The 144,179-nt window shown below is 42.1% G+C and overlaps 1 protein-coding gene across 1 annotated transcript; it reads left to right on the top strand.

Annotated features, from left to right (window-relative positions):
• The first annotated feature begins 29,587 nt into the window (after positions 1 to 29,587).
• On the top strand, positions 29,588 to 136,725 carry SRRM4 (serine/arginine repetitive matrix 4). The gene is made up of 7 exons (XM_066604907.1): positions 29,588 to 29,718; positions 121,188 to 121,313; positions 128,043 to 128,135; positions 129,280 to 129,351; positions 131,696 to 131,722; positions 133,656 to 133,706; positions 136,668 to 136,725. Exons 1-7 carry the CDS (start codon positions 29,588 to 29,590, stop codon positions 136,723 to 136,725), a joined length of 558 nt encoding a protein of 185 aa, XP_066461004.1.
• Positions 136,726 to 144,179: the final 7,454 nt, after the last annotated feature.

Raw genomic sequence — 144,179 nt, 5'->3', positions numbered from 1 at the left:
GTAGAAACACACAGCGTGCTAGTTGTATTACTGCCAAATTATGTCCAGTCATGGTGGAAAATAGCTGCATAATATCGACAATAATTTGTGTGGCTGTTTGCTGCACCAGGTGGGAATGGTTTGGCTTTGGGCAGCCATCCGCATTGTGTGTTTCTACCTGTACGACGGTCCTCTAATCATGGGCCAGTGGGTGGGCTTGCCCCCCAGGCTAAAATCTGCCAACCAGCTCCTATATACAGTGATAGCCAAAGAGGTCTAGAAAGCTCCAACATGCAGTCATCTACATACCGCTCATTATAGTGTCAGCTACATTCTCTCCAGAAGTGCCAGCCCTGTGTTCCCAATACAGTATAAGGTATAAACAATATTCCTTCCTGTGTATTGTACTATATACATGGACACCCATGTACATTTCAACTACATATGGCAATTGTTCCAGTTTCAACAACTATGGCAGTCAGAAAGAATCCCAGAATGGTAGAGTTGGAAGGGACCTCCAGGGTCATCTGGTCCAGCCCCCTGCTCGGTGCAGGAGTCACTAAAGCATCCCAGACAGATGTCTGTCCAGCCTTTGTTTGAACACTTCCATTGAAGGAGAACTTACCACCTCCTGTGGTAACCTGTTCCACTCATTGATCACCCTTACTGTCAGAGAGTTTTTTTCTAATGTCTAATTTGTGTCTCCTCCCTTTCCATTTCATCCTATGAAGAGAAATTCTGATTGTTATGCAGTATTGTAGGAACAAGGACTATCACTGTAAAAAAAACGAAGATTTTTAGGAATTTGGAAAATGTGGATGATAACACATATAAGACCTGCACACATATACTAGCCACATATTGACTGCCAGTCAGCTTTCCCTGAAACATGCATTTATTATATTGCTTGAAGGGGTTTTCCAGGGAAATACAATTGATGACCTATTATCAGAATAGGTCATCAATAGTTGATCAGCCGGGGTCCACCGCTCGGGACCCAAACTGATCAGCTGAACGGTCACACGCTATCAATGCCGTAATAACACAGAGGTAAGAGTGAACCTCTGTGTAGTGGCCAGTGCTTGTAACTGAAATCAATGGGAGTCGTGCCTGCAGTTGCAAGTGCCAACCACTACATGGAAGTCGGCACGGAGACTTCCGCTGCAAATACAGAGGTCAGAGTGGAAGCCTCCGCGCCGACCTCCCATGGAGTGGTATAGCAAAAGATTTGCGTAAACAGCACCAATATAGTCCCAGTCAGGGTCGGGCAAACAAATGCAACAGCCAAAGTGTTCAGGAGACCGAACCTTACTCCTGGAAAATGTCCAATACAAAGAAAGACTTCGGCAGCATTAAAGGTGCTAATCTACAAAGAAGTTTTTTATTCCTCCATCACATACAAAAAGGCGACGTTTCTGCCATGTTGGCCTTTCTCAAGTATGTAATGGCCAGTACTTGCAGGCACAGGTTGTGTTGATTTTAATGAGAGCCGTGCATGCAGTTACAAGTGCCGGCCACTACACAGTGATCAGCGTGGAGACGTCTGCACTTCTGCTACAACCTCTGTGTTATTGCTGTGCTGACAGCTTGCACCCGCTCAGCTGATTGGCCGGCGTCCCGTGCGACGGACACTGGCTGATCAACTATTGATGACCTATTCTGATCATCAATAGTATTTCCCTGGAAAACCCCATATTTTTTAAAATAGTAGCAAGAATACATTTCAGAGTATATATTTAGGGTTGTTTGGTAAATAATTCTGGGGTTAAAAGCACTAGGTATGTCAATATATTGTAGGACACATTGTTATTAGAGGTTTTATACACTAAAAATAAAGTATATAAATCAAGAAAATTCCATTCAGCCAAGCCATCATATATTTTGGAGGATTTATAGAAGGCTTATTATTTGAAGGCTATAAAACTATTGAACTCAGCATACCTCAGCGGAGCTGTACTGAAGTATCAGGCACAGCCACCTGTGGAGATAAGCCACTGTACTTGTATAAGCATTGAAGAGGCATCGCACTACTTATCAGTGTGGGGGGGGGGGGGTCTAGAGTTCCAACATTCACCGACCCCACATTCAAGGCCTATCCGGATGGAAAAGGTGGTGTGCGTATGTGTGTGTGCGTATATATTATATATCAGCTCACTCATTTCAATGCACCACAAATAAGGTAAATGAACATAATTTGTACCCACACACATTCTTTACAAATGAATCAAGCCTCATATTCCTTAAATTTAGCTCTGTTCACATTACAATTGAGACCTCCATCAGAAATTTACAGCAGGAGAATTTCCTAACATATGCCTCCGACATATACCATTGCACAGTGGTAAGTGGATTCTACAGGGTTATTACAAATGATCTTTGAAACCCTCATGACTGGCGTTTAATGACACTCAGGGACATAAATTTGATATCAATGAAAACGTAAACGCAAAAAGTTTTGTTTCTAAACATCAAAAATGTTTTCCACATCTCAGGGGTTCAATGTGAGCCCCCTTTGTCACTCGACACACATCGAGCCTGTAGACAAGTTCCTGCCATACACGCTGTAGTGTATCATGGCTGACTGATGCAATGACTTCTGTGATGCCGCAGATCATGTATGGTGGGTGGTAAGGGGGGAATGTAGACTATCTTTCACATTCCCCCAAAGGAAGAAATCACAAGGTTTAGCGTCCGGGGAACATGGGGGCAAAGGAAGAAGTTCACTATCGCCACTACCTGCATGAAACCTGGGATTCCCTGTTCCAGCTGTGGCTGCAGAAGCCATATCTGTATCATGTCCAGCTACAAAATCCCCAGGATTGTTTCCTCATGGAAAAAGAAGGGGCCGTACACTTTCCAACAGATTATAGCACTAAATACATTCACCTTGGGGGAGTCATGCATATGAGTGTCATTAAATAAGACTTAGGACTCAGTCAGATGAGTGAAATTTTCACGCATATATAGGTGCGTTTTCAAAATTGGTTCTATTAGAACCAATGATTTCCAATGAAAGCGGTCACATGTCTGTTTTTACAAGCATTTAAAATTCGCACCTACAAAGGTAAGAACAGCATTGTTCGCTTTGCACGAAAACGCAATTCTTGTGCAATGCGATGCAACTTTGACAGTAGGAAATCCTACTGTCAAAGCCTTTAAATAAGCCGTAGCTACAGGGGAAAAAAAACATCACCTCTCAGTGCTGTCCGGATCTCCGCTGCATCTTCTCCTGGGTCCCCGTCACTGTTCTTCATCAGTTTGTTCTGACCAGGTATTGAAAAATCCCCACCTCATGGAAGCACTGCCTCTTATTGGCTGAGCACTGTGACCAATCACATCCCTGCGAGGAGTCCCCTCAACACTGTGACAGTGCTGTCAGTGTTCAGTGATGAGGGGACTCCCTGCAGGGATGAAGGAATCCCCTGCCACAGCAGTCGCATAGGAGCGCGATCTTCTCCCCATGTTTTCAATGGGGTTGGCACTGCTGCCACCGGCCCCATTTACAACAAGGTGAAACCTTTGGATGTGACAGCATCCAGGGGTTTCACATCCAAGGAATCCCCTGCTGCAGTTGTCACAGCCGCAGCAGGAGATAGCAATTATGTGGAAATTTTACCATCATGTAACTGCACAACAAGTGCAAATTGAAAATGTGTTTGAACCTTTGGTCACACTTTTTTCATACATGCGTTATGCGTTTTTTCTTTCACGTGCCTATACATTTGTGAAAAATGTGCTCGTCTGATGGAGCCCTTATAGGGGTTTTAAATTGGAAAGATCATTTGTAATAACTATGTATGATGATGCATATAGGCTCCCTAATTAAACAGTATACAATGCAATTAATATATGCGGGGTTTTCTTGTGGAATGCCTCTGCATAGAAAAGCACAGTCAACTATGCATTTCTAAACAGTTAAAAAAACTGTATCAAAGTATACCCGCCTGACAAAAGCTAAAAGGACGAGTGAATGGGTACCTACAGATAAAATTGACATGAATCTTGGTACATATGATGAACTTACACTGCAAACACAGTGTGAATATAATCTTACAACCATGTAGAGTGTGGAAGTAGAAGAAATGTATGACCAAATTCAGGGAAGAGTGGGGAGCTGAGTAGAAGATGGAGATGGAGGAGAGATTGGCTGCTCCTGCCGGAGCCCAGCCATGGTGGAGTCTCCTCTTGTACGAGTCCTGTCCCATTCAGAGAATGGAATATGAGATGCAGAACAAGAATGGGTGTGAGAGCGCAAGAACCGCAGGCCGCCCCACAGAACTGCAACTACTAGTAAGCAACTATCTAACACCAGCCACTAGTGTGAATGTGTTAGAGAGGCCGTGCAGTTCAGTGAGTGACCCAAGAAGGAAATCCATCAGATGACTGAGACTGAGGATATATGTGCCTGGGGAAAACCGGAACTGTACGAGTATAAAGAACTAAAAAAAGAAAATGTAATGTCTAAAGAGTGTATACTGTAGCACTGAATACCGTAATCTGGAACTGTTTGTACTGTGATATCTCCAATGTTGAATGTGAGTAAAGAGAAACCGCGTGCCCTTGGTTTTGAAAAGTCTTTCTGTTGTGGACTGCTCTTTATTCTGAGTAGGTGATACGTCACTTATTCCAGGGCACTGGCGTCACGAATTACTGTTATTACCACTGCGAGTAGCTAAGACAGGCTGCAGCCAACCTTCGGAGAGGAGCAGCAGAGCCACCTGTGACATAACTAGCTTATTCCCCGCTGTCTCCTCAGAAAGGCTTGTGCTGGACCACAGCAAATGCATATGACTATAACTCAAGGCTGCTATGTCTGGCCATACAGCAGGGGTTTACAAGCCACTGGTTGGAGACCTGTGTTATAGAGAATTATGGCTCCTATGAAATAGCAATAGAATAACTTTGAAAGGCAATAAAACAGATTTTGAGGAGAAAAGTCACTATTAAAATGCAAAAAACAGTTTTGCGAAGTGAAACACAAATACTCAAAATATATACGCAAAGAGAAAGTTTAAGCAATATTGCATAGAGTCCCTTTAATATTGATAAAAGATAGCGGATTTGGAAAAACATATAGAGAAAACCCTCTTTTCCTTTGTGCTAATATGAATCACAAAGGAAATGTTCAAATCAAATGCAATACCACAACATATGAAAATGCCTATTATATACCGTATATACCGGCGTATAAGACGACTTTTGAACCCCGAAAAATCTGCTCTGCAGTCGGGGGTCGTCTTATGCGCCGGTAATACAAAAAAAAAAAAGTGTAAAAAAAAAAAATTTTATTACTCACCTCCCCCGGCGTCCTGTCGCGCTCCGGCAGGATGTCGCTCGCTCCGGCAGGCTGTCGCTCGCTCCTCGTCCCCGCCGCAGCATAGCTTTCTGAATGCGGGGCTTGAAATCCCCGCTTCCAGAAAGCTAATACACACGCCGGCAGCCATGACAGCATTGAATGGCTGTGATTGGCTAAAGCACACGTGGCTTCAGCCAATCACACTATTCAATGACATCATTGAATGGCTGTGATTGGCTGAAGGCGCACGTGTTAGCAATCACACCCATTCAATGATGTCATTGAATAGTGTGATTGGCTGAAGCCACGTGTGCTTTAGCCAATCACAGCCATTCAATGATGTCATGGCTGCCGGCGTGTGTATTAGCTTTCTGGAAGCGGGGATTTCAAGCCCCACATTCAGAAAGCTATGCTGCGGCGGGGACGAGGAGCGAGCGACAGCCTGCCGGAGCGAGCGACATCCTGCCGGAGCGCGACAGGACGCCGGGGGAGGTGAGTAATAAAATTATTTTTTTTTTCTCCACTGAATACCGGCGTATAAGGTGACAGTTGGGGGGTCGTCTTATACGCCCCGTCGCCTTATACGCCGGTATATACGGTATGTATTTATGTATTATTTATGTTCCTTCAATAGAAATTATACTTTCAGATTTCACTGGTAGGATCACATATTTTTGCGGTTAATATTTACCTTATGGAGGTTGTCTGATTTATTTTCAGAAAACTTATAGGGAATTCGGAGTTAAAGGAGTGAGGTATCCTATTCAAACCCCACACTTATTAGCCAGAGCACAGAGTAAATACAAAGACTGCCTCTTGCTGCGGAGTGCCCATTTCAGTGGGACCTGTGCAAATAAGGAAGATGGAACAATACCTCTGCAGCGCCAGCTATTGAATGGCAGATTCCTGCACATCAATGTCCGACCCTTTATACAGGACCCTTTATGGGAGCTGTGTAATGCTTCATTTCCCTTGTGGTGGTGCTGTAGTGAAGTTGAACACATGCTGCATGTACCTTCACACATTATACCTCGTTGTTCAGGGTCCCAGGAACTCTCCAGAGCTCCAGAATACTTTTTTTTTTGCATCAATGAAGCTTCATGCGGCTTTGTTTTATGAAGATATTAGCTATTAAGAAAACAAGTCCCAAGAAAAAGCCTGACTACTCGGTAGACATGTAGAGAAAAAAAATGCTTGTTCTATTTGGAATTCGTATGCATTATATCTGCACTTTGGGTGAAATAAGAGTCTAATTTCACTAACAAAACCACTTTTCTATAATCTAATAATAAAAAATTCCAGCAACCTGCTGCTGTTCATTTGCCCATTTAGGTCCCTATTTAGCCTTATTTGTTTAAGAGAATATATTGCCAGTGTTTCCAGCAGGAGGCAGCATTGTTCAGGAAAGCTATCACCACCTCACAGACAAAAGAGGAAGAGAACTGAAGCCGGGAGAAGGTGACTATTGAATATGGGGAGGCAGGCATTTATTGCATAATACATAAGAAGCACATGGCTGTCACTTAAAAGGATATATGGCTGTATATACTGTATGTGTATATGGGAGAAATGTGGCTATTTCATGTTAATGGGATTTGTAAAACTTCAATTCTTCTAGAGCACAGCAAGAAAATTAAATGGGTTGTCCAGGGAAATAAAAATTACCCAAATCTATTCAGGGTCCACAGGTGCCATACCTTTACTTTCGGTCTGGTTCCAACACTGGGTCAGATGATATAGAATTTTTTGCACCCTTCTGGGGTCAGTAACATGCTTGTATGTAGGGGACTAGCTTAACTGGCTCATTTCAATAAAGCTTCTTACATACTTGCTCTGATATTTCCATCGTTTGCCTGCATCATAGGAGTCAAAGAATGAAAATAACGAAAGTGCATTATCTGGCATGTGCCAGACATGAACCATATGTGATGGAACCATTGACTATAATAGGGTCTATCTGCTTTACATCAAGATTCTCAGTGCAGCTGTACTACTTTAGCCAAGATTTTTTGCCAGATCTGCGCTGGAGGCTCTGATCACAGATGGAATAAACCCTAAGTCACACCCTTTACCTGTCTTTGCATTAGTTTTGACATAGAATGGGATTCGCTTAGTTATTGAAATGAGCCAGTCAGCCAGCCCTTCGTGAGAGATTAGAAGAAGCTCTACACCATGTGACCTGGTGTTGAAACTAGCATGTGACCTGATGTTGAAACTACCATGTGACCTGATGTTGATACTACCATGTGACCGGGTGTTGGAACTACCATGTGACCGGGTGTTGGAACTACTATGTGACCTGGTGTTGGAGCCAGAACAGAAATAGAGGTGATGCATGGTGTGCTAGATACACATCACATGGTCAACCTATGCCAGCTCACAGTGGCCAACAGCCACGCAGTATTGCCAATTCAGTTGCACCATGTGCTTTAACTGTAACAGCAAACTATTTGTCAAAGAAGTCAACCCCTTTAACTGGGTGGTCATAACCAACTAGCCACCAAGCATATATATGTACTACATATACAGAGAGCAGCTGAGAAGGATATATAGTAAGGAGGATTTCACATACATAATACTACATATTTCCATTTTTGTTAATCCTAAAATTTGAGCAATTCTTAGCTATATTCTACTATAATTTGCACACTGAATATCTACACACACTGCTTTTCCAAGACTAAATATTTAAATAATTACAATTAATTTACTTACTTTACTGCCAAAAACAATAGCAATAGCACTACTAATACAGCAGTTCCTGGAAGCTGTTTGGCTCGGTGGTAACTCTGTATATCAGTAATAGTACCACTAGGCAGGCTCTAACTGTGAAGGCTCTCAGCTGCCTCCTTAATGTGTCTGCACTGACTTATATAGGATTGTGTCGCCAACAAATTGTAATTTGCTCAATGTTTGCCAAATGTGGTGAACATACAGCATTCACAGTATAACATACGCCCAAGCAATTTTCACTAATATCTAATAGTAAAATTATTCGTTGCTGTTCATGTATACTTTGCTTGATAAATAGACCTTTAGGGGAACATTTATTAAGACTAGCATCTTATTCAAGAGGGTAATCTAAACTGTACCGAAGAAAGGTGCATTAAAATGTATTAAAGGGAAACTGAGCAAAATGTTTAAAATTTCCCCAACATTTCCACTTATTGCCATTATTTCAAATGTCCATCTAAATCATCAAACTGAACTCCAGTACTTGTGCCACCGCTGATCTCCAGCCAGCTTCAGATTTCCCCATTGTTATTTAAAATGGCCGCCGAAGAGTGCAAAATCTACATCTCCCACAATGCCCCACTGCCAGTTACTAACAAGTGTGCATTAACAACTGTGCAAACTGTGTCACCATTACAGAATTTGAAGACACTGAGCATGCCTGACCAGTAAAACAGCAGAGTGAACAGGTCATAACCATTGGATACCAATGGAGAACTAAGCGGGAAGGGGGGCGGAGGTAAAGTAATTTCTCTTGCTGCCTTGTAAAACAAGTTATAATATTTTATTGCAAAGTTACTTCTTATCACTTTATAAAGCATATAATTTTCACTTTAAATCGCCAGAATGTCCTTCCTGCTCCAGGACGTACATTTACGTACTGGAGCGTCGGGGTATGTATGTAGAAAGGTCGCGGGGCGACCCCTCTGTATACAGAGCGGGTGTCAGCTGTTTAGTACAGCTTACACCCACGGGCAATAGCCGCGATCGGCCATTTGGGCGATCGCGGCTATTAACCCTTTAAATACCACTGTCAATTCTGATAGGCTGCCTGTCTGAATGCAGTAATGCTATAGCATTACGTCATACTGCAGGAGCGATCAAAGCATCACATATTGTAGTCCCCAAGGCGGACTTTAAAGTAAAGTAAAAAAAAAAGATTAATAAAGTTTTTTATTTGTAAAAAAAAAAAAAAAAAGTAATAAAAGTTTAAATCACCCCACTTTTGCCATATCTGTAATTAAAAAATCTAAAGCATAAAATAAAAATACATATTTGGTATCGCGGCATCCGTAAAAGTCCGATCTATCAAAGTAGCACATTATTTACCCCGCACGGTGAACGTCGTCCAAAAAAAAAAATAACACCAGAAATGCACTTTCAGTCACCCTGTCTCCCAGAAAAAGCGCAATAAAAGCGATCAAAAAGTTGTATGTATTCCGAATTAGTACTAATGGAAACTACAGGACATCCCACAGAAAATGAGCCCTTGCTCAACTATGTTGATGGAAAAATTAAAAAGTTATTGTGCGCAAAAGATGACCGCAGAAAATAATTTAAAAACATTAAATGTCTTTGAAAAAAAAGAGAGTAGTATAGTAAAAAAAAAAATACTATACAAGTTTGGTATCGTAGTAATCGTACTGACCCATAGAATAAAGTTATGGTGTCATTTTTGTTGCAGTTTGTGCGCCGTAGAAACAAGACTCACTGAAAGATGGCAGAATGTTGCTTTTTTTTCACTTTACTCCATTTAGAATTTTTTAAGTATATTATATGGTACTTTAAATAGCACCATTGAAAAATAAAACTGGTCCCACCAAAAACAAGCCTTCACACAGAGACAGCGATGGATAAATAAAAAAGTTGTGATTTTTTTTTAAAGGGGGGAGGAAAAAACGAAAATGGAAAAAAAAGGGGCCGCGTCATTAAGGGGTTAAAAACATATTCCCCATTCAAATCAGAGGGGTGTAATATGTCCAATATTTTAATCTATCATGTTTCCTTGTTAAGGATAGCCAGTCTATCTTTTCCCTCCTTAGTGGTGAAACCCAGTCTATCACCTGGAATCTTAATTGGTTGATGTAACAACTGCTCTGCAAAAATGGTAAGGAATGAGGAAGGTCACATAATTTGTTCCAGATTATTGATTTATGTTTCGAGATTATGTCTTTTGAGTTGTTTCTCAAGGACATTTGATTAAATGGCCACTCAGGAGAAAACACATTTTTCTATCTCTGTTCCCTTAACATGATTGCCTGTCATATTTGGGGATCTATTCTGTGTGTTCCAGCCACTTCCCTGCAGTGCAGCCCCCTTGTCAGGCACCGTTTTGATGCTGAAAGATTTTGGTTTCGCTTCCACATCTATCTCACGATGCATTAGCACAGCTATACTATTTCTTTAGTCTTCTAAATAAACTACAGCCAACAAGTATACAGTCAGGAGGATGAGCTATGATCTCCTCTATTATAGCTGTGTGATAGTACTTGTGTGAGCATCATCAGTAACTGTGATTAGAATGACTGTGCCCTCATGCAGCCAGGAGCTATGTAACAGATTCACACAAACTGAGAAATTGACTAAAAAATGAATCCATAACCCCAAGTAAATCTGAGCTGGTCACAACTGAGATCACATGACCATCTGAGGAAAAAAGGCCAGGAGTTTCAGCTAGAGAGAAATAACTAAGCGAGGTAACATTAGCTCACTTATATATACTGGGGGGATAGCTACATAAGGAATGAATTTACAAAATCACTGGAATTGCCTTTTAAATACATAACAAAACTTGTATTGCAATAAATGGCCTCTGATCTCAAATTTTTGCTGGTTCTCTGTTAGAAGAAAAAAAATGTTCTTTTTGTATATTATTGTATTATAAGCTGTACTTGTCTTCAAAAACAATAATTCTTTTCTGCATGTATTGGTAAGGTGATCTTGCTGTGAGGAGAGCAAACCTCTTGGATAGCCACTATTGTGGAACTTATTAACCCTTTCCAATCCAATTTGTATCCTGGTTTTCATAGGGGGCTTACTCTTTTTCTGCCGTTATACAACGGCGCTATCTGCTGGCTAAAGCCAGTACTGCATGAGATGACACGTTGGATAGGCCCCGACAACAGGAGGCTGGCAATATACAGTAAGAGAAGGACAGGGAATCCTTTTGATGTTGGAGGTGACAACTGCTATAGTGTAACAGGGAAATTTTGTTAGTGGGTTTATTGTGTAAATCAACATTAATTACATTGTTAGTTACATGTATCTGAATGTCCAGAAAGTGAATGGCTACAGGGCTGGATTTCAAGGTGAAATTAATAGTTGGTGAGCCTTGGTCGATTTAGAATTGGAGTAGTCCCTCATTCGAACCCGTCCAAACTAGGAAGATATCATCTATATATCTTAAATTAAGCAAAAACTGTGAAAATAGATTATGGTTATAGATATAAGTATCTTCAAACTGGTTCATGAACAACACTGTGTATATCGGAGCCACATTACACCCCATTGCGGTACCTACAATTAGTAAAAATAAATGATCTTCCAAAAATAAATAATTGCGATACAACGTGTAACAGATTCACAATGAATTTTTGCTCTATCCCAGAATATTCAGCTGTCATCCTTAAGGCATTACATGTAGGCTGTATACCTTCCATGTGAAGGATGGTTGTGTAAAGGCTTATACCATTTGATTGTGACAAACACCTTTTTTGATTACAAGTCTTCAGATTTGATAAAAAATTAATTAAATAAAAATAAAGAAGTTGTTGCCTTTGTGCAATATAGCAGATCCTTAAAGTGGTTTCTGCGGTGATTCAAAATGAAAGGTATGTTCTTCATAAGGCAATAATGTAATTATACAATATAATATAAGAACTTGTTCTACAATGGTGCAGAAATATGGTTTTACCAGCGGTTTTCCCCCGCTTACTTCTTCATTGGTTTCCAATGGTTATGGCAATAAGTGAAAATGTTGTAGAAATTTAGAAAATTTTGCCCTGCCACCAGAATACCCCTTTACGTTACAATATGAACACCATACCACTATGGAAAACTTCTCATTAGTTCCTGAGTCCTCAAAATGTCATCTCAAATTATAAAAAAATAATAATTAAGGAACATAAACATACCGTATATACTCGAGTATTAGCCGACCTGAGTATAAGCCGAGACACTAAGTTTCACAGCAAAAAACTGGAAAAACGTATTGATTCGAGTATAAGCCAAGCTATACTCGAATATATACTAGGTAAACGCCCCGTTCCCCCCCATACTCCCCTCCCATCCGGCGTCTGTGTCTGTGCAACAAGCTGCTTCAATTCTCCCTGCTGTCATCCCCCGCCGTCCTCTCTGCTTGGCTCTGTCAGTGCTGTGTAAGTAAACGCTGTTATTGGATTGATCACCAGCCAATCACAGCTGGCGCTCGATCCAATCACAGCGCTTACTTACACAGCACTGACGGCAGGGCATTTGAAAGCCAAGCAGGGAGATGACCGCGGGGAGAATTCTAAAGCAGCTTGATTGGCTGTGAATGATTGAGCACCGGCTGTGATTGGCTGACACGTGATCCAATCACAGCTCCTACTTACACAGCGCTGATGGCGGGGGATGACAGCGGAGAGAATTCAAACAGCCTGCCGCACCACCGCCGGAGACACAGGCTTCGGCTGGGAGGTGAGTATGGAGGTTTTTTTTAAAGCCTTCCCTGACTCGAGTATAAGCTGAGGGGGGCTTTCTAAGCACAAAAAAATGTGCTGGAAAACTAGGCTTATACTCGAGGATATACAGTAAGTAGTACAGATAAAGCAAGTCCTTAAGGCCTATTTAGACCCAACGATTATTGCTCAAAATTCGCTCAAAAGATGGCTTTTGAGCAATAATCGTTGGGTGTAAATGTGCCCATCTTTGAGTTTTCTGCCGAACGACGGAAATCAGTTCGGCATGAAATCAATTGTTCAGCAGAACAGCTGATAAGACGGACTGCACGCTGTGCTCTGCCCAGGGAGCGCTGATAACAGCTGATTACATTGTCTCAGCTGTTCTCAGCTGTCAGCCCCGTGGCAGAACAAAGGGAATGTATTCAGAGAACAGTGAGTGGCCTGTTCCCTGAATACAGCTCTCGGTGGCTCACAGGCTACTAATTGGTACTAATAGACATTAGTACCAGGTAGTAGTTTATGCAAAAATGATTGCTCAAAAGCCATCTTTTGAGCGATCATCTTTGTGTCTAAATGCACCTTTACATAAAACAGTCAGAAATACCTGCAGGAAGCAGTAAATCACTTTCCATTTAGAGTACAGGAGCTTCTTCAGGGTCCAGTATAGTGTGCACAGTGTATTAGAAAATAAAATGGACCCACCCTCACCTGATGTCCAAAAGAGCAGCTCATCCTGGCACTAGTAAAGAGCAGTACAGATTACGTTGTAGTGCACTATACTGTAAAGTGGCACTGCTAGACATCCAACTGTACACCCTTTACTAATACTGGTGTTTCACCAGTGAAGTGTCCATTATGATGGACTAGACCTTCCCGTTGATGGAAAATGCTACAGGTTGGTAGTCTGTGCGGCATTCACTATACGTTGAATGAGATTTGTTACAATGACCAGTGTATGCAGAAAATCTTGTAAGCTCAGGCCATTGTACTTTGAGGGATCCCTTATAGTAAATAACATGCCATACAGATTGCTTATGAGCCTACAAGAATATACAGCTGTTCATTAGTCCATTCACTTGCATTATTGTGCACAGGTCTATGTGAAAAATTAGCAGTGCTCTATGTGGCTTTTCACTAGTAACATATATACATAAAGTATGCACCATACTATAATCATGGCCTCTAGGTGTCACTGTCTCCACTACGGCACATTAAGATTTTTCTTACAGCAGAGAAAGGAAGAGAAGAAAAAGCTATTTGCATATTAAATGGTTATTATGTGACATCACAGAAAGTGGCGAATGGTAGTGCGTGTTATCTCAGTATGAAAATATTACATAGATGGCAGTCATAACTTTTTAAAAACAAAATTAAACTAGTGTTTTGTTATTACAGGCATTATCAACATACAGTTTCATATGTCTGCCATAGACTGCCACAAAACAAAAATATGCTCGATGGTCTACATTTTTTGGCCTGTACTTTGCAATACAGTTGCGACTGTGGGATTTGACGTATCCCTGGCATATATACACCATTGTGAGATATGTTCAGTCATTACTGTCTGTGGGCATGTTACCCTATCGCTCTGGAGATTTTCTGGGCATGCACTCTGACAGTGCAGGGGTTGGAATCTATACTGTGATGACAGCAAAGAAGGAAAAATGCAGCCTGGCAGCAGTCACAGCATGCCGATCCCTTGCTTAGGCTGCACTATAATTATCTTTGCTAGGGTAGGTGCACGTGCAGTTGATTTCTTCGCAGTAAAGTCTGTATGTGGTGAGTTTCAACATCTGCATTGAAAGTTGTCAAATACATTGTAACAATCCACAGTAGAAATTGATATGCTGCAAATTTCAAAATTTATAACACAGCTCAATTTCCGTGTGGAAAAATTACAAAATATGATGTGGATGAGATTTGTTGAAACTCCATCCACCTAGCAAGTACTGTAACCTTCCATATGCAAATTAGTATGGAAAATCTTCAGCATGTGACACATGACGCATGTAATACTGCCACAAATTTAATGAAAAGCAGACATTGCTTGAAAATAATAAAAGACTAACTGACCTGTTCATTCTGCCACCATTCCAGCACCATTATTATAGTCTCCCATTATCATTACCAATAACATTGCAGCGTCTGAGGAGCGGGCCCACAGCCGAGGAGATAGCGGGGTAGATAAGGGCCTTGTCACAGGGCTCTACCATCTCCTTCCCTGGGGTAGCTCAGGACCTGTCCAAATTAGTGCTGGAGGAGGTCACAGGGAAAGTGTAACCTGAGGTTAGGTGAAATCTTCTTGTCACTCATGACGCCACCATTCCGTTCTCTGCGGTGAATCTCAGTGAAGTAAAAAACTTAGTCCACACACAGGGATGCTTTTTGGACAAACCGGGAACAGTCTGTAATGTCCGTTTACTGTAACTTCAGTAAAGTTTCAATGTACAACAATTGTCAGTCACAAAGTACACTTCTAGAAGGTGGTGTGACAGGGAGGACGTCTCGTGGTAATCTAGACAATCCACAGTTCTAGTTATCCGTGTGATCCCGCTCCCGGCGACTCGCTCTCTTTTTCTCTCCGACTCTCTACCGGTCAACACTCACGCTTCTGGTGTTTTTCTATCTTAAGCAGCGGACCTTCTCTGTCTCTCACAGTGCTTAGTGGTAGCCTCGGCACATCCTGGGTAAGGTAGGGCCAAGCCGAACAGAAGGGTATGGCTCAGCTTCCTCCATTGTCCACACACAGACCGACCAGTGTCTGTGGGGGTCACTCACTTGCAAGACTCTCTCAAACTACTCTCAGACTAACTCAGACCCAACTAACTAGCATAGCATCCTTGCAAACACACACACACATATATATATATATATATATATATATATATATATATATCAGGGTCACATGACACACAACATGATACATTTTCCAGACATAACCCAGACCTTAATCCATTCAGTGCTGCAGAGGTGCAATACATATACCAAATGCACACTACAATTAAGACACTGCCAAGACAATGGAACAAGACAGACATGTAACATTATAGAGGGGCCCCACTGACTCTGGGCCACTACAACATTGCCATTACCAATTACATACCAGAATCCCAAATGACTGCCAAGGACAGTGATTGGTTGCAGGTGGTCACATGGGTAATCAGTGACATCATTGCTACGGCGCTAATAACAGTGGAGAGCACTGTAGTGGCAGTGCAGGTATAGAGGTGGAATAAAAACAATACTATATATAGGTCACAAATATATCAGAGCACATAAAAATGGTAATCAATTAATGGTAAAAGTATATCATACTAGGTAATAAAACAGCGAACAGCCTCTACTCAGACTGTTAAAGTATATGTGAGGCCGCTTTCACACCTGGATTACGGCTCAATTCAGGGTTTCAGTCGCTGCTCTTTTTTTGGAGCTGAAAAACTGTAATAAAAAGAAAAAAACAAACCCCCCCCCCCACAGATTTCAATTGGGTTTAAAAAAAAACGGAAAGCAAATGGAAAGGCATCCGTTTGCTTCTGTTCCGTAAGGTTTCCATGTTTTGGACTGGAAAATAGCGCAATCTGCAACATTATTTTTCCATCCAAAAAAATAAAAGCGCAATGGAATGGAAGGTGTGAAAGCAGCTCAATGACACCCAATAAATGTCTGTTTACTATGTCTGTGTGGTCTGCCTAATTGTTGACCTACAGTATCTATTCTATTGTTTTAATAAAGTATCAATAAATAGATAATTTTAACAGAAATATTTTGGAAATGGAATTATACTTTTTTTGGCCTTTTTGCCATTCAAAACACATGTAAAACCTCTACAGATTTCCAAATGAGTATTTGTTTTTTGTGACACTTTTAAAATGATGTCTTTTGTAGATGTCTGTGTCTGACCCTAAGCTATCTTAATAGTCAGGTTGATCATAGTACTAAACAGGTGAATTGACATAGGACTCCAGTGTTACATCTGACCTGTCCCTAAGAGAGACACCAACTCACAGTCCCTCAGACCATAAGGACGAATAGAATGGGAGACGTATGAAGTACAGGAGAGGTAGTCAAGGCAGAATAGATGGAAAAGATGCAGAACGGGGAAGAGGGACTTTACCGTACTCTGATGAGGGCTACCCCACGACTGAAACCATACTTGATTCCATGCAAGTCTTTAGGTATAAACTGGACAGAAAATGACAGAAGACTGGAAAGGCAGAATGAGACTTATATGGAAGTTGGGGCAAAAGAGGGAAAAGCAAATATAGATAGGTAGGACAAAATGCAGGAGGTATAGCAAAAAAAAATGATGACAGACTCACAGGTACCATAGCAAAAGATCCAAAAGAACACACCAGAAGGGGCTACAGCAAGGCAAGAAAGCTCTCCAAACTGAAACCAACCAAGAAGCAAAAATTATTACCAGTATTCCCATAAAACCCAGGGCTGGTTTAAGATCCCTTCTTGAGAACCTGATAGGCTGGCCAGGTGATAGACAGCCCTATCGGTAGCATTACAGATCGGGAGATGTTTTTCCCACATCAGGCACCTAATGACACCACACATGTGCCAACAAGTACATCACGTGGTCCGACATTGACGCATGAGGTCACGCCGGACTCACACCTACACTTGGAACTAGTTTGCGCCTAAAGCGCCATCACATCTGTCAGGGTTGACAAAATATATTACACAGGGCACAATCCAACAGAGGTCCAACCCTGGTTCCTACTAGTATGCAGAGCTGCAGACATGCACAAGCTAAAGTAATATTATATACTTCACTGATGGCTATTCCACATTGTAGCAGAATAGAACTTTCATATTTGCTGTATTGTTTTTTACAGCATTTATAAGCTACAAACTCAGCAAGAAAGCTACAGCAGGTTGGATATTGTCTGGGACCAGTGAATAATCACCATAGCCACTATCACTTTTAATATTTCCGGTTGCATCATAGTTACGAAATGTATAAAGAAACCAAGCCTAAGACTCAGTAGAAATAATGTCTTCTGAATCTGAGTTGTACAGAGACTGGATGAAGTCAACAGTTATGTTAATGGTAAAGTACAAGGAAGATACAACGTAAATGAAGTGTTTACTTTAATAGAATAGATAGTGGCTTAAAGTCCCAGAATGTCAATGCAATGTACAGAGCATTCTTTGAGATATGTGTAGCCTAAGGATGGAATCGGTGCAGCATCAAACAACTATTCAGCGAGAAGCTTAGAGGAGCCACAAGGGGGTAGGTGGTGCTTTAACAAACAAGAGAGAAAAGCTTGATTCATCCAGTTACAGAGGAGATTAATCACAGTTAGCATTCCAAGATTTCTCCTCATTTAACAATCTTTTAATTACTTTCATTAATAAAACAAACCTTTAGAGGATAATGTCAGATGAACAGAGACGGTCATTTTGGTCCTAAAGGAAACTATGTTAATAATGCATGAGTGAATAGTGTATGTGACTACATGGTCGGGAAACTGCATTAATGCTTCGAGGGCGAGGAAAGGGAACGGAGTGCATGCCCATGAATATATGCATGTAATAAAGGACTTGTATGTATTATGCTGTATTGAAGAACATGTAAATGCAGCTCGTAGAGTTTTGCATTCCGATTATGAAGTGCGGTGTGGCTCAATTTGCAGATAGGGTTACAGGAATCAATGTACAGAATTCATACACATCAAGCTGACATTACATGAACATAGGACTCAATTAAAATACCATACCTTCAGAGTATCAAAGGCTGTGTGTACACGTTACAAATATACAAATGTCTGATAAGCGATGTGTTATTCATAGCTCACAAATGCACAAAGTGTCTTTATATGTATAGGATGAGAATGATTCCTTAATTACATTGATCAGATGTGGACACTGTTTATTTTTATGACGAGAGCTGAAGAAGAGCAATAACTAAAGAAGAGCGACCACCAGAATTTGGCCTGTTTGAAGAAAAATATTTTTAATGTCACATTCATTTTAATTTTGATGATATTGATTATCATCAATTACTGTAATGATTGCTTCATAGAGTGATTTTTGCTGGATATAGTTGGAATTGATCAGAGGAAGCAAAATTGTGTAAACCAGGGATAGGAAATTTTAGAGGGGTGGAGATCTACCGTTGTAACTTTGGAGATTCTTGAGATCTCTACTTGGTACCAAGTTGTAATAGGACCATGAGGGAACGCTGTATAATCAGAGGTAACTAAGTTACTAAGATCTTAAAATACATTGTCCCTGGATGGATACTACTTATTAAATTAAATGTGGTGGTCTCAAACATAAAGGAGAATACAGCTTTGATGAGATGCAGTCACAGGCAAAATATAAAAATATCCAGTGCCTCAATAGTGATAATTATTCTGATTGGACCTGTTCTTTTTCCTCATCTGCAGAGACAATAGTGACAACGTAATGCCCACAAATTAAATGTGCCAGAGTGCCAGTCATCCACTAGTCATACCTCCCAACTTTCAATCAAGCAAAAGAAAGGCAAATTAGGAAAACAATTGTTCTTGTTTAGCCACAACTCATGCACATCACAGACCCTCACTTAATAAAGGTGGCAGATCCTTCATTAACGTAGACCACAGACTACCCCCACTTAATACAGACCAAAGACCCTACATATTACAGAACACTTCACTTAACACAGGCCACAGACCCTGGACCCCCTTAAAGGGGTTGTCCCGCGGCAGCAAGTGGGTCTATACACTTCTGTATGGCCATATTAATGCACTTTGTAATGTACATTGTGCATTAATTATGAGCCATACAGAAGTTATCAAAAGTTTTATACTTACCTGCTCCATTGCTGGCGTCCTCGTCTCAATGGTGCCGACTAATTTTCGGCCTCTAATGGCCAAATTAGCCGCGCTTGCGCAGTCCGGGTCTTCTGCTGTCTTCAATGGGGCCGCTCGTGCAGAATGCCGGCTCCGTGTAGCTCCGCCCCGTCACGTGCCGATTCCAGCCAATCAGGAGGCTGGAATCGGCAATGGACCGCACAGAAGCCCTGCGGTCCACGGAGGGAGAGGATCCCGGCGGCCATCTTCAGCAGGTGAGTATGAAGACGCCGGACCGCCGGGATTCGGGTAAGTACTACCCGGTTTGTTTTTTTAACCCCTGCATCGGGGTTGTCTCGCGCCGAACGGGGGGGGGGGGGGTTAAAAAAAAAAAAAACCCGTTTCGGCGCGGGACAACCCCTTTAATAGAAATAACATACCCCATTTTCATAGATCCTTTAATACAGACTCCAACAGGAGTATCAATTATAATGGAACATAGGGGAATACGGGGCCTAGAGCTGGTGCTCCATTGCCACCATGGTTAATCCAGCCCTGGACTCCAGGACCCCAGACTCCCCTTACACAGACAATGTAATTCAGCCACCCTTAACTAAGACTAGATGCCCCCTTTAAATAGACTCCCACCCTTAATACAAACTCCTTAATGGAGTCCACAGACCCAAAAGGAAGATACAAACCTCTCCCCATTCCTTTACCCCTGTCCTGAGCGCTCAGAAAGCAGGAAGTTGAAAGGAAAAGGTCATATGATACAGAGACGGTTAACGTCAGGAGCCCATACAGGCCACTACCATGGTGACTACACATTTACCACAACACAACACCGAAGGGACAAAAGGTTTCAATAGCGACTTATGGAATACCCTGTGAACCCTCCATGTGGGTGGCAGCCCCAGCTCGTAAGCGAGAGGGTTCACCACACGTGTGATGGCAAACGGCCCTATGTAACGTGGCGCCAGCTTCAAGGACGGAACCCGCAATTTGAGATTTTTAGAAGACAGGTATACCTTCTGTCACACCCTGTAAGGTTCAGACACAGACAGACTCTTCCCACTACGCAACTGCATACGGGCCCCCGCTGCCTCCAAGTTCCCCTGTACCTCTTTCCATACCCCCTGAAGCGTATCTGTGGCGACATCCGCTGCAGGACAGACCGACGGGGTAGGGACTGCTGTAAGGAATCGAGGATGCTGACCGTATACACAAAAAAATGGAGACACCCCAGTGGAAGAACAAAGGCGGTTGTTTAGTGCAAACTCTGCCAAGGGCAGGAACTCTGCCCACTGATGAGCCTTTTCGCTAGCAAACAACCGTAAATATTGCACTAAATCTTGGTTCTTCCGCTCAGTCTGACCATTAGTCTGCGGGTGGAACGCTGAAGAGAAGGAAAGCGACGTTCCCAGGTTTCTGCAGAAGGCACGCCAAAGCTGCGACACAAACTGAACCCCGCGATCAGATACAATATTTTGGGGGACCCCATGTAGGCGAATTATTTCCTTTACAAAAATCGTGGCGAATTCTTTTGCCGAGGGTAGCTTTTTTAACGCCACAAAATGTGCCATCTTTGAGAACCGGTCGACCACCACTAAGATAGTGGTGCACTTCTGGGATTCTGGAAGGTCAGTGATGAAATCTACTGATAGGTGCGACCATGGGCTGGAAGGAACCGGTAGCGGTCTCAGAGGACCCTCCGGCGGACGCCGCCGACTCTTATTGCGAGCACAGACCGAGCAACCCCTCACAAAGTTGCGGATCTCCTGAGACATGCCTGGCCACCAGAAGTGTCTGGAACAAAGCTCCAGGGTCCCCTGGAACCCTGGATGCCCGGCGAGAACCGACGAGTGAGACTCATCCATGACTCTAGGGCGTAGGGTCTCAGGCACAAACCATCTGCCCTCCGGCACCCCCGAAGGAGCGTCCTGCTGAGCATCCTGTAGTTGAGGGACGAAGTTAGACTCCACAACTGCCACCACCACGCCGGGGGCTAAGATCTTCTTGGGAGTCATGGTCTCACTATCCGGTACCCCGAAACTCCGTGACAGGGCGTCCGCCTTCACGTTCTTCTCTCCTGGGATATATGTCACGACAAAATTAAACCTGGCGAAGAACAGCGCCCACCTGGCTTGACGAGCTGTGAGTCTTTTAGCATTGGCGAGATATACCAGATTCTTGTGATCAGTATATACGGTAATTGGGTGTCTAGCACCCTCAAGATGGTGTCGCCACTCTTCCAGGGCCCATTTGATAGCCAATAGTTCGCGGTTACCCACGTCGTAGTTGCGCTCTGCTGAATTGAACTTCCGCGAAAAGAACGCACATGGGCTATACCCAGACCTCCCACTGACTTCCTGCGACAATACTGCTCCTGTCCCCACTTCAGACGCGTCTACCTCAATAAAAAAGGGTAGTTGTGCGTCCGGCTGTATTAGCACCGGGGCAGTTGTGAATGCCTTTTTTAGACGGCTAAAGGCCTCAAGGGCTGCAGGCGACCACTTACCCAAGTTGGCCCCCTTCTTAGTCAGGTCGGTCAGAGGTTGAGCAATAACTGAGTAATTCCTAATGAATTTGCGGTAAAAAATTGCAAAACCTAAGAACCGCTGGAGAGCCTTGAGGTTGTCTGGTCTGACCCATTGGGAGATTGCTGCTACTTTATCAGACTCCATCTGAATCTCTGTGGGTGAGATTACATAACCAAGGAAGGATACTTGTTTAGAACCAAACGTACATTTCTCTAACTTGACGAAAAGTTGATACTCGCGCAAACGGGTCAGGACCAACCTCAGGTGCTGCACATGTGAGTCCCAGTCAGGCGAGTACACCAGAATGTCGTCAAGATAGATGACCAGAAATACCCCCAGGAAGTCGTGGAAGACCGCGTTCATAAAACCCTGAAACACAGCGGGGGCATTACCAAGTCCAAAAGGCATGACCAGACATTCAAAATGTCCTAACGGGGTGTTGAACGCCATCTTCCATTCATCTCCCTCTCTAATGCGAATTAAATTGTAAGCCCCCCGCAAGTCCAGTTTGGAGAACCAGTGGGCCCCTACGACCTGATTCAACAAGTCAGGAATTAGGGGCAAGGAGCACTGGTTCTTCACAGTGATTTTATTCAGGGCCCGATAATCCACACAAGGCCTTAGTGTCCCGTCCTTCTTCTCTACAAAGAAGAGACCCGCCCCGGCAGGGGACCTGGACGGCCGGATATGCCGGTTGGCCAGAGCCTCCGAGACATAGGACTTGAGGGCTTCATGCTCACGGCCTGACAAATTGAAAATGGCTCCCTTAGGGATGGGGCTGTCGGGAATCAGATCAATACCACAGTCCCACTCCCTATGAGGAGGCAGAGCCTTAGACAGTTTTTTGGAGAATACATCCTGAAAGTCTGACAAATACTCCGGAATGAGCACCGTATCTGCGGAGCACACAGCTATGGTAGACAGGTGATCATGACAGGATGATCCCCAATGAGTCAATTCCCGGGTGGACCAATCAAATTGGGGATTGTGCAGTGCCAACCAGGGCATACCAAGCACCACATCAACCGACATTTTCTCCATAACCAGGAAGGACAGTTCTTCCGAGTGGAGGATCCCCACTGTGAACTGTAATCTTGGGGTCCTCCATCGTACCAGGCCAGTAGAGAGGGGGGTAGCATCAATACTGGTAAAATGAATTGGCGTCTTCAGCGCCACAAATTCCGCCATCAGAGTACGGACAAAACACAGACTTATCAAGTTGGCGGCTGCTCCAGAATCAATAAACGCCCGCCCTGATCGGGAAAAATCCCGGAATTTAACATGACACGGTACCAAAAGTTTAGGAAGTACCTGAAGTCCTAGGCGATCCTCCCTGCAATCGCCTAGGACTCGGAGTTTTCCGCCGGTTCCGGCTGCGAGCGTTGAGCCCTCAGTGGGCAGGTTATCACCCGGTGTCCAGCTTTCCCGCAGTAGAGGCAGAGACGGTGCAACAAACGGAGCCGGCGTCGCTCTTTGGGGTCCAGCGGATCCACCTCCATCGGCTCGGACACAGGGACTGGTAAGGAGGACGAGGGACCAGGACAACCGACCTCCCTGACTCTACGGGTTTGCCTGTCCTGCTTCCTAGACCTGAGCCTCCTGTCTGCCTTCACTGCTAGCTCCATAGCCTCCCTTAAGGACCCGGGAACGAGATGGGAAATTAACAGGTCTTTAACTACGTCCGAGAGGCCCTGCAGAAAAACGTCTTTCAGCGCGCTATCATTCCATGCCGTATCCCCCGCATAGCGTCTGAAGTTGGAGCAATAATCCTCCACACAAGCCGACCCCTGCCGCAGCGCCAACAACCGCGAAACCGCCAACCCCGCTCGGTCCGGTTCATCGAAGATACCCCCAAGTTCCTGAAAAAAGGAGTCCACAGACTGCAGGCAGGAGGACCCCTCGGGGATGGAAAAGGCCCATGTCTGGGCAGAGCCCCGCAGCAGGGACATTATCAGCCCGACCCTCTGAGCCTCTGACCCGGAAGAACGGGGACGCATCCGAAAAAACAGGCGGCACGCCTGTCGGAAAACAAAAAACTTGTTCCTCTCCCCAGAAAACGCCTCGGGAAGAGGGCACTTGGGTTCGGGGCTGGTTGCGGCCACCATGCGGGCGGATAAATCCTGGATCACAGGCACCAGGGCCTGCAGCTGGTTTGCGAGGGAACTGATCGCCTCCATGACAAACGGTTTTTAAGGGCCAGTTATTATGTTACGGCACTCTGCCCCCCAGAGCGCCAGGTGGGGTGCCCTGATCTTCCCGCACCCCACTGTCCCTGCCTACTTGCCTCGGCCCTGGCTAATCCCAGGCGGACAACTGGGCGGCGGTCCCTGCGCTGGCTAGGGACCTGGCGACTACCTAGATGGAACTACTAACAGGGGACAGAGTGCCGACAGAAGAGGCAGGTGGAACAAACCAACAAAACTTACAAGCAGAGTAAGTCTGGAGATGGAGCTCACAGGTAAACAGACAGGATACTGACGGGCAACTAGCACAGACTGGAACAGACCTGACTAGAGGCTAGCAGAACCAATAACTGGCAGTGAGGTCAGGTCACTGCCAGCCTTTTAACTAAAAGCCTCCGGGGCGGAGAGTGGGAGGAGCCGACTTCGGAGCGCCGCGCGCCGGCCGCGGGAACCAGCGCCGCCCTGCATGGTAACACCTGCCATAAGGGTGTATTAACAAGTTAAAGGGTTGTACATAATTCAAAAGAAAAATGTCTACTTTTGTCCAAAACCCGTGCTACAATATATAGGTATAGCACTGTTTTGCCAGAAAGGAGCCATGTTTTTATAACACGTTCAAAACAGCATTAAGAATCTTTCCTCAATCAGACAGTTCATTATAATTCCTTGAACTAGGTCTTTAGATATATACTGTAGATACAAAGTTAATGAGAAAATGGATCTGATTAATACAATCATTTTATTCAATTAAATTGCTCGTATTTTTACTGTCATGAATAATAATCATCAGAGTGTACTGCACTCCCACCAGTCATTACTATAACCTAAAACCAAAACCACCAATCTAATAATATGTAGGTCCTTCTTGTGCCATTAAAACAATGGTGACCTATCTGGCATGGACTCCCCAAAACCTCTCGGGGTGTCCTGTGAAATCTGGCACCAAGACATTAGCAGCAGACCTTTATGTCCTGGACTGACAGATTGGATGGAGATCTGGGAAAGTTTGAAATTTGAACTTCACCTTGAACTTTTAATTTTTTTTCTAACCACCTCTGAACAATTTTGCTGAGTGGCAGTTTATTGTCCTGTGATGAAGGACTGCACTTGACCAACAATGGTGTTTAGCTAGGTGGTATGTGCCCCATGAATGCCAGAACCCAAGATTTCCCAGCAGAATATTGCCCAGACCATCACACTACCTCTGTCAGCTTGTTTTCTTCCCATAGTATATCTTAGTGATATCTCTTTCCCTGTTGGGTGATGCACACGTATCCGTCCTATCACACGATGTAAAGGAAAATATACCATAATTCATCATACCAGGCCACCTTCTTCCACTGTGTCATGGTCCCGTTCTGATGCTTGCATGCTCAATGTTGGTGTTTTGGGCAATGGACAGCACTCTGATTGGTCTGCAGCAAATCAGTCTCATACACAGCAAACCGTGATTTCCTCTGTGTTCCGACAATACCCTATCATAGCCAGAATTATCTTTTTTTTTAGCAATTTGTGCTACTGTAGTTCTTCTATGGGATTGGACCAGACAGCTAGCTTTCTGTCCCCACTTGTAACAATAAGCCTTGGGTACCCATTGTCCTGTTGCCAGTTCACCAGTTGTCCTTCATTAGACTGCTTTTGGTAGGTACTAAGCACTGCATACCCGGAATACCCCATAAGGCCTGCCGTTTTATCAATGCTCTGATCCAGTCGTAAAGCCATCACAATTTGGCCCTTGTTAAAATCCTTCAGATCCAGATGTTTTCCCTTTTCTCTTGCTTTCAACATATCAACTTCAAGAACTGATTACTCACTTGCTACCTAATATAACCAGCCCTTGACAGGCACCATTGTATAATCAATGTTAATCCTTCACCTGTCAGTGGTTTCAATGTTATGACTGATTGGTGTACAGTTCTAAGGGATATTGCAGACAATTGCATTACTGCTGCAACACAAAAATCAGAGGATAGACCCGTGTAAATATATACACGTTATTGCAGCAATCAAAAACCATGACTGCAATTGAATAAGCTATGGTTGGAGAAGGTGGTGGAGTCTTATGCAATGGGTGATATGCCACAGGCTCTCTATCAAGCTGGGCATCCCTCTTGGACGTAGGATCAGGTCAGCCTCTCCTCTCTCTCTACTTCCCTCAGGTGGCTACAATCTCTCGGCCGGGCTGGGGCCGGATGTATGTAACCCCGATAATAGGCATCCCTCTCCAAGTAGTCAAAATCCGGATGACTCAGTTCCATGCTATAACCACAACATTTTATTGAACAACATGGCAGATAAACTTAATCTCCGGGTTCTCTGGGGTTAAGAGATTGAACTGTTACAAACAGCCACACACACAAAACTGTGATAAAACAATGTTCCCTAGTTGGGGAATTATAAATGTAGGAAAAAAAGAACCCCTGTGCTCAGAGTGTCCCAATAAAATCAACAGCACCAAGGAACAGTGGGAGGTAATGAAACCAAGGCTGTATACATAAAGGTAATGTAGACTCAGTAAGAGGAATGTATAGAAAAATACTGGTTTATTGAGTACAAAACAGAGAATGGTGCAACGCGTTTCGGAACTAGATAAGCTCCTTTTTCAAGCACACAACCAGAGTGAGTGATGGCAAAACGTCTTTCCTTGCATGTGCTTCAGTGTGATAGGTATTCCTGAGGTGAAGTTCCTGACTGCAATCAACTTGTCTGAGGCGCTGTCCTAATTACCTTTGGCTTAGGACTAGTCGGGGAATGATGGAGTCAGTTCAAATAGTTTTACCTCCAATGTAAGGCTAAAGGGGGAGAGGGGTTGGAGCTTTGGGACTCGGACGCTCAGGCCACGTGCGTTCCTCTAGTGTCAATCACTGGAAATAACGTTGCTTTGGCTGCTCGTAGAGACTCTGGACACGCCAATCCACAGAACTGTTTCCCTGTGGAAGGAACAGAAAACATGTCCAACTTGCTCAATAGCTGCACTTCTCTGGAGAACAGGACACGTGTGATCTTCCTGTTTGCTCTGACCCACCTCTTAAAGACACACCTGATATTAAAACAGTAGAAAAACATCAGAAATTAAAGGGGCATATTAACACTGGGGTACATCTAAGAACCACCATTACACAATCTCTGTAAAGTAATTACCACCCCATGCGAATATACTACATGACTAGAGATGAGCGAACCTACTCGGACACGCCCCTTTTTTGCCCGAGTACCGCGATTTTCGAGTACTTCCATACTCGGGCGAAAAGATTCGGGGGGCGCTGTGGGTGAGTGGGGGGTTGCAGCGGGGAGTGGGGGGGGGGAGAGGAAGAGAGAGAGGGCTCCCCCTGTTCCCCGCTGCTACCCCCCGCGCCGCCACGCCTCCCCCCGCCCCCCCCCCGAATCTTTTCACCCGAGTACTGAAGCACTCGAAAATCGTGGTGCTCGATCGAGTAATTACTCGAAACGAGTACGTTCGCTCATCTCTATACATGACTAGTTCCAGCTGACCATAATCTGGAGAGTTAGGCAGGGATTCCACGCTGCAGTAACTGCATACATCCGAAGCTCAGCACACACAGAAGCCAATAGCCACAAAATCTTGCCAGCATTATCAGCAAGATCTTGCAGCCATTGGCTGCCATAGGTGGGTGAGATATCAGGCCCACTGTGGAAACCTAACCTACAGGCTCATTAACACAGGTGTATCTTCTGTCCGTATTTCTTACTGTACTGACCCACCGAATCGGTGTATTCAGTCGCATGTATTTTATGCGTATAGGAAAAAAATCACAGTGTCCCTTATTTTGATCCGTATTCACAGACCCAAATAGCCTATGCATTTTTATGGGGACTCCTTCACACGGGCGTATTGTGAGCCAAGATCAGGAGCAGGTCCAGAATAGAGAAGAATTGCAAATCTTTTCATGATATTTTGTCTCTGTAGGTTCCACTCCTGTTTTGGCTCACGGAATACTGATGAAAAATACTGATGGAAGGAGCCCTTGGAGTGTAAAAAAACACAGTGAGTATGAATGTTACATGCGGATTTACTGCATTTGTAGCCATGATGGCAGGAGACAGTGTGAAAAAAGGTGATATCAGTCAGGCCTTCTTACATTTTACGTGCATGCGGATACAACACACAACAATTATGCACCAAATATGCACCAAAAACGCACGGACACACGCATTGAAAACAATGCATTTTTCACAGACCAAAATAGCATACGTCTGTGTGAATGAGCCCTTATTCATGCTTGGAAATTTTTTCGTAGCCACCATATTAATAATATTTATTATATTATACGCTATTATCAAACACAGAGCAAAATAGCGCTGTACCATATTCACCAGAAAAATCTGCGTGATGTTAAATGTTCTTATATAAATAGATGTATATAGAACAATGCAAAAAAAATACAATATTTCTATTAAATCTTTCATAGTTTGAAAAATATTTGTTCGTGTGTGTCTCTTTAAAATGTAATAAAAATAAGAATTCCCATCCAATCAGGAGAAAATCATTAGAGTGAATTCCAATATGTACAGTATAGCCTGAAGCTGCGCAATATAACAGGAGTAGCAGCTGTGCAGCATATGTGCCCCTCACAATACGAGAACATGATCCACCTAGGACAGTACGCACACACACTGGAGTGCAAAGGGTTACTGAAATGCAAAGACAGACTGCTGGTCTCCCTTTGATAAAAGCCTGAGAGGTCTATTAGTAAGGGGGAGTTTGCAGTGCAGCTCCTTGCTTGAATAGATCACTGGTGTTCCACACCCTCCTGTGCTCCACATTTATTCTGGGTCATTGCAAAACTGAACCTTAGACCATTATGCCAGGCACACGCTTGCCCTGGAGGCTTTTGTTATGCAGATAGGTCAGGCCTGGGAAGCAAGCACTTGTCTTTTTTCCTCTGATACAAAAGGAAGGGGGTGCAATGGGTAGAGGTGGGATGAAGGAATAATGGGGAGGGTGGCTGCCAGCCCTTGTATCAACGTCACCATGCAAGAGAAGACAAAACAAGAGCCTAGACTTTTCTACACATGCATACATATTGACACACTTGTCACCCTCCCTGTGCCTTGCCCATCCAATCCTGGAGAAGGGGAGGGATGAGGTGACCGCTCCATCCTTGTTTTATGGTCCTCATACTTCCACCAGCTTTGAAACTGTATAGGGAGTGGGATCTAATCACAGAAGCCAGTGTAGTTTGGCATCGCCTGGAATCACAACCTGGTCCAGACGCTTGGCCAAGGGGAGGAGGTGAAGACAGAACAATCCTCCTCCCCTACAGCATCCCTGCCTGTGGCTGAGTGGATTCAGTACTTTCAGCATTTGGACAGCTCCGGAGCGCTTCGCGCCGGGCGGTGGGGTTGGCAGCAGAACATCTGCCCAGCTCTTAGCTCTCCAGTGACTATGGCTAGCGTCCAGGAAGGGGAAAAGCAGCTTTTTGAGAAGTTCTGGATGGGGACTTTTAAAGCTGTGGCCACTCCGAGGAGGGAAAGCATCATCGTTACCAGCATCACCTCTCGGAAGCCTCTGTCTAGGTAGGAGCTTCTTATATGTATACTTTGTATCATTCTGTCTCATTATTGTATCTAGCAAAGGTTGAAAAGTGTATACAGGTGTTTTTTTCTTTAGCTTGACTCTGCCGTGATATCAGGGTGGTTTATTTACACTTTGAATTGCTTTACAATGGGTTTAGTTGTGTTAAGATAAAAGAAAAATAGCTTTTTAATGGGTTAAGATAAGAACTTTCTGTACCGTGCTAGCACAATCAAGCTAAAATCTGCTACATCTGTAGATTGTAAATGCAATATTGCATATAGCTCCTCTATTGGGAATAATTGGTGAATTGTGAGGGGCTTTGGATGCAGTGTTCTTGCATCTGTGTTTGAGGACCGGTTGATCAGACTTGGCAAACACCTACAACATAAGGGACCCTGACACTGAGCAACTGGCTCCATTCTGTCTGTGTCAGTTTCTTTGTCCAAACTAGTGATAGCTGCATGCATACAGTAGCCGCTCTCTCTGACAGGAGCAAAGACCCCCACCAGTTATGGTCTGATTTCAGCATCTATTATAATAGCGAGTAAGAATATGACTTCACAATTCATTTACCACAGCTTGAGATAAACTTTTAATGAGATGTTACCTGCCAATTATACATGCAAAATACTACATTGCTATTATTACAGGTAGAGATGAGCACATTCTTTAGAGATGCTCTAATAGCTGAATTGGCTCTTAATCTTAAACTTGGTGTTTTGGTTCTACAATATTATATAAATGAGTCAATATTCAACAATTCTTTATCCTAATGAGTTTTCTGGATGCACGTACTCTGATTTGCTGCAGATCTCTAACCTGACAAATTAAGTATATCATGTGAAATGGACTTTTCTTTGAATAATTTAACATTCACTTGCCGTAATAGAAATGATAATGGTAGCTGTGCACTTAGGCAAGCATACCTTAAAATGACCGAATCATGGTGCATACATACTGAATATTCATCCCATCTGGTCTTGGTGCAGACCACCTTCCTTTGAAAGCATGGAACAGGAAAGTTCATTTAATTATTAAGGCATCCTATATTAATAGTTCATTGAAATTACATTCATGTTACTTTATATACTGGCATACAGTCATAGACTGATCATATGTTAGCTCGGAGCTCTAAGGTGGACAATACCAAATTTGTGCCAATCTAATGCAGTTTTCCCTTCTTTCTTTACTTATATACATTCATTGCTACTATATTGTGTTGAGCTTCTGCTAGACATTTGCTCCATGCTAGTCTTCTATATGAGCAGTGGTGCAGCTGGAGCTGTACTACTGAGTTAGCATATTGGATAAAAATGAATTATTGAAATCAAATGCAAGTCTTTCTTTACACAGCGCTCATTACTTTCTTTTGTGTTTGCATTTTCAATGAAGCAAGCAATTTTTTTTTCAGTGCTCTTGCCAGCACCCTAAATCAGAACTTGAACTGTCTAATGAAATGCAAACCGTTTTGTTAATATTAAGAAAATATTTACAGTATTTCAGTAATTCTGTGATGTAAACTTTGTGTGCTTTGTATACATGGTAATTCACCATTGGTGAGCAAGCAGTCGCATCAGCAGGGAAGAGTGTTAGAACTTTGGATCAAAGAAACAAGAACCTGATAAACTGACATGTATTAATCCCTGTACAATTTAAGAGGAGTTTAAGACTTTGAAAGCATCTCAGTTTCCGCATCTCCTCAGATTCTGCTCTACACATACCTCTTTTTATTTTGCCTTCCCCTGTGAGGCAACTGGGTTATTACAATAGCTCATACATTACTATTACCTCTCATTTGGGAAGGATGATGTTGTATTGAAAGGTTAATATTAGTGCAAAAAAGTGTTTGAGCCCTATAAAATTTAGCCATGGCTACTAACCGCAACTTATCCATCATGGCATAATGTCAACAGGCTATGATATATATAATTAGAGAATTGGCAATATGGATGAGAGTTTCCAATGAGAGTAATAGATGAGATGAAAGGGTCAAACATTCACAAATCTTCCACTTCTACCGGGAATTAAAGATCACTGCTCTGTACAAGAGTTTGGGCACCCAAGAGCAGTGACTGTCAATCGATCCGAGTTGACCTTTTTTTTTCACTAAACATTGGAAAATGTAATTATATACTTTGCTACCAATATGTCTTGTACATTTTCCTATGTGATTACACTGCTGATTAGATAGCTCTATAGACCTTGCAGCTGGCAGACACCCAATCGAAAAAATGCATGTCCCATAATGATTTAAGCTAGCGGATGTAATACACTAACCAAAACCTTATTTCGTCCTCTGTGCCAATAAAATTTTGCTTCCAACATGGCATACTAAACACATACCCCCTATCTATAGCTAGGGAAGCTTTGTACTGCAATAGGAACAGAGTCTGCTCAATTTGTTCTTTAATCCCTCACCAAGTTCTAAAGCTGACCATTAATTATTGCCTGAAAGTGAGTAGAAATTGCCTAGGCTTTTGCATTATAATGCACATTTGCAATAACAATCATTAGCACAGTATGAAATAATTGGTCAGGGTATTAAAACAACAATAATGATTATACAGCTCTGCTGGAAGGGAAGACATGCCTGTTTAAATACAGTATAATTTTTATATGAAAGGCATAGGAAAGCATAAGAGAATTTACCTATATTAGTCTTCTTTGCCCGTACTTCATAGACTGAGGTACAGATATAGCAAACATTAACTTGACATTCAACATATTATAATAACTTTACTACAATATGCTACAACGCTGTAAGTCCAAGTATCACAATGCGCCGGTCATGTTGACGATTGCTACATCTGTACAAGCTTCGGATAAATAAAAAGTGGTATTTGTGTGTTGCTACAGTAAGCTAAGTAATTGAATTCTGGAAAGCTGTACATTGTCGTTACACAAACTGTACAACTCTTGTCAGAACTCTTTCTCTGGAGGTAAAAAGGTTCACAAAAAATGTGAATGTGAAATGGAGGTCTTTCAAACTTTTACATTAGCGTTCAGTTTCTGTAATCTCAGTGCAAGATGACCTGAGAGAGGCAACAGACTCATCCACGCTCCAGTAAATCAAGTATAGTGCATGGCAATGTTATGTGCTCGCGTTAGAGGACAAAACGGGAAAAAAATGAGCTTTGGATGCAATAGGCAATATTTCATATTGCCTTGATAAATAGTATAAGTACAAAGGTAACTAGATATGTGCAAAATAGATCAATTATGCTACTCATCAAGATTTAGGAGGAACTTTAAGGCAGGATATGCACAGAAATTGTTGTGCTGATCAGATGGTCATCTACATAACGGATTCTGCAGGATGACAACTGAAAAAAAATAGTAGCCATCTTAATAAATAATGACCCGCTATTCCACACAATAGGGATTTCCTTTCAATGACTGGTTACAAACTACCATTGCAGTGATCATAGTGATTAATTTGGAAAGTTTGTCAGTTCGGATAATGATCATGTCTGGGTCTGATAATTATGAGGACTGACTTTTAGCAATTACTGCTACAATCCAAGATTTTAGCTGGATTATAGAAATAATCAGTCCATGTGAACTAAGGCCAGGTCATACCCACAAGATGCACCTGATCCATAAGCTTCATCATTTTCAATAACTGTCTGATGGGACATTTTAGAGTGACATGTTTTTATACAATTAAGGATTGTTTAAGTGTTATACCATAAGATGTAATGTGCAGTAATGTAGGTTTTCAATGTAGAAGATGACAGAAAATATTGAGATTAATTCAAATTTAGAGTCTTTGCTTTCAATCCCATTGGTTGACTCAATGAACAGTTCTATACAACAAAAATGTGAACTATTGAATCAGAAGGATGGTTGTCAAGGAAAACGTAAGGTGTTGTTGGGGACATTAAAGTACATTACTTAGAGCTCTTCGAGTTCTCTTTGGATTCTTGACCTTCTTTATACATAAAGCGACTGTATTTAAAGTATCAGTAAGGTCTTGTCGGTTTTCAGATAACCCTTCCATGAAATGATCTAATAGACCATGTTTAGATGGGACAAATCCACTGATCAAGTTCTCCATCTGTTACCTAGTCACTGTGGTACATCTTACATTGCATGTCACTAGGACATACTTGCAAAGTTGGTATGCTGTGCCATTAATATTCATAGCCCTAGAAGATCCAGAAGAAAATGTACTTATAGTGTCACACAGGGCTCTGAAGTTCTAGTGAGTCTTTTGGGATTAAAGGCTTTTCCAGGGAAATACTATTGATGGCTTATCTTCAGGATAGGTCATCAATAGTTGATGGGCTCAGGCCAGGGCGTGTAATTGCAGGCACAGCTCTCATTAAAATCAATGGGTGCTGCACCTGCAGTTACAAGCACCGGCCACTACACAGCAGCAGCTTCATCTCCGTACCCCTGCCAGCAGGCACCTGATTGGCTGATGGGCCATGGTGCCAATTGGCAAACCCCAGCCAATCAACTATTGATGACCTATCCTTAGGATAGGTTATCACTAGTATTTCCCTGGAAAACTGCTTTAATGAATACTTTACAGTCCTGTTAGAGAAGTAGATTATAGAGGGTAATGATCAAAGTATTTCTAGAAAACCTATTTAGAAGGTTTTTTCCAAACTAAACTACCACTTTAAAGGAGATGTCCCGAGGCAGCAAGTGGGGTTATACACTTCTGTATGGCCATAATAATGCACTTTGTAATATACATTGTGCATTAATTATGAGCCATACAGAAGTTATAAAAAGTTTTTTACTTACCTGCTCCGTTGCTAGCGTCCTGGTCTCCATGGTGCCGACTAATTTTTGGCCTCCGATGGCCAAATTAGCCGCGCTTGCGCAGTCCGGGTCTTCTGCTGTTCTCTATGGGGCTCCGTGTAGCTCCGTGTAGCTCCGCCCCGTCACGTGCCGATTCCAGCCAATCAGGAGGCTGGAATCGGCAGTGGACCGCACAGAAGAGCTGCGGTCCACGAAGATAGAGGATCCCGGCGGCCATCTTCAGCGGTAAGTATTGAAGTCACCGGACCGCCGGGATTCAGGTAAGCGCTGTGCGGGTGGTTTTTTTAACCCCTGCATCGGGGTTGTCTCGCGCCGAACGGGGGGGGGGTTTAAAAAAAAAAAAACCCGTTTCGGCGCGGGACATCTCCTTTAAGTGTCCAGAGAAAATCCAATAGTAACACGGTAAAATCGTATATTAAGGACATCATTTAACATTTTTAGATTGCTCAACAGTCATTCTGAAGATCATAGATAGAGGTAAGTGAAGAATCTGTCTTTCAATGTGTTAATATATAAATAATAATCTTTCTCTGTTCTTCCACCAATAACAAATAGACAAAATATATAAAACAGACAGACACATTGAGAATGAAGATGACAGGTACAATGACTGTGTGGGAGAGACACTACTCTGTAAAAAGATGAGAAATTGGGAATATAAAGCAGGATGTGTTTGTCAGTCAAAGACTGAAATTAGGAGGAAGTGTGACTGAGAAATATGAAAAAGACAGACAGGTTATAAACAAACAAATAGACATATATGGTATATACAAGAGGCAGCTGTGGAAGGCGGGAGCAAGAGAAGCCCTAAAGACAGGGATATTTCCTTGAATTAAAATGACATGAAGTCAATTAAACATTGCCAGAACCCATCTTGTGTTGCATACTGTATAATATATACTATATCTTATACAATATATCTTCTGTTTACACTGTAGCATTTGACCTCTATAGTAGAACCAGCCTGCTTATTCTCATCCATTGTCTTGAAACCAGTCATTATAAAGCTGCTTGACCTCTATAGCTGTTGCTTAATACTTTGATATTGCATATCAATATACATGGCTTTGTGACTTTTCTGTCAAAGAACACTGTCCTCCAGCAGATTGATTATGTTCATGACCATTTTTTAGACTATCTATCTATCTAGTTTAGATAGACAGACAGACAAACAGACAGAGCACATTACACAACCAGATTTCATGTGGATTCTGTTGGTTTCCATTCTCCTCATAGGCATGGGAAATAAACAAAGAGTTTGCCACAAGACCATTTAGGTATTAATGGCATGTACATTAACACATATTTTTTTTTACTCATAAGTTTTTTGGGGTTTTCAAAAGTTTTACAGGTATACAACAGTCCTCACTTACGGTACATGTATACAAGGTATAGGCAACCAAACTGTTGTCATAATCTAGCTCATTTCTTGTGGTCATGCAGCTGCAAACCTGGTTTGAAAGAGGTCTAACAACAACTATACATAAAAACATAGGAACAGAAAAAGGTCATGTGGCGAGCAACCCGCATACAAGTAGCATTCTTCACTAAGGTGGGAAGCTCCCATAAAAGCACAAGTGTATGCAACTCAAAACTGAAAACAAAATAAACATTTTTTTTCATGGTGGATGTCACATCAGTATACTTCACACTGAAAATTGTTAAAAGAAAGGTGTTAAGATCTATAACGCCTGTCTTAGATCAGACAATTTCTGAACCAAGCCTTTAGGCATGCTAGAGGTTGAGGTCACACCCAGGGCCAAAGACCCATCTGCCACATAACCATTATACATGGTAGGGTGGGACCCTGTTACACAATTACAACATAATAGTGGTTATACTATTAAATCAGTACAAGTTGAGATCTATAGGTGTAGCAAACATTAACTGTAAAGGCAGCGCTATTGTATTAGCACAGCATACCCCAATGTACCTACACTATTAATGCAGTACACAATGGAGCAACTATGCTATTTAGATAGTGTGCAGTGTAAATGGTAAGTGTATTAGAAAAGAATTATAAGTTACAGTAATAACTTAGCTTGCCCTCTGTAGAATTAAGGATTGCTACATCTGGACCTCCTTATTGCCGTAGTGGGGATTCTGTTATCAGGTTCATACTGCTTGAAGCACAGGCAGCATGAACCCAGGACAGAGAAGCCTGCTGACCCCATAGGTGTTTTATTCTAGAACCCTGTGGTGTTTCAGAATGAATACACTTTGAATTCTAACTCAAAGCTGAGCTCCGAGTCACAGGATCGGCCATATCCTACTTGCTGCATGAAGCTGACAGCCCCCTCCCTGCATACAAGAAGGGAGGGAAATATCAGTCTTCATGCAGTGGGCGGGAAGAAGCTGGCACGGCCCTCGTGACTCAGCGACTAGTTCCAAGACAAACTTCAAAGTGTATTTATTGTGAAACGCTGCAGCATTTTAGAATAAAACACCCATGGGGGTAAAAGGCTTCTCTGTCCTTGATACATGCTGCCCGTGCTTCCGGCAACATGAACCTGACGACACAGTCCCTTTAATTTTTAACACACTCTGAACATGCCTTAGGCAGTACTTTCCAAAGAGCAGGACATATATTTTATCTTTCCTTATCTATTTAGTCTTTTTGCTGCTTCCTTTTTATTACTTGTTTCCTAATAAACTGTTAGAAGATATGCTATTACATTGAAGAGACTCTCTCATTCACAAGTCAGAGATTAGCAGTAAAATACAGTGAATAACATCTGAATAAATCAGCATGGCCACAAAGTAGACTATTTTCCTTTCTTTGCAGTGATATTTTCTACCACATAAAGCATGGTGTGTATCATATATCTATGGAAGTATGTTGCACAAAATTTCTTATTGTTGATTTCCCCAGGGTGCCGCATAATGTCCATTTTCTGTATACAACTTCCCACTCGATTCATCACTCAGCTCCACATATTAGTTACATAAGTTCTGTAACTGGTTCACCAGGATTGGGCGACACTTTAATATACATATTACAATTATATCAGTTCTACAGAGGGTCACAAAAAAAAAGAATAAAATGCTATGTGTGCTTGCTGCATTGTGGGATAATAGGCTGAACTGAATGGAAGTACAGCATATGTTTCGTTTTAGTCCTACAAACTATGTTACTTTACAATATGACTTGACAATGCCAATGTACTTTGGCCTTTGAAGAACATATCAGCCATTGTGGCATCCAAATTTTAAGTTTATTTGTTACTTTTATGCCAACTGATTTTGATATCGCACCATAGTAGCTGTTTCCATTTGCATTATTTGGATACTGGGTGAGTAGATTGCATCTCAACCTACTTAAGCTTTTCACCTGAAAGGCTAAACATGAGAGAGCATCTATAAGTAGTCACACTGTTTAGGAAGATGTGAAGAGATATCCAAGAATAGCAATGTAGAAACTTTTACAAGAACAGCTAACCTTGAAACTAGATAGAAAAGATACTTTTTCAATGACATTTAACATGGGAGAGGATAGCAGTCATTAATGTTATACACTATGCACATCTCCTTCCATCATTTTTTACATTCTATAAACTGAATAACATTGGAAAACCAATTCAAAACTAAATTGACTCTACTTATTACCAATATCACTAAAGTGTTAGGAAATATGTTGTCATGCCCACTCATCTTTCACATGGAATGTTATATGAACCGTGCATTCAGTGTGTATAGTTACTAATATTGTGAGGTGGAGACATAACTCAGAAGCTGCAAAGAAGATACATCATCATGTAGTTATATTGCAAGAACTTATGGAACCCTCACAATCTCTTAGCTTCATCTTCTCTCAGTAAGAAAGTTTGTTGGTAGACAGAAAGTACCTGCCCAACCAGTCCTCTTGTCCAGAATAAATACTTACCTAGAAACCTACTTTTCAATGCTGGGCATGAGTATCAACCTTCTCTCACATGGTCATTCTGGAAGAACTGTTAGTGTGCTACCGGATGCGACATGTCAGCCACTATCACAAGGTGCTACCGGGGTGGCATCTGTATGTCTGCCTGGTCCACGTGACCGCGCATTGGTGCTATTGAAGGCCTCTTTCTTGTCATTGCAGAATTTCCCTTGGGAGTCATATGTCGAGAGACCCTCACTGTTTAAAGTCACTACAGAAGTTTCCCTAGGAATCATCTGTGGGGAATCCATCAGTGTTAATGTTCCATTCTTGTCTTCCCTACTTCAATATCTCCTGTGGTGTATGGGCTGATTAGCTGACAGCCAATTAGCCGTAATTGCTATGTATTTATTATGCTCATGCTCTCTTATGGATGTTGGTTATTCATATGCATGAATGCATGCTGTGCGGTGTTTTATCAGTCTGTTTGTCTAGTCTATGTCCTGTTTTGTTTGTGCCACGCATCCTATGGTGTTTGGACTCCTGAGTCATGTCCTGCCTATTCCCCCCATCCGATGGTGGATGGACACCAGAGCCTTGTCCCAGTTCTGTATGTTCCCCCTCGTCCCTTGGCGTGCGGATGCCCAAGTGTCCTCCATCCATTGGTGTGCAGACACTTGAATCTAGTCCTATTTGTTGTGTCTGGTGGGCCTGGAACCCCTCCATCTGTTGGTGGATGCCTGAATCCTCTCCATTTATTGATGTGTTGGTGTGCGGATGCCTGAACCATGTCTTGTTTATGGTGTCTCATGTAGCTGTACACTCCTGTCTGTTATGTGCCTTTTCCTAGCCCTGTTGGAATTTCCATCTTCTGTACATCCTTCCCTAGCTTACATCTACAGACAGGCTAGGTCCCCTGGGTACAAGACGTGGGGCTATTCCTATCAGGACATTATAGCGTCATGGTTTGACATGGTGACGTTCGTGGAGGGTATCATAGTTGCGCCCTGTATGAATGTAACATCACATCACCTTTCTTTTACATTATACTAAGTAACACTTCTAAATACTCTACATCCCATGATGCTACCTACATATTTCAGAGACTGTTGCCAAGAAGCAGCAGGAAAGAATATTCTGCAGTGAGTAATTATGATGAGAAACTATGTATACTGCAGTGTTTCTGTACATTTGTTGGAAAGTAATTATTTCCATGTATATTTATATACTAGCCCATACGATCTACTGAAATAGACCTGCTTTTATCCCACTTTGTAAAGAATCCCAATATGTTCTAAGTTATTCGATATCTAGCACAACAGTAATATGATTGTAACACTCAAAAACATAACTGTAAAAAGATACTTTGGTAAAGATTGAAGACAATAGAAAATGCCCAGAAGCCGTCTAGTTAAAGAACTTGATGAATTACTACCAAACATTCATGCCAAGTAAAATATGTGGACAAGTCATTTATGAAGTACAGTGAGCAGTAGGTCAGAGCTTTGGTTAGAGACTCCAATTTCTCAACTCCTAATAGTTTGGAGGGACTGCCTTACTTTCTCCATTTCTTTAGGATAGCACTGTGTAAAAACAATGGTTTTAGCAATTTCTTATTAAATTTATATTATATGTTAAATTCATTTTTTATAATTGATTTCCAAATATATTATTGCACATTATTCATAGCATCACTATATATGCAGCATTTCTGAGTGCAATAGAGGAAATGAAAATAGCACTTGTATTATTTTCTTCAAATTCTCCGACATGCCTCCAGGTCATATCCAGGGTATAGCTATGGAGTGTGTAGAAGCAGCAGTTACACCCCAACAAAGCTGCCTGAGGGGGTCCAGAGGATCCTCTGCAACATAAGATCTCAGTTTTATCAGTGTATTAGATGATAGGTGGGGGAATATGGTTACAGACTTGCCCTTGAGGCACAAGTGCTTCAAATTACATCTCTGGTCCTATGCATATTGCTCTATTAGGATCTACAGGCGTGCTTATACTGTTGCATTCTTGGTATATTTGAATTGAATCCAGAGAACGAGAAAAACCAAAATCTAATAGAGCGGTGGCATCTGCACAGCTAATGTGCTCAGTCATTGAAGCCATTGATTCCATGGACTGCATGATAATGTAACCGCAGTGCCAGACATAAGTATAAATTGATTATTGTATTATTGGATTATATCAACTTTTCTATAGGCGAGAACTGCAGTATAACTGGTCTACAGTACATGTATTTCACCTCTTTTTATGGGCAGTCCAAGTGCAGTTTTCTTTCATTCAGAAAAGGTCCACCTTTTAACAGAACTGCAAAATTAAATCTTCACTGCTATTTCTGAAGGCTATCATGGTGGTTCTAAAGATTCCATTATCAACAAAGAGAACACCCTTTATTAGATAAAACTTCACTTTTATTATTGTGTTTTAAAAAGGAAAAAAAGGGGGAATCCTATTATACACCTATTATGCTGCTACCGAAGCAGAGCTAGCGCCCTGACAAGGATGACCCAACTCCAACCTCTCCCTATAATAACCTACACTACGATGCACAAAATTAGAAATAATTCAATAGTCCGGCAAGGAGAGGACTATTGAATGATTGTGCATTATAGTATAGGGTATTATAGAGAGAGGATGGAGATAATGGGGTCGTTCTTGTCAGGGTGGTAGCTCTGCTTAGGTAGCAGCATAATAGCTGTTTAATAGGGTTCCCATCTTTTTTTTTTAACATACTAATAAAAGTTCCCTTTATCTACTTTTATCTATTACCACTCAAATAGCCTTCAGAAATAGCTGTGCACACCTAATTTTTGGAGTTATGTTAAAAGGTGGAGCTTTTCTAAATGAAAGAAAAAAGCACTTGGACTGTTTATGAAACAGGTAAAATACATGTAGACCAGTCATATTGGAGTTCTCCCCTATAGAAAAGTTAGTATTACATTGAAATGATAAATTCCAGGTCACTAGAAGTCATGAATAGGAACTGTGGTGCTCTGAAGTTTAGCCTGTTTTGCATTCTCCTCTGTTCTGAGGAATACATTGTACTAACTTCACTACTCTGAAGAATAGCTGTGATCACCTGATCGTGATATCACAGCCATATAGATTCAATTCAAGAACAACAATGCAGTTAGTGTTATGAATTTGTTGGTATATTGTACATAAAGACCAGAATATTTCTTTCTGAGGTCTAGTGCATTCGATAGGAAAACTTTCTGATTCATAAGGCCTGCCAGCATGATACTGTGTGAAACACACAAGGACTAAAGACACAATGCACCACGACAAACAGTCTAGAACATAAAGACAAGTAGATCACAGTTTGTATATTCCCCTAGGCAGGGCCATCTGGACTGCAGTCATTTTGCTACAAGCTGTAGGCTCTTGTTCCTGGTATCCAATTTCAGCAAAGCGTTAGGACAATTGTTGTTTGCTTCTCCAGCTAAATCCTCTTAGTGCTCCTGCTCCTTGTTATAGCTCCAGTTTGACTCAGTAACATGAAGTAGAGCTGCAGTAATGTAATCAATCATGCATGCTCCACGCTCCTGTTTTAGCTGTTGTTGCATAATTTAGAATATGTTTAATAGATTTGCAATGCTTCCCGCAAAATCCAAAAACAAAACATATTACTGAATATACAATATTTATTGCTTTCATTTAGTTGTTTTCCTTGCTAGACTGATTAGTGGCATATATTCTATAACAGCACAGTAGACTTCATTATACTTTTGGAACGTCACCAAGAACCCAAAGGTGTTAGTCAAACTCCAGTCAGATGTTCCATAGTGAAAACAACAGCATAGCCACTGCTTCCCATGCACTGCTCATTAGTGCTCAATTAAATGAGTGTTATTAGACACTACATTGAATTTCTAATAGAACTAAGTTTTCATCCCAGGCACAATTTGTTGCCTGTTGTGTTGATGAATTGATTGTCATACTGAGATGGAAGGAATACAGGCTTCGTGCAACTTTTGCTAGCTTATGGTAAACTAATCATAGCTAGATAAATGGATGAATTTATGCAAATGTTGTAAATAAAACCAATATGCATGTTTTCCTCATTGATGTACATGTCACAGTTTCACAAATATCCTCCTTCCAGTCCATTATATAATGCATTATAATCACAATGGGGGCAGATTTATTATTTCTGTCTTTAATTTAGACAAATTAAAACTAGACCAGGTGACAGAGAAGATGTGCCAAATTTTCACAGTGATAGATTTGGTGTATATCAACAGATATGTGTTACCATGCGGCGGTTGCGGCTCTTCCCGAGGCGGCGGGGTGTTGGGTCCCGTGGTCGGGGTGCCTCCACCCGGCTTGTGGTCCAGCCGCCAGGGTCGCAGCGCCGTGCGCGCCCACACCGGTGAGTGCAGCTGCAGTGCATGAGCTCCCTTTTTATGTGCTGTTGGGAGTTGGTTGCCTCCCTCTCTCCGCCTTTGGGCGTAGGCTTTGGTTTACAAGTCTGGCAGTGACTGCAATCACTGCCAGTTATTGGTTTCCTTCAGAGACTGAGCTAGTCTGCTTCTGTAGGTCTCCTGCCTTTGTCAGCTTGTCTGCTTTCTTGTTACTATCTGCCAGGCTTTTCCATCTGCCTCCGTTTTTTCAGTGTTGTTTCGTGTTGGTATTATCAGCTGCCCTTCCTGTTGGTATTCTACCCATTCCACCCAGGTACGCCAGCGTCCCTTTTTCGGTCCCTAGATAGAGTAGGGACCGCCGCTCAGTTGCCCGCCTGGAGATAGCCAGGAGTGAAGGCAAGTAGGCAGGGACAGGGGTTGCGGGTAAGATCCAGGGCAACTCGGGCGCGCGTATCAAGGGTAGTATACCGTAACAATATTAACACATTTCTAACTTTAGACCAGTATTTTGTGCCAAAATAGTTGCACCTTAACTTGATGCATTTTAGAATTTCTCTTAACCGTGCCTCTTTTCTAGACACTTTACATTGCCTAGTGAGGTGTAAAAAGTGTCTAAAATACATTATAAATCTGGAGCATGGCAAGAGTGCCAATTTTTGAGGCAGTTTGCACCAGAATTCAGGCAATTTTGGCTCATTCTGCTTAGTAAAGGTACCTGTACACAGGATGACTGTCAGGCGCATAAGTGCCCAACATCTGTCGCACCGACTATCACTCCTGTGCTTTCACGAGATTAGAGGCGTAGCATCTGGAGATCTCTTCTGGCTGCCTGCCTCTATTCACTGCAAACAGGCAGTTGTTCATAGATGAATGACTGCCTGTGTACATGGGCTGATAGTCGCTTGGTTTTTAGCTCAGCTAAAAACCAAGCAACTCTGACAACTGAGCAGTTTCTGGCTCAGTGCCCTATTGGTCGGCATTTTGTGGCAGTTTTTCATGCACTTTTTGAGCCAAAGCCAGCAAGAAGGTAAAGTATAAGTCCCTCCTTAATATTTACAACATCTCTAGAAACCATTTCAGACTTTTGCTGAAAAAAACTGCATGAAAAACTACCATGAAAACCATTGCTTTAAAAAAAAAAAAAAAAAACCCTTTGTCTGAAATCACCCGCATAGTATTTGATTTAGACTACTAACAGTTTACACCATTTACAATAGTGGAATCATACACATTAAAGGGGTTGTCTCGCGAAAGCAAGTGGGGTTAAGTACTTCTGTATGGCCATATTAATGCACTTTGTAATATACATCGTGCATTAAATATGAGCCATACAGAAGTTATTCACTTACCTGCTCCGTTGCTGGCGTCCCCGTCTCCATGGCTCCGTCTAATTTCGGTGTCTTCTTGCTTTTTTAGACGCGCTTGCACAGATGGGTCTTCTCCCTTCGGCTTGGCAGCAGCGGCGTTTTGGCCCCGCCCCTTGTACGCATCATCGTGTAGCTCCGCCCCATCACATGTGCCGATTCCAGCCAATCAGGAGGCTGGAATCGGCACATGTGACGGGGCGGAGCTACACAATGACGCGTACAAGGGGCGGAGCCAAAACGCCACTGCCGAGCCGAAGGGAGAAGACCCATCTGCGCAAGTGCGTCTAAAAAAGCAAGAAGACACCGAAATTAGACGGAGCCATGGAGACGGGAACGCCAGCAACAGAACAGGTAAGTGAATAACTTCTGTATGGCTCATATTTAATGCACGATGTATATTACAAAGTGCATTAATATGGCCATACAGAAGTACTTAACCCCACTTGCTTTCGCGAGACAACCCCTTTAAGATGTTCCTCTGAACTGGTATTAAGAACTGAATGATATATTTTTCAATTCCTATCTTAAGACTGACAGAAATGATTTTCCCATTAGAATGAGAAGTATGGGTCAAGTTAAGAGGTCATTCAAAATCGACTTCATTGTACTGAAAATGTAAGATGCACGATTATTAGATAAGAGAAGTTTGACTTTAGATGATGGTTTCACCATGGATTACTTTGTAATGGGTAGAACTCACGACTTATATGGTAACATATAATAAAGGTCCTCAGAGTTTTTCCTACATCTTTATGTGCTTTAATCCAGTTATGTTGGTCAAACAATATAAATTATTGAAAGGGCACAGGCTGCAACAGTCATATTGTTAGATGTCATCCTTTGACAAAGCCCATGCTAAAATGTTTAACAATAATAAAACATCTTTTAAAAAGTTATGTAGAGAGTACTGGAGGCAGCAGAAGTGCTTGGTTAGTAATGGGGTTTAGTAAGGGATGGTGGCTGGTGGGAAATTACTTCAGAGGTATGACAGACTTAAAGATCACCACTAGGATAGTTTTTCCCCCAGAGATCTGTCTGGCTATCTCTCAATGTACAGTAAAGTATCCTTTTCTTGTTAAGCTAACAATTTTTTTAAATAAGCATACTTACTAACAATCCGTCTGTGAATGACTTAAAGCTCATTTACACGCAAAGACAATCTTTCAAAGGATTGAAATATTCACAGGTCTAGCGATCATTTTGCATAAAGTAATAATGGGCACGAATGCCCATTAGCACTTTATCAGCTTCATTTGCATGTAAATGAGCCTTCAGCAGCTGTTTGCAAATCCCAGCATGTGGTTAGGACATTATACTCAGCTGCATTGTCTTTGCATGGGCTGACAAGAATGTCATTATTTAGTAACAATTCAAAGGACTATTCTAAAATGTAAACATTTTCACTCTGGAAATTAAAATTGAGTCCCGAAATGTGGCCATTTGCAAAAAAAATGCATATTAGAATTTATATGCTCCAGTCAAGTATCTAATTGTTTCAGATGGCAATGATGTACATATCCAAAAACATCCATGGTTTTTTTAATGGATCCATCAAAAATATGGATAATTGGTTCCATTTGCATCAATTTCTTATCAGTTATGATCAGTTTTTAATGGATTTGCTTCTTTTTTTGAAAGTCTACCTTGCTGATTTCCACTCAAATTATGGTCAAAATAGGGCTGTATGCAGAGCTATACCCTCTGTGACAATGCCAGAGTACACAATGGGGCCGAACAGAAGCCATTATAGTCAATAGGTTCCGTTCAGCACGGTCTGGTGTGTGTTGGCACTGCTGCATTTGCTGCTCTTCGGCACCTACTGTAGGAGCTGTACAACAGAACTGTCAAATCTGAGTGTGTTAGTTCTAGATTTACAACTGCATGTGAGCAGTGTGATTTAATGGAGCTGTTAAAAGGAAGCCCAAATGGAATACTTTCTGTTTGTGTCCATTCCCCATTGACTACAAGCTAAAAAAAAAAATATAGGAAATTCCATTTCGTCCAGCATCCATTTTTGGGATGGAAAAAAAGTTCTGCACTGCAGTCTTTCTATAAAAAAACAAAACAAAACAAAAAAACACAGAAACCAGACCGAGTGGAAGCAAACTGAAAAAAATAAGTCCTATTAAAATCTATGGGGATTTTACTGTATCCGTTCTCTGCTCAGTCCTAAGAACAGAAAAACGGAAAATGAAATGCTGATGTGAACTGAGCCTCTGCAGAGAAAACAGTATATACTTTATACATAAGGTATGTGTAATGCAAAATGATTCAATATGAAGATATCTCCCAATCCGAGTTGTACAGTTACGCCCTACATGTGTGAACACAACAGCATTCAGAAAAACAGGCCCTGCAGCCTGAAACCCTAACCCACAAGGTAACACAGGAATAGAATTACACAGGCAGCATATGGGCCGTACAACCTGCTCACCTTAGCACATATGGTATCGCAACAAAGAGTATCTACCATCTGTCAAAAAGTGTGCCGGTGAAAACTGTATATCCTATGTCTTATGTTCTGCATTAATAACACAAAGGATCAGCAGATATATATTGTCAGCTCTGAGTAAATATCCGTATACTAAAAACACCTGGCAAATGGAAAGGTCACGGTACACCTGTCTGTTAACACAATACTACGTCTAGCGGTCTGAGCTGTTTTGTGTTTGCCAAGTGTTAACCATATAACATACACTAAACTAAGTCAATAGCCATGGGTATTACGTATTTAGATGTGATCTTTTTTCTTTAGTTTGGGCAGTTGGTCTATTGGGCACAACTATGATTTTACTGCAAGATCTACTCCAGTGCTTTACACTGCAGCTCTGCTTGTATGGAAAAATAAGTCCTAGCTGCATTACATTAAAAAAGGGAATACATTACCTAGCAGGCTCAATACAGGTCCCTCCCGCTACTCTCTGGAGCTCCGTTGCACTTCTTGCACTCCTCAGCCGCCCATAGAAGATCACTTCCTGGTTATGGGATTGATAAATCCCACCTCCAGGAACCGATGGCGCTGATTGGTTCTCGAGCGCTGTTCAGCCAATCAATGCAGAAATCAATGAACCAATCAGAGCCATCGCTTCCTGAAGCGAGATTTATGAATCCCGGAACTAGGAAGTGATCTTCTGTGAGCGGCTGAGGACAGCAAGAAGTGCATTAGACCTCTAGAGAGCAGTGGGAGGGACCTGGACCAAGCCTACTAGGTAAGTATAATAAGATATTGCCTGAAAATAAGACCTAGTGCTTTATTTGGGGGCAAAAATTAATATAAGACAGGGTCTTATTTTCAGGGAAGCAGGGTATATATTGGGACAAAGGAGTCTAAGGCTAATTTCATACGGATAGATGCGGTGTCGAGCCAGGAAACTTGGCCTGATATCACACTTGAGACCATGCGATTTCTCTGTGGATGCAAAGCGCCTCGCATTACTTCAGGGAAGTAGCGATCCTTCGGGATGGCTGAAAGCCGCATTGGAGGATCGACAAGTATTTCCCATTGTTTTCAATGGGAAACCCTGCATTGCATCGCACTTGCGTGCACCTGAGCTCCCTTGATGAACCCTGTGTGGTGATACATGTTGGGAGGGCATGTGTTACATGTTTTTTAGACTTGGTTTAGGAATGGCTCGACTATGCAAAAAATGATTACAGATAGCTAGGTGTTGATGCAGTCTTTTTGTGCTTTGACAAAGATATGTCTGACATTTCCAGCCTCTGCCACAACTGTGATTGATGTATAATCAGCATAGCAGTTTACTGGGAGATTACAATACGGCTGCTTTTATAGCACCTCTAGTAACTGACACCCTGTGCATCCCATTATTGGTTGCCAACAGTTAGGTCAATTCCCCAAACACTGCATGCGATGTGAATACATTAGTGGCTAAAGGCAATTGCCCTCACAGCCTGCCTAGCAATATATATTTAGTTCTTGTATAGACTCAGTAAGGATTTAGTTCAACCACCTATACCTTAATTTTAAAGCATATTTGTCTGTTTTGAGCGCATACATGTCAATAATTTTATATTATTCTCTTTTGGGAGCGTATAACCGTTAGGCTATCTTTTTGCCTTTGTCAATTTTAAGTGCCGGAGTGTGGCCTTATTCTAAGTTTTGCTATGGCGCCGTGTGGGATTTAAAGGGGTTGTACGATTACTGAATAACATTGCAACAATGGCTCTAAGTGTGTTAAAATAACAAACAGAGATGCACTTACCCGTCCTTTGCCGTGAGGATCCAGCGGTGTTGCTCCGCAGTCCTCCCGGTGATTGTTGTAGAAGATATCAGCGGAAGTCATCTAACCGCTGTAGCTAATCAGAGACTGGCTGCAGTGTCACCATCCTTTCTCTTAGCATCAGCACTCAAATCCTGTGCACTGTAATGCCAGGAGTTCAAACCAGAGACGTTGCAGCCTCTGGTTGACTGTAGCGATCAGATGACTTTTGCTGACGTCATCTGCTACAACAATCATCAGAAGGACGGCAGGGCAACAGCGCTGCCTCCCCTTTAACAAAGTACTGCTCTGTTTGTTATTTTAGATAACATAGTATGTAAGGCAGAAAAAAGACATACAGTATGTCCATCCAGTTCAGCCTATTAACCCCCAATGTTGATCCACAGTAAAGCAAAAAAAAAAAACTGATAAGGTAGAAGACAATTTTCCCCATTTAAGGGAAAAAAAACTCCTTCCTGACTCCAATCTGGCAATAGGAATAATACTATTGCTGCAAAGTTGTCCCATAACCGGACAACACCTTTACATTTTCCTATTGTGCATGTCCCATACTGTACATGAACCATAACAGTTTAATTAAAGGGCATTATAATAGTATATAGTCATATTAACTGATTGTAGTTTTTAAGTCCTTCTCGCAATCAGCAAATATCCACATTATCTGTTATAACGCGGGCAAATAAAGCCATTCCATTTCATGGAGTTGCAAGTGATTATTCTCATCGATACTGTTTATTATTGTGAGACTGACTTAGAGAAAGGTCTGTCTGCAGCTCCAGCCTCGTGTAGATGTCAGTGTCTGAAAGTCTACATGGAGCACCTAGATAAAAATGGCAGAAGAATGACATTGTACAAAGGTACTTTGATTTATCCCATTACACAATCTGCTAAGTCAGCATGCATCACAGCTCTCACCAGTTCAATTGAAATGTAATTGAACAGGGTAAGAAGAACAGCGATTCCATTAGTGTTACATAAATACACACACTGCTATTTAGCAAAGGTTGATTTTTTTCAGTGCACCAGATAAAGAGGTTTTACTGCAGAGGAAGGTGAACTGCTATTAAACAGTGCTCATAGATAGGAGACATGCGGGCACTTGGAATACTGGGTATTTGGGGACCGGAATATATTCCATAATCTCCCAGTAAAACAGCACACTGTACATAGTGGGGGAAATATAACATCAGACAGCCATGAAAACTGACAGCGGTGACCTACACTAGATTATGGGAATTGTTTGATGTTTTTTAGGTTATGTATGACACTTATTGCGCCTACTCTTCAAACACATTTAAAATAAATCTTGTTATTTGTATAGCGCCAACTTATTGGCAGCACTTTCAGGTAATTTTTTTATTCATCACCCTGCACCAAGCTGGGTGCTCATTTTACTGACCTTGGAAGGATGGAAGGCTGAGTCGACCGTGAGCCGGCTACCTGAACCCTGCGGAGATTGAACTTGCAACCTTCAGGTTGTGAGTGAGAGCTTACACTCTGCACCACACGAGGTTCAACATACAACATAGAAGTTAACATAGGATCCTAGAAGTGTAGCTTAACCTCTTAATGATGCGGCCCTTTCTTTCCCATTTTAAGTTTTTCCTCCCCACTTTAAAAAAATCATAACTCTTTTATTTATCCATCGACGTAGATGCCTGAGAGCTGTTTTTTGCGGGACAAGTTGAATTTTCTCATAGTAGTATTTAATGTAACATATAATGTAATGAAAAACTTTGAAAAATTTCTAAGTGGACTGAAATCGGAATTTAAACTAAATTCTGCGAACTTTGGGAGTGGGTGGTCTTTTTGTTATGGCATACACAGTGTGGCAAAAATGGCATGAAAACTGAGAGGGAGAGAGAAAGCCCTCTCTCTCTCCCTCTCCCCCCCACTCCCCGCTGCAACCCCCCACTCACCCACGGCGCCCCCCGAATCTTTTCGCCCGAGTACGGAAGTACTCGAAAATCGCGGTGCTCGGACGAAAAAGGGGCATGGCCGAGTAGGTTCGCTCATCTCTAGTTAGTTCGATTACAAAAATAGGAAAAATTATATAGTTTGTTTTTGCTGTACTACTTGGAAAATAGTAAAATTATTTTCTGCCGCCATCTTCTGACTGTCATCACTTTTTTATTTTTCCATCAATAAGTTGTGTAAGAGCTCGTTTTTTGCAGGACTTCCTGTTTACAACTGGACGACCGCTTTGAGTAGTGATTGACACGAAGCTTCACCTTCCTCCCAAGGACTCTTTCAGACAAACGTACTTTCATAAGTTGGTAATACAGATCCATAAGGGTGGGTTTGTTGAGGGAGGACCCGCCTTAGTTTCCTGTTTTCCTTCTCTCCTTTTTTAATGTTACATAAGTTTTATATGTACATGCATAGTTATGTGTGTGTTACTTTAAGATACAGAGTTAGAGGTACGAGGGGCGCAGAGGCGGAGGTGCTTTCTGGAGCTAGTGTGAGGCGTATAGTAGGAATAGTTTGATGCTGCATTGCTAGTTTCCAAGTATCGGGCAGACTTTAGTCACAAAACTCAGCACACAACTGCCCAACCTGCCCAATCCAGCAGCAGGAAGGAGAGACAGGAAAGACGTGGGTACTCTGCACATTTGACACTTCATATGAAATCGCCCACCGCAGCGACATACAAACCCAGGGTGTGGAGACTTTCTATGTGTTTGCATCAAACTGCATCATTCGTTATCATTAAAAAGATAATTGCAGAGTCAAAATGTGGCACAGAGATGCCAGTGGAAAGGACAGAATGGCAGCTATGGATGGATCTTCAAGCCCAAAGCCGTTCCTGCACATGGAACGGAAAATTTCTGCAAAATATCCAGTTTGAGAAATGCAGTTTTTTCACATCTGCAGCATGCCTATTTATTCTGTGAATCTCAACCCTTAAAAGACAAAGGTTAAAATGCACAGCAGATCCACTTTAAAGCCACAGCCAAATTTGCACCATCTAGGAAAGCCCATAGCAGATATGCTCTAATATAGATGCATTACCGCAGTATTTAATCTGTATTTGCTTCCATATTTGCTTTCACTGGTTTTATTTTAAGAGCCACCAAAAATTTCCAGAGTTTGTGAAAAAAGCATAAAAGATGAAAAAAAACCATTTTTATGCCACTACGGTACATTTAAGTGCACTGTGTACTGTATGTGATGAGATATAGAGGTAAAGAACATCGCAACACATCACTGTTTCTATGTAACTGATCTTGATTACTGATTTGTACTTGAGAATGCGAAGGCCATATTTGAGGGGGTGCCAGGCTTAAGAAATTCAGACCTTGACAACCTTTTGTCTGTACTAAATCATTGATTTTCACAGTCACTGAGACATAAAGTATGGAATTCACTCCTATTTTGTACATGTATATTGTCAGCCACACTTTTCTTTATGAATTACTTTGGGGTGAATTTTATGTCAGCGATTATGTAACTTCTTTGCTTATTGTGTGAGGATTAACGAGAGTATAAAGGTACCTTTGCAGCGTCCAAGGGGCGGGCCGCAACCTAGGAGACATCGGTGTAGAGTTTGGGCCTTGTCACGGGGCTCTACCATCTCCCACTCAGAGGGTAATTAGGGACATGTCCAAGGGTCCGAGGACAGGCTATTAAATAAGGGTAACCCAACTGCAGTTTTGTCACGGGTGACGCCACCATTCCATCCTCTGTTCACTGTTAGGACTCTAAAACGTAACCTTTAATTAGATAATTAAAATTTAAAACAAATACTGACACACAAGGTATGATAAAAAAAAGGGGTTATCTCTGGACTAATATCTCAGAGGATTTTTAATATGTAGATGCCGCTATCTTCCCTTCTGGATGTAGTATAATATCATAGGGATATCTCCCAGAGGCAACAGGTGATCGTTCTTATAATGAAAAACGAGACGCCCCACTCATATGGGTATCAGTTGTCAGGGGAAACTGATGGTCCCCAAGACAAGAGATACTTACACTTTGATCATTATCACCAAGAAAACTGGGTCTCAACTTGGTCCACAGGTCCCATGTCGGAACTGTGACCTACGATGTAGATGTGGTCAAAGGGTTAATGCACAGTGTGATTTTGGGACGTGATTTTCCTGTGTTCTGGAACTTGTGGCGGAAAATGACAACCCCTCTTAAAGAGGCTGGTGCAAACCCAGCTGACCTTACACCTCCGCTGGAGAGCGGGGTAAATGCGGACATTAAACCAGGAAATGTAACTTTTCCTCTAAAGGTCTTGGTTGGAGATGATGCTGAAGAGGAAGTCTACCCCTCGGCTCAGGATGTGTCCGATCTGGAGGAGCGCCTGAGAACTTTTGGACAGCCCAATTAAGGGACCCCACTCTTGTTAATGCAAAAGAGAATGTTGTGATAATAAATGGTGTGTTACAGGAACCAGGTTCTGACCAATGGTTCCTCCATTTTGCCATGAATAATAACTTGCTGTATAGAGTAACAAAGATAGGCGAAAAAGTGGTGGAACAGTTGGTCGTGCCGAAGCTGTACAGGCGCAAGGTGCTAGACTTGGAACATAATCATGTATTAGGGGGACATTTAGGAGCTGATAAAACACAGGATAGAATTCATCAAAGGTTCTTCTGGCCAGGGGTGTACAAGGACATAAAAGAGTACTGTGAGTCGTGTCTCACCTGTCAGAGCACTGCTCCTGTGTCGCACTTCCGTAGTCCCTTAGTGCCTCTCCCAATTATAGAGGTTCCCTTTGAGAGAATTGGAATGGATTTAGTGGGTCCTATAGTCAAGTCGGCTAGAGGACATCAATACATTTTGGTTGTGTTAGATTATGCCAACCCGGTACCCTGCGGCAATTCCTTTGAGAAGCCCTACTGCCAAAAACATTACACGAGAATTGTCCCTTATGTTCTCCAGAATAGGTCTTCCCAAGGAAATCCTCATGGACCAGGGGACCCCGTTCATGTCCAAAGTAATGAAAGAATTGTGTCACCTCTTTAAAATTGATCACAATAGAGGTTCAATAAGACTCTGAAGCAAATGCTAAAGCGGGTAGTAGAGAAAGATGGTCGGGACTGGGACCATCTATTACCTTACCTCATGTTCTCTATACGGGAGGTACCACAGGCTTCTCGCCATTTGAGTTGCTATATGGTCGGCACCCCAGAGGGTTGTTGGATATAGCCAGAGAAACCTGGGAGACCGAGTCTACTCCCTATAGGAGTGTCATAGAGCACGTGGCTCAGATGCAGGAACGCATCAATACTGTAATGCCCATTGTCAAGGTACACTTGCAGAGGGCGCAGGAGGCCCAAAGCAGAGTGTACAATCGTTCTGCCAGGGTGAGAACTTTTAGTCCCGGTGACCGAGTTCTCATCTTGGTACCTACTGTAGAGAGTAAATTCCTCACTAGATGGCAGAGTCTCTACAAAATCATTGGGAAGGTAGGCGACGTAAACCATAGAGTGCATCAGCCGGGGAAAAGGAAGCCGAATCAGGTGTACCATGTTAATTTATTAAAACCCTGGAAGGATAGAGAAGCTTTGGCTACTTCAAGCATCGGGAGGGGTGGGCCCCAGCTCTCCCTGCCCGATGTTAGAGTTGGTGAGGCCCTCTCAGTGTGCCAATGGCAGGAGGCAAAAGAGTTCCTGCAAAGCAACAGAGACAATTTCTCTGACCTGCCCGGTCATACACACGTCATCAGACATGACATCATAACTGAACCCGGTATGAAAGTAAGCTTAAAACCGTATAGGTTTCCAGAAGCCCGTAGGGAAGCAGTTTCTGCCGAGGTTAAGCGCATGCTGGAATTAGGAGTAATAGAGGAATCAAAAAGTGAATGGTCAAGCCCCATTGTGTTAGTCCCCAAACCAGACGGTACCTGGAGGTTTTGCAATGATTTCAGGAAGTTAAACGAAATCTCCAAATTTGATGCATATCCTATGCCCAGGGTTGATGAATTAATTGAGAGACTGGGTAATGCCAGATATATCACCACACTTGACCTTACTAAAGGGTACTGGCAAATACCTCTGACTGACAAGGCCAAAGAGAAAACGGCCTTCTCAACCCCTTAGGGCTTATTTCAGTACAAAGACATGCTGTTTGGTTTACATGGCGCGCCTGCTACCTTTCAAAGGTTAATGGATCAGATTTTGAGGTCTCACCGTAACCATTCTGCCGCATACCTAGACGATGTCGTATTCTATAGTACTGATTGGGAGAGTCACTTTGGGAAGGTACAGGCAGTCATGGATACCATAAAAGGGGCAGGTTTAACCTTAAACCCTGGAAAATGTGCACTGGCCCTGGAGAAAGCCAAGTACCTTGGCTATGTTATTGGCCATGGCGTCATTAAACCCCAGGTCAACAAGGTAGAGGCCATACAGGCATGGCCTAGACCTTTGACGAAAAAACAGGTCAGAGCCTTTTTAGGAATGACCGGGTACTACCATAGATTTGTGCCGAACTTTGCCTCCATTGCAGCACCACTTACGGACTTGACGAAAGGGGGCAAGTTGGTAATGTTGGCGTGGACAGACGAGGCCGAGCAGGCCTTTTAATATTTAAAGTCTGCCCTTTGCCAACAGCCAGTGTTGGTAACGGCCGACTTCTCAAAAGAGTTTATTGTGCAGACAGATGCCTCTAATGTAGGGTTGGGTGCAGTGTTGTCCCAGTCCATAAATGGGGAAGAACATCCAGTACTGTATTTAAGCCGGAAACTGTCTCCTGCAGAGAAGAATTATGCTATTGTTGAACATGAATATTTAGCCGTAAAATGGGCACTAGAAACGTTAAAGTACTATCTCTTAGGGAGAGAGTTCAAATTGGTGTCAGACCATGCCATCTTGACCTGGATGAAGCAAAATAAGGAAAAGAATGCGAGGGTACGAGGTGGTTTCTTTCCCTTCAGAACTTCAAGTTCACCCTTGAGTATAGACCAGGCAAGTCACAAGGTAATGCTGATGCCCTCCGGTCTGGAGAAGAGTGTGTGTGTGTGTGTGTGTGTGGGGGGGGGTAATGTAGGCATTTAAAGGGTGAAGTTGTGGATGGAGTATACCTCCCTCCTAGGCTTTTAGTCTGCACAGGGTGGCGCTCCAGTCCACAACTTCACCCTAGTCCTCAGGAAGCGCAGCTGTAGACCCTGACCTCATTACTGGAGCATAAAAGACTGCAGCTTCAGGAAGTCAGGGCCTGTCAGCCTGAGGAGGTAACCTCTGAGCACTTGGTATGGTGCAACCTGCGTTTATGTTTTGTATGGACTTGAGCACCTTGCACGGTGCCTATGCTATGTTGAAGCACACTATTTTGTTTGCTGTGCTGGAAAAATAAAGCTTGACCTGAGTCCATCTACTGTTTTGAAGTCCAGTGTGTCACTGCCGCCCCTCCCCTGGAGGACACTATATCACAACGGGCGTATGTCTTTTTTGTGCGTAACTCAGCACGATGTTTTTGCGCTATGAATGAGCATTTTTTGCGTGCGTATCCATGTATTTTACTGTACTTTTTGCTCTCACAGGGCATGTTCGTTTGCGTGTGGCAGATGAACCTATTTAAATGGCTACTTAGCCTTATAGTACCAGATATGTTCTTTTTTCCAAGGAATTGTGCATAGTACTGCACATCCTGCATGCATTCGCACATCTTCCATAGACTTCCATGGGGACCTCTGGTATGCAAATATGCAGAAAGATAGTGCATGTTCTATTTTTTTGCATGTGCGCAAAAGCAGGACATAAAGCCAAACCCATCGATATCAATCAGTACTATTCTCAGCATACTGCGCACCTAAATTTTAAGCATGCAAATATGCCCGCGTGAAGGAATCCTAATTTGCTAATTTTGGCAATGCTCACCGCTATGGAACATATTTGCGCGTGAACATGTTTTTTTGTTTTCATCTCGGGCTGTTCAAAGTCCTCACCATTGCGCAGGAATTTGAAAAAAAAAATATCGGGAAGATAGGTCCTGTCCATTAACTGCGTGTGGGGAAGATATGGCAAGTCCTACCTTTTCCCTCCCGTACAATTAACGTGCGAGAATACCGCTAGTGAAAACGAAACCACTGACATCAATGGTTTCATTTTGTCCCTTTATGTGGCCATGATTATCACGCCCGTGTGAAGAAGCCATCCGGCTATATGAACATACCCTTACCTTGGTGCACTCAAATCTGCAACAGATGGAGGTCTAAGTGGGTCAGCAAACAATAATGTGAGCAGGCTTAACTTTAACCCTTAATCTCCCACAGCAGGACATGCGTGGTTGTTATTCAACAAACCAAAAGAAAATTAATTTTTGTTTGGCTTTATAAATCTCCCAGAAATGATTGAGACACAAACTACAAGAAAATCATAATGTAGATGTTCAGCCTCACTACCTAATGAGATGAAGAAGTGGACATTGAGCAGAAATCAACGTTCGCTGCGTCCTGAGAGGGTTTAGATGGAGGATAGGGAAACTGCTTTGTGTTTTATTCTGTACAAACAGAGAGAAGAGCAATATCTCATCAGGAAATCCAATCGTTACTGCCATAACGCAACGCTCTTATGCTGAAGATTGCATCTACTTACCGGGACCTGATGAGAAATGATGCCTTCAGTACAGCAACACTCACGACTCCGCAGACCCTCTCTTGCATCCGCATGATTGGCAATGGACCTGGAGCGTAACTATAGAGGATGCAGGTGATGCGGTTGCACCCGGGCCCAGGAGCCTTGGGGGGCCCATAAGGCCTCTCTTCTCCATATAGGGAGCCCAGTACTATGAATAAAGCATTATAGTTGGGGGCCCTGTTACAGGTTTTGCATTGGGGCCCAGGAGCTTCACGTTACGCCTCTACAATGGACAATTCTAGAATAGATGTTAGCAGACATATACTTTCCCAGATGCCATTCACACATAGCAACAGAACACGGCTTGCAGCTTGTGTCATCCTGTGAGGACCTTCACATGGGACATAACAACGCCACAGGACACAGCCAAAGCTGCAGCTCTGGAATTCCACACTGAAATCCGCAGGTCTAAGGGCTTCAGACGAGCATATGCACAAATGCGCAAATTTCAGTGCAACATATTTGCGCCGTGAAGGAGTCTTTTTTGTGTGTGTAAGGGCTTATTCACATGAGCGTATATCGGTCACCGTTTTCACAGCCGATACACGCTACCATCTGATGTATTGGATTCCAATGGGTCAGATCACACAGGAGTATTCCCGCGGCGTAAAAGCGCCCGGCCGGGCACTTTTACACTGGGCAGGAAACTATCTTCCTGGTCGGACTACGGTAGCTGCCATAGACTCCTATGGGAGCCAAAGACAGCGGTTGGAGAAGGGAGGTGGGAGGAAGTTTAGCTGTGTGACTCTTCTTCTCTCCGTCCCTTGCCACTGTTTGCAATGGAAGGGGGTGGGATGGGGCGGGGATAAGCTCCGCCCCTCCTATTGCTGACTGCAGACAAAACCGCGTTTTCGTGTGATGCAACACAAAGTAAGGCTTCATAGGGAAATATGGGCTACAAAAAATCTCAAATCGTGGCTGTATAGAGCATGCCACAATTTTGTATTCTCGCAATGTCGCAAGCCACATAACATCGCTCATGTGAAAGAACCCATTGGAAAGCGTGGGCTTCACATAGATGCCATTTGTAGCACTGTCGCATCGTGGAAAAATCGCGCGATTCTGTTGCCCGTGTGGAAGCGGCCTTAATCTCATTCACCTTCTTTACTGAACTCTGTCATTGTGTCCTTTGTCCCCTATTGTCTTTTACGCAAAATGATTATCCTTAAAAAAAATCTCTGGATTGTTTGATTTTGAACAATAATTGGTGAGTGTAAAAATGGCCACTGATGGAACGATAATTCATTCGCTTATCATTCCTATCATGCAGGCATAAAAATCATTGCTGGCTCGATCGCTAATCGTTCGGTTTAATCACTAATGGTTCAGACATTCTCATTCACTGTATGGCGGACTGAACGATGCTGTTAAAAAATAAATACAAAATAAACTATTTATCTTTGTGTTTAAAGTGAACGAGCAAATGAGCAAACAGTGTCATCATTACATTGAAAAGTATCCTTACTGCTCCTTTCCCTACCTTTATTGCCCATTCTCCTTTCTTTTATAGTGTTTTCCAACATCCCACGCCTCCTAGTTAATGTTAGCATCTGCTAGAGCCGAAATTGTTTATCCCCTTGCTCCCGCCCTGTCTCCTTTCAGCGGGTCCCTTGCTCACCATCTGCTGTATCTCTGTCCTCTTCCTGCTCCCAGAAGAGTGAACATCTCAGTAACTATTCGCCAACCATCCCACTAACAAAGGCACAGTTTATGTCAGCTCCATCCCCCTCTCTCCCACAGCTCCTCCAGCTGCACCATGAGTTTTGCAGGAGAGGAATGGAAGGGAGGGGTGCTGAGCAATAAGTGTTGCGGAGCAGACGGAGCTCTAGGTGAGGAAGAGTCAGGTGCTTCAGGAGCTGGCATGGAAATCAGGATGGAACTGAAAGAAAAGGTTAATTCAGAAGTTATATGTATACAGACGTGATAGAGCAACATTGACAGATCAAGCTAGAGGGCTCATCAAAATGAGTTTCCTAAAAATATAGTCAAACTGCCAGTGGAGGAACAGAGGATTAATGCTATGCGCTATACAGTGCCTGACTTTAATAGAAACCCCCGTCGCGAACACGAGAAGAGAACTGGTAATTAAAAGAAACGGAGATTAGAAGAATAAAGAATAGGGAGAATTCAGTTGAAACCTGGATGAAGAAATAATGAGACAGAAGCAGTGTTTCCTAGTCAATGATGGCGTTCCTAGACGACTGTAATGATTGTACCAGGGGCCAACAACTCCCAGCAATATTATATCATCTACATAGGTGGTGTCCAACCTTTTGGCATCTCTGGGCCACATTGGAAGAAGTAGAGTTGTTTTAGGCCACAAATTAAATATACAAACATTTGCAATGCAGGGCATTGTCATCCATACAGCCCACATAGTCCTCTACTCAACCCCCATCATCCTCTCCGGTCCTCAACACAACCCCCATTATCTTCCAAACAAACCTCGCCTCCACCAGGGGACAGCACTTCTAGGTGAAGTATACTTTTTTAACTATTGTTTTCTGCAGTTAGGGCTTATTTTTGGGGTAGGGCTTATATTTCAAGCCCTCCCCGGAAAATCCACGCATGTGGTGCTACATAGTGGCACGACTTTGTAGCGTTAGAAAATTGCGGTATTGCCGCAAGAAGACGCAGAGATATCGCTTGGACCAGCGATGCAATATACCTGCGATTTTCTCGCAGCAATGCCGTGTCGCCTGTGTGAAGGAGGCCTAAAGGTTACTTTGGGTTCCTCTTTGACCTAGTGGACTATTACATGCCTAGCTCTTGGAGTGATCTTTGTTAGGCTTCCCTCACACAGACGATTTTTTTCAATGGAGCCTCTCAAGCAGCCACATGATCATGGCACTTTCCAGTGCTGCAATTTTGAAGCTGTGTCTATTTTTGGGCGTTTAGCTCACCTCATAAAAGAAAAGTGCTAAAAGCTGGTGTCGGACGAAAAGGAAAGTAAAACGGGCAAAGCGCCGTGATTTAAATTGCAGTGCTTTGCCGCGTTTATGTGTGGGGGAAGCCTTAGTTGACAACTCCTGGAGAGGGTAATAATTGTTGGAATTTCCTCCATTTGTACACAATTTGTCTGACTATGAATTGGTGGAGTCCAAACTTTAAAAGGTGGTTAACCTCTAACCTTTGCCAACCTGATGAGTCAGCAACTGTTCCTCTAAAGGTCCTCAGAAATCTTTTTGGTTCATGCCATGATACACTTCCATAAAGGTGTTGTGAAGATCAGACTTCCATACAGTAGATCCCTGTTGTTTAAATAAAAGAGGTTGCCCACTCAAAGCTCATTGTGACCCCATTGATTGAAAACACCTATCTCTAATTTCACCTTCCAATTATAATCATAAAGGTTCACATACTTTTGCCACGCACAGCCATGTGATATTGGATCACTTTCCTCAATAAATAAATGACCAGGTCTAATATTTTTGACTTATTTGTTTGATTTGATTCTCTTTCTCTAAGTTTAGGACTTGTGCAAAAATCGAATGCAGTTTAAGTTCAAATATAAGCAGAAATATGGAAAATTTTCAGATGATTTTTCAGTATAACCTCTAATGTGTACATGAGAAATTACACTATTTATAGCCATTATATGATTTATATCCTGTATTTATCATAAATGTTCACATCTGCAGGCTATATCTGTAATTCTCAGTTCTCTCTGACCTAGTGGGAGGAGCCTTTTATTATGGTGTCCTCTGTACACTGCAGATGGAGAAAACTGCAAATTTGTCTCTCTAACTCACTGTAATAGTAGTACTAATATAATTTATGTACTACCAATATTTTCTAAATGGCTGTATGACCACGGAAAAGATTAGTAACAATTGTTTTCTTACACAAACATAACAGAAGCAAAAATAGTGAATTAAAAGGAGAATAGATCCTGGCTATTGTAGCTTATAGTCCAAAGTAAATGAATTCTTCTATTGTTCATTTTACCATAGTTACTACAGTGCAAGTAACAGCAGATTGTGTAAGGTTTGGTTTAAAAGAAATGACCATGACATACAAGTCACTGCATAATATATATAGCAAACTGCCTGATTAAAATAGTGATGAAATCCAGTTTCAATTGTACAGCATTTTGTATTAGATTGAATAAATTGCAAAGTATTGAAAAATAAATTATGGCAAACACTGAATCCAACTTTGCACACACTTGTGTTACAATCAATCTTAAAAAAAACTTGATTTCATTCACTTCCTTGAGACACATGTGAAAAACCTCCGACCCAAGGGCGTAACGATAGGGGGTGCAGGGGATAATAATAATCTTTATTTGTATAGCGCCAACTTATTCCGCAGCGCTTTGAAGCATGGGATAAATTCAAACAATACAACAATTACAATGTGAGGTACAATCAGTTTGAAACACATGGGGTGGGGGTGGTACAGGAAATACAGGAGGGGGGGAGGCATTGGGAACACAGGCAGTAGGGGATTTTAGAAAGCAAACAGAGTGGGGCGGTAAGGAGGTGCAGGGGTAGAGGTCGTTGCAGTTTTACCCAAGCCAGGAACCTTATGGGCCCATAAGGCCTCTCTACTCCATATAGGGAGCCCAGTAGTATTAATAAAGCATTATAGCTGGGGCCCTGTTACAGGTTTTGCATTGAGGCCCAGAAGCTTCAAGTTACGCCTGTGCTCTGACCCTTGTTTAATGGTTTGTACTGTACTAACCCCTACCTAATAAAAAGTAAGGGCCCATATAATTGAAAGACAAAATTAGGAAGAAAGGATAGGAGACATGGTTTATACATAAAGCAAGACAGATAAATACAGAAAATGAGCAATTCTCTTATAAACACTCTCATTACACCCTGGGTATTAATTAAACTGTATATTTTTTCCACATTTGTCATTTAATAAGAAAACATGCTGGCAATTTCTTTTTTGGTTATTTGGAGTTATGCAAATGCATATGACTGTGCAATTAGAAAGACCTCACAATGTAGGTGTTATGAGGCGAACACACTACAAAGAGCATCTCGCTAATATACTTACAAGAAAAAGAACATCCAGTTGATTCAATTCCCTAATATACTGTAGGCTGTAATTCTATCTCTAAAAGCTAATATCGAAATACTATAAGTATAGGCGATTATTTGCATTATATATATTATAAATATATAGTTATATATAGATATATATACCATAGATATATATTGATCCATCAACATATACATACATACTAATACAGTTAGGGCCAGAAATATTTGGACAGTGACACAAGTTTTGTTATTTTAGCTGTTTACAAAAACATGTTCAGAAATACAATTTTATATATAAAATGGGCTGAAAGTGCACACTCCCAGCTGCAATATGAGAGTTTCCACATCCAAATCGGAGAAAGGGTTTAGGAATCATAGCTCTGTAATGCATAGCCTCCTCTTTTTCAAGGGACCAAAAGTAATTGGACAATGGACTCGAAGGGCTGCAATTAACTCAGAAGGCGTCTCCCTCGTTAACCTGTAATCAATTAAGTAGTTAAAAGGTCTGGGGTTGATTCCAGGTGTGTGGTTTTGGATTTGGAAGCTGTTGCTGTGACCAGACAACATGCGGTCAAAGGAACTCTCAATTGAGGTGAAGCAGAACATCCTGAGGCTGAAAAAAAAGAAAAAATCCATCAGAGAGATAGCAGACATGCTTGGAGTAGCAAAATCAACAGTCGGGTACATTCTGAGAAAAAAGGAATTCACTGGTGAGCTTGGGAACTCAAAAAGGCCTGGGCGTCCACGGAAGACAACGGTGGTGGATGATCGCCGCATACTTTCTTTGGTGAAGAAGAACCCGTTCACAACATCAACTGAAGTCCAGAACACTCTCAGGGAAGTAGGTGTATCTGTCTCTAAGTCAACAGTAAAGAGAAGACTCCATGAAAGTAAATACAAAGGGTTCACATCTAGATGCAAACCATTCATCAATTCCAAAAATAGACAGGCCAGAGTTAAATTTGCCGAAAAACACCTCAAGAAGCCAGTCCAGTTCTGGAAAAGTATTCTATGGACAGATGAGACAAAGATCAACCTGTACCAGAATGATGGGAAGAAAAAAGTTTGGAGAAGAAAGGGAACGGCACATGATCCAAGGCACACCACATCCTCTGTAAAACATGGTGGAGGCAACGTGATGGCATGGGCATGCATGGCTTTCAATGGCACTGGGTCACTTGTGTTTATAGATGACATAACAGCAGACAAGAGTAGCCGGATGAATTCTGAAGTGTACCGGGATATACTTTCAGCCCAGATTCAGCCAAATGCTGCAAAGTTGATCGGACGGCGCTTCACAGTACAGATGGACAATGACCCCAAGCATACAGCCAAAGCTACCCAGGAGTTCATGAGTGCAAAAAAGTGGAACATTCTGCAATGGCCAAGACAATCACCAGATCTTAACCCAATTGAGCATGCATTTCACTTGCTCAAATCCAGACTTCAGACGGAAAGACCCACAAACAAGCAAGACCTGAAGGCTGCGGCTGTAAAGGCCTGGCAAAGCATTAAGAAGGAGGAAACCCAGCGTTTGGTGATGTCCATGGGTTCCAGACTTAAGGCAGTGATTGCCTCCAAAGGATTCGCAACAAAATATTGAAAAAAAAAATATTTTGTTTGGGTTATGTTTATTTGTCCAATTACTTTTGAGCTCCTAAAATGTGGAGTGTTTGTAAAGAAATGTGTACAATTCCTACATTTTCTATCAAATATTTTTGTTCAACCCTTTAAATTAAACGTTACAATCTGCACTTGAATTCTGTTGTAGAGGCTTCATTTCAAATCCAATGCGGTGGCATGCAGAGCCCAACTCGCGAAAATTGTGTTACTGTCCAAATATTTCTGGCCCTAACTGTATATACACCATTCATATGAACTACCATATGTAGCCCATTCTACAGAGTAATTGCATACAATTGGTTACATTAGTATTACATGGTTTTGCAGAATCAAATTTTTTTTCTGTTTTTACATCCCTCTTAGTTGTTGGTTTGCAGTCACCTAGCTTTTTGTCTAGTTGATCACTAATTGGATACTTTATGTATGTGCACAAAATTGACATCCTCTCCAGGATACAAAAGACTGTTTAGTGCTGTTTAAGCATTACGCAAAATCGCACAAACAAATCTGTGCTATAATGTATTCAACACAGGAAAGTTGCAACAACGTATCATAATCCACAAAGCTAAAGATTTTTACACTAGAGATATCACTTAGGCTGCCTGCAGACGGCCAGGTAAGATCCCGCTGCGAGAATTCTCGCAGTGGGATGCGGACCCATGCCCCTGCAGAGACCTGCGGCTCACCCCCTCCCGGCGTCTCCTCTTCTGTGCGAGACCTGCACAGAAATAGAACATGCCGCGATTTGTTTTCCGCGTGTGTTTTCAAGCGGACAAATCGCGGCTGTGTGCATAGGATTGCATGCATGTACGCAATCTTATGGCAGCGGGCACAGGCAGAAATTCTGCGAGAAATCCCGCTGCAGAATTTCCGCCCGTGTGCAGGGGGCCATACACTGTAAATGGTTCCCAGTACTGTAAAATAGGACTTTTTTGGATCAGAATATGAACAGAAGAGGTATAGCAACATCAATGTGCTTTTAGAACAGTATGATTTTGAAAGGTCAACTCAAGGACAGTGATGGCAGAAAATAGGCATTAGAAAGTTCCAGCTATCCATATGCGAAATAAATAAACTGAATTGTGCAGTCCCAGAAAGCCAAAATAAAGAACTGCTTGCTCTATGCTTGTATTACGTTTGTTCTGACCTGTCAGTGCAAATGACAACAAACTCAAAGACAAAATGCAGGGACAGGCTGAAAGATATGTAATGTATAGGGTGAACCTGATTTGCTAGATGTGCAAAACTACACAATAGACAGTGGTAGACACTGAAACAAGCCCTAGGTTTTTTCCATGAAACTGCCCTGACTGAATCTAACAGCAGAGCTGAGCAACTGCCCTGAAAAGGATGACCCCATGACGGGAACTCAATTAGATACCTTACCCATCCCTAGGTGTTATATAAGGAAAAGGTAAAAACAAGGTCAAGCTGAAACACATAAACGTATAAATAAACCAAAGTAGAAGTATGGAAGAAATAAATATTAGTTCCAGAGACAGAGTGAGAGAAGTCCAAAGTCCAAAAACGAAAGACACAAAAAAATACACTGAAGTACCAAAGTGAGAATCTCTTAAACATCAATCACAGCCAGTATATCACAAGTATTTCAAAATCAATTAAAAGAGTATTACAAGAATCCTCTGTTCAAAGGAGAGACATGCCCATATGTAGAGAGGAGGTCAAATGAGCTAAGGTAGACATGATTAGAGACATGCTCATCTGTATTTGAAGTAAAATGTAGTTGCTACATTTGATAGTGAACACTGGCTAATATGTTCAGATTTCAGCCTTGGTTGACGATAATGGGTATGGTTGTAGCCAATCAGAGGGAGAATATGATAATCAGTCATTCCCCCTCTTTTACTCAAGCGATAGGACTACTTCAGTCCACAGTGGTAGCCTACTAAGGTCACCTGTCCACAGGCGTTGCGTTTTACTGCAGCTGATTTCCGCCATGGGAAAACACTAAATTCACTGCGATTTTCCGTGATCAATATGATAGGTTCATCACGGAAAATCGTAGCATGCCGCAATTTTTAATACGCAAACAGAAAATCGTGGCGGATTTCCGCACTTGTATATCAGACTGCTCTTTCTATAGTTATCCTATGGAAAGTGTTTCATGCGTTACCCGCAGGTGGATTATCGCCGCGGATAACGCAGTGAAATATCACCCGTGAACAGGAGGCCTAAATGTAGAAGAGAAGGTACAGACTTCACTTTGCTCATAAGGCTTACTACAGTATATTGTTGTATATAGCATCTAATGCAGCATATTAACTTTTTATAATGACGCCATAAATTATTACAGTGTTTTTTTCCAATATTATGTCCCATTTTTGTGACTGTGTAATATATTCATTAAAAATCAGTAATCAATGTCTTGAATAACGACAAACATGTAGGGCTGTGGTATCAAGATTGGGTTTCAGATTTACCGATTAGTAGTTTGCAACAAATAAGTGAGACATCTACTGCCAGCACTTGAAGAATGTGTAGAATGCTTTAAAGGGATAGAACAGAAGCATAAAATGTTGTTCTGCTGTTTTAAGCCGAGAGTACAATATACAGTTCTACCAAAGGCGTGTCTGTGCAATCTCATATACTCACAATACACATACATACACTTACAATAGACTTCCCCCTGCTGTTCCTCTAAGGTGACCAGCATTTCATGTGTTGATTTGACAAGCAGATGGGCACACTTTGAAGTTGGTGCACTGCAGTCCTGAACTATGCCAAGCTTTGCTTTTTCAAAGACCTTTTTATTAATTTTAAAAACAAAGTAGGGCCGCCTGCACATGAGCAGGCCCAATTACACATGCAGGAGCCTGCAGCACAATCCGGCCCTGTGCCCAGCCGGCGTCCACATCTACCTGTCATTTTCTTTTTTCTTCTGTACTTCGGATGATCATGGCAAGCCACTGTCGGACATGCACCATCCGTGTATTCCACAATGCAAGTCCGTTTATATGCAGGCGGCCTTAGTATCTTAGTAGGTTACTGGGGAGTATGCCAGAGAGGGGAAGTGCGGGGTTGATGCACAGCATAGTACTACAAAAGAGTAGGTAAGGTTAAAGTGTTTTCATGATAGCCAGTGTTTTCTTAGTGACTATTAGGGACAGTCAGAGGTCAAGGAGAAGAATGTGATTGTTTTCAGTGAGAGAAACCAAGTAAGTCAAGAAGAGACAAAAAAAATGTTTGGTAGGGTGTTAGCCAGTAGAGCAAAATGTGATTGTTCTCAGTAAAAGAAACCAAGTCATCTTGTAGATATGATACCTTTTAATGGCTAACAAAAAGACATCATCTTATTGCAAGCTTTCATACCTCTCAGGATCTTGCCTGAGAAAGGATCCTGAAAGGTCCGAAAGCTTGCAATTACATCACGCATTTTTGTTAGCCATTAAAAGGTATCATATGTACAAGATTACTTGGTTTCTCTTACTTCCTCTGGATCAACAAGGAGGGGCTTGAAACAGGCTGAACTTGATGGACATTGTCTTCATTCAGCCTGACATACTATGCTACTGAGAACACTCATAGTCAAGGAGAGAAACCCTGCAGAGGAATGGAAATTTCCACCAAGGGTCCTCTAGTTGTTGGCAGGGACTGAAAGAGTGTAATGTTATAGCTGCAGTTTCTGCAATCAGTTATATTTGTTCAACTTTAACTAACCAGCTGAAGGACACTGGGAAGTCCTCAAGAGAGGAGGGACTAATAACTTAGCTCCAGCTAGCAAGAAGGCCAGGGGTTTGTTGTGCAGTTTATTGTGGTTGACGATTGGCAAGTTAAGAAATAGCTTTTTGGTGCTATAAGAGTTCTACGTTGACCTGCCAAGCTTTCTAATAGTTCCTGGGATTCTGTAGATCCACTGCGACCATGACAAGAGAAAACACTGCAAGAAGCAGCCACAGGACACAATTCAGTTTCAGGGCTCAGTCAGATGAGCGGTTTTTTCACGCATGTATAGGCGCGTAAAAAAAAACGCCGGACGCATGTGAAAAAAACACATGACCGAAGCTAAAATTCACATAAATAGTGCGGCCCCATTGAAAACAGTGGGAGAGGATAGCTATCCTCTGCTGCGGCTGTGACACCTGCAGCAGGGGAGTCCTTGGATGTGAAACCCCTGGATGCTGTCACATCCAGGGGTTTCGCCTTGTTGTCCATGGGGCCAGCGGCAGGAGCACTGTCCCCATTGAAAACATAGGGAGAAGATCGGGCTGCTCTACCACAGCTGTGACTGCTGTGGCAGGGTATTCCTTTAACCCCTGTGGGGAGTCCCCTCATCACCAAATACTGTGACAGCACTGTCAGAGTGTTCGGTGATGAGGGGACTCCCCGCAGGGATGAAGGAATCCCCTGCCACAGCTGTCACAGCAGTGATCTTCTCCAATTGCTTTAAATGGGGCCAGCTTTCCCGGCCAGAAGAAATGAAGAAGAACAGTGCCGGGGACCCGGGAAGAACACGCTGGAGCTTGACAGCGCTTCAAGGTGATGTATTTTTTTTTCCACAGCTAGGGCTTATTTAAGGGCTTTGACAATTGGATTCCCTACTGTCAAAGTTGCATCGCATTTCACAAAAACGTGTTTAAACGCGCCTATGCATGCGTGAAAAAGTCACTCGTCTGACTGAGTTTGTTTTACTTTCTAAGGAGGCAACAGCATAGTCATTCTCTATAAAGACACAAGTCTTAGAGGAACACAACATATTTACACAGTTGGACCTGGATGGGGATTCTGTTTGGCACACAGTCTTAATGAGATCCTGGCAGCCTAATTTACACCTGCAATTTCTGCTCAGCCACAATATGTGATGGTGATTTGCTGCCACAATCTCACAGGCAGGTTTCCTTTCCACACAATTATCTCTTCCCTCCTTCCACAGGAAGTCTCCTCTCTCCACCCACACTAGACATCTAATAGTCCTTCGCTACAGTGGCAATCGTGTATCACAATCTTTGTCATAAATCTTATTTTTTCCCATTCAAGCAACCTTTTCTATCCACACTGTCTTGGCAGATTCTCTCTCCCTCTGGCTCACAGAAGTATACTGGAACCCAGGGGCGTAACTATAGAGGATGCAGGGGATGCGGTCGCACCCGGGCCCAGGAGCCTTAGGGGGCCCATAAGGCCTCTCTTCTTCATATAGGGAACCCAGTTCTATAAGTAAAACATTATAGTTGGGGGCCTTGTTACAAGTTTTGCATCGGGGCCCGGGAGCTTCAAGTTACGCCTCTGCTGGAACTTCATGACTTCTGCCCATCTCCAGCAGGGCTGCTACTCCACTCTGCTTTCATTGCTCTGAGTAGGTCTACAGAAGAGGTCACTCCTGTCACCAACATAGGACCAACAGCAAGTGCACCAAACTCCATCCTGAACGCCTTTGCACATCTCCTACCAGTATTGGACTACGATGCTTAGGGTCCAGTATTAAAACTTACTAACAGAACAGATACATGCAAATATATCTCTGCCTCTTAATGTGTAGTACAGCTCTGTGGAGGGCCAACTGGGGGATTTACCTGTTTCCCTATGGACCACTCTGAGTCTATCTTCAAGTGTCCTACATGCCAACACTATCATTGGACATCAACACAATATCCATCTTATAACCCACCTCCAGCACATGGTGCCCAGGGCCATATTTCCCTGAAGCCATGTTGCTGCAGACCAACACCAATTACTAAAGTAGATCCACTACTTGGCCACTCTAGTAAATTAGCATAAGTTAACACAGAACATAAAGCATTAGATAGGGAGCCTCGTGTGGTGCAGAATTTTAAGGCAGCAGAAATGCAGTCCTAAGCTCTCGCTCATGACCTGAAGGTTGTGAGTTCAATCCCTGCATGGTTCAGGAAGCCGACTCAGGGTTGACTCAGCCTTTCCATCCTCCCGAGGTCAGTAAAATGAGTTCCTAGCTGAGTGGGGGGTTATAAATAAATTACCTGAAAGAATTGTGGAATAAGTTTGAGCTATACAAATAAAAGATTTATTTATTTTATATATATTATTGTCATCCATAAACATAACAAAAATGAACAGTATGAGGAGTCCACAGTGCACTGTTTTAGGTTAATGGCACTTAATCCTGCATGAGAAGATTTGTGTCACAAATAAATTATCAGGAGTTCGGGGCCATCAGCTGCCGATCCAAGATGCTGTGCAGTGGTAGCTAATATGTGATATCTTAGCACCTATTACGTTACTTGATTTATCAGCTTTCTGCTTATTTGTGCTGGCTTTCACTGTACTTTTGTTTTTATTTGTATATTATTATGAACAAAGTATTGTCAGGAGACAGTTACCTGTGAAGGACGCTTCTTCAATTAGTGTATATGCCATCTGCTGAAAGCAACAGGAAGCCATGCAGTGTGTATAATGGAAAATAAAATCTAGCATTTTATCTTTCAGCAATTTCATAATATTTTATTTAGTAGAAAGAATATGTGATTTATCTGTTCTCCAAATAGTTCTCAGCGCCATTACTTCAAATAAAAATGGATGAGGAAAGAGAATGGGCATAATCTAATCTACTCATGAAGTCCTTGTTAAAAAATATAAGAGCCTATTGATATATTATTCCCTAAATTGGAGTAGCTGTCTGACTAATTGCAATGGCTCACAGCCAAGAATGCCGAGACACCACCCACGCACACTTTTTGCATTAACCATCATTACATCTTGTTAGTGTCCCTTTCGTGGCCTTTCATTGGGGGCCTCAAAGGGACAGATGGCAGGAGTCTGCAATAGTATTTCTGCCTTGAGGTTAACTGCTTGCATACTGCTTTGAGAAAAAGAATCATTAGAAAAGTAAAGTTTGCTGCTTCTCCTGACAAAATCTATTCTTGTCTTTGGGGGCCAAAATTTCTGATGGGAATACGAGCTTTATGTATATTCACAGGCATAAATCCTTAGAGCTTTAGTCTGATTGTAGATTGTTGCATACTGTCATCACTGTGTAGACTGGAAGTCGCACTACTGTTAACTCTTCTGAAGGTCTTATAATAAACTTACCATAAGTATCAATAATTATGGAATGTAAATATAATTTAGAGAAGAGTGAATATGTGAGGAGATTAGTATGTGATCGCCTTTGTACAGGTCAAAGGTCACATGTCTTCTCCGAAAATATGCTGTCGGTAGCCAGAGATGTGGTTTGACTGACACTGTGTCAGATTTCTTTTTAGCAAGGTGGTACTACAAAATAAACAGAAACTTTGCCGTCTAGCACTAACTATTACATGAATATTCCTCCCTATTGTCACGTCCAATCTGGACGCGCTGGAACTAAAAACCTGAAAGACTCACAGGCTGTGAACAAACAGACTGCAATTGCACACAAAACAGTGCTAAACAATAAAGAAAACAGACACCAGGGAAACACTGTCCCTATAAATGCTTTACCCTGGGAAGGGACTTGCCTATACGCAGATAACCTGCTCTAACAAGGGCGACCCTGACCACATACCTAGGCCACTAATAGACCCTATGCGGGAGAGCCACAGAGAACAAGATATCAACAATAGTAACTTCAGTACCTAACTTTGTGAAGAATCAGCAAAACAGGAGATCCAGCACTAACCTCTAACTTTCACCACAGTCAGAGGGAGACTCACCTAAACAGCAGTGAGCTAAGCACAAGGCCAGGTTAAATAGTCCTCCCAAATTACTCACACGTGAGACCAAGCAAGTTTCACCTAACACCACTCCCACCAGAGCCAGAAGATGAAGAGAAACAAATAGAAGACCTGAACCAGATTACTAGAAAGGAACAGATCCCAGAACCGCCACAAGACGTATAACTTCAAAAAGTCACAGGCTTTTGAGCAACCATACTAACAGTTCCAATCATGTGGTAAACTTTCCACAGAACACAAACACACACTATTCTCAGGTAGGTAGCACGCTGACCTACTGGCTACTCTTTAAAGGTTTTTTTCAGGATTAAACTATTGATCACCTATCTTCAGGATTGGTCATCAATAGATGATTGCCGGGGGTTCACCACTCGTGATCCCCGCTGATCACCTGACTGAGAAGGCCGTGGTGCTCCAATGTGCACTGCGGCTTCTTTTCAGACCAGTGGCATCACATTTAGGGTGGACACCCACTAGCGATATTTTTCCCTGCGATGCGACAGCGATGATTATGAAACCAATGGTTTCATACTCATTCACGATTTTTCAGTACAGCTTTGCATCGCAGGAAAGAAATCTGCGATATCGCTCAGTGTTTTCAATGGGGCCAGTGGCAGCAGCGCTAGCCCCATTGAAAACCTAGGGAGTATATCACAGACTTCTGCCACAGCTGTCACAGCTGTGGCAGAAGTCCAGAATGCTATCCCATTGCTTTCAATGGGGTCGGCGCTGCTGCTGCCGGCCCCATTGAAAGCAATGGGTTGTAGGCAACTCCCGCAGCATGATTTTCGGGGTAGGGCTTGAAATATTGCTGGCTATGGACAAGAAGCAGGGAGGGGTGGGAGCTTAGCTCCATCCCCATCCCGCCCACTCCCACTGCAAACTGCTCAGAGGGGAGGAGAGTGGCAGAGAGTCGGTGAGAAAGGGGGGGGGGGTTAAGGTGGAAACTGCTCTGATGGAAGCATATATCAGCCGGCTGTGAAAACGCTGGCCGACATATGCTCCTGTAAATGAGCCGTATGGCTTACAATTCCAGGTTATTGTTACAAGGCTTGTTAAAAAGTCTGACATTAACTTGCAGGAATGCTGCCTTCTCACCAGCATGGATTCATGAAGGGTCGCTCATGTCAGACAAATCTGATCAGTTTCTACGATGAAGTAAGCTCTAAGCTGGACCAGGGAGAATCTATTGATCTCGTATATCTGGACTTCTCTAAAGCCTTTGACACCGTGCCACATAATAGGCTAATATACAAAATGAGGCAGCTCGGACTGGGCGAAAACGTGTGTAAGTGGGTAAAAAATTGGCTCAATGATAGAAAGCAGAGGGTGGTAATAAATGGTGCGTACTCTGATTGGACCATAGTCGCTAGTGGGGTGCCACAGGGTTCAGTTTTGGGCCCCACTCTGTTCAACATATTTATCAATGACCTGGTAGAGGGGCTGCACAGCAAAATATCAATATTTGCAGATGACACAAAATTATACAATATAATTAATGCAACGGAGGACAAGGTACGGCTACAAAAGGACCTGGATAAGATGGGGGCTTGGGCAGGAAAATGGCAAATGAAGTTCAATGTTGAAAAATGTAAGACTATGCACATGGGCAGGAGAAACGGATGTCACCAATATTCACTTAATGGGGTACCACTAGGGAAAAGTGATATGGAAAAGGATCTGGGGGTATTAGTGGATAATAGACTAAACTGGAGTAACCAATGCCAGTCAGCTGCTGCAAAGGCAAATAAAGTCTTGGGGTGCATTAAAAGAGGTATAGGGGCGAAGGACGAGAACATCATCCTTCCATTATATAAGGCACTTGTCAGGCCTCACATGGAATACTGCGTACAATTCTGGACACCGGTGCTCAGGAAAGATGTTACGGTATTGGAGGGGGTTCAAAGAAGGGCAACTAAACTAATACATGGAATGACGGGACTGGAATACCCAGAGAGGCTATCCAAATTGGGACTATTTACTCTAGAAAAAAGAAGGTTAAGAGGCGACCAAATAACCATGTATAAGTACATGAGGGGACAACACATGGATCTCTCCCGCGATCTGTTTACACCCAGGACCACGACGGTAACAAGAGGACATCCGCTACGATTAGAGGAAAGTAGGTTTCATCACCAACATAGAAGGGGATTCTTTACTGTAAGAGCAGTGAGACTGTGGAACTCTCTACCGGAGGAAGTGGTGATGGCAAAATCCATAGAGGAGTTTAAAAGGGGACTTGATGTCTTTCTGGAGTAGAAGGATATTACAGGATATAAATATTAGGTGAAGTGTCAATCCGGGTATATAGGCAGGTAGGAACTATTAGGGGTTGATCCAGGGAACAGTCTGATTGCCATTAGGGAGTCGGGAAGGAATTTTTTCCCCAAAAGGGCTAATTGGTTTCTGGCCTTGGGGTTTTTTGCCTTCCTCTGGATCAACAAAGTAGGATAGACAGGCTGGACTAGATGGACAATGTCTTCATTCAGCCTTACATACTATGTTACTATGTTCTGAAAGGTGGTGCTGCAGAGGTATTGTTTCATAATTCCATTTGCATATTAGGAAGATAAACACTAGAACAAGGGGGTACAATCTGAGATTAGTTGAGGGATGATCAGAAGCAACATTAGGAAATATTATGGAAAGAGTAGTCGTTGCTTGGAACAAACTTTTAGCAGATGTGGTTGGAAAATCACAATAAATGCTCTTTTTCTGATGTCAATTTTTAATGTTTCTAATTGTTTTGAGCAGGCTGAAATCATTTTGCTATATCTTCTGTAAACAGATAAGCTTTGCTGTGTTCTTGGAAAGTCCAGACCCGGAAACGCTGATTAGGAAACACTCCCTGGAATTATCTAAACACTTACTATCACTTTTATTGCTGTAAATCAGACTTTTAATGATGTGGCCCAACTTATTCAATCATGCAAGGCCATGAAAAGAAATGATTTCACTATTGTATACTGTACAACATTTGTCCTACTTTCACTGCAGTCTCTGTAAATCTGATCTTCTACATCTGCCCAGAACCAATTCTATCAAGAGCATAGATTATGAGAGCAAAAGAAGGGATCCAGCATTAACATCCAGGTGGCCTGGCAGAGGGGGGTAATTCAAGTTGCCAGGTAACTTGGCTGATGGAAACCCCTATTAAGATCTCCAGGTGGCTCTGCTGGCAAATCTTTGCTTTCACATCCCAATGCTTCAAAGAACTACCACATCTGTTTGTGTCTAAGTATATGATGAGTAGCAATTTTAGAGTTGAAAATAAAATAGATATACGGCATATGAGATAGGGCTGATTGGAATATTAATCCAAGGCTCAGCTAAAAGATTTACATCTAAAATGGAAACTGCGTAACTTGAGTGATATAGTAGTATATACATGTAATGACAATCATACAAAACCTTATGGAAAAAATTTAAACTTTATATGTCTGCATATGAAATTGGAGGTATACAGCGGTAAAGTAGGACCCCATAGAAATTGGAATACATGATAGCTGATATCCCTGAAAACCGCTTTGTGACCACAATACACTTTTTACTGACCTCACTAATGGGCTTCAAACCTGCACACTGGCTCGGACTGACCCACAGGTAAGAAAGTGAATAACCCAGTCGGCCATGAGCAAGAGTGGGTCCAGCGCCCCATCCATGCACTATATATGGATGGGCAACATATAGCATCACAACCAATCTATACTTCCATATAAGAATCTGGCTAATTTATCTTGAGGCATTGGCTGGCTGAGATGACATCTAGGTACACTGACAGACCAGCTAGCATCCTCTCTCCTGGGCCCCGTTCTCTTGGTGTTGCTGCAGGGGTCTAATCATTAAACATTTTGCAACTTCTCGCCACTGCTGCAGCCCGGCACTGCCTGGGCACATATTACCAGCTCACAGGGGGCTACTAGTCCAAGACAAGAGCCACACAGTAGGCTACTGAGGGGAGCCCCCAGGACAGATACAGTCCGAGGCCAGGGCCAGGCAGCAGCTACTATTGGAAAAAGAATCTGTATGATCTTTCCAATTAGGCAATTAACATACATTTATTTTCACATTCTTGTCACCGCTTCCCCTCCATAGGGAACTATAACTCCCAGCATGCTGTGAAAACTGCAGACACTCAGGACCACAAAGAACCTCCTTAAGGGTGTAGTCACATGCAAACAACTCTAACATTGGGTTTTACTGTAATCGGCACGGTTTTCAAATTGAGTGTTAATGACCACATGGTTCTGTGGGTAAAACTGACGTTCATCTGCAAAGTCACAGACATTGAAAATCAGTTTGAAACTTACTGTTTTGTGATAAAACTGCATACGGGTGCACTTTTTGGCTATGCTGTGGCTGTTACACATGATCTCGCCTTTTTTTACAATTTGCCATGAATGCCACCTCTGGAATCCTCACCTATCGGATGACTGGGGGGCCACCAATTCCCTCTTCAGCATGTTCTCTATATACCTCAGTGGAGATGGAACCGCACTCAAATGCAGCCACCTTTCCATTGATGTGTATGGAGAATGCGGTGGCCAGGAACTTGCCAATTGGGATTAGGTAGTATTTGGATGTAACTGTACAGTGGGCTACCAGAATGAGTTTTTCTGGTGGGCCCCAAGCACCCAATTCCAACACTCACTAAACATACATCTGTTTAAGGCAGTGGCTTGGCTGACTAATGAAAGCCAGGCTCCTGCTCTAACATTCAGTAACAGAGAAACCGCAGATCCTGACAGTTTAACCCCTTACATGCCACAATCAATAACAACTTCAGCACGTAAGCAGATGACAGGAATAAGGATCTCTTTCTGTCACCCATCAGCACCCTGCAATGCAGTCGCAAGGTACAAATGGGTTCCCGTGGAAGGCCTCCATGCCTGCCATGTAACTCAGCCTATTAGGCTTCGCCTCCTTTAGAGTCTAATAACCTGCTCTCATAGGCTTAGAGGAATGTACTGCATAACTAATACAGTTTACTTTCCTAGCCCCCCTTCAGGGACTAAAAAATAGTGTCAAACAAGTGTAATAAAATTTAATTTAAAAAAAATCTTGTTTAAAAACCTGTTTTAAATGAATAAAATACCAAACATATTTTTTTAAAAAGCAACACATACCATGTTTGTAATGACCCAGACAATGAGAATATTTTATTCATCTTGCACGGTGAATGCTGTAAAAATGTTGAAAAGTTATACTGGAGTTACTATTTTTCTATTGTTCACCTTCCAAAAAATGTAATAAAAAGCAATCCAAAAGTCACATGTACCTCAAAATAGTACCAATAAAAACTATAACCCTCAAGAGACAAGCCCTCACATAGCTCTGTTCCCAGAAAAATAAAAATACTAGGGGTCTTAGAATGCGGCAATGCAGATTCAATTGTTTTTCTATAAAATTGTGGTAAAAAAAATAAAAAAATCTATTTAAACTTGAAATCACAGTAATCATGCTGATCTAGATAAGAAAGTTAGCATTTTATTTTTACTAAATGGGGAATTCTGTAAAAACAAAAGCCAAAACAATGGCAAAATTTCTGGTGATTTTTTTTCCCATATGTACCCCAGAGTGTTGTCATTTAAAAAATTCAACTTTTGCCCCCCCCCGCCCAAAAAGCCTTCATATGGCTATACCAACAAGTTGTTGTTACTTGTTCATGCAGATCTTTGTCTATATGAACGCAATCTATTGAAAGCTGAAGAGAAACGGGACGGATATAGGCACATGATCAGACGCTGTTTACACCAAACATGAACAGAATTTGCAAGCAACAAAGGGAAGAGAGGGACATGGACTCTATACCAACACCAAGATGCCAAATACTTGTAATTGTACTAAAACAACAAGACATATAGGAATATAAATAAGTACGAGGTATCAGTATTTTGGCCTAAGTACCTAAGCTCACAAGCCCACGTCAAGGGTCCATGTTGTCTTAAAACCACAAAAAGGGAACCTTGTCTATAATAAGGATGGCTCCACACTGGAACCTCAGGACTACCTGTCTCAACCTAGGTAGGAATAGGCAGGAACAACAACATAGGACATAATACACACCAGGTGTCTGTAGACCTACAAGCAGACACTGAGCAAGAAATTGATCTGCACAGCTACAGACACAGGGGGATCACACCCAGGACCTCATGCATGCATACATACAAGCATACAATGTGACAATGAAAATCGCTTGGTCCTTAAGGCACAAGAAAGCTGGTCACAAAGGGGTTAACTCAATGAATTATCTTGATACCCAAAGGCAAATCATAAAATTAGCTCTGCTACTGTATAATGGTTGGAACTGTACAACAATGTATTGGACTAGATCAAAATTATATTTAGAGTATGGGATATTTGCTATTCTTGTGCTATACATTAAAAGGAAAGTCAGTTCTACCCAGCGTATATATACAGGGAAAATGACTGCAGAAGTCAATGTCCCCTACTGGAATACAACCAACATGATGACTTATGTTAGGTATAATACATTGTGTATCCTGCTTATCCCTACACAAACAGATGGGCAGTGGGATTTTCTTAGCCAACTCCCCTGTAGGTTTAAGTAATAAGTGAAGCGTGATCTGCTTGCCCCAGGCGATCTATTCATTGGCCTAATGTCTTTGAGACAGGGACAGTGGGCTAATAAGCTTTTGTTGCACACTGCATAAAGAATGGGTTCCTAAAGGAGCCAGAGATATACAATGTGTACGTAGCTTTCCATAGTCCACACTGTATTTAATACATAGCTCATCAAACAAAAATAAAGATAAACACGGCCATTTTAGTTCCACTCATTTCTAATGGATGCAGATTTTTAAATTACATTTTCTTGAAAAGTGTAATAAAAATACAATAAAAAGTAACAAAAAATGAATTTGTCAGTAGATCCAATTCTTTTGTGTGGGACCTAAATCAATGAATGAGATAAAAACACCAGACCGGACAGATGCATAATATCCAGCATGGGCTACTTGTGCAAGTCTATGGAGATAAGTCTGTATATTATTTGTTTCCTTAATAAATCCACAGGAGGAAAGCGAAATTAAAAGGCACCTAAATCAAATTCACTTATATTGCATACATTTTTGCATTTTAGTATTAGATAATGTTCAACATGAATGCAAATAAAAATGCTATTTTATATACAAGGATAGATAGATAGATAGATAGATAGATAGATAGATAGATAGATAGATAGATAAATAGATAGATAGCCCGGGCCCTCCGCTCCGCTAATGAAATCAGATTAAATGCCCCTCTAATTTGAACCTCTTAACCTTTTGCAATCCAATTTTGGATTCAGGTTTTCCTAGGGGGCTTTCTCTTTCTGCCATTATACAATGGTGCCATCTGCTGGCTAGAGCCAGTACTGCAGTATGGGACATGCTGGAGAGGCCCCCCGACAATAGAGCAGCCAGTAATCTACAGTAAGAATACCCTGCCGGCCATCTTCTGACATCAGAGCTGTACAACCTTTAATCAGAATGTCTTTAGACGTCAGACAGTGGATTGGAAAGGGTTAATCCCGACTCCAAGACTTCTCCAGAGCAGCACCAGTCCTCTGGAACGCACTACCCAAAACTATCTGGGCAATCCTTGATATACAAAACTTCAGGAGTGCTCTAAATACCATATTCCCTAAACCAAACCCCTCCGCCTGATAACACGCTCCCTGTCCTAGTGACTGCAACCCCTGCTAGTTGCCATTATCTATGAGTATAGCATCCCCCATAGATCCCACACTCTCCACCTCACCATACTTTGCACATCTCCACCCCTTACCTTCTGTATCACCCTATTATTTGTAGTATGTAAGCTCGTTGGAGCAGGACCCGCACCCCTACTGTTTCCATTAACTGATTACTATATGTAGCTGTGGTTTTTGTAGTTTTGTACTTTTGTCTTTCTGTACCCCCCTGTTTTTGTAAGTGCTGCGGAATATGTTGGCGCTATATAAATAAAGATTATTATATAGTACATCAGTATATGGAGCACTGAGCATGTATGTGTGTACAGTGGTATTCTACCCTAGAATTAAAGGGGTTGTCCAAAATTAAAAAGGCATGGCTGCTTTCCTCCAGAAACAGCGCCACACTTGCCTATGGGTTGTGTCTTGTATTACACCTCAGCTACACTGAAGTGAATAGGACTGAGCTGCAGTACCACACTTAACCTGTGGACACGTGTGATGCTGTTTTTGGAATCTTTGAAAAACCCTTAATGCTTCTAGGAGAGTATAACTCTGGGTCTGATGGAATATATCACAGAAAGCACCTCTGCATGCCTCTGTATAAAATGGGGCTGCAGTTATGGAAATCCTATGACAGCTCATAAACAAAATAAAACCTTAAAGGGGTTTTCCAGGCAATTTTTATTGCTGATCTATCCTGGCACTGACACTGGCAAATACACAGGGTGCGTAGTGGAAGCATATCACTCCAACCCCTGTGTAGTGGCCATCGTTGGTAATTGCAGGCACAGCAATCACTGATTTTATTGAGAGCTGCACCTGCAATTACCAGTGTCGGCCACTACACAGAGGCACACTATCAGACAGCGCATTCTAAAATGCTTTTGAAATACTTATCAGGTTTATTTAAGTAATTCAGATGTTCACAACAGTTTGGTTCCCTCATTTGGCATTTGGCTGCCTGCATGCTGTATCAGTAAGTATATGGCCATTTTCAGTGACTGCAAACTATTCTCCACATCTTGATTACTTCAATAAACCTGATGAGCATTTGAAAAGAATTTCAGAGTGCGCGGTCCGACTCTGTGCTTCAGGATCTGATAAAATCTGCGAAGAAGAGACTCTGGGACACAGCAGGGCCCTTCTAGACAAGCCGATTTATCATTTGAAAGAGCCAATGACGTCATTGTTCGCTCATTCAGCCCGTTTATACAGCAGATACATCATTAGTTCCTTCAAACGAGAAATCGTTCTGTCGTTGACATTCGCTGTAGAAGTCAATGAGAACGATTGAACGAGCGAACGAGTAATGAACGAGCCAACCATAATTTTTATGCCTGCATAAAATGAACGGCGAGCAAAAAGCAAATGATTATCATTCGAGTTTAGACGGAACGATTATCATTCACTTTCGCTTATTTCAATGATAATCGTTCTGTCTCAAAGCACCTTAACTTACAAGAGGGAGTGCTACCAGCCATAGGCCACTATACAGGGGTCAGAGAAGCAGCTGCCCCTCCTGTGTGTTTTGTGGTGACAGCAGGCGCCCAGACAGCTGATCAGCTGGGGTCTCAAGCGGCGGGGTCCTTTTAATCCTGAGGATAGATCATCAATAGAGATGAGCGAACACCAAAATGTTCGGGTGTTCGTTATTCGTAACGAACTTCCCGTGATGCTCGAGGGTTCGTTTCGAACAACGAACCCCATTGAAGTCAATGGGCGACCGGAACATTTTTGTATTTCGCCGATGCTCGCTAAGGTTTTCATGTGTGAAAATCTGGGCAATTCAGGAAAGTGATGGGAATGACACAGTGACGGATAGGGCAGGCGAGGGGCTACATGGTGGGCTGCATCTCAAGTTCACAGGTCCCACTATTAAGCCACAATAGCGGCAAGAGTGCCCCCCCCCCCCCCCCCCACTGTCAGCATAAAGATCGTCCTCCTCTGGCACAGCTGTAACAGCTGTAGCAGAGAAGAACGATGTTTGCCCATTGAATTCAATGGAACCGGCAATACAGCCGACTCCACTGAATGCAATGGGCTGCCGGCGATCGCAGGATGAATGGTCGGAAAGGGGTTAAATATATAACCCCTTTCCTGCAATTCATCCAGAAATGTGTTACACTAAAAATATATACCGGCGTATAAGGCGACCGGGCGTATAAGACGACCCCCCAACTGTCACCTTATACGCCGTTAATACAGTGGAGCAAAGAATAAAAAGCATTACTTACGTTTTTAGATGATCTGCGGCGCTCCTGCAGGCTGTCACTCCCTCCTGGTCCACGGCAGACAAGCTTTCTCCACGAAAGACTTTAAATCCCTGCCTCCAGAAGCACATGTGCCTTCAGCCAATCACAGCCAATGACAATGATGTCATTGAATGGCTGTGATTGGCTGTGTTTCTGGAGGCGGGGATTTCAAGCCTTGAAATCCCCGCCTCCAGAAACACAGCCAATCACAGCCATTCAATGACATCATTGTCATTGGCTGTGATTGGCTGAAGGCACATGTGCTTCTGGAGGCAGGGATTTAAAGTCTTTCGTGGAGAAAGCTTGTCTGCCGTGGACCAGGAGGGAGTGACAGCCTGCAGGAGCGCCGCAGATCATCTAAAAACGTAAGTAATGCTTTTTATTCTTTGCTCCACTGTATTAACGGCGTATAAGGTGACAGTTGGGGGGTCGTCTTATACGCCCGGTCGCCTTATACGCCGGTATATATTTTTAGTGTAACACATTTCTGGATGAATTGCAGGAAAGGGGTTATATATTTAACCCCTTTCCGACCATTCATCCTGCGATCGCCGGCAGCCCATTGCATTCAGTGGAGTCGGCTGTATTGCCGGTTCCATTGAATTCAATGGGCAAACATCGTTCTTCTCTGCTACAGCTGTTACAGCTGTGCCAGAGAAGAAGGATTTGTCTTCTATATGTTCTCAATGGGGTCAGCGCTGCTGCCGCTGGCCCCATTGAGCGCATATAGAATGCATCCATAGCGAGCAGCGGGAGGGGCAGATTTCAATACTCGGGTGACACCTTATCTCCCCAGCCACTCACAGCAGGGGGGTGGTATAGGGCTTAAACGTTGCAGGGGGAAGTTGTAATGCCTTCCCTGTCTTTATATTGGCCAAAAAAAAGCGCTAACGTCTCAGGGAAGAAAGTTTAATTTACCAGAACACCGCATGGTGTTCGTTACGAATAACGAACATCCCGAACACCCTAATATTCGCACGAATAGCAAGCTCGGACGAACGCGTTCGCTCATCTCTAATCATCAATAAAAATTGCCTGGAAAAACCCTTTAAACTATCTGTATGCTTCAGCCCTTAACCTGATATTAACAATTAGATTCAAGACTAAGCCAAAATTACATTATGGAAGATTCCAATTAGAAAGCCTTGTATTGATTATTTTCAGTTGTGCCACGGGTTATCACTCTGCTATAGAAGATGATGTCCTGCAGAGTGGAAGAAATGTATGACATTCGTAATGATTCCGTATAATCACTAATACCTCATTGTGTAAGAACGTTATCCCACGGGGAGACACAACGGGGAAGGTATTAATATAGTTGTGCATGCTAACAGGAGGTCTTTGGGCAATATTCCATAAAACGTCAGTAGACAGAACACAAACCTGCTGTGAGACTGCACCTCCTAAGTAACGGCGGCTGTTGGTGTGAAGTGTTGTTACACGGTAAAGGAAGTGATATTTTCATAGATGTGTTGCTGTAGTTGATATTATCTAATTGCGAACCTTTGTAACAATGAAAGAAAAGTATCAAAGCTGTTGGTGGTGATCCTGCAATAAGGTCCATGTTGTGAGCTACCTGTGCTGCATTATGGCTGCTCTTCTATACTTCCTATGCATATTGTAATATTTCAGCATTTGCGGTATAGTACATTAAAAGACTTTGATCGGAATACTTCATTTCCAGCACCTACTCCATCCTACACATTGTCCTGCCAAGTGCAATTGCTTTGGTGGCTTCCAGCTGACCTCCAAGTGCTCTCTGCATTAAAATTACTGTAACATTCACTTGTCCTTTAGTTGTCTGCATCAGAATCAATGATATGGCTGTCCACCTGCTGCAAAGAATAATGTGCGCGCAGTAATGAATAGACTGCCGTATTCCTTAGAGCAGGTACTTGGTGAAAACACAACGCTTTTCTATGTCCCTTTCTTTGTCCATTACTACAAGAAACTGTCAGATAGTGTGTCTTAGAGTAAATGCCTATTAACCCTTCCACCCTGGAAGACTGCATACAATGCCGAACATTTACACTGTGCTATTTCAGAAATAAATGAGACCACTACTCTCATTTTCTATGAATAGGTAGACTAATGCACTGAGATTTTATGTTTTCTGTGAGATGTTTTATTTGGCATTGCTTATTATCAGCTAGTACAGTATATTTACATTTTCCTTGGGATTTCTTCCATCCCTGCAGTGCATCTGCCCGGTGGCGTCCTGCGAGCAGGAAATATCCCAATATCTCCTTTTGTCCTAACATTTATTATGTATTGAGGTTTTTCAATGCAAGCAATTTAACAAAACTCCCAATAATAATAATAATAATAACTATTATTATTATCTTTATATAGGGCATACATATAATGCAGCACTTTACATCATGGGTTCTCTACCCATTAGGGCTCACATTTTTTAAAATTCACCTATTAACAAATTTTTGGAGGAAACTGGAGTACCCAAAGGAAACCCACACAAACAGGAGGAGAACATACAAACTCCAAGCAGATGTTGTCTTTAGTCAGATTTATACCAAGGACCCCAGCGCTGCAAGGCAACACTGCTAACCACTGAGCCACCGTGCTCCCCTTCCTTCCACCCATTGGTTTTTCAGTGTCCTAAAGTAGCCTAATAATTGTAATCACTGATATCCAGTAAAAAAATAAAAGCACAGAAAAAAGTGCTAATATAGTAGTAGAGCAATACAGCGAGCAGATCACCTGCTTATACCTCCCATTATTATATCCCTGATCAGTGTCAATGGAGCTTGTCCAGAGTGATCTATCCAACTGGCCACAGTATACTTCACCTGGGTTCTTATAGTCTGACTTGAACAGTCAGGTTGTGCATGGATGTCCTGGAAGAAGGTTTATACTAAAAACACAGCATTGAGCTGCTGCTTATGTTTGATCATTTTATAGGGGTTGTACCATGATCACAGGTTATCGACCTATCAACAGGATAGGGGAAAACTTGCTGATCGGTGACGGTTTCACCGTTGAGACTCTCAACAACCCAGAGAATAAGAATCCCGTGTTCCCCGTCCTCCCTACTGTAGGCTTACTGCACCCCTCACAGTGAGGAGACTGAATGGTGCACTGGTCACACAAGCTTACTGACGGTCCATTCACTTTTGATGGAACTGCTGAGATAGCTGAGTGGCAAGAGCTTGGCTATTTCCATCAGCCCCATTGAAAGAATGGAGCACACATGCTTGGCCAGCCCTCCATTCATTCTGATGTCACTGCGAAGGAATAGACATGACACCCATTCTCAAGATCAATGAGGGTCTCAGTGGTGAGAACCCCATGATCAGCACGTTTTTCCCTATCCTGTGTATGGGGATAACTTGTTATCTTGGTACAACCTCTTTAAGCTTGATATACTCCAGTGGTTGAGTAGATGTGATGGAACAACCTGAATCATATGCCTCAAACTACTATTTGTGCCCTTTTTAAAGCAGCATGAAACTGGTGACATGTTCCCTTTAACTTTCAAGAGCTGCAATACCAAACACAACCTGTGGACAGATGTGGCACTGTTTTTAGATGAAAGTAGCGATGTTTCTTAAACCTGAACAACCCCTTTAAAGTAGCACATATTAAAAGGTTACATACAAGACAAGTTTTTCATTTTTATTTCCAAAGAAAAGGCCACAAGAAGTGGATTGATTAACACTTCTCTTTAATTTCAGACTTCCCTGAGGCTAAGCAATTTATTCCTTTAAGAAAATAGGATATTAATCCAGTATGTCATAGAACTGAAAATAGGTTTCATTAGAGCACATTACCTCTAGTGTTTATTAAAATCATGTTTATTAAAATTACGATTTTTTCGTATAATTTTCTCCTAGCCATTAAAGGTCATTTGCTTATTACTGATTATATAGACTGATTTTGAGCTGATATGTATCAACAGCTCCAGCAAACACTGTTACTGTAAATGGTTAAGCAAGTCAGCCAAATTATCCAGGAGCAGGGAATGTACCGCTGAATAACACTCGCTGCACAGGATGCTGTAATAGCTTGGTGATGTCTTCTGTGAAGGATGTAATGGCGGCCATATTGCTTTTCACCTTTCAGTTACTACCAAAAACTTTTTTTACAGCTTGACGGAAAAAGGACAAGTCAAATACATATTGACTTTAGATTTTTTCACTTTGCCAAGCTGGCTCTCTTGCATGGGCTATAGAAATGGCCAGCTACCATTCGGGGAGGAGGAAGGGAGGGGGGGTCTCCATTATGGATATATTTCCTACTGCAGTTTTCAAGCTGGAGTGTAAGAAAAATAGTGTTGACTGAGCAATAACTGCCATGCAGATTTGTCCATCCAATTGTTCCCACCATACAGAAATACCCATAAAATTATGGCAGCCCCGTAACATTGACAATACGAGAATTCTGTCTACTTATTAATGGTACCTTTACACTGATCAACTGTCATACAGATTGTTGCTCAGAAGAGTCATTGAAGCGTACAAACGACATTTGTTTGAAAGTTTTTGCACAGGGTACTTATTAGGCATTTGTTATTTGCCAAGCTATTGGTATCCTGTGCCTCCATGGAAATTAGTTCACAGTTCATTCAAATACAGACAACTGTGACTTTACACAAGACGACTTTTGATCAACCAGTGACTATTTTTTTAGGTGAGATGAAATGAAACGAGTAGCCAATTATCACTTGTCACCCTGTTGGTGGCCATGTTTACATGGAAGGACCGTTGCTCGCATTTGCTCTTTCGAGCAATTATTTGAACAATAGTTGTCCCATGTAAAGCCATCCTTAGGCTGCTTTCAGGTGAGCATGTTTTAGTTCCAAATTTTGCCCGTGTTTTGTGGACCGTAATATGGAGGTAATGTAAATCTATATATCTATTTACAAGGGAGTATTAAATACGCAGTATGACCTATGTATTTCCGTATTTGCCTCCGTATAGCTATTCTTTCCTATTGGGTAAATACAGATCAGCATTTGCCCATTAGAAAATAAAATATACAGAGACAAATAATTATCAAATAGTATTGAAATACTGTTGACATTCAGTTGTAATGTTATCTGTAACACATCCGTAATACTGATCCATATTAAAGATGTGTTACAATACGCTGGTCTGAATTGGCTCTAGACGTAGTATGGAATGTATTCTTCATGACCCATTCTCCACGGTCAGAGATCGACACTGGAGGTTTCCATAGACAGAGGTGATCTATGATTGTTCTCGGTCATCAGGACAGAAGATTGTCATTCAAAAACAGGGTGAGGAATCCAGGATGGTCTCACTGAGCCATATGGCTTGTCATGGAGTTGGGGAGCCATGAGAAGCCCAAAAGATGCATCAACTAAAAGAGGTTCCTGGTCATGTAGTGGCCACCATCAGAGGCGTAATTTGAAGCTGCTGGGACCTAGTGAAAAATCTGGAACTGGGCCCCAAACTAAAAAGCTTCATTAATAGTATTGGTTTGCAATATGGGAAGAGGGATTTTATGGGCCCCTAGGGTTTCTTGGCCCAGATGCGACCGCACCCCTGTAACCCCTATACTTACACCCATGGCCATATATATATAAAGTACATGTTTATAAACACAACACAGTAAATGCATCTGAATCCATGTTCACAACCATATTATAGTAAGCCATTATGATAGAGTTAGACATATTGGTAGCTTCAAGGCTGAGTGGCGCCTGAGATGAGTCTGCAGTGCATCGAAAAACTAAAGGTCACTGCAGCTCACATATGATATAAGTGGTGATTTCCTGTTCATTGTTAATGATCATACAGTTCTAGGCAAGGTGCAAGTTAATTAACAAGTCAATTTAAATCATTTGTGAACCACAGTGGGCCGGGGGTATTGGCCAGATCCCAGCCGTATTTCACATGCCACTCAGGCGAATGCCAGTCATGGTAAACTCAAACTCAAAAGAAGGTACGGTATGTTTTTTTTCCAAAGCAGTGTGGATACAGAATCCTGGTCACCACCAACACAGGCAAGATATAGGTGATACTTTCACTTCCCACTTTATTTCCCAAACATCTAGTAGTTGGACCTTACTGTATGTACTTCTTTTTTTTCATTGTTTTGTGCTCATTGACTTTGTATGGGACCAGAACATGAGGTTAATGAGTTTTAATTCTTACTGAGCATTTGTCTTGATTGGATCTAATTATCTACTCGCTTCACTCTCACCTTATCAGATGTGCAGACAGGTGGAACATTTCACCAGACTTTCTCAAAGTTACAACATTTCTCTCCACTAAATGTCAAAATAAAATTGTAAAACTGAGAGAAACTACAAACTGGGAAGCTTTTCTCATTAACTCCACTCTCTTATGTGATTAAGCTGCAGACGATATAATAGAAAGCCATGTAAATGAATTGAAATCACCATCAGGCGAGAACCACGCTGGCTACCATTATGGAAATTGGAAATCAATAATGACTACATCCGAATGGATACGTTTTTTTCTTACTAAATGAAGGTTAAACGTACTGCAGTGATTTTGTACACATAAATATGTACGGTATATGCTGCAATACATAATTTAGCATTAGTACTATAGTTTATGTACTGCCATCTTGTTCTATTACCTCGCAGCACTGGGGTCCTGGGCTTGAATCCGACATGGAGAACATCTGCATGGAGAGTTGTCCTTCCCGGTTAGCATGAGCTCTTCTTTCGAGTTTTCCTTTTTCCTCCCACACTCAAAAAGCACTATATAGATATTAGATTTCGCTTTAGTTGCTAGTACAAATGTGATTTCTGACAGGGTTTCCTCTAAGAGGCAGTCATAGATGGATGATCTCAGAGATGTGTATTCATTAGAGCTCCTCATTGGTTAGGAACCAGGATTTTAATATGGGAATGTGCTGCAAATATTTCAGACCCCTTTACCCCCATTATAGCCCCAGTCCTGAGTTAAACATGACTTTGACTTTGTTATTTTGGTAGATTTCCTATGAAAGTTGACCTGTAATTACCTTGTATGTTGAAAAACAAGGTCTGCATTGAGCACATGCTGCAAATGGCGCCTCCGGCATTTAAGCACATTTGTATGCGACTGCATATTGGTGAAGACATCTGCTAATGTGACATTGGTAATTACAGCAACCTCCTGCCATTTTGCATTTTTGCAGGCATCCTTTTTTCTTAGCTAATCATTGTATATAGGGCCATTCAGTAAACCCCACAAGTAGTAATAAGGTGGTGTCCAGTGATCTTGACAGCCATAGATTTTTTTTAATTAATTGGTCACCAAAACAACTATCAAATTTCCCTCATGCCTGCCTTAGATTTGCAGCATGTTGCACCATCTTGTTGAAAGTAACTTTCCTTTAACTCATCATGATGACCTCTACTCAGGTTGCGGGTTCAATCCCAGCGTGATTCAGGTTGCCGTTCCAAGGTTGACTCAGCCTTCCATCCTTCCGAGGTCGTTAAAATGAGTACCTGGCTTGCTGGGGGGTGAAAGATGACTGGGGAAGGCAATGGCAAACCACCCCACAAAAACAGTCTGCCAAAAACACGTCACAATGTGGCATCACCTGAGGAGTCAGTGATGCTTGCACCAGGGAACTTTACCTTTTCATACTCAGGATAGGTCATCAATTGTTGTACAACTGAGGTCCACTGCTCGGGAACCTGGCTGGTCAACTAATCAAATGCCTGCTGTCAGGACTGCAATACACCGAGGTTGAAGAGGAAGCAGTTGTCTGCAACCCTTTATAACTGCAAGTGCAGCTCTCATTCACTGTAATGACAGCCAAACCTGCAATTACATGCGCTGGCCACTACACAGGGGTCAGAGCCAACTGCTCCCACTCTGACCCCTGTGTATTGCGGCACTGACAGCAGGCACCCGATTAGCTGATCAGCCAGGGTGCTGAGTAGCAGACCCCAGCCGATCAATGTCATTAACCCTTTCCAATCCACTGTCTGACGTCTGAAGACATTCTGATTGAAGGCTGTACAGCTCCAATATCTGAAGAAGTCCGGCAGGGTATTCTTACTGTATATTACTTGCCGCTCTGTTGTCGGGGGCCTCTCCAGCATGTCCCATACTGCAGTACTGGCTCTAGCCAGCAGATGGTGCCATTGTGAAATGGCAGAAAGAGAAAGACCCCTAGGAAACCCGGAATCCAAAATTGGATTGCAAAGGGTTAATAGTATTTGTGTGGAAAACCACTTTAACTGATTCTTCACCAATCTGCGCATACAAGATTTTGCAGGTACATTTCCTTAACTATACTTCTTTCAAAATGCCCTTTGACATTGTTTAAATGAATGTATCCACTAGTATTTGCAAACAATAAACACACACTGTTCACCTGAGGACGTGCTTGTGGTAGTCTATTTGGCGGTGTTTCTCGACTTCACGTATACAGTCCACTTCACTGAGAGGTGTGATAGTTCAATTGACATAGGTGGAGATTTATGAAGCTGTCTTAAACAAAAACTGTCTTTGTTGCCTCTAGCAACCAATCACAGTGCAGCTTCCAGTCCCCATTGTGCCCCTGAAAAATGAAAGCTGCCCTGTAATTGATTGCAATGGGCAACAAAGACAGGTTTTCTTTTAGACGTTTTTCTTAAATCTGCTCTATAATCTTCGCCCATATTAAATTTGGTAGGGAACCATAAAAAAAATGTACAAATTTTTTTGACGGATGTTTGTATAATGTGTATAATTATTTGTATGTGTCCTGAGAACACTCTCTGCTTCTACGGCCAGGGATGACCCTATAGATTGCTATAGAGCATCCGATGGCATCAGATCAGGATAACATACACAAAAGATTTTCCAACCCATGAGGCAGTTGGTTAAAATAATAATTTTTGTTACTATAAATGTAGAGATTATCTTTATGGAGTTGTTAGTCATATTGGCCCAAGTATAGAATTCCTACCCCTATGGTAAGTTCGAATTCTTTACCGTATGTTGACACAGTAAAAAACTACGTGAGAAAAATCTGACATGAATCTGCCATTATAGGGCTCAAAAGTGAGGAATCGGGGAGTCCAGGAAGCTGTGTGTCAACTATGTGCCCCGTTCCAGCACTGTGTCCTCGCAAAGATGACGCATGCACACAGTATGACTCTTTGCAGCCTGCGCTATGTGCATCCTCTCCCATTTATCTCTGGGAGAGAGTGCGCACACAGAGTGGTCTGAAAAGAGGCACGCTGTGTGCATGCCAACTTTGTGGTGGAATGGGGTACCTGTTAAGTATCAAGCACAACTTCTCGGACTCCCCGTTCCCTCACTTTTGAGCCCCATAATGTAGTTTATATGGCACAAAAGTCATGTCAGGTTCCCTTTAATGATCGTAATAATAAAAAAAGAAACAATCTATTTCTCAGTGAGGTCTGCAAATATGGGGAAGCGTGAATGATACCAGCTTGACTGCCTGCACAATGGCTTGGAGATGAGGATGTCACAGTAAGAGATAGCTGTGTTTAAACAGAGTGCCTGCGATGTACGGCAGATTTACTGCGGGGACAGTGACAGAGAGGGAATCGAAAAAGGTCATTCAAACTTTTCCCACACTGCCCTTTATGACTGCCTGCAGCTGACAGACCAAGATAATATACAAAATACTCAATAAAAGTGATTGCTTCTTCTTGCTTATTGAAATTTTAGGACTAATGACTATTTACTTGAAATCTGTTTGACATGTTAGAAAAGAAATCTTTCCATGACCTAAAAACATTATTTCTTGCTTTTCATTCCCAAAGCAGGACAATCTGTCATTGATGTCAGGTCATCTCCTGCTCCGGGCTAGTTTTCCCCAGAGCTAATACATTGTATTGATCTCTGTTGCTAAGCATTGCATAGCTGGCTGTGGCAGCGAGGAGAGACAGTAGTTTACCATGCATTTATAGACTAATTGCCTTGGATTACGGCAAGGAAGTCTACAAGAAAAAGCAATTTGAGGGATGTGACTGCTGTTTGTTTTGTGTGATATCCAGAGTAAAAACACATTTTTACGGGAACATTTGTATCCCCGATACAAAAATAAAAGTATACACCATAATGACGTCTTCTAAGTACTCCCTGTTGTACTAATAATGCTGGTCTTTGGAGAAAATGTAAGCAAATCATGTAGAGCTTTGCAATGATGGTAACAATCTTCATTGACTCATTTCCACACAATGATTATCAATACAGCCTGTCGTTATCTGTTGAATCACAGCTACACCCAACATTAATCACATACAGGGGTTGGCAAAAATATGGAAACACTATATGAAGTGCATTGGATTTTAACCATTAGCATTGAGCTGTCCTTTTGACCCCTGCTTGGTTGAGAGCTTTCTGGCCAAATTTGTGTTTACTTCACCTCTTGCCCTGCTCTGGGTAATTATGGGAGCCATCTGGTTACAGCAGTTAGAGTGTCTCAAACCCCTGACCAATGGAACCTTGTTGCTCAAGCTGATGTTCATTTCTGCCTAGCAGCATCTGTGTTATATTACCTTCACTTACAATCGGTTTCTACATGCCTTATTGAAATAATATGATTTATAATCACATGTCATTTAAGGCATGCATTTCATACAGTGTTTCCATAATTTTGTCCACCCTCTGTAACTAACCCTAGCCTAAGGCTACGTGCACATTTGTGCTATATATTTACATTGTTAACCTCAGTCATAGGAGCCAAACAACAAAACAGAAGTGATGATTCTGACACTTAATTAACATGAAGGGCACCTAAAGGACCTCATTGTCTATAATAGGGTCTTTCAAGCTTACATCATGACACCCGGGCTTTTTTACCAGACAATATGATGCAACATGCTGTGCTATTTTGTCTGCTATTTTGCACTGGATCTGCAATTTGTCTGCTGAGACACAGATGTGAACAGAGCTTTAGTATAAATGGCATGCATGCACTTTGAGGCGATGCTATAGCACAGAGCTATGCTGACTATATAGATAAGATAGCTCTTAGCTGACCACATATGTTTCTATAGGGAAAGGTGTCACCAATAGGAACTCATGCTGCCTCCATGCATATTACATTGGCTGCTAATCTCAATCAGTTCTGACTAATGCCCCTTTTACACGGGACGGTTCTCATTGCACAAGCTAGTGACGTCATCAGCAGCTCGTTCGCGTTCTTCAGTTCTGCTCATTTCAACGATTTTCTGAACAATAATCGTTCCGCCAAAACGCACCTTTATTTCTATAATCCAGAGCTGCTCATAGACTTGTCTACTTCCTCTTGTATGATCACAGACATGAATATACAGTATGGATTAGCAAAAGTCACTAATCATAAGCAGGGGCGGAACTACAAAGGCCCTTTTATATGTGCTGATCATTAGGCACAAATATTTGTCCAATCATCGGCCTATGTGACTATCCCCCAGTCAGCTGGGGGGATGAGCAAACGCTCATTTATTGGCTAATCGGATACTTTTATCCTGACATAAAAATTTTCACTCGTTTTCAGCATATCTTCCCGTGTAAACAGGGGATGCAGTGCAGATGAATGCAACCTGTATGGGACGAATGATCCTATTAACTATTGTTTGTCCGCATTCTAGAGATGAAATGGAGAAATGAGTATCGGTTGACATGCTAAGTTATCGATCGGCCTTCTTTAACCCTCTGCAATCCAATTTTGGATTCAGGGTTTCCTAGGGGGCTTTCTCTTTCTGCCATTATACAATTGTGCCATCTGCTGGCTAAAGCCAGTACTGCCGTATGAGACATGCTGGAGGGGTCCCCCGACAACAGAGCGGCCAGTAATCTACAGTAAGAATACCCTGCTGGACATCTTCCGACATCAGAGCTGTACAGCCTTCAATCAGAATGTCTTTACACGTCAGGCAGTGGATTGGAAAGGGTTAAATGCTCTAATATTTTCTTCCAAGTACTTCCGATAGTTGTTGGTGTTTGCCTTACAATACATGAGTGCACACAATAATGAACACTTGGGTGACATTATCATGTCATGTGTGCGAATTCTTTTTGGTAGGGAAGTCCCTTTAAGACCCTGGTATTCCTTTTCCTCTTTGATATCTTGTGAAGTGTTCTGCGACTGGACCTTTTTACACCAAAGGCAATAAAAAAATGTCTGCACGGTCCATTTTTCATTATACGCGTGTGCTGTGATATTTCATGCACTGTCTGTTTCACCTGACTAGCACTGTGGATGCCGGACCCTGAATGTCAAATCAGTTTTCGCAATTGCAGCAGTGATCACAATGAGTAACCTCTGTGCTAGCAAAGCAAGGCCTACTGAGTTTTATGTGAATGCTTATGTATACCGAGCCTCCAGTGATTATGGACCGGATGAATTGGACTTTTCCTACATGTTTATAAATAAATATTTATATCTATGATCAGGTACACAGTATGATTACAAGCTTTTAGGCCCTGATGCTAAATTTGTAATAGCGGCCCCCTCCTACCATGTGCCATTTAGAATCCTGTTCATTTAGGTAACAGATTTTTGGGCCTCCTCAGGTATCAGGGCTGACTGAGTGTGACTGTTGCCTCTGCACCCCATATAGTTACATCCATGATTAGCTTGTTATATATTACTGGAAGAACATTTAGATGTCTGTATAGAAATACACATATAAGGTAATATGTATCAAGTATGTTGCATCAGAATTTTGCCTCCAAGAAGTCCCAATTTTGGCACAAGTATCAAAATTGCAACTTTTTGAGGGTTTACACTGGGTCTCAGAACTTTTTTAAAAAGTTGTCAGGGCCTAGCCTTAGGAAGCATGGCCACACAGGGCCCATCAGATTTACTGTAATTTGCAGCAAAAACTGGTGTAAAGTATAGCTGAAACCTTCGCCAGTTCAATTGGGGTAGGTTCCAGTCTGTAACATGGCTGTGTACCTCTTAGTACATTTGTTGCAATTACACCTATGCATACTTTATATAAATATGTTCCATAATTCCTTACCTCTCCTAGAGCGCATTGTCATTTCCTGAAACAGCACAGTCCTGTCCCTCGACTGAATTGGGCAAAGTTACAAATTATAATATGAGTTGCATGGCCATAAATGTACAATAGCATGAATTTCCTCATTCTAGAATTATTGGGGTTTGATACTTGACAGGTTATCAAATATTTTGGATTATTGTGGGTAAGGGAAAGTATATATCACTCACTTGTAAGGATAGAAAACATTTAGGGAGAAAATACAAATTGAAATTGTAATACAAATATGCATCATAACTAGAGATGAGCGAGCGTACTAGCTAAGGCAAACTACTCGAGTGAGTAGTGCCTTATTCGAGTACCTGCCCTCTCGTCTCTAAAGATTCGGCTGCCGGCGGGGGGCGGGGAGCAGCGGGGGAGAGTGGGGAGGAACAGAGGGAAGATCTCCCTCTCACTCTCTCCCCCACACTCCCCCCTGCTCACTCCCGCAACTCACCTGTCACCCGCGCCGGCAGCCGAATCTTTAGAGACGAGCAGGAGGATACTCGGCTAAGGCACTACTCGCTTGAGTAGTTTACCTTAGCGAGTACGCTCGCTCATCTTTAATCATAACTTCTACTTCAAGTGCTGGGGAAAAAAAACATTAGATTATTATTTTTTATTATTATTATTGGACGTCAGACTTAAAGGAACATCATTCTATTTGTACAGCATGTCCACATTGTAATTAACACGATATATTGTAGTGCCTCCAGTCCATGTGGCACAAGGCTCTATGGGCCTTTTAAAAATGACTGCTCTGCACCCAACACCCTCCCCACTGCTTACACTATCAGATAGCAAGCGGAAAGTGAAGCTTACCTAACAGGAGCAACATGCATGACATAATAATAAATAGTATCCATAAAGAATATTCGCATCATAGAATTAAATCTTCCATGAGAGCTGTAATTATGATCACAGCAATTCTTTTGTGTATCTATCAAATGCCTGCTTGCATTTAATGTCAGATTTACTGTAACTGGTACATCCAGCTGCTGGAGAATTAACACACTACATTCTATGCAAAATTGGTTAAAGGAGATGTCTCGAGGAAGCAGTTAATTTTTTTTTTTGCCCAGTCCCCCCCATTAAACATACATTACAAAGCCCCCCTGTAAATGACATTTCTAGCTGGTTCGTACTTACCGTTCCAGCGTTTCAGCAACTTATAAAAGTTTCCTCAAGATGGCCGCCGGCTCTTTCCCCGTCGCTCGCTGCAGCCCGACGTGCGCGCTCCCGAGACGCCGCCAGCTGTGTCTCCATGGCAACCGGACGCATCGCAGCCGCCGACCAGACGCCCCGCAGCCGCCGACCAGACAGCAGGTAACCGGCGCTAGCCCCCGGCTCCCCAGCGCTAGACCCTCAGCCCAGGTGAAGGCCCCGGAGCCCAGCGCTAGGTTCCGGAGCCCAGCGCTAGTTCCCCCGGCCTAGCGGCAGCCCCCCCCGGCCTAGCGACAGCCCCCCCGGCGCAGCCCAGCGCAGCGGCAGCCCCCCCCGGCCTAGCGACAGCCCCCCCATCACAGCGGCAGCCCCCCCCGGCCTAGCGACAGCCCCCCCGGCCTAGCGACAGCCCCCCCGGCGCAGCGACAGCCCCCCCGGCGCAGCGACACCGTCCCCCCCGGCGCAGCCCGGCGCAGCGGCAGCCCCCCCCCCCGACCCATCACTTACCTGGGAGGCTTCTCGGGGCTGCTGGGCTGGGCTGGGCTTCTCCGCTGGGCAGCTCCAGTTTCTGCACCTTCCTCTAACAGAGGATGGTGCAGAATGGCCGCTTCAGCGCGCTCCCGAGCAGTGACAGCTCGTCTGCGCATGCGCAGAAGAGCTGTAGCGGGGAGCACACTGAAGCGGCTCGTGCTGAATGGAGAAGACCGGACTGCGCAAGCGCGTCTAAAAAAGCAAGCTGCCGGCGAATTTAGACGGAACCATGGAGACGAGGACGCTAGCAACGGAGCAGGTAAGTGGAATAACTTCTGTATGGCTCATATTTAATGCACAATGTACATTACAAAGTGCATTAATATGGCCATACGGAAGTGTATAACCCCACTTGGTTTCGCGAGACCACCCCTTTAAAGGGAACCTGCCACTGAATTCCTGCTGCCCGTGGTTTGGAGTAGGTATACACATTGCCCCTGAGTACATGTTAGGGCTTCTTCACAAGGGCGTATGCACAACTACACTCGCCGCTACGGAAAATAGTTGCGCATTTTTTCTTTAATTTTAAACTCCATGCTATACTGCATGAGTTTAAAAAAACTGCACGAAAATAGGTCGTATTAAGTACATGTGAGAAACGTAAGGCAAGTCCTACCTTTTCTCGCCCATACTATTAATAGGCGAGAATACCGCTAGTTATTACGAAACCATTGAAATCAATGGTTTCATCCCATTAGCTGGCCGTGATAATCACAGGCTACATGACGGGACAAGATTACACCAATCTTTCTATGCGCTTAGGGCATGATTTTGTCCCGTGATATTCATGGCTGCATAATGGGATGAAACCAAGCCATTGATTTCCATGGTTTCGTTTTCACTAGCGAAATTCTTGCCCATTATTAGTATGGCCAAAAAAGATAGAACTTGCCCTATCTTTCTCGAACATAGTTAGTACTACGTTTGTGAAAAATTGGATAGGACTTCTCTTTCTGCTGTTCTACTCAAACTAGCGCAGAGTTTGAATACTCTATGGCAAAGAAAAAAAATGGTTCAGGGGCTAATATGCTCCGTAGCGGTGAGTGTAGTTATGCTCACGCCCATCTGAAGAAGCTCTTATGCTGAGATGCTGCAGTGCTTAAGGACAAACACACCAAGTAGTTTGATTCGGAATGGAGCTCTAAGTCAAAGAGAGCGGGCTGCGCTGGTCTCTTCCCGTTCATAGATTGCTGGCTGTCCACTCTCTCCATATACACCAAAGGGAAGAGGGTTGTCAGTCAACATGCTGCAAAGTGTGCTTGGTCTGAAACGCTGCTGTGTGAATCCAGTGGTGACACGATCCTTTTAACCCAACAATAAGGAGATGTAGTACTATGGTGGAGCAATGTGTGGGTAACTGCAGTTGCACAATTTACCACTAGAGGTCAGGAAACATTAATTTTACCGCAGCATCATTGTCTTTGCAAATACTTTTCGGTTTTCTGATTAGGTTAACAATGCTAATATTTGTACCAGAAAAAAATAGACTGTGTTCATAAATTGAAATAGAACTTGACCCCCCAACACACAGAAAATAATCTTTTATCAGACATTTGAAAATCCTGGACTGCAAAACAATTTACTCAGCCCGGAGGTTCTTTAGCCTTAGAAGTAAATTTTATTTTCTGTGCCCATCTAGTCTGATAATCTAGACTGTTTCATAACCCAGCATCTATCAAGTCCAGTTAATACCAGACTGCTTTTGACTGTACTTTAAATTGCACTCATTGATCACATTAGTTCTCTGGGGGAAGAATAATCCGCTCAGTCAGTTCACCAAAAATAGGTGACATTCTTTATTAAACATAAGCCAATTCATGCCTTGGTCAGGTCATTAGCTTCATGTTTAACAACTTCACTTGCAAAGCATTTTTAACCCAGAAAATGTGTACAAGTAACTGGCAGACTTGAAAACCTGATAGCTTTACCATGTAGACGGGCCTTGTATGTAGAGGCATAACGTGCTGCTCTTGGGCCCCAATGCAAAATCTGTTAGAGGGCCCCTTGCCTACATTTATAATCCTGCTGTCTTCTTATGTGGGAAAGGAACCATTGGGCCCTCAGTAGAAAATAGGGAAAAAGAACTCCACGCTTCTGTGCTCATAAGATGGTATGGAGAATATAGGTGAAGTGAAGAATGACACTTACTTCATAGAGGTGCTCTATAAACAAAGAACAGGGCTCTTCTAGATTCGGGAATGTCCTTAAAGAACCAATGGATGATCCTGGTAGCTTTCAATTATTTATTGGTGGATCAACAAGCAAATGCAGACTCAGGCAACAATGGGGAAATCAATGAAGTTTATTTATAGGGCTCATCTACGAAGTAAGTGTCATTCTTCAATTCACCTATATTCTCCACACCATCTTATGAGCACAGAAGCGCAGGGTTCTTTTTCTCTATTTTATAACCAAGGTTTTCCACCTGAAGGCTCCCCCCTTGACACTCCCCCTAAAATATTAGGGATTTTTGCTCCTTTGGACACCCAACGAGACCTTTTCGGACTGACTGTGTGGACGCCTGTCCCTTGATGGGCGCTCCACACTTAGTAAGTCCTCCTCCTCTACTTTTTGAACCACCTACCATTATCCTTCAGCCACCTCCTTAAGAAACCCTGTAGTTGGAGCGCTGGTCCACCACCTTATAACATAAATACAGTAGCAGAACTAAGCAACTGTGTTGCAGGGGCACCAATCGGCTAATGTAGTGGCCCAGTACAACGGGGTCCCTTCTTAATGGTGTGTATGCTCAGTCTGGTGTTGTCAGTGTTCATGTTGCAAGAGTGAAGTGTATTGCATCACTGCAGTACTGAAAGAGTTAACTGTCTGGTATGTGGATAACTGTTGGGTTTTGTATCTTTCTGTCCGTCACGTGAGGATGTATGTGTTCTGGGTCTGTGCGGGAAAGAGTGTTCCGTTCTGGTCCTGTCTGAGAGAGGAGTGCAAGGCAGCTGTCTGTGGGTACCTTCAACTCACAGACACAGAATGGAGGAGGCTAAGAGGATGGCCTAGCGAATGCAGGGATTACTACTCCCCAGAAGTTCTGCAGCGTGTTCTAATTCGTGAATGTGAACTGGTAGTGTTGGAGAGAGAAGAAAGTGTGATACCGGGCCAGGACCTACAGATAACTGTGGCTGTGGCTTCTCCTGACGTCCCGTGAATCCTCCCTGTCACATCACCTCATCGTCAAGAAGCTGCTAAACTGTTCTTAAAGTTAAGTAAAACGACCAGTCACCCGTCCGTTTCTGGACGCTGTGTCTTAAACTGTACCTGTGTGTGTGGATTTACACTGTCACCCAGGAATCCCTCCATGGAAGCTACACGGGAGAGGATTTACTCCATCACCCAGGAATCCCCCGCTGTGGAAGAAACGGTGGTGTCACGAGACAAAACAGGACCCAAGGTAATCCATTATTTTGGTTCCCCTTTATTAACGGCCCTTGGACCTGTCACCGGTTACCCTCCAGGTAGAGCCACCGTGACAAGGCCCAAACTCTACCCTGCTGTCTCCTAAGCCGTGGCGCACTCCTTGGTCACTGGACTAACAACAGAGACTAGGAACATCAGAGCAGAGGAGACAGAGCCAGGAGGAGGATGATTCCTGTAGAACCACAAGACTCTGCTGCACAGAGGAAGAAGATCACAGGGCTGGGCAAACCTAAAGTGGGTAAATTGTCCCCAGCTGACATCCACCTGGTGCCCCCCTACAAGCTGGTGGCCAGCTTCCTGTGCGAATGCACAGGTAGCACATACTTAAAGGGGTTGTCCCGCGCCGAAACGGGTTTTTTTTTTTTCAACCCCCCCCCCCCCCGTTCGGCGCGAGACACCCCCGATGCAGGGACTTAAAAAAAAAAAACAGCACAGCGCTTACCTGAATCCCCGCGATCCGGTGACTTCTATACTTACCGGTTGAAGATGGCCGCCAGGGTCTGCTCCCTCCGTGGACCGCAGCTCTTCTGTGCGGTCCATTGCCGATTCCAGCCTCCTGATTGGCTGGAATCGGCACGTGACAGGGCGGAGCTACACGGAGCTACACGGAGCCCCATAGAGAACAGCAGAAGACCCGGACTGCGCAAGCGCGTCTAATTTGGCCATTAGACGGCGAAAATTACACGGCAACCATGGAGACAAGGACGCCAGCAACGGAACAGGTAAGTGAAAAACTTTTGATAACTTCTGTATGGCTCATAATTAATGCACAATGTATATTACAAAGTGCATTATTATGGCCATACAGAAGTGTATAAACCCACTTGCTGCCGCGGGACAACCCCTTTAAGGCTGCCCATGGCCAAAAAGATGTTTGACATCCTCCTCTGACCCCTTTCATCAAGTTCTTTACATTCACAGGATCTCCTTTCACTGGATGTTTTTTCTTGATCACACTATTCTCAATATATTCTCGACACAGCTGCACTAGAAAACACCACAAGGTTGGCAGTGAAATCCTGGCTACAGCAATGACAATGCCACCTTCAAAATCATTCAGATCGCTCGATGTACCCATTTTAGTTTGAATTTACTTAAAACTGATCCACAGAAAACTTGCTGACTAGATTTTATACTGCCCTCCGGGGTCATGTTTCTTATTTCCATACAAAGAAGCTCCAATTGTGAAAAGGCAGGTAACATAGGAGCATAGTGTGTTAGGCTGAAAAAAGACATATGTCCTTCTAGTTCAGCCATTCCCCCCCTCCCGCCTCACATTGATCCAGAGGAAGGCAAAAAAAACAAGAGGTAGAAGCCAATTTTACTTATTTAAGGGAAGAAAAATTCCTTCCCGACTCCAATCTGGAAATCAGAATAATCCCTGGATCACTGACCCTTCTGAAGTAGTCAGTGACTATAGCATGTAATATTGTAATGCTCAAGAAAAGGCATCCAGGTCCCTCTTAAACTCTTAGTGAGTTTGCCATAACCACGTCCTCAGGGCTCTTTCCCATGAGTGCAGGCGTTTTAACGTGCGCCCGCTGGCGCCGTAAAAATGCGTGAATGGGCGCACAAATCTAACGTTTGTGCGCCCGTGCAGATGGCACCGGCCCACTGGCGCATACACAACAAGGCCGCAATGCCATTGCCTCCACTTCCCTCCCCCTCGTCAGCTCACATCCTTCCCTCCGGCTGTTTGCAATGGGAGTGGGCGGGACGGGGCGAAGCTAAGCACCAGCCCACTCACCACCCCTTGTCCACAGCCAGCAATGGGGGACTGAGCTTAGCTCCACTCCGCCCCCCCCCCCCCCATCACATTGCAAACAGTCGGAGGGGAGGAGATAAGGGGGAGGGAGTTTAACAGTCACGCTGCTAAACTCCCTCCCACCTCCCTTCTCCGGCTGCTGTCATTGGCTCCCATAGGAGTCTATGCAGCGGCCGACGTATTCCGGGCACAAAAATAGTTCCAGTACTATCTTTACTACCCGGCATAAAAGCACCCGGTGCTATATTTGCCATCCGGGCGCTTTTACACCGCGGGAATATGCCTGTGTGATCTGATGCATTGGAATCCATTGCATCAGATGGTAGCGTATATCTATCACTGACCATTTACTTACAAACATTCTCACCCAGACCAAGCATTCTCATTTTATATACCAACCTTTTATGCGGCACAGTATCAAACACTTTGGAAAAGTCCAGATACACAAGATCCAATTACTCTCCACGGTCCAGTCTGGAACTTACCTTTCTAATAAAGTGGCCATGTAGTATACGTTACAGCTGTGTGTATGAGACATAAAAGTGCATCTCAACAGCTCGCTGCATTTTGGTGCATCAGAGAAGCGTAGAGTTCCTTATGCCAGCAAGCCTGTAGATCTTACTTCCCTTCTCATGCAGTACCACATTGTTTTGCTTTGCAATAGTCTGATGCCAGCTCTAATTCATTTAATTAGTGTCAGCAGTTCAAAGTCCTGAGCTTGTTGGCACCTTGTGATATGACAATACGGGATGTGTAAGCAGGCCTTAAGCCAAGAGCTGAATACAATGTTTTAGCTCATCCTTAATGCAAGTGACAGGGTCAGGTATAGGAAGACATAGAGCAACTGAGGTCTTTTCTATGGCCAGGGAATATTTAACGAGCAATCATCTGTCTATCAGCAGCTATGACAGGAAATAAATTATAGTCATTCTATGAATAATAGTTGCCTAGCTGCATTCAGCATTTACCTTTTTATAAAGCACGGTGATGTGCATGAAGTGGACCGCTATTGTGAAACTACAAGACGTATTACATTCAATACACTGATGCTTTAAAGCCATTGGGAACACGATTGAGAACACTCTGTATAAGTATGAACAAAGAAGCCGAGAGCTGTACTAATATATAAAACCCCAGCCACAATTAAGGACATGCTCCTCTAATATTATGTATTGTTCAGTTTTATGCCTAAAATGTTGCTTTGCCGAGAAATGATGGGTCGCATTTTGCATGGTTTATTACTCTTTATATTCCACCTCTTAGCCTTTAGTAGCCCTATTCATTAAATGGATTGTATAGTAATGTATCCACAACATGATGAATGGAAGCAACGTTACTTCCTAGATTCTTCAGGTAAAAGCTTTTATCGTGAGGCTTTAGTCAAATGTTGAATACCACCATGCAACAAAACAGGTCACGTCCTCACTGTAAGGCCTCATGTCCACGGGCGTACCGGTAAAATGCTGCTGTGTCCCTGCAGAGTCCTACCGGTGTGTGATGCCGGTACGCAGAGAAATAGAGCATGTTGCAATCTATTTCTCGTGCGTATCTACATGCAGTGTCCACATGCACATGTGAATGGACCAATGAAAGTCTCACGTGTAATACGCACTGAAGAGCGCCAATGGACATGAAGCCTTACTTAGCCTTACTAAATTTCTTCTTTTATCATATTCTATTGGAAATGGGAGCCAGAGTGGAATTAGCACACAACAGATTGCTGACTAGATTTATACCATTTGAGGCAACTCCCTGTCTACTATTACTGTGAGTTGGAGAGCTGGAAAAAGTGAAAATGCTACCTCCTATGTCACTTACCTGAAAGCTGCCCTTGAGGTGACAGATGGGCCGTAGACAGGTCTTTCACTGGGATGCCTGCTAGCGGAGTCCCAACTGAAGAGCCGGCCATAATTGTGGACACTACAACACTGGTTCTGGAATCTAGGCCATACCACACATATTGGGCCTGAGCACATGGGTAGCAAAAACTAGAAAGAGACCTCCCTCTGAGCGCTGATGAAACAGGCTATGACATGTCCATGGTTGAACTTTCTTTTATGTGCAGAACAGAACCAAACTACTCACAGCACTTTAGTCCACCACCAATTCAATGGCGAGCGGCTGGCAGCTGAGCATGGAAGGGAGGCAGGCATGGAGGTCTCCAGACGTTGCAGAACTAACCCTGGCTTTGGGCACTAACACACTTCTTTTCAGCAGCACTATATGTAGTGGTTATGGTCAGGATACTGGGCCGTCACCCAAAGGCACACAGAGCTGTTTGTAGTACAAAAACATATTGGCTTCAGGAATCAGATGTCAGTCCTAGCATCTACATGCATCACATGGTCAACTGTGGCTTATAAAAAATGCAACAGAATATATGAATGAAGAAAAAAATAACTGGACCATAACAGTGTCTGGCCAGAAGAGGGCAGGCTAATCCTAAAAAAAAAATCTAATTTACGGTTCGCTGGCTACCAAACACTCAACATTTAGAGTGCATGGGTCTCCCCCTCTACATGCCTATTGAAAGTGCTAGTTATGCAGCTGAAATGATAGCTTTACAAACCAATGTGGGTCCAGCAGTAGAGGTAGGAGCCTTATCTGTCTCACCTCCTTGATATAGTCCTGCTCACAAACTATTGCTGACACTTTATAGTAAATTAAGCTTAGAATGTAAAGCCAGATGGAGGATCCACCTGTGCAACAAAACTGTGATTTTACAGTTCAACCATTATAAATAAATTATTTTGCCATATACTATATGTTACCATACTATACCGTACACAAGCCAATGTGACCGAAAAGATACATGATGACAACCCCATATCCAAGATCATTCTCTCCTTAGACTATAAAATATAGCATTTCTTGTTCCTTGACCAGGTTGGATTTTTGTAAACTGGCTTTTAGGAATGCTAGTGTCATTATTTTCCGCCTCTTTGATATGTTATCCCAGCTGTTCCTCGGTTCACTGACATCAGGAAGGAAAATATTAAGAATTTCAATGACATCACTGCATGACTGTCCTGTTGTAAAGCATAGGAGGTGACAACAGGAGGAGCAGAAGCAAGAGAAGTTATTGCATCCCGAATACCTCCCAACTGGAGACATCTCCGGGTCATGCAATTTTGTAGCTGACTTTCCTTGTTCTCATCACTATAGTCACTTTTGACAATACTTTATTTCTTAGATGGGCTTCCTAGAAATAAGTTGACAACAGCTTTGTCTACTGCTGGGGAACCATTGATTAGGATGTAGGATCCCAGCAACAGATGTAAAATCCCCCATCTGCACTCCTGGAGAGCTGATGCATAACATGCAGCCTATCAGTGAACCATAATAACACCAACAGGCACGTTATTTATTAAAACGAGGGGATTCTAACCTTCAAAACCCTTTTAAATCAGGGATGCTATTACTACACTGTGCTATGCTATGATAACACATAATGCAAAATACAAAAGCAGTGCTGCTCGTGTCCCACCAAGGCTTCGTTCACACCTCCGTTCAAATTTTTGTTTTTCTGTTTTGTCATAGAAATACAAAAATGTAAATAACAATATGCCAGATCCATCACATGACAGACACCTACAGTGCCCGACAGAACCTATTGACTATAATGGGTTCTGTTAGAGTTCCGTAATTGTAGCAAAAAAAATAAAGCTGCATACTGCCCTTTTTCTGGCATTTATGTTTAATCACTTTTCATTAAGTTTTACAAATATAATAAAACAAGCAATATCAAGTAAGTGTAACCATAACATTCTCTTATGTCATTCAGAACATCATTTTTAGATTACTCCTTTTGGCTTTATGTTTAGTTTACTTTTATGTGGTATTATTAAGAAACGGGGAAAATTCCATAGAAATTCTGAAAACAATATTTCACATTTTTACATCCTCAGACGTTAACCTTTTCATTGTCATGATCTCATTCGTTTCCCAGATCCATTTAAGGGTAGTGGGTGTTTGTGGTGTCTTCCAGTGTCTGGGGATAACAGCATGAGCTGTCGTAAGAACTCCTTCTTTATTGATGAGGTGGATCCGGGTAAGATGGAAAGTGGGGCGATCTGCGGGGATACTGTAATAGATTGTCTGGTGACTCTTGTGTAAGTGGAGAACACGATGTTCCAGAAGAGTCAAGGTGGTGGACTGTCCCACCGCATGTGCAGCATGGTTCCCGTACTCAAGCCACATTTCCAACAGCTTGGTATAATTGATGGAATTAATGTGATGCAGCAGCGCCGAGCATCGGTACCATCTTGTTAATAGCTTAAAATTCTTTTCCTGGGCTTTACAGGCCATGGACAGCTTGTGGGACAGTAGACATGCTTTGCTTCACTCTTCTGATGTTATAGGCGTTGCAAGCTCGTCTTCCCAAGCGCTCATAAAGGCAGGGTCATGAGTATAGAGGCCCTCTATCAAGCAGCCATAGGTTTGTGAGAGGCATCCGGTCAAAGGCCACATTTTAGTGAAAATAGCTTCAAATGGGAGTCAACAGGGCTGTGGTTTCAGAGTTGGGTTTGTTAGTATTGATAAAGTGTGAAAGTTACATATATTAGAACCATGAGACCTCTGGGTGCAGGCTTTGAAGTTCAGTGAAGGAGGATGTTACTATTGTACTATTTCAGTTGCAAGGCCTAGAGTAAAATGGGGATTGTGCAAAAGGGCAGTCATAAAGCCTCTATGTCTAAATAGAATGATTTTTGCAGTAATCTTATCCCATGTGGTGAGAAAATCAGAGGTGAAGAGGGAACGTTTTACACTACTGTGGGGTCTGGATGAGGGCGAGATCCAAAGTAACGATTTTATAAAAGTTTCCACTATGTAATTTTCTAATTTATTCCATTGTTTGGATTCCCTGTGAAAGTGCCAGTCATCCAGTCGTAAGAGGACAGTAGCCTTGTGGTAGAGTTTAAGGTCAGGAAGCCCTTCTCCTCCTGCAGTTTTAGGTTTTGGTAGGGTTCGGTAGCTAACGTGACTATATCTCCCTCCCCATACAAATTGAGTAAAGGCAGATTTTAGATGTCTAAAGAAGATGCTAGGGGGGCTGGATGGGTAGGGCCTAGAAAAAATAAAGAAAGCGGGGGATGACGTCCATCTTTAGAACATTTATCTAGCCAAACCATGACAGGTATTTCTTGATGTAGTTCTTATTGTAGTTCTTCAAGTCTTTTAATGTGCTATTCGATAAGGGGAGATAGTTCAAGGTGTATAGAGAGGAGAGGTCTCTAGGGATTAGTATACCTAAGTATTTTATTTTGGAATTTCGTTTTTAAATGGGAACTGCTGGGATAGGTGGATTTCAGAGGATGGCAAGGAGATATTTAGCGCTTCTGATTTAGTGATATTTGTTTAAAAATTACTGAGTTTTCCATATTTTTGGATTTCTGCTAGAATTGATGGGAGGGAAATACGGAGCTGTGTTTTCGGGCATTTAGGATGGAAACCACTAAAGAAACCTCTGACTGACTAATGGAGATATGCACAAAACCTAACATGTATCTGCCTGCTAATTAAATTGAGCAATAGCATGCTGTAGGTTTATCTGCTGTTATGACAGTTTTTTGAGGCAAAAGAAGGAAATGTTTCATAAAGAAGTAAATCTATACAGGAAAAAAACTGATATTTTTCCCCTTTTTGTATCCACTCCTATATTTGGCTTAAAAAACAGCATCAAAAACAACCAACCAAGAACTGCATATGTGACTACAGCCTAATACTTCCTAAATAAATGTTTAGAAGGAGTAGGGAGTTAAATGTCTTATTTAATTGTCCAAGGTTGTGAGACAGGCAGGCTATAATAGTGAAGTAGTGCTGGTTGGCAGCAGTCAGTGCATACTCCGGCTTGTTTGTAATATGGTGTTCCTTGCAGTGGATTTTATTCAAATGTCTTTCTGCAGTCCCGTCGATTCATTGGGTTCCTTTTTTGTGTGTGAGAGGGTCAACTGAATCGAGAGATGAGGTAATTGTACTGTTATAGAAAGCAAAGGCTGCATTTGTGTCAAGTGAAGACATGGTGGAAAGTGGTAGAAGAGAGTCAGAAAGTATGCAACTATATGCTGCCGATTGGACACTTGGATAACCAAAGAATGTGAATGGTCTGAATAAGACCTTAAAGGGGTTATTTAGGATTAGAAAAACATGGTTGCCTCTCTGCATAAAGAAAGCCACATCTCTCCATGGGTTGTGTGTTGCAGCTTAACTCTATTGGGGCTGAGTTGTAATACCACAAAACAGGTATAAAGCTCTTTTTGGAGAAAAACAGCATGTTTTTCTAATCCTGGATAACCCCTTTAAAAGTAAATGTTTCTATATGGAACTGTAGGACATAATACAGTACCTAGCTGAATGTACATGGTAGGGGAATTCTATTGAAAACCTCCTAAAGGCAATTCATTATGATCCAAAGTTTATGACATCCTGATAGTTATAAAGCCCTCAGGTGATGTATTGACTGTTGGAGTTTGACTTCTTTGTACCCAGGTAGTACAAAGTGTGCCAATACAGGGTATTACCCTGTGCATTACTGATTTAACGCTAATCTTCATATTGAACCATGCTCCAAAAGATTACTCATTTTATTTATTTTTTTGCACGCTTTAAATTAAGTCCTTGGAAGAAGCCATCAGAGCCTGCGACTTCCTACCCAAAGACAATGATGTACTGATTAGCATTTTGTATGTAGGGATTCTATTATTGTGTTGTTGTTGTTGTTAGCAATTCAGTTGTTCACAACCCTCAGGGACCCTAAAGGCGAGCTCCCTCCATGTTTTTCGGTTTTGCACTGCTTCTTTCAGTTGTGTGATATCCATGCCAGTATCAGCTTTGACAGTATCAGCCATCATGTCCTTTGGTGTCCAGGTCTTCTTTTGCCACTGATCGTCCAAGCATTATAAAATAAATAAATCTTGTTATTTGTATAGTGCCAACTTATTCCGCAGCACTTTCCGGTAATTTATTAATTACCCCCCACCCCCACCCCCACCACCAAGCTGGTACTTATTTTACCAACCTTGGAAGGATGAGAGGCTGAGTCAACCTTGAGCTGGCTACCTGAACCATGCGAGGTTTGAAATGGCAACCTTCAGGTCATGAGCAAGAGCTTAGGACTGCATTTCTGCTGCCTTAATACTGTGCACCATACAAGGCATTATAGTTTTTCCTGGCAACTCTGCTGGCATTACATGGCCAAAATACGTGAGTCTGGTCATCTTGCCGTCCACTGATATATCGGTTCTTATACGATTCAGGACTGTTTGTTCCTCTCGCTGTCCAGGGTATACACGGCAGCTTTCACCAGCACCACAGCTCCAATGCATCAATCCTGTATTACTGTATCCTATACTAAATATATGGGAAGGGGTTATAAGATATAGCGCAAACAGCAACAAATCAGATGACCACAGGCATGTTTTAGAGTAAAAACAGTACGTTTACTAGTTGCTATAGAAATATCTTCTACCTTTAATTTTCATTAGTTTTTATAGACAGGTTTGGGCTGACCCAGCACAGTACCAAAGGATTTTCCAATGGGCCTAGGTTATGACACAGTAATGAAGCCCTAAAGTCTAGCAGAAAACATACTCATTAGAAGCTGACTTTTGGAGCCCATCGCTTGCCACTAGGGTTTATTTCCTTTGGTTTGATTTACAAATAGCTTATTAGACCTTATTGATGGTATGCCCTGTGTATACAGTAGTAACAAAAAGCAATTAAAAACGGATTGTGTATGTTCTGTAAAAGCAGTAGATGGGCCTTCAGATTCGTTTCCTCGGGTGGGGTTATATCTCCATAATTGTTGGCTGTGTTGATCACCACATTAGGCCTCATTTGTTTAGTGCTTTAGTATTTAGCGCTAATATTCTGGCAGTATGTACAGAGAAGAACAAAGGGTGACTATAGTATAAAGTCAGGGCCAGTCCCCTCATGAAGATGCCTTCAGCCTGCGTCCTTACAAATTATTTGGAATGTGCTTAATTAAAAAAAAAACATTACCCTTAATATTGCAGTATATGGTTTTCATTAAAGTCTTCTAATATAACTACTTAATTAAGGTTAAATTACCCCATACCTCCTAAGATTGCAGATCGCTGTGAGCGATACTTAAAATGTGCCACACATCCTTACATAAATATAACAGTAAAAGGATCTATTAAAATAGCCCAAAGCACCGCGGTATAACATAAAAAAACATAATTGTGCTTAATTTATATATCAGGCATGAAGAATTAGAGGGTTTAATACTATATAAAATAGACTATGCAGGGTGAAAAGACATAATAAGGGAGAATTGCGGTGTAGACAATGGTTAATACAAGGAGCACTGAGCACGCTGGGATTGTTCAACGGAGGCTGAATAATCTCTAATTTTCTGTTCATGTAGTATATGCATTAACTAAAGCACGTCAATCTTGTTGTAAAACATTAGTAAGCCTCATACTCTGTAATGCCAGGAAAAGTTCCAATTGTAACAGTGATAAGTAGAAATCAATTGATATCTCTCCAGTTTGCTATATGCGGAAGAGGCCCTCTCTATTATAGAGTCCACTGCGTTTCACATAAATTAGAGACCTGTCAGACGCCACCCTGTAATTGTATCTAATCTATGCAGACATTGAACTGAATGGGCTGAACTCTGCAGTATTGGGACGACGGCTCATAATATATGTTCTGTATCCATCGTGATGACAGAATTAAATTAGCACAAACAAATTAGACTGGGTGAATGAAACTGCACCTTTTAACTGTGCATGCCAAATTCTTGCAGCTGGTGTTATACATCCCAATAATGTAGCACAAAGCTTCTGACATAATCAGAGCCACTTGTGAATCAGTGTAATCACACAGAAAGACTCTCCCTGATTTGCTATTATAATTTTCCATAACAAACTCCAGGAACCCACATGATTAATAATCACAGCTCCATGGAGGGGCTTCCTCCACATCTCCCCCATTTAATCTGCACTTTCAGAATTGCCTTGTCGGAGGGATTTATTCTAAGCAAATGCAATCAAAACATCTTGCTTTCCGCCCCCAGACTTCATTGACTAAATTTAGCTCTGGGAAGAAGATGTAGGGTAGTCACATCCACAAGTATTTAACTCATTCCGTCTCATTTGGTAATGGAGATAGACATAAAGAGATGCCATGTTTTGTTAAGAGTATACTATGTTAAACCGCTGAACCTTGGATGAGTTTTTTTTTTTTTTTAAACAAGTTTTATTAACATTTTCCATAAAACATAGTAATCTGAAGTCTCACATTTCTCAACAACTTTGGACATTACAGCGTGCAGAGCATATCTCTTAATAAACTCTCATGTCTGGAAAAAAGTTAGAGTAAGGAGAGGACTTCCCTGGAACAGGGAGAGTCTTTGACAAGTGTTACAATATACTACAGTCAGCTCAGCATTTTTGTCTGTGAGAAATGCCTAAAATTATCAGTTTACTTAATAAACGGGGGGGGGGGGGGGGGGGCAATGGGGGAGGAAGGAGAAGGTAAGAGGGGGGGGGGGGAGCGGGGGATGAATTGAATGCAGAGAGGATCGAGTGACCGAGTCCAGGGTTACCTGACTGCTTCCTTCTTAACGCTACTGCGGGTCCTGAAAGGTGCTTCTAGTATCCATGGTCCGTGTGTCACTTCGCCATTTGAATGATACCACTCGAGTCAGGTTGGTTCCTCCAACGTCCGGGGCTCTCCCCCCGGGACTAGAAGGCAAGTTCAAACTGGGATTGAGATATGGTTGAGAAGAAGTTGAGACGGGTAGGGTGGTGTCTCCAGAGGGGAGGATGGGACTTAGTCCCTTCCCTCTTATCACTCTCAATTGGAATGTAGGAGTCTAGGTGAGGTTAACCTGCCTCCACGGGTGCCATGTGTTTATAAATCCCTCGTGTGTTCCTGTTTTCCAACTGTGTAGCTCTTCCATATTGTATATGGAATCCACTCTGGATTTCCAAGACGCCAAAGAAGGGGGCACTCTCTGGAGCCAGAGGGATGAGATTAAGACTTTTGCGGCATCGAGTAGGTAAGCTATCAGCCTATCTTTCAAGGGGTGGAAGTTCCCCGACGGTCTCCAGAGGAAAAGTATTTCCGCTGTGATAAGGAAGTTAGGTTTAAGTTGGCGTAGTATCTCTCCTACTTCTCTCCAGAACGTGGACAGCTCCCTGCACTCCCACCAGATATGGCTATATGAACCCGTCTCCGTGTTACACCTCCAGCATTTATCATGGTCAGCTAGTTTGTGTGAGAAGAGCCACTGTGGGGTTCTATACCACCTGACCATTATTTTATAATGGCTTTCTTGTAACAGTATGCAGGGTGAGAGTCCAAAAGCGGTTTGCATAATTAATTTGATATCTGTTGAGGTGAGGGAAATCCCAAGCTCTCTTTCCCAAGTATACAGAAAAGCTGGTTTATAGGGTACCTCTGGATTCAGTATCTTATTGCGGATGACAGATATTGTTTTATTTCTAGGTTGGTCACTTACTAACAACTTTTCAAATGGAGTTTCTGGTCTGGTAGATTTAAAGGATTTCAGAAACTCCCTAAACGCCTGGAGAATGTGTGCTTTTTGTAAAAAGGAGAAAGATACCTGCGGAGCTAGAGTGGTCAGAATCTCTTCTGGATGTTTGTGGGCTAGAAGTTGTAGTTCCTTTACCCTCAGAGGGGAGAGCTTCCTCCACAGAGCTCTGATGTCTCTGTCTGTTGTTCTATCTAAGTATTTACTCAAGATGCACAGTGGAGCTGAGGGGGACACACCCGGTGCTAGAGTCTGTCTAAGTTTATCCCAAATCTCACATGGGCCACGTAGCAGTGGATTAAAGTCCTTCGCTCTATAAACTTTTTTGGAGGGGAGCCATAGGTCCTCTAATAAGGTATCTCCCTCCCTGCCCGAGGCCAAGGAGTGTAATAGTTTGTCCCCGGAAGGAGAGACTAGATCTATCCAATAACGCATTTGGACTGCTCGGTAGAAGTCGTGGACGCATGGCAGACCAATGCCCCCCTCAGTTTTCCTTTTGACCATGAGACTAAAGGCCAATCTCGGTCTTTTTTGCCTCCATGTATAACCCAGGAAGGTTGATCGTATTGCTTTGAAGAAGGATTGAGGGAGATGGATAGGGAGCATTCTCAATTTGTAAAGAATTTGTGGGAGTACGTATGTTTTTAAAATATTCTTCCTGCCGAACCAAGAGGCATACGGCGTATCATATTTCTGAAGAAGGGATTTGACTTGGGATAACAGGGGTATGAAATTGGTGTTGTATAGATCTTCTATTTTTTTCGTAATCCTTATTCCGAGGTAGTCTATTGAGGTTTCTGACCATTCAAAGGGTGAGCTGGACCTCAGGCGGCGAGAGCAGTCTGGTGGGATGGATATGTTTAATATGGTGGATTTAGAGTAGTTGATCTTAAAATTTGATATGGTTCCGAAGGAATTTAGTAAATTGATCAGGTTAGGGATTCCTGTTTCCGGTTCGGATATCACAAACATAATATCGTCTGCAAATGCAGCCGTCTTTAGGTTTGCTGAGCCTATATCTAGCCCTTTTATTCCTGGGGATAGTTTAATACTCCTCAGCAGAGGTTCTAGAGATAAGATAAAGAGGGTCGGGGAAAGTGGGCATCCCTGACGGGTGCCATTTCTAATATCAAATGGAGGGGAGAGAAGATTGTTCACCTTCAGTCTCGCATGCGGTTCTTTGTAAAGTGAGAAGATCGCCGCGATAAACGGAGGAGGAAAATTGAAATGGATCAGCACTCTCTCCATATAGGTCCAGCTCACCCTATCGAACGCCTTTTCGGCGTCTGTTCCCATCAGTGCTAATTCTATATTGTGTGTTTGCGCATACCTAATGGCGTGAAGCAACCTGTAGCAGTTATCTCTACCCTCTCTATTTTTAACAAATCCCGCCTGCTCCTTATCGATCAAGCGGGGAATAAGATTTTCTATTCTTTTTGCTAGTAGTTTAGCCCAGAACTTGACATCAACATTAATAAGTGAAATGGGCCTATAACTGCCGCAGAGCTCCGGATTTTTGTTTTCTTTATGAATGAGCGCAATATGCGCCTCTTGTGCTTGCTTGGGTAGTGGTCTTCCGGACATGAGGGCATTCATCAGGTCCTTTAGCTTGGGGGCTAATGTCTCTTTAAATGCTTTATAATATAACCTTGGATGAGTTTGACAAGTTTTTTTATTGCTAAAAGTTATAATATTTGTAAGACTTTTTTTTTGTTTTGACTTCTGAAAGGTAAAAGCAGTTAATAACTTTACAGAAGTTTTTCAAAATTTAGCATCGATGGCCTGTTATAGTTATTGGATGAATTCCAACAGCAGAATGATGTCTGTGTCATGTAGTTTTGACTAGTCAGTCGATGTAGCTGCAGACTATTCATCCTGGTAGTAAGCACAAGGTCAAACTGAAGGTTGGATAACCAGGAGATTTATGGTCAAACGTAGGTGACTTGAAAAGTGATTATGGCAGCAAAATTTCATCTGAATCGTCCAAACTAGACCAGCCACTCAACCAGAGTACCAGCCCTGAAAAGGGCAACCCCACTATGGGAGAGAAGCTGGGTGAGAAGAACAAGTGACATGATTACAGAACACCAAACTACAGTGTGCTGGATGCAAAACTTCTATAACTGAACTATTGAGAACAGAACGTTATAGCGCAGGTCCACTGAACATAGAGCCAAAGTTTACTGTCCAGAACATAGGAAGTATAATAAGTGACCTATACACAAAGGAGCCTGTTTAAATAGGGAAGACAGCCCAGACAGCCCTTTAGTACCAGAACTGCCGGGAAATGTTACTCCCTCAGGTGTCAAGTGCAAAATGACAATGGGCATCCATGGCCCAGCAAGTCATGTAGTCCAGGGATGATGTTGTGAACCCACAGCCAAAATCAGTAAGTCACTGAGCTGTCTGCGCTATGTGTTTGTTCAATGCACTTCCAATACATTCTGTCTAAATGTTTAGTTATTTTCTAAGATCTCTATACACATGCAGTAAGAGAAAATTCATCCAAACCCACCAATTTTAGCAGGGTCAGCTGACTATCTTATGTATATAGGGACCTATTCACATGCAGTTTGTTCACATCAGTAACAGAGGTTCCATTTAGAGCGTCTGTCACTGAATTTCATTAAGCCATCAATAGTTGATTGGCAAGGACCCGTTGCTCGGGATCTCCGCTGATCAGTTTGTCATTCAGTCCACTGCCAGTACAGCTTGTTGGATGTCATCATAGAGGGACAGAAGTATACTAGATGGCTTCACCCCCATTGAAATCAGTGGCAACAATGCCTCCTTTTAGACCTCTAGCACTGATGGCAACCTATGGCGATGTCTAGCCTGCTACACTGTTATTGGGATGGCTGATCAGCTGAATGGCAAGGATCCCGAAGGGTGGACTCCCATTGATCAACTATTGATAGCCTGAGGAGAGTTGAAGTCCTAGAACACCCCTTTAAAATGCAGGATGAAATAACGCGCATACAGCGCTATCAAGTGCTGGACAGCCAGACGTAAACTGAATGAATGCCATTATAGTCAGTGGGGTCTGTTCATTTACGTCATAAGAAGGTTCCAATTAGCCAATGGATTCCAATTTCCTGTTTCCCCATCAGAGCAAGAAAACGGAGCCCAAAGGGGTAATCTGACCAAGCCAGAAAGCCTAAAATGTACTTCTATATGCATGTAAGGGCTCACTCACAGGGGAGTATTGTCACTGCGTATTAGGGCGGCTTGTGATTGTTCTCAGTAAGAGAAACCAAGTAATCTTGTAGATATGAGTAATCTTGTTGATAGGGCGGCTTCATATGGACCTATTTGTGCAGAGATTAGAACCCCTTTGATTTCAAGGGTTCATTCTCATATTTCCTTTTTACGCGCACAGAAAAAATTACGTCATGCTCTATTTTTGTGCGCATTTGCACACCAAGGGTCCCCATGGAGGTCTATAGGGTGCAAATGGCAACTATACACTGTTTTTGTTGTTTTTCTTTGCAGTTTAGTTACTATATCTATGCAGTAAAGCTGTGTTCTAGTACCATATCTATGCAGTAAGCTTGGTTTTGTTTCTGTATCTATGTAGTAAACTCAGTTCTGGTACCATATCTATGTAGTAAGCTTGGATCTAGTATTGTATATATGTATTAAGCTTGGTTTTGGTACTGTATCTATTTCATCAGCTTGGTTCTATTATAGTATCTATGTAGTAAGCTTCATTTGGGTATAATATCTATGCAGTTTCGTTATCATACCTACTTAGTAATCTCAGTTCCAGCACTATATCTATATAGTAAGCTAGGTTCTAGTACCATATCTATATAGTAAGCTGGGTTCTGGTACCGTATCTGTGTGGTAAACTATGTTCTGGTACTGTATCTATGCAGTAAGCTTATTTCTGGTATGATATATATATATATATATATATATATATATATATATATATATATATATTAACTACATAAACACAAATAAAAGTGGAAAACAAAGCTGCAGCTGGCCACACGCGGCAAACCATGTCTACACATAGGAACTAATGGCCGCACAATTTTGCTGGTATTTTGTGTGGCCATTGTCTGCTGTGGATGGGTCTGGTTAGGCTGCATGTGGCCAGCTCACTTTGTTATTCCATCTTTAGGGTTCTTTCACGTGGGTGTATTCGAGTTTTGCACATGCATCAGTGCAATGTATTTGCAGTGCACAAGACTTTTTGCTCGTTTTTCGGTGTATTTTAATGCATTTTTTGCAAACGCAGGCCATGTTCATTTGCGGCGGCTTACGAACATACCCTGATTTAAATGGCTATTTAACTTAATGAGTTCCAAATGTGTTCTTTTTTCATGGAATTGCGCATCTGTGCATGCATTTGCGCGCGTGCCATAGACTTCTATCGGTGTATGTGATTTTGTTCAATGAAAGAAATAATTGATTTCAATGTAGAACCATAGAATGGTAGAGTTGAAAGGGACCTCCAGGGTCATCTGGTCCAACCCCCTACTCAGTGCAGGATTTACTAAATCATCCCAGACAGATATTTGTCCAGCCTTTGTTTGAACACTTCCACTGAAGGAGAACTCTCCACCTCCGGTGGTAACCTGTTCCACTCATTGATCACCCTCACTTTTTTTAGAACGTTTTTTCTAATATCTATAGAATCATAGAATGTATGTGCATGTGACATTCATATGTATTGCATGTGTGCGTTATTTATGTTCGTGTGTCATCCATATGTCATCTGTTTTTTATCATGTGTGCAAAAAAGAACTGAAGGAAACCCTTTTTTTCTAGAATTGCTTAGCAAAATCAGTGAAAAACAGAGGCACTTGGCTGCCATATGTGGCTTTTTTTGCTGTCTCGTTGACTTGAATTGGAGATTCTGGTCCGTGAAAATGGATGCTGGGTAAAAAAAATTGTATAAATGAACCTCCCTATTGACTTTAATGGGTCTGTGTGCTATCCTTTACCCACATAGACTGAAAATGCGCACATGTAAATAAGCCCTATGGGACTTTCCCAGAATATGGATGACATTTAGCCCAAAAAGAAGTTATGCTCGCATGTAAATGGTATTAATTAGATAGAAATGCAATTTAGAATATAATACAAAATCAACTTTTTTTGATCATTCTGCACTGTTGGAAGAGCTCATTCTCCCTCCCATACACAGACACACGTACTGCCTATAAGCATGATCGTAAGTACAGATAAGCCTCTATATGGCCGGCTTTATGGACCTGCTATAATTGGTATAAAAAAATCCATGAAAAGTTATTGTCGTTTTATCTCGGTTTTTGGCTATGGCATAAAATTATAGCAGACACTGTTAGTCAATGTTTTGACACTTAGGAAAACAACATCAGAGGGTGTCAGACTGAAAGCTGCCTGTTAATGGAGTGTGATGAGACTTATTCAGAGCTAGCTGCTAAAATTCCAGGCACATACTGAGATTTCTCATAGCATCCGGCAATGCTGATTTCAGTATTACTGAACAGTTCTCGTATGTCACCTGTAAGTGGAATGCTTTTTTTGCAACAATGCTTTGTCCTTTGGTTGTCACAATAACTCCCAGTCGATAACTTGGATTGCAATTACCTCTTCAATACACTGTAAATCTGGAATTAGCCAACGGATAGTGCAATCATTTCCTTAACTCTGTGTGACCACTTCAGTTTTAATAGGGCTGTTACAGATCACTGGCAAGAAATCATATATTCACCGACGTGCTTTATACTTCGTCTGCAGACTTACTGGCAAAGTTATCTTACAAGGGTAAAATTGCCTTATTGTGAAATGGCAGCTGCAAAAAAAGAAATAGGTTTCATTAAAAAGCAACCATCCCGCAATGATGCGTGAAAGGGGTACACACTCTGCTGGAATGTCGCAAACTCTTTTGGGTGCAAAAAGGAATATTTATTTGTCTTTCTTTGAGGCACAATGCTCTTGGGGGTTATTGTCACTGATATCTAAGCTTAATGGTTACAGTCTCTAGAAGAGCTTCAGAGCTTGACAGTTTCTCTGACACTTGGTGGGTAAACACACTGAGGCCTCATTCACATCCGCTTTTTATCACTGCTATTTTGTCGCGATAAAACGCCGGACAAAAATCGGGACCATCTGAATTCCGGCAGGCTGCTTTAACGCATGACTTGTCCTATCTTTTGCAAAAATACGCCGGCCGTTCCCATAGACTCCTATGGGAGCCTATGAGAGCAGTCAGAAAAGCAGCCAGCAGCTCCCATAGGCTGGGGAGGGAGGGAGTTTAGCATGAATAGCTCTGCTAAGCTCCCGCCCCTCCCCTTGCCGGCAGCCAGCAAGTGACGTGGGGTGAGGGATTTTAGCACAATAGCTCTGCTAAGCTCCCACCCTGTCCCGCCCCTCCCCTTGCTGGCAGGGGGGGGGGGGGATTTTAGCACACTAGCTCTGCTAAGCTCCTGCCCCCTCCCTTTGCTGGCAGCTAGCAAGGGGTGGAGAAGGGGAGGGAGTTTAGTCCCCCCGGCCAACTGTATTCTGGGCTGCGGTGTATATACACCGCAGCCCGGCCATCTGAATGGGCGAGAAAACAGGAGTTACGGCTGCCTCTCGTTCATGCGATTTTCGGCCGCAATGCAGGGTATGGGTCCAGCGCTCGGAAACGAAGACAGCTGGCTCTAATTAAACATTATAAGTCATTCTGCGGATTTCTGCCGACCGACGGAATTCCGCGCTGCAGCATATTTTTCATGCGATACGCCCACGTGAATAGACGAGAAAGCGCTAATTAATTACAGCTATTCTTCCTTGATTCAATTTTTGGCCGTGACCGGCTTAAAAAAAAATGCATTGCGGTTGTTAATGAGGCCTAAGAATAATTGTTATTGGCGATATAAATGATAAATGTAAATTTTACTGATAAGGATGCTTACACAAGGCATTGCTGCCTAGTGTCCAGCCGTGTACTGGTGTTCATGTTCTATTAGGTAATACAGGGCAAGAATCTAGAATCTGCATATGTAGAATAGCTCTACCCTTTATGGAGAAATCAATTTGGGATCGCCCGGGAGATACCCCACACAGCACACCTTCAATGCAAGCAGCCTGAACCCGGGTCAAATTCAAGATAATGCTTATTTTGTTCAATTTAAGTTACAGCTTTTCATACATCAACCACTTTAGGTAAAATACAAAATAATATCTGCCTGCCCAGCTCTAACTTTACATAACAGGGATCTGACTACTGACTGGTTGGCTAGTCTCCCCAGCCTAACAAAATGAACAAAAAAAAGGCCAGATCTGAATTTCTTACTCTCAAGAGTTCTCACAGGTTTTCAACTGTCAGTCGTGGAATAGAGAAAGAGAGAGAGGATACACATTTCCTCAGCCCTTTTTAATACAGTGGAGCTCAAAGGACTGACAAAATAATAGAAGTTTGGGAGAAATAGACCTCCCATCTACTACCCTGCTTCCCCAAAAATAAAACCTACCCTGAAAATAAACCCTACCCTGATTTTTTAGCATTTACCCTGAAAACATGCCCTATCTGTATTACATTAAAAAAAGGAATACATTACCTAGCAGGCTTGATCTAGGTCCCTCCCGCTGCTCTCCGGAGCTCCGACATGCTTCTTGCAGTCCTTGGCTACCCATAGAAGATCACTTCCTGGTTATGGGATTCATATATCCCACCTCTCTAAGAAGAGATGGCTGTGATTGGTTCATCGAGCACTGCATTGCTTGGCTGATAATAAAATCTTCATGACAGGTCATTTTCATATGTTTTTGTTGAGTAATTCCAAAGAACCCATAACGGGCTTTCCCACCCAAAATAAATATGAGCTGGGGAGAGTGTGGGTGGACGGAAAATTGTATTGGAAAGGGTTAAATAATGCAACCATACTGTGACTGGATAACACCGCCATACCTTGACTAAGTAATACTGCCGTACAGTGCCTGATTAATACCACTATACCTATCATGACTGAATAATACCACTATACCGTGACTAAATAACACTATCATACCATGACTGGATAACAACATCATACAATGATTATATTACACCAACATGATGTTAGGCAGTGAAAATAGAGCTTTCATGCTTTTCTGAGCCGGTGGCAGCTTGATCCAATCCCTGGCAGGGAGCGCCAAGCTGAGTTTGGTATGGTTTGTTATGGTCACTTTATCTTCCAGGTTAGCCAGCTGAGATCAAGGACTCATGTCCTGGCTCCAGCCACATGGGCTCAGAAGAGGGCTGGGTCTTGAAATAGGCCCTATTGGTGGCTACATCCAGAGGCTTTTGGGGTAGCTGAAATAGGGCACTGAAGCCGACATTGCGGACCAAATAATGGTTTATTAAATGAAGGCAATGGGTAAAATGCAACTTGAGGCCCGATGAAACAGTTTATTGCAGCCTACAGTTAAGTTTGCAAGTCCATGTAAACAGCTTAGTATTGGAATCTTGGTCAGGTTAACCGGGATCAAAAATAACCTATGATTCTCTAGTTACACAGTCCTTAGACACAGTAATGTAGGGTACCTGCAATCATTTGGAAGCCTAGCTGCTTGAGGATAAACTTTTGTCAAAAAAGGAGGGAACAAAGAAACAGCTTTCATGCAGAATATCAGTATGCCTGGCTCTTCCCAACTAATCTCTTTCCCTCTGGAGGACATTATCTATAGAACCACCGCTAAAGCCCAGTAGCATGAATTCAAGAGAGACTCCCAATCCCCCATCTGCAGCTTAGCTACTCCTGCTCAACCACATCTTCCGATTACTACCTGCTCAGTCTCCCGTTCTCACCTGTAACATAGTACTTGATGTGGTTGCAAGTTGCAAGTACTAGTGCAGCCCTGCAATAAGTAAGAAACTGCATGCAGTTACCATAGCTCAGCCACAACAATCATGGGCACCCTTAGACCAATCCTGCCTCAGGGATTTGGCATCCAATACATTGCGCCACATTTGTTTACTGGAATCTGACAAAGAAACCTTGTGTGGCTTTTATAAAATTGGAGGCATATGGAGGAATGGTGTGGCTAATATACTTCTATAGGTGCTATATGAGTTTATTAAAGACAAAGGTGGGTTATGTATAGAGTATGGAAGAGGTACACATTATGGCCCTGCTTGTACTTTTACTTTTGCAAGTACATAAAGATCTTTCCATAGTCATGAATGCTCAGGTTTCATACATGCATATTTATGGCTCATCAGGTGCCTAGAGGAAGCAATGACAGACTGCTTCAGCTCTGCATATTTAAGGGAAACGTAGCAGCCAGAAGAAACTGAAATGACCCCTTTTCCCTTCTAAATCAATTTAGTAGAGTACTCAAAAGTAAAGAATGTGACCCAGTCAGAATTTTTGATTGGTGTCATTCAAGGTGCTGAGACACCCACTGATCACTATAATAAAGGGGCAGAAATGCTCAGCTCAGCTCTTAAGCCCTTGGGATCGGATATGCTCTCCTCTGAAAACAGAGTAAAGTGTTGTATGGGCTAGAAAGTCTGTAGGCATACATTAGTAACCCCACCACATATAGAAGAGACGAAAACAGGAGATTTGAGCCAAAGGGGCACAGCGCTTGGTCATGCTTATCAGTAGCCAGAACCCCAGTGATTAAAATGCCCATTATTTAAATAACTAACAGTTACTTTTTACATGAAATTATCTAAATTAATTCGCTCAGTAACATGCAGCTTTATGCTAATCTGTATTTCTTTTTCACTTGCAGCGACAACGTCAAATGTTCATCATCTCCAAACAAAGACACAAGACAGGAGACGCTAAATGGAAATCTGGAGAATGGGAGTATAACAGGAAGGCTCGGGAGTGGGCTCAGCCTGCGCCAGCCCCATAGGTAAGGTTGGAAAAGCAGGTGTCATATCTACCAGATTACTTTGTTTCTCTTACTGAAGGCAGTAACAAAAAGATAGGATCACACATAGACGTAAAAAATGGACATAGGAAACACATTCTCATGCCACATGGACATATACATGCATTAAAATTGCTCTACCGTTCACGCATCAAAATTGGACAAGCTGATGTGATTATGGCCAACACTGACTCTTCAGAATGAGCTACTGGTAAAATTTAGTTTAATGACCTGACACTGATAATGTTTTAGCGTAACACTTAGCAAATAAAAGGGAACCTGTCAACTAGAAGCACTATAAACTAAGTTGTGGCACTTATAGTTTAGGTGACAGGGAGTCTAGTAAAGATACAGTCAAACTGGAGCAAGTTCAGAGAAGAGTCACTTAGATGGTGAGCGGTCTGCAAATCATGTACTGTGAGGAACAGTTAAAAGATCTGGGAATGTTTAGCTTGCAAAAAAGAAGGCTGAGAGGCGACTTAATAGCTGTCTACAAATATCTGAAGGACTGTCACAGTGCAGAGGGATCAGCCCTATTCTCATTTGTACAAGGAAAGACTAGAAGCAATGGGATGAAACTGAAAGGAAGAAGACAGAAATTAGATATTAGGAAAAACTTTCTGACAGAGAGGTGATCAATGAGTGGAACAGGTTACCACAGGAGGTGGTGAGTTTTCCTTCAATGGAAGGCTATAAACAGAGGTTGGACAGATATCTGTCTGGGATGACTTGGTGATCCTGCATTGAGCAGGGGGTTGGACCCGATGACCATGGTGGTCACTACATTTTATGATTCTATGTGTCTCATACTTACCATTCGTAGTTCCACTCATCTCTATGGAAGTGCACACACAACCTTCTGAAGAGAGTTCCACTGGCTGTACAGGCGCTAACATTGCCAGGGAACACCACAGGAATGGGGGACTGAGTGAGTATGAGACCCAGGTCCCCAGACTCCCCATCAGCTTAGTTTATGGTGCCTATAGTTCATGACAGGTTCCCTTTAAAATCACATAAGTTCTAGACCTATCCATCTTTCTAGATGTCAAATAAACCTTTTGGAAAGTCTCTGGATAAAACGATTTCCTTGATAAACCTCTAAAGTCAGCTATTTGCTGACCTCCACGTTTAGTGTGACTTGGAATTCGATATACACCGCCAAGGTTGACACGTGGGCACTCTGCTCCAAGCTTACTACTATTAGAACTACAATTCAAAGCCTGTTTTGTTGTTATTATGTTGAGAACATTTTATGATGGTGGTGAAAAGCACTTACAGTGAAATCACATTTTCTTCAGGTATGCTACTGACTGGGGCTTTATAACAGTAATCATTGTGCTGATATGAGTTCTTCCCTAGATGAAGGCAGTGTTTGAGGGAGTGGGTAGCTAAAAGGACACTTGCTGATTCCTTACAGGCTGCTATCAGATAGCCTGATGTATGATGGACTCCAGCAAATACAGCCAACATAGACCACTGTGTCCTTATTTTGCTGACCAGGAGCACAAAAGGCACTTCAGAGGTCCAAAGAATTGAAAACCCTTTACAAATTTTCAAGTGGAGGGAGGCTGTTTTCACATGGCCGAGAAAGTCGCACAAGATTTGTACATTGTGAGACGCATACATGTCGCACAAATATGAAACCCATTCTTCTGAATAAGGGTCATACACATGAGCGATTTTTTCCCCCACATCACACCGCGATGTGAGGCAGGAATCAAATCTTGGCATGTCTATCTTTGGGCGTGCCCACGCATCACCCAATGTTTGCAATGGGGCCAGCGGCAGCATCGCACCACTTGTAAGGTGTACTTGGGGTGATGCGATATTTCCCCATTGAAAAGCCACAGTGGAGGATCGCTACTTCCCCGAAGTGATGCAAGGCGGTTTTAATATAAAAACAGCTTGCATCTGCAGGGATATCGCATGTTGGCGAGCGCAATATCGATATGGCACTCGCCTGTGTGAATTTAGCCTGAAAAGGAGAGAAAATCCACAATTGTGCTATTGTTGTTTGGGTTTGTTTTTTTAGTGTTCATTGTGCAGCAAAAATGAGAGGTTAACTTTATTCTGCACGTCAGTACAACTGTAAAACTGCCAAATTAATACAGTTTTTCATGTATAATTACATTCACAAAATAAAAGTACCCTTTTTGTCGCTGTATTCTGAAGCCTGTAACTTTTTTTTTCTTCTATTGTTTGGATCTGTATGAGGATCCGTTTTTATAAGGCGACCTGCATTTTTAATTGTTACTGTTTTGTGATCTGTACGACTTTTTGATTTAATTCAAATTTTATTCAATTTTTTTAGGAGACGGGGTGCTCAAAAAACATCATAAATCTGGCTTTTTTTTTCTTTTTTATAACGGTCACCATGTGGGATAAATAATACTATATTTTTACAGTTTTGACTTTTTCGGATGCGGTGATACCAATTATGTGTCAGTATATATGTGTGCGTATACATGTACTATATATATGAAAAATGGGCAAAAAGGGGGTGTCTTGGACTATTAATTTTTTAAACTTTTGTTAAAAATTTAAACAATGTTATTAATCTAATTTTTACTTTTTTTTTTTTTTTTTTAAGTCACTATAAGATACTTAATCTTGGGAGTCACTGGATCGCTTGCACAATATACTGCAATATATTGTGCATTTCAATCTTAGACTATTTAGGCCTGCCACAGTCAGGACTTAATAGACTACAATACAAAGCAACCCTAATAGCCTTCACTAGGCTCTGGACTGCCATGTGAACCTACCAGCACCCTGCAATCAGGACATAATGAAGCGTTGGAGAGGCTCCCATTCCATGCTTGGTTGTGTGGTAAACGCCACATCCAAGGAGTTAAAAGGTCACAATCATGATTGCTGCAGGCAGGTGTCAGCTGCAAGAAACAGGTGCCACCTGTGGAGATTGAGCAGGCATGGTTCCGAAGTCTTATCCATTCACCGCCCATGACTACCTGCAGTACATTAACAGCAGGTGATCATTAGGTCTCGTTCACACGAGCGTCTGTTCACGCGTACATTGGTGTGCACAAAACTACGCATCTATTTGAACCATTGGTTTCCCTATGATGTGTTCACATGTCCGTGCTTTACAGCGTGCAAACACGCACACCTGCAAAAGATAGGACATGCGTGCACCATAGGTCCGTGGTGCATGTAAATATTCCCTGCCGGGAGTCCCCTCATTGCCGAACACTGTGACAGCACTGTCCCAGTGTTCAGTAATGATGGCACTCCCTGTGGGGAGTAAAGAATCCTCTACCACAGCTGTCACAGCTGTGGCAGAGGATCACAATGTTCTCCCAATCATTTCAATGGTCCCACCACTGAAATCAATGGGCTGCCAGCAAACCCTGCAGTGTTTTTTGGGTAAGAGCTTTAAATATAAGCCCTTCCCTGAAAATCATCCCTAGCATGTGTAAAAAAATAATAAAAATATATATTCACCTCTCTGCCGCTGTGGAGCTCAGGTCCTTCTGAACTGCTCTGAAGCTCTTTCAGCAGGCAGGGATTTAAAATCCCCACCTGCTGAAAGGTCTGTGTCTGATTGGTGACAGCGCTCAGCCAATCACAGGCAGTGCTTGGCAAATTATTGAATTCCCTACATGCTGAAAGAGCTTCAGAGTAGTGCAGGGAGACAAGCGGCTAGATGCGCCTGAGTGCCAGCAGTGGCGGAGAGGTGGGTATATATTTTTTACACAAGCTAGGGATGATTTTCAGGGAAGGGCTTATATTTCAAGCGCTTTCCCAAAAGTCACTGTAGGGGTTGTCGGCAGGCCATCGCTTTTAATGGGGCCGCCGGCAGCAGCGGCGGCCCTGTGGAAAGCAATGGTGGACTGAGCTTCATTCATGCGTGTTTTTGCATGTACGTGGATGTGTGGTTTTATGTGCAACTATGTAAGCGTGAACACACGCTCGTGTGAATGAGGCCTAAGGGGCTAAATATAAACAAAGTAGAAAGAAATTAAAATTGGCTAATCTATGATATACAGAGCTGAAGAAATGCAGTATATAGAAAGTATATACAGAGTTGAAGAAATGCAGCTGTGTGGATCTGAACTAACCTTCTGTATATACCATATACTAACTAATTTCTCCATCAGCATTATCCTGAATTAATTTATTATTTTGTGAAATTTAAAAATTTTATTACAACTAAGAGTAATTTTGATTTCACGCTTAGATTGGTAGAACAATGATGGTTTATGACTGAGGAGGTTAAGTAGGAAGCTCCTGCATAGTAAGTTTATTACATGGACACAATACTTTTGTACTCCCCTGAGCAAATATAGAGGTTTTAACTTTTCCCTACAATATATTATTGGAGTTCTAAATCCAAGGTATTTTAGGTGACCATGATTTTGATTGACAGCTAATGTTATTGAACCATATATTATTATTACCTTATGTACTTGTTATAATTTGATACTATTGTACAAACCAATTGCATAGACCAGTGTTTCCCAACCGGGGTGCCGTGAGAGGTTGCCAGGGGTGCCGTGGCACTTCGGCTGAATACTGGTGTATTATGTGTAGCCACAGTAGTTTTGTCAAATGTTAACGCCCCCAGCTTCTGATTGACTGCGGGCATGTTTAATCCAGAGAGCCGATGGATTAGTTGTGGAATCTATAGTAACTGTAGCAGCAGCAGAAAAAAAATTTACAATGCGGTACCCCTACCAAATGGGGTGTGGTTAGGGGTGTGTGGTCAGGGCATGGCTAGGGTGTGGCTTATTACGACATATGTTTTTTACCACTATTGTTATAAAAAGGACAGGGCTGTTTAAAAAAAACACACACAGGGAGGAACACTGGGTGGGCCATTGATATACATTATATTTAAAATGAACATGCTGTGGAATTTAATCCTGCACCGCATGTCAGTGTCCACACAGGTCTTGTGCAGATTGTATCCACACCGTGTGGATGATTTTCAAAATCTCAAACACTTTGCTGCTACAGCTACTATAGATTTCCCAACTAATCTGCCTTATGTAGTAATAGTGCCCCCCCCCCCTCCATGTTGGTGGCCACAGTAGTAATGGCGACCGCCACAGCAGCCTCGGTAGTAATTATTGCGCCCCCGGCTGCAATAGGGGCCCCCATTATTGCGGCCCCGGCTGCAATAGCGGCCCCCATTATTGCGGCCCCCTATTGTGGCCCTGCAGTAATAGCTGCCCCCTATTGCGGCCTCAGCAGTAATAGAGGTCCCCGGCTGTAATAGCGCCCCCCTATTGCGACCCTGGCTGTAATAGCCAGCCTCTATTGTAGCATTGGCTGTAATAGCCGCCCCTGATTGCAGCCCTGACGGTAATAGCCGCCCCCCATTGCTGCACCGGGTGTAATAGCCGCCCCTGATTGCAGCCCTGGCTGTAATAGGGGCCCCCGATTGTGGCCCCGGCTGCAATAGCGGCTTCTTATTGCTGCCCAGGCTGTAATTGCGGCCCCTGATTGTGGCCCCGGCTGTAATTGCGGCCCTATATTGCTGCCCCAGCTGTCATTGTGGCCCCGGCTGTTAACCACCCTCTCCCATTAATAACATTAACCCCCTGCCCCACTTACTTACTGCGCTCACTGCGTCCCTGATGCCGGCTCTGCTGTCATGTGCCCCGGCCGTCCACTCGGTCAGGCAGGCAAGTGACCCACCCACCAGCTCTATCAGGCAGGCAGGCATCCTGCCTGCCAGGTCTCCTGTCACGTGTCCCTGGTGCCGGCTCTCTGGATTAAACACAGCCCCAATCAGAAGCTGGGGATGTTAACATTTGACAAAACTGCTGTGGCTACACATAATACACCAGTACCCAGCCGGAGAGCCGCGGCACCCCTGGCAGCTTCTCACGGCACCACGGTTGGGAAACACTGATCTATACAGATGTTTTGACTACATTCTAAAAACTGTATTTCTGGTTCATGATATTTCCAGTTTAAAAAGGCTGTCCAGTTACTGGACAGCATTGGTTCAAAAGGGCTGGCTGTGTTAAAATAATAAACTGAACTATACTAACCCCTCCACTGCTGCCGGGATCCAGCGCTACAGCCCCGCTGTGGTTCCAGCATTTATTGTGACAGATGATGTCACAGGAAATTAGGTGACCACTGTATCCAATGTGAGGCTGCTTGTTCTCCAGGCATCAATGCTTACATCCCAAACACCATGATGCCAGGAGTTCAGGAACGTGATGCTGCAGCCACTCATTGGCCGCAGCAGTCACCTGATTCTCTGTGACATCATCTGCCACAATAATCATCGGGACCACAGCAGGACCCCAGTGCTGGATCCCAGCAGTAGAGGGGTATCTATAGTTAAATTTATTATTTTACAACAGCTAGCCCTATTAAAGTGGAAGTGTCCGGTAACTGGACAACAGCTTTAAAAATATAGTTATGAATGTTGAAACTTAATATGATAAAATTAATTTAAAATCAAGAAATCATGGCATATATTGTTTTGCTTGAAAAAGGCCGATGGTTAAGCCGAAACGCGTCGCATCTGCATAATAAAGAATATCATCGTACATTCCTCATCTTTGCCTGCTTTCTAGGATTCAGAGGTGCTTTACATTAAGCACCCCTGTAAAGTAAGTGGTGATTCTGTACTCTATTTCTTGCAATATATTTTGTCATTATTACAAATCCAATACTCTCGACACTGGAGCGCTGGTATTTTTCTATTACATTTTCTTGTCCTCTGTCTAGTGATAGGTTCTTGGAAGCAGAACAACTCAGCCCTTCACCACCTCCCAAGGGAAAAAAGAAAAAGAAAAAATCTGATCGCAAAAAGAGAAAAAGGTTGGTCTAAATCTGGACTAAGTAGCTGCATGTACTATAGGTCTTTTGCATAGATTGCATTGTCTATTTAACGTAATAGTCCTACATACATAGTAATAGTATGTTTTAGTCACATACGCTGATTTCATAAAAAGCACTGTTAAATTTATTTGAAACACTAAAGTTTATACAGGTAAATAATAAGTTGTATAGAGACATTATGGTGGGGTCCTACACAACACAGCCACCACAGTGCAGTCAGAAGCTCCAAGTTGGTGCAGTTTGTAAATTGATAACTGTTGATTGTTAATAGTAGCAGTTTTAGGTAAGGGTGGTTTTATATGGACTATTAGCCCCCAACAGTCATTCCAAGACATATCGCTCCTGTACTTTCACATAGGAGCAATAGAAATTCGTTAATTAGAGGAAGAGCATACCAGAGATCTCTGCTAGCCAGCCGCAATGCCTCCATTAACTATGATCAGGCAGCCATTCAAAAATGAATGACTGCCTGTTTACACTGAGTGAGAACTTGCTCACTAGGGGCTTTGTTTCAATGAGCAACTACTGACTGATCTCACACTTGGTGCCCTATCAGGTCCTGTTTTTGCACAACTATCACTGAATATCTTTCATTGAGTGATTTTTCAGCCAATATTTGTCCTGTATAAAGCCTCCCTATAAAGCCTGCGGGTATTAACAATCAACAGTCACTTAATTTGCAAGCCGTACTGACTGGGAGATTTTGGCTGCATCGTGGCCATATCTCAGACCCTACCCTTAAATAACTATTGCAATTCAATTTCTGAAAACAATAAAATGTTAAATATATTTCTGTTTGCTTGCTACTATATTGTTCATGAAAACCATAAGACTTAATTAGTAATATCAGATTAATGTAATGTATTATATTAGGCTTATGATTCAAGTCAAGTCCCTAGTTTAATCATGCAGTAATAGGTCACCATCTGCAACATTTATTTATACCTTTTAATTCACATGCAACTTTTAGTGTATACTTAGTATTTAGTTGGAAATATAAAAACATTTTATACACACAGCAGATTTAGAAGAACTTGAACTATTCAGCTGGTAGAAGCTATGGTTTATCTAGCTTATTATGCAAAATATGTTAACTTTCATTCACTGTCTGTCTTCACCTTAGGTCACGGTCTTATAGTCCTTCCCCAGTGAAAAAGAAAAAGAAGAAGAGTTCAAAAAAGCAGAAGAGAAACAGGTACAGGACACTGAGACAACATTATATTGTTATTTCTTCTTCATATGAATATTTATCTGTGTACTTCATGTATAAGTTTTGGTTAGGAATAAAGATGAGCGAACACCAAAATGTTCGGGTTCGCGTTATTCGAAACGAACTTCCCGCGATGTTCGGGTGTTCGTTTCGAATAACGAACCCCATTGAAGTCAATGGGCGACCGGAACATTTTTGTATTTCGCCGATGCTCGCTAAGGTTTTCATGTGTGAAAATCTTGGCAATTCAAGAAAATGATGGGAACGACACAGCAAGTTCTCCTCTGCCACAGCTGTAACAGCTGTGCCAGAGAAGAACGATGTTAGCCCATTGAATTCAATGGAGCCGTCAATACAGCCGACTCCACTGAATGCAATGGGCTGCCGGCGATCGCGGGATGAATTGTCGGAAAGGGGTTAAATATATAAGCCCTTTCCTGCAATTCATCCAGAAATGTGTAAAAATAAAAAATATATATATACTCACCTGGTGCGGGCAGATGGAGTTCAGCGCGGCAGGCTGCAGTTCTCCTGAACTGCTCTGAACAGCTGTGAGTAATATTCAGCAGCCGGGGATTTATATTTTTTATTTTTACACATTTCTGGATGAATTGCAGGAAAGGGCTTATATATTTAACCCCTTTCCGACAATTCATCCCGCGATCGCCGGCAGCCCATTGCATTCAGTGGAGTCGGCTGTATTGCCGGTTCCATTGAATTCAATGGGCAAACATCGTTCTTCTCTGTCACAGCTGTTCCAGCTGTGGCAGAGAAGAAGGATTTGTCTTCTATATGTTCTCAATGGGGTTGGCGCTGCTGCCGCCGGCCCCATTGAGCGCATATAGACGAACATCGTGTGGTGTTCGTTACGAATAACGAACATCCCGAACACCCTAATATTCGCCCGAGCATCAAGCTCGGACGAGTACGTTCGCTCATCTCTAGTTAGGAACAAATTCCATATATATGTCGATGGTGCATGTTGCTGCTACAGCAGTACAACTGAATATCTAATTTCTATAATTTTTTTACAAGTTTTTATAAATGGGGACTTGTGCCAAATGTTTAAAAAGCTGTGTGCATCTACATAATTTTGGCACATCTCACTCCAACGCACTCCGGATTTAGATCGGCACATGAAATGCCTGTCTAAGGAAATCTCCCCTATCTGTTTTGGTCTCTTTAAGTTTCACCATACATTTTCAAGATAACCCATTTACAAAGCCCTATTAAGACATATGAAAATCATAGAGGATGGTCTAATAAAGAGCAGGATCCACTCTCATTGAACTAACCCATCTATGTATTTCACGGTTTACTATTCATCTGACTGTAGCCTCACAGTAGCAGCAGTCACAGAGGTTCTCTTTAAACTTTTGTCATGGTGGCACATTTCCTTCACAATTTGTCCTTTCTTAATCAGCAAGAAATGGGATCGTTGTCAGTGGTGAAATTCTAGTTTTTTTTAAGCATACAGTATATTGGGTCGGGAGGGGTATAGTTTCTCCTTAGGGACAGTACCTGGAAGGTTTGAGAAGACTTATAAGGACTTGCATGCTCCTCTGGGAAATATGCAAATACAAATATGGAACAATGCCTCCACAGTGCCACCTATTACAAGGCAGCATTCCTGCAAGTCAATGTCTGAGCTTTTAACAGGACTTATAACAATGACTAGAAATATAAGCCAAAGCCAAACTCTGTCATTAAATATTTATCAAGATAGAAGTTATAAACATAGATTAACTATTAACCACGGGGTTTAAAAATACATTAAAGATATTACATAGTATTAAAAAAATGGATAATATATAACATTTATCACATTATACATCTAATAAAGTAGGGGACCATTTTCATAAGAATACAATAAACAAAAAGCCTATCAATTATCCATTTATGGTATTTGTTGGAATACCACTTTAAAGGGGTTGTACCAAAACCTTAAGCTATCCTCTAGCCACAAGATAGGGAATAGCTTGCTGAGAACCCCTCCAATCTCAGCAATGGGGTCCCATGTCCTCCATCTTCCTCACTTTGGAGGAAAAAGGGATTCCCTCAGTGACAGGAGAGCGGGACATGGGAGTCCCGTTCTCCAGATCGGAGCAGGTCTCAGCAGTGAGACCCCCAATGATCAGCAAGTTATTCTCTACCTATAGTCTCTTCTACTGTAAGCAGAATCGCTGAGTGTCTTTGCAATAAGTTCTCATTTCCATTCTTGTATCAGGGTTACTTTCTGTATAATAAAATTTCAAGACAATATTTCTGTAATGTGAAGAGTCCTTAAAAAATGAAGTTCATAAATTCAGCTTTTTTCTGATTTCCCCAGGTCTTCATCAAAGAAGAGAAGACACAAGTAAGTGATTTTCTGCTCTCCATAAAACACTGACATTATATTGATAGAGAAATCTGTATGGTTGGAACAGCAGTCATTTACAATGAATAAGGATAAATGAGTGCTATTTATCTTCTACAAAAACATTTTCCTAGAATTATGTCAATCACTTGGCCTTGTCATCTTGCTAACTGTGTTATATTACAAAAGAACACACACTTATGTAGCTAAGCGGATAATGAAATCCAAGATAGTTTTATTGCTTAGAATTGGTCTTCTCCTTCATTCAGATAGATTATTATTATGCTTACTTAGAAATTAGCACATTGTGGTGATAACTGACCTTTGTAAAAGGTCCTTAAAGGGGTATTCCCATCTAAGACTTTTATGGCATATCCACAGGATATGACAAAAAAGTCAGACAGGTGTGGGTCCCACCTCTAGGGGACACAACTATGTCTAAATGTGACCTCCACCACCCCCTACCCAGCTGTATGAGAAGGGTGAGGATGGCTAGGATTATGGAAACAGCCAAGTATGCTTTGCTACTCTGTTTCCATATCTCCTATAGAAGTCCATGTGAGTTAAATAAAGAATGTAGCACAGTGAACTATGCTGTTTCTATAACTTCTGAGTTGCAGAAATAGCGCACCTTGCTCTGCTGCACTTTTTGCGTAACTCCAACTGACTTCTATAGGAGTTATAGGAACAATGTAGGCCAGCCATGCTTAGATGTTTCCATCCTCCCAGCCGCCTCATTCAAGTGATGTTCTCATTGTGGCCATGTGTGGCCAAGATGGAAACCCCCTTTTAAAGCATATGTAATCAACTCTTTTTTGCACAGTGTTTGTGTAATACTTGGGCTACTTTCACACAGCGCTTTGCAGTGTTTGTCAGAGTTATACTTCAGAAGGATTTTCCGACTAATACCTCTGATAGATGCCACCATATAGGCATCCATTGCCCATAGGTTTCCATTGCAAAAAAAACATATCGCCATAAATTTTTTTACTGGATGTCTCTGTATGAAATAATGCAGTCTGCTGTGCTATTCCATACAGAAAAAAATATACTGATGTATGCCGGACCAACTGAGGCCAAAAGGACACTCCTTTAGCCTCCATCAATTGAATGGGGGGCAATGGATATGTTTGTCGTATGCACTGAGAGTTTACTGGCTAACATATACTTCAAATGCATTGTGAAAGCAACATTCTCTACATATATAATTATTGCCAGGAAGAGTAAGCAATCCTGAAAGTGAGAACCAAGTTGCTGGTTTCTAATTTCCTCTGCATTTACGTTCTTGTAACCCATATCTTTTAAAATACCAGGCAGCTTCTGTACTGTTTGTCCAGCCATAAAAAAATTACAACAAAATCAGACAACAAAAACCCATGTCAGCTTTGCCCTTTTGGCCTATTTATGTTTTATTCTGGAACACTACTGCATTTCAGAAAGATCATACTTAGAAGTTTAACTTGGGGCTCAGCTGGAATGGAGATCTGAGTCAAAGAAGCAGGACCCACCAGGCTGTCTCCGCCATCACCACTAAGACTAATAGCCCCCTTCGTATACACAAGAGGAGAAAGGAGCTGTCACTCTTGATGCTGCAGACAGGGAGAGCCATGGATGGCCCACCCCTTCGACTCAAGAGCTTAACTCTATACAAAACTTCTAAAAGTAGGGTTTTTTCCTGAAATGCAGTAGAGTTTCAAAAAAAACATGCATGGTACAAATGGGCATTTCTATCCTGGGTTCATGCGGCCAATGGTTCAGGGAGCATGAAACTGGTGATAAGTTCCCTAACTTCCCTTTAAATACACAAAACTGGCTAAATTGAAAAACAAAACCAAAATCTGACCCTGAACGTTTGCTTTTTTATGTAACCAGGATATTATATATGGTTTTCATGTCTCTAATATTACAGTTAATAAAATGCTCCTTTTCCTAGTTCATCCAGTCCAAAAAGTAAAAGAAAACATGACAGGAAACACAGAAAGCAGTGAGTATTGAGTGTTTACATTCTCTTGTTATATTGACCTACATGGTGAAGATCTCTAAAGCTTGTCCTCCCCCCTGTTGTAGGACACACATGATATTTTATCTTTATCTGTTTTAAATGTACAGTGTTGGGGTAGTTCAATTCAATATAATTAGAGTTATATTAATAGAAACCTGTGATTATAGTGTTTACGTATTTTTAGGGAATTTGCCGCTAGGTCTATGCTGCACTATCTGAGGGCAGCATTACGTATTAACAAAGACCCTGATTCTGGCACTGGGTCACTTACTTTTTTCTTGCAGTATTTTGCATAAAGATCACTGTTTATCACTTGCAATGCGAGCAGAGTGCTGAGCTCTTATATTCATGAGCAGCAGGACCTCACCTTCCTCCCATAGCTGATTGGTAGCTTTTTCCCTATACTGGTGCACAAGGGAAAGCTGTCAATCAGCAGCGGATAGGCAGGGGAAGCTGGCAGCTCATGAATATCAAGGACTCCAGAGCATGTGCATATCAATGAAAGGATTCTATTTTATGAAAAATACTGAGACCCTGCACCGGAATCTGGGTCTATGTGACTACTTAATCCTTGGGACAGATTCCCTTTGAGTCAGAAAACCAATATAATTTGATGCTCAGGTATTTTTTACCAATTAATCTTAACTCATCAACTGTGCATTGTCTTGTTTGTGAAGTTCTTATTGTTGTACATTTAGGCTGCCTGTCCACGGGCGGGTTTAAATTGCGTTCCCCGCGTTGCTATGGAGAGCGCTTTCCCCCTGTCCACGAGCAGAGAATCATTGCGATTCACCGCTCACGGGCAGCAATTCGCAGCATGCTGTGAATTACCGTGATTCTCCGTGGTCAGCCTGACTGTCAGATAGGCTGACAGCAGAGATCTGTCTGCCGGCTCCTGCTCCCGGGCAGCGGCGGAGATCTGCCGCGGGATGCTGCGGTGCCCGTGGACAGGCAGCCTTACATTATACTATTTTTAGATGTTTTTTTGGCAGAAAATAATGCATATGTGACAACTAAAGATAGGTGCTCCTCTCAAGGAGGTTGGCCAATATACCATACATATGAAATGATAGAAATGAAAATCCATCACAAAACATCTGGTTAACATGATCAGAAAATTAACTTCAATCCTTAATTGAAAAATTCCAGACACACAGCCATACTGAGTCTCCTTACATTCTTTGAGATGTACAGAGCTGTATTGCGACACCCATACAAGCTTATGACCCCTTGTGTCTCCGATTTCATACAGTATTTCTCTGTCAGATGACATACAAATCCATCCTAAACAATTGTGGCACACTCCATCACAGGGAGGTATTCTCCCTTACAGTAAGATATAGTTAGTAGAGCAGAGCACGAGGCTCTATGGCACCATCCTAAGTCCAACCTTTTTCGAATTTAGAACTGTGGGGCTTATTTACTATTCGAAATATGACAGTTTTCTGGCGCAAATTATGCTTTGTGCCATATTAATCAGATGATAGATGCTTTCAGAAGTTTTTGTCTAAAAAACAGGCATGTCCTAAATTGTATCAAAAATTGAGCCAAATTGCTTCAAAATTTTGGCACACTTTTTGGTGTAAACCAAACCAACCAATTGGTGATGTAAACGTAGACTAGACAGTCTAAAAATTCAACAGTTGTACCATATTGGAAAGCTGCTGTGGTAAATCTGGCGCATTTTAGGACTGTCTACTCTAACTTTTAGACAATATTAGTAAATAAGCCAGTGTCTTTTATGCTCTTTTCACATCTGCAACAGAGGCTTTGTTGGGAGCCTCCAACATATCCAGTATAAAATACTGGATGAATTAGCACAGCATGCTGTGTTACTTCTTCTGGAAAATTCTAGGTGGCATATGAAAAGACTAATGGACACCATTATGATTAATGTGGTCCACAGGGCACCATTCATTTCCATCATAGGACAGATCCATTCCCAGTTGGAATTCTGTTTTGCCATTTCCAACAGAATATGGAAAATCAAAATCACAAACACAGATCTGAATATGGTTTAAGTCAAGCAAACACATTGGGGTATATTTAAATACTGCAGACCATTGGTTTTGACTCTGGTCTAACTGAAGGTTGGACTGCGCTGAAGTGTGCCAAATGTATTAAGAGACACAAGCTTCTTAATACATTTTGCGCATCTTTCAGGCAGCCATGGGCCAAGACTATGAGCTGACAAAGGTTTCAGTTATAATTTACTCCAGTTTTTGGCATATTTTATGGTAAATTTAATGGATGGCATGTAGCCAACCCCATCTTCCCCCATTTTGCCTAGCCCCACCTACATTTAGAAACATGCTAAAGGCCAATGCAAAAAGGCAAAAAAAAGGAACAAAATTATGCCACTTCACTTAATTTGTGACATTTGCATGCTAGAAAACTGGCATACAGAACTAACTAAATATGCCACATCAATCTTAAAATGCTAATTTATGCAAATCAATGTATAAAGTGCAATGCTATTCAAAGAATTCAAAGAGACCTAAGAAACCCAAGAATCTATTTTTTAAATCAGATAATTTTTATTGCAGTTATATTTTTAATACAATTACCCCTGAATTTCTAAACATTTATATGTGCATAATCATAACTATATTTAACAAATCATAATCTCCTGCATCCCCAACAAAAATAATATTTAGACACATACAAAGAAGAGAAAAGAGAAAAATCTAACTCTTCTCCACCTTCTTACTTCTTTCTCTCATCCTTTCTAAATCCCATTAACTTTTCTACAATACCTCAATGCAACCAACACTCGATATGATTCTATTATATATATATATATATATATATATATATATATATATATATATATATCAGACAATGTTTCCCAAATTTTCTCAAACTTAGTCAAACAGCCTTTTTTTTTATACATCCCTCTTTCTAAGATTAATTTATAACCTCTCTTATCTTTGTGACTGTCAGGAAAGACAGGCTGCATCCAACAGGCCGTAGTAACCAGCTTCCAGGCCTGATACAATGATCTCTGAATTCCCAAATCAGTATGCCCATAAATAACATCCAATAAGCAAATTCTGGGATTAAGACTAATATCAACAAGATATATTTTTTGATTATCTCTAGTACCCCATTCCAAAATTCAGGCAATATATCCCAGGCTATACGCATTAAATCTACCCAATTATATAACATTACGAACAGTCTGAGTTTAACCTAGTACCCATATTAAACAACTTTAATGGAGTATGATAAACTATATACATTAAATACAACTGCGATACTCGACTTTCAGATAGAGACATCACTGGAATCATACGCAACATCGTGGCTCATTTCGCTACTATGGCCTACCTTGTTTCCCATTATTCTTATACCTTTATTAGGAATTAATAGGAAAACATCTGTCTGTATAAATAAGAAATAATACCCTTCGTAGTACCAGAACACCCAAGAAAATTCACTAAAGGTTGTTGAAACACAGATACTTACAGGGACTGAGCAGCAAACATATGTTGTAACTGAAAGAGCCGGAAAAAGTTACTATGGGGAACATCATAAAACTCTCTAAATTTTTCAAAGCTCTAAAAAAAAATAATCAGATTGTACTTGTTCCAAAAAGAATATTCCTCTCTTCTCCCAAGGTGAAAATAGAGAAAAAATGTGTCCAGATTTTCATCCTCCTTTATAACCAAAGAATTATCATGGCTTCTTAATGCTGCCACATAAAATGATGATTCCTGTGCCTTAATTATATCCAAGAAATGACCCCCTGCTTCCTCTTTCTCAAAGATCTTACACTTCATAAAAAATGGCTTATTTTTTGCAACACCTATCAAATGTTCTGCAAGCTGAGACTGTGCCTATCACATCAATCCAGGATACGCTGGAACTGTAATCTGAAATACTTTTGCACTTGCAAACCAAACAGTGGTAAACAACAAAGACAACCTACCCAGGGAACGGACCTGCCTATACGAAGGTAACCCGCCTTGAGAAGGACAACCCTGACTACGTATCTGGGCCACTAACTGACCCTACATGGGATAGAAGAATACCATAGCATACAAGATGAAAGATAATAACCGCTGTACTTAGTTTTGCAAAGACTCAGCCAAACAGGAGATCCAGCTCCAAGCTCTGGCTTCCTCCACAGCCAGAATAAGACTGAAATTAAACAGCATTGAAACTGAGCACAAGGCCAGGCTAAATGGTCCTGACAAATTACCCACAGGTGAGGCCAGGCATGTCTCACCTAATAACACTCCCAAGAAAGCCAGAGGAGAGGATAGAGAAACACATATAAAACCTGTACATGAATATTTAGAAAGGAAGTGATACCAGAAATGCCTCAACAGTGCCACTTTCCAATTAATTTTTACCTGATTAGTGGTAGAATATATATATGCTTGCTCTGCATCTAAAGCTTGTTGCTAAAGACCCATAATATCACTCTGAGATTTAGACTTAAATAGACTATTGCTCTCTATATGATCACCACATACAAATGCCTTCATAGCATTCCACACTACAGACAAGAGGAAGAGCCAATATCAAGGGATTTAATCTCTTTTAAACTTTATCCAAATCAAACCCCCCATAATTCATGATCTATAAGAAATAGAGGAAGCATAGATGAAGTACCTACTGAGAGATCTATTCTACAAAGCATATTATATGAACTGGAATAACAAAAGTATTTTCAAACATATGGATTTCTCAAACTCCACAGGTTACATAAACCTAACTCCATTAATAAACATTCAAAAGTAGTTGGGGAAGGAAAAGCCACTATAGAGCCTTTATTAAATGTATCAAAACAGGGATCTAGACTGGAATATGGAGGGGGGTATATGTTGCCACCATAAAATATTTATTTTGCGCAATAGTACATTCAAGACAAATGAATCTCCCCATAGAATCTATAAAAGCAGTACCCAGGAACCTCCCACCTATCTAACAAATAATGTAATCTCAAGAATTTCTCATCTTTCATACCACTTTTTCACAAATACATATATTTATGGAGATAAATTGAGTAACTAACCAGATTTCAAATTCAGACTAGACCCAACACATGAAATCAACCTTTCCATTTGTCCTTTACATCAGTTGTTGAACCTCCTATATGTTATTGTGATCTCCTACTCTACTTCACTGAAGAGTAACTGATACTTTTAAAATATAGACAGGCAGTTTAATAAAGTTTTTAACACCCTTGTGATGATTCTTCATTACTAACTTATGGATTGCATAGATAGTTTGCGAAGCCTTGTAACATTTCAAGTGGAAATCTGATAGGTGCCATATCCAAATGAGTTAGTTTTGCATTCAAGATAACTGCTTGAAATAACGAAAAATAATATGTGATACAGTGAGTAATAATATTCTCATTGTCTATTGCTGCTCCATTTCCATTCCTTCATGTAGATCAGATAACTGAAAAGGAGACATGCTGTTTTTTCCTGTTCTGTTCTGATTGCCAAGTATATTGGGAGGACATGAACTACGGGGAACTTCCCTTCTATCTTCTGAAGAGCAGCTGTGATTATCGTAGCTGTCAGTAATAACATTAGGAGTCACTGACTTAGCAGTAGGTGCTCAGTTTGCCGGAAATTGCCGTGCTTAGGTTCTGGCATATGATGGTAGACAGAATTGAAGCTGCACTGCTTTGTTTTCAAGGGAAGAGGTTGTAGATGTACTTTGTAATACAACTTAACACATTAAACTTTAATTTCCTGTCATACTGAGGCAATGTCAAATGTGTGAATTTATACATTTACTTTATAAATTATTTTATTGTAACTTATGTGAGTTCTTAGAAAACGCTCAGTGTAGACAGCCTGGTTTTACTAAGCCGACAGCTGTACACCTATTGTTGTTCATCCCTCATTGAAATAGTACATTCAATAGTGCATAATGCAGAACATTCACCCACGTAGTGTGCCCACCTGAGCTTTAGTAATGTAAACTGCTATTACCTGTGATGGAACTGTAGTTTTTATATTATATACAGTATTTATACATCCTACATCTATTCATTATACTCAGCACAACTCATTTTAGGATTGTTATAGCAAAAGCAAAGTCTGAGCACCAGTGATTTTTGGACCATATTTTAATATTATAATAATCCTCCTTCCTATAAACTTTTAGCTAATTCACTTTTACTAAATCAAGGTTGATAAGATCTGTCTATATTACATCAAGGTAAAGGTAAAGTCCCCTGATGCGAACATCAAGTCATGACTGACTCCTAGGGTGACGTCATATTGTGGCGTTTTCTTGGCAGACTGTTTTTGCAGGGTGGTTTTCCATTGCCTTCCCCAGTCATCTTTACCCCCCAGCAAGCTGGGTACTCATTTTACCGACCTCGGAAGGATGGAAGGCTGAGTCAACTGTGAGCCGGCTGCCTGAACCATGCAGGGATTGAACCTGCAACCTTCAGGTTGTGAGCGAGAGCTTAGGACTGCATTCTGCTGCCTTCTACCCTACAGTATATATACAATTAAGGCATGAAAACATTAAAGAAGAACATAGATGTTTGATCAAAACAAAATAAAACATTATATTTATTCATAGAGTATAAGAAGCAAAATATTGCCATTTGAGACCTTAAGGCCGCCTGCAGACGGCCGGGTCGGATCCCGCTGCGAGAATTCTCATAGCAGGATGTGGACCCGTGCCGCTGCAAAGGCCTGCGGCTCACCCGCTCCCGAAATCTTCTGCCTCTGCTATGCACCGGCTGTCGGCCAGCCGGCACATGTGCAGAGCGGAGCCGGCCCGTCACTACTGACATTTCTGTGTGGGCCTCTGCGAGACCTGCACAGAAATAGGACATGCTGCGATTTGTTTTCCCGTGTGTTTTCACGCTGACAAATCACAGCCATCTGCATAGGATTGCATTTGTAATGCATTACTATGCAGGCGGGCACGGGCGGAAATTCTGCGGGAAATCCTGCTGCGGAATTTCCGCCCGTGTGCAGGGGCCCTTAGGTTTAATCACTTTTTATTAAAGTTTGTGTATACATTAAAATAAAATAAACAGTCGCACGTAGGACTTGCAGGACCGCATAAACTGTATGAAACATTTAACCATAACACTTTCTTGTGTAGTTTCATTTGAGACCTTTACGATTGAAAAAAATTAAACTTTCTCTTTTCATGAAAGAAACCACCTTTAGGATTTAACACACTTTTGAGTACTGTAGACATCCAATTGATTAGACATTGTAAAATGGTTGGTCCTAATTCCTTCCATGAGGCTTGTAATATATTGCAAATGTTTTCTTGAGAGGTTGGACACTGTTTCCTCGCTTCACAGACGTTCGACTGGGTTTAGATCAGGCGATTGTGGTGACCATTACATTATTTTCAGGGTACCTTCTTCTTTCTTTACCAGATAGTTCTTGCAAAGCTTTGAGGTGTCCTTTGAGTCATCTTGCTGCATAATGAATCTCCCTGGCCTATCAGTTTTTTTCTACATAGACTGCATGCAGAGGGACAGTTTAATTATCATCATCTTTCGTCTTCACCTATATAAACTACAGACAATAGTAAACATTCAGAAGGATGAGCTGTGATCTCCTCTATTATAACTGTGTAACATGAGCTATGTAACCATAATTTCCCAGTACAGTATTCTTAAGGTTGTGGAAAGTTTTTGAAGTTGAGGGGTGTATGTGATTGGTTGGTCATTAGATAAGCATCATCTTATGGGCATTATGTAGGGCCCATTACCCTGGTAACTATCTTAGTTCCTACTTTGTAAGCTCTAAACATATAAGGGGTGCAAACCAATAGCAACCTAAATATCGCATAAGCAACTACACACAATATTTGAAATACTTGTTGTAAGATCCCTATGATCCATCCCCTATATATATATATATATATATATATATATATATATCAGTCTGCTCAGCTCCTCCTGCTCTACAACATGCTTGCACCTCAGACACCATGTTCACCATGACAGCTTTCCTTTAACCCCTTAAGGACATGGCCTATTTTGGGCATAAGGACGCAACAATTTTTGGTGAATTTTAATCTATATTTTTTAAAAGCCATAATTGTTTATTTTTTCGTTAACGCAGCCAAATAAGGGCTTGTTTTTTGCGTGGCGAACTGTAGTTTTTATCGGTGCCATTTTTGGGTACATAGACTATATTGTAAAACTTTTATTATTTTTTTTATCATTCCAAGGAAAGAAAATGCATCAATTCTGCCTTAGATTTTTTTTAAGCGTTAATTATGCAGCATAAATGACACAATCCATCTTTTTTGCGGGCCTGTACAATTACAAGGATACCAAAATTCTTAGATTTTTTTTTAGGTTTTTCCACTTTTCTACAATTAAAAAACACCTTTTATGGAAAGCTTTTCTTTTTTCTAAATTCTAAATTGTAACTGTTTTATTTTTCCATTCACAGAGCTCTGTGAGGGCCTATTTTTTGCGAGACCAGCAGTAGTATTTATTGGTACCATTTTGGGGTACATATGGTTTTTTAGATCAATTTTATAGCTTTTTTGGGGAGATAAAATGCTAAAAATTAGCATTTTGCCCCAGTTTTTTAGCGTTTTTTTTTACACCTTTTGCTTGCAGGATAAAAAGCAAGTGCAACTCATTGTACATGTCATTATGGACATGACGATACCAAATATTTTTATTCTCATTTTTTTATGCCAATATGAGAAAAAGCACCCAAAAAGGGATTTTTTTTGCTTTTTTTTACATTTTTATTTTTTGTACATTATTTTGATCTTTTTTTTACACCATTCGTGTCCCTCTAAGCGCGCTCCCTCTGTGAACCCTTCCCATGCTGCGATCTACATAGATCGTGGCAGGGAAGGGGTTAACAGCGGGGGGGGGGGGGCACATCTCCAATGCACCCCCACTGTTGCAGTGGGAGGCCGGCTATCTGTGACAGCTGGCTCCCGCTGCTGGATAGCGCGAAATCGTTTTCTGATCTCGCGCTATCTACATGACATAAGGGTACATCCAGTTGCGGGAAGTACCCCGTAGCCATGACATACCCTTACGTCATATGGAGGGAAAGGGTTAAATGTGCTGAGAAGAAGGTCTAATCTGAAAAACGTAGGCAGCTAAGTAGTCAACTGGCATTGTGTTGCATCAGGAGTCATGGTGCACTCTGGCAGCCTATGGCTTCTTACTCAAGTAGTTTGTTGCAGCATGTAGGCTCTGATCAACAACTAGAACAAGGCCCCCAAACTTTCTTGTGTGATTTATGTCACTACTGTTTTATTATATGGCTGAAGTGTAACTGTACCTTCCCACCTCCTATCAGTGTCAGACTGGGGTATGTAGGGTCCACCAATGGAATTGATTCTGGGACCCAACTTACAGTGGAAATATTACCTTTTCATTTTGCATTGTACTATAAATGGGTTTTCCCTTTAGCAAGGCCCTGTTCACATCAGGTTATAGTCTTCAATGTAATGTACAGTATATAGTGGGAAAAGCTTCTAAAGGAAGGCTCACATATACCCCATGTATACACCCAATGCAGTGGGGCATATCCTCGTAGACTTCCACAGCATAAAAAAAGCGATATTTTAACATATATGGGTGTCCTGGGTGTGCAGGGTCTGTATAGAGGGGGAGCCGATCCCACTCCATACACAGCCAGTATAAACTGTCTTAGACAGCTGACACTGAGCCGCAACAGTAGTGATTGGTGTGAATGCTGATCGTGGCTCTTAACCTTTTAAATACCCTCATTTGTATTTTTATTTGCAAGTTATATGCACTTCAAAATGGTATCAATAGAAACTACAGGATGTCCAGCAGAAAAATGAGTCCTCACATAACTATATTGATGGAAAGATAAAAAAGTTAATTTTTTAGATGTAGTACAGCAAAAAAAAAAAGCTATATAAATTTGATATCCTCATAATTGTACTGAGCCATAGTAAATAAAGTTATGTCATTTTTGCCGCAATGTATACACCGCAAAAACAAAACACCGCAAAGATGATGCAATTTTGTCTCTTTCCATTTCAGGGCTCAGTCAGACGGGCGTTTTTTCGCGCGATTTGCGCATGCGCATGCGTCCGGCGATTTTTTAAAACCATTGCTTTGCAATGGTATCGGACACATGAGCGCTTTTTATGCGCTCGTCCGATAAATTATAGAACAAAAAATCGCAGATCGCACCTATCTGCGATCTGCGATTCCTGTTCTCTTCTGTATATGCGCTCAATGGGGCCGGCGGCAGCAGCGCCGACCCCATTGAGAACATATAGAAGACAAATCATTCTTCTCTGCCACAGCTGTAACAGCTGTGGCAGAGAAGAACGATGTTTGCCCATTGAATTCAATGGAGCGGCAATACAGCCGCTCCATTGAAAGCAATGGGCTGCCGGCGTGCGTGGGGTGAATTGTCGGGAAGGGGTTAAATATATAAACCCTTCCCTGCAATTCATCCTAAAATGTGTTAAAATAAAAAAAAATTGTAT

The sequence above is a fragment of the Eleutherodactylus coqui genome, chromosome 5, assembly GCF_035609145.1.
Source record: "Eleutherodactylus coqui strain aEleCoq1 chromosome 5, aEleCoq1.hap1, whole genome shotgun sequence".
NCBI classification, from domain to species: Eukaryota; Metazoa; Chordata; class Amphibia; order Anura; family Eleutherodactylidae; genus Eleutherodactylus; species Eleutherodactylus coqui.
This window is presented reverse-complemented; position numbering and strand designations above follow the sequence as displayed.

Excerpts from the sequence above, each read along its gene's own strand:
- SRRM4 (XM_066604907.1), top strand. The coding sequence starts at position 29,588 with ATGGCTAGCGTCCAGGAAGGGGAAAAGCAGCTTTTTGAGAAGTTCTGG. Across the intron at positions 29,719-121,187 it reads TCTCGGAAGCCTCTGTCTAG|CGACAACGTCAAATGTTCAT; the intron begins GTAGGAGCTTCT and ends TTTCACTTGCAG. Across the intron at positions 129,352-131,695 it reads AAAAAGCAGAAGAGAAACAG|GTCTTCATCAAAGAAGAGAA; the intron begins GTACAGGACACT and ends TGATTTCCCCAG.